Genomic DNA, 121896 nt, shown 5'->3' on the forward strand with positions numbered 1-121896 from the left:
TTTCTGAGGAAGCTCACAAATGACTGTGAGCTTCTGTGAGAATGATTTTTTTCTTCTTCTTCTATCAGAGAGGCTCCAAAAACCACTGACGTTCAATTTCACAGTTGGATTTTTGATTAAAGTTTAAATTCTGAGTCGGAGTGTTAGATTGAGTTGAGTCTAAAGGGATTTTAAAATCATGTTTAATTTGGCTTTAAAAACACCGACCTGTTTCTCTATTCTGGTGCTTTTTTACATAAATTTACAGTAAAAAATGAGGTAAAAAAAACCAAAACTGTAAGAGTTTGAAGCAGCAGATGGTGGGTTGAGGCTGGTTACTGTATGAGCCAGGAGGGGGAAACTGAGCCAAGACACTGAGGCTGTCACATATCAGCAGAAAGTAACAGGATTTTCTGTGATTGAGCTCACAGTGGAACAATTAAAAATTCGGGAGAACACGAAATCTATAGAGCCGCTGTTCCTCTCAAACCCCCTCCGTCTGCAGCTTCCAGGTTTATGTTGCGTTACAACGAACACTTCCCATGAGACTGCTGTCAAACATGCCTACTTCCTGCATCTTCTGCTTGTTGGCCTTCACTGAAGAGGCTCATAAAACATATTAAATGTTTAGCCAGCTGGTGGCTGGAAGATTTACTGCCTTCTGGAGGTGAACAGGTTTGTAGGTAAGCTGTGGCCTGAGGAGAATATTTACATGTTTATGCTCCTGGTGATCAAAGGTCAGGTCATGGCTTAACGCTGCACATCTTTTACTTGTTACAAAAAAGGGACCAAATGGAAGCAACCCTTTGCCCGTTGAACCCTGTGTCCTTCTTTTTAAAATCCATTTTTATAAGCACAAGAGCAAAGTCTGCCTGTTGTTACGAGTGTCAAAAGATCACTTTCCCTCGGCCTTTCCATCCCTTTTAGCGATGGTTGTTTTACAGTTCCTGAGTTCAAGAACTTCTTTATTGCTAAAATAAAGTGAGCGTTGTTGTTGAGAGTTGACGTCACTGCTTTTGTGCCAAATAATAAGATGAGAAATGTTTTCTGATGACACACTATCTAAGCTTTGGGCCTGGATTTGTATTTTATCACAGCAGTGGTTGCAAAATGTTGAGCAAACAATGTCGAATATCGAAGAGTACACAATCGTAGGCATGCCGTAAACAAGCCATAGTAAATGTTGACACCACCTCTTCCATAACACTATATTCAGCACTACTGAGTTACAAAACCACTGACAAGGCTGTTAGTACATCAAATACCATCGGTGTAAAGTCTCTTGTTGTTGACATCTTGGAACACGACTCTAGTTCATGCTGATATCAAGTTGCAGTAATGACTGAGCCTGATTGTGATGCCAAGATACAGTGCAAACAACTGGAAAGAAATCAGAGGTTGTCGAACCTGCACAGCAAACCGCATGCCTTCTTGTTTGTCATGAAAGGATGCTGCACACTGACAACACACTGCGGACCCACACCTGCAATCTCGAGCATCCCATCCGCTCTAAACCGGAGTGTGGCGGATCCCGACGCTCTGTTCATGCGCTCCGATGTGGATGCGCTTGTGTGTGTGAGAACGCTCTCAGCTGAATGAGTCGGCGGAGGAGGGGGATGGAGGGTGTAATCAAGCTGAAAAGATTAGGGGAAGACGAGCTGCTGAGGATCTATGAGAGCAGACACTGGTTATATAACCCTAACCCAGTTCACTCCGCTTCCAAAGACGGGCTGGGAGGGAGGACAACGAGGATTTACTGAAGTGGGGTGAATCCTTAGTGTTTAGACCAAAATGAACCAGGACAGTTGGTTATCTCCATGCACCGTCGATTCAGATAACAATGGGTGTCACACGATTCTCATTCAATAGCTGCTTCTCCAGGTCAGCAAGGAGGTTACAGATTGCTTTGTCAGAAAAAAAGGCCTTGACTTATTTGGCACTTATGATTTTGTTCTCATTGACTGCATGTCCCCCACTGGTTGTTACTTCATTGCAGTGGTGAGTACAACAACATATTTCAGGCCCTCCCTGCAGCCCTGCAACCCAAGTGTTTACTTAAGATTGGTCACCTTTGAGCACACGATGTGATGAGAAAACATATCAGAGTTGGCTTCAGTTAGAGTACAGATAGAGGTGTTTTGGTCCTCGATGTGCCAAGCATGGCCAGGCCTCCTGACTGGGCTGTTTTTGTTGCTCTCTGAGGGTGACATGGAGAAGAAGGCGCCCCACAGTTCAGGGGGTAAAGATGCAGCAGATTTTGATCAGAACCATTGAGGGGTCCTCGTAGTATTGCTGCAGCGCTCTGCATACCAATGACGGCTGACAATGGGTCCCTCGCCTTTCTCAACTCCTCCATTCACACTCAGTTAACGGCAGTTTATTCAAGTGGCCGGAGCTGTTGCATAACCTCGCTTTTCACGAGTCTATATGTGGGCCCTGGGAGAAGGAAACATACACAGTCGTGCACAGAGACGGGATCCCAGTGAGGTTCCCGGGAAACATAAAGGCACGAGAAAACAAATAACAGTGTGAGCTTGATGTGAGTTGAATTAATGCAGGGCCGGTCGAATCCATCACTGTTTCGTATATGCAGCCATTAACAGAGCCGATCAATGTTGCTTCAGTCATGCTCCGCTAACGTGCCACAGTTAGGCCTCTTCCCTTCACCTCGCCTGGCTGTCTGTGACCTCTTCTGTGAATGTTATCCTCTCGCATTCGGCTCACTGTTTAACCAAGCAAATCAATACACGGAAATAGATTGGTGGCGTGTCAATAGTTAAGTTTGACGGGTGCTAAAATATTCAACTTGTGAGTCCAGAAAGCCGAAATGTTTTGCTTTGAAGGGGGGCTGTGCGGTAAACATCACTGAGAGGGTTTGCACATGATTTTTAGGGGCGTTGTGCGTATTATTAATCTGGTGTCAGGTCAGGACAGCGTTTTTGTAATTTATTAGATTATTTTTGATGAGACAGCTGCATGGTCACAAAGAGGAACGACACGACCGAGTACAGTATCGGGATGACCCGCGGTGCGACAGGGCTGGTAAACAACATGTGGTACCGCTCGGCTCCAGCAGAGGCCCCCCTTTTTCAAAGAAATCTGAGGAACAATGAATGAATAACACTTCTCCACAGCACAGCAGACTGCTTCAGACCGGTTTCAGTGCTCCACATTTAAGAGAGGCTGTCATACTCAATTCAACATCAGCTGTCTCTGTGCCATCATTTTACTGCAGCGCAGTCTCCACAGTATTGTTTTATATGCCGCAATTGAAGTTGCACAAAGGGACCTCCCCGGTGTGTTTCTGCTGTTGAGGCAATCTTCTGTGCAAATGGGTACTTATTGTGCCCTTGACCCGACGTCGCTCTTACGTCTTCTTCTGTGGTTTCGTAATTCTATGATAATAGCCTCCCATGTGGGTCATTTCACAGGTGAAAGGACGACAGGTAGTTTAGTACTTGTCCAGTTCACCACTTAATTATATATTGCATGGAATAATAATGATATGATCACTGAGAGGAGACGGCTGAGGAATGACCCTTGATTAAATTAAAGGCCTCGTCTCAGCATCACTGAGAGCCATGTGTTGCGTATCAGGTATTCACCAAGTGTCCTTTTAAATAAATAATGACAGGGCAGATCTTTGGAGCTCAGCTCAGGATACCCACAACTCTCAAAGTGACTAAAAGTCCTTTTCCGTTTTGGAAGAAAAGGGCTGATTTAGTAGTGTGCTGGTAGACACTGGCCACCTGTAGGAAGAGAGGAAACCCTTCTCGCCGTGCGTCAGGCCGGTTTCATAGCTGAGAAACAGTTTGCCATGGCAGCGGCTATCGGCACACACGGCACTGTGGGGGTGGCCGGTCTGTGTCAGCACTCATTACCATCCACCGTCTTGGTGGATGCCTCTTCCAGCAGTCCTTTAGAAATAAATAAAAGAGAGATGCTTTACACTTTAATGACTTTCCCACAGTGGCTCTCCAAAACAACAGCACCCCTTAAATTGCTGTGCCCTGGCTGAGACGAGAGGAGAGTCCCCACTGCTCAACAGAGGAAGGGAAATACTGAGTCCACTGTCTGTCCACTCTGCAAGGCCAGCCAACAGGAGGGGGGGATAATCAGGTCTTTATGTGGCATGGGGCCTACAGGGGACAGCCTCAGTATTGTCCCCACAGCACCCTCCCTTATCCCGGTTTGATTGTTCCTCTGGATCCAACACATGGTCACGTTGTGAAACCCCCACAACCTAAACTAGGGTTTTTTGCTTCTACTTCCCCGAACGAACCCTGACCCATCAGCCAGTGGATGTCCAGTTCGAAAGCAAATAGACGAGGCCAATGATCTCACGTGGAATTTAATAATAGCCTTTTTTCCAGGTACTTGTTCTTGTTTAGATATCCTTTTGGCAGGTTTATAGAAGTAAATACCCGGAGCTGTGGTTTGAGTGGCTCGCTGTGATCACATGTCCACAGTCTCCTTCCAAAAAATCTTTTGCAAAAGGATTATCTGTTTTGCTGGAGTTGACTGCTGACAGAAGAACAAAATGGACGACGACCAAAGTATGACACTGCCAGAGAAATGGAGCACATGGACTGAGAACGCATTTCTACTAAATGGAAACAAGGAAGCAATGTCAACAACAGTTGCTCCAAGCCTAACATTAAACAAACTATACACGTCTGCTCTGCAAGATAAACGCTGATTTCAAAGCCAGTTACGTAACAGCTGAGATGTATGAAGTAGAGGACTGTGCAGCCATGGTTTCTCCAATCTTAATCTGCCAGGACTTTATGAAAATAGATTAACACATTCTTACCATAAAGAGGTTTTTATTTTAAATGCTTCAAATATGTTGAGTCTTTATTAAAATGTTTCACATTTCCTCTAAATTATGCAAAGCACTACGTAAAACTTAGTGAACATTTCATTTTTTTTAGTAACAACAGATTTTAAATGGGTTCTGTGGACCTTCTGGTTTGCTGGAAGCTGGTTGTTAGTTTATGTTATCAGACTCCATTTGTAAACTAATGTCAGCTACTGGAGTTGGCTGACATTAGTTAGCGGAGGCACTCGAGAAGTCCATAAAGTCACACCCTTTGGACTGTCGCCGAAAATCCAACCCGAGTCCTTCACAAAGAAGTCAGAGAAACAGTGTGAGTAGTTACTCAGTAGTGAGTGAGGAATGAATCAGGAACTACTTGGTAATTAATGAATTGTTAATGAGCCAACCCTGAATAACTGGCTTGTATGCAACTGAGAAAGACGGGGAAGGTCTAATTTTTCACGTCACATTACAATCCGCTGATAAAAAGTGATTAATACATGTAAATGGTTTCAAATTGTAACATATAGCCCCTTTAATTAATTGATTAATGAGTTCATGAACATGTGTTTTCATTCTGAAGCTTCCAGGCAATATAAAATAAATAAAAAATTGCAGGAGCAAGACAGGCTGTGGCAGCTCAAACTCCTGGTTTGAGACACGATTGCTACTTGACTCGCAAAGGTGTCGAGTCAGCTCAAAAATCCACATTATTGTCACTGTTGTGTCGTCACAGGTCAAAGTTTCACGAGTTAACAGTTTTAATTCTTGCCATAACTCGGAGTGAATATTTCTCTCTTTCAGTTGGGGGTTCTCTCTGCGAGACGTCAGCAAACAAGGCGCCGTTAAAGTGGATTACAGCCGATGATGACATACTATATGTAATAAAACATAATCTTTGCTGTAGTAAATCCTCCCTGAGCCTGCTGTGTGTGTGTGTCTGTGTATATTAAAACCAGTCAGGAGGGTATGTATGTATTCTGTCTAACCTTTCTTTTACAACCCTGGTGTCATACAATATTCAGTACTTATAGTAATACTAACAACTTTCAAATAAAATGAAACTGTGTTTCTGATGCTGCTGTAAGTAGTAGTAGTCTTTAATCTTTTGACGTCCTTCAAATCTGTTATCTAAAAACCTGTGTGATAGACAAGTGACCTGTCCAGGACGTTACCCTGTTATCTGCTTAATGCATGCTGAGAATGACCTGCTTTCACCACGAATAAGAAGGCAAAGGAATCAGACTATACACACATGATACATCTTTTTTCTGTTTTGGTTTTTGAATGTTTCCTTTTGCTTTTTCTGTACTTCATTAATTGGGGGGGATTCATTTAAAACCAGTATACACACCTTGACAATGAATAGACTTATCTGAATGTTATTCATTTGTTTGTAGTCCTGTCACATAGAAGAACATGTTGTACTCAACAGAGGACAAAAAGATCAATGATCTCCTGACTTATCTTTGATAGCCACTATAAGCATTTATAAAGACATTTGGATCTGAAATTTATGTCCATGAACTGCCATAACTTTATCTCTTTACTTTTGTCTAGCGCCATCATCAGGTGCCGTCATCGCTAGTTTGTTTTTTGACCAAATACACTGTCAAATCTGACAAAGTGACTTTACTTAAAAAGTCGAGGAAACGGATTACCTCAAAATTACCAAGTAAAGCAGAAAAATGAGTTAAAGTTGTCAGAACATTTTAGCTTGTGCAACTTAAATTTAATAATCTACTTTACTTTGTATTTCTGACGTAATCGGTTTCCTGAGTTAGATAAAGTAAGGTCATTTTAAAAAAAAATTACAGTAAAAAACTAATACCAGTCTCGTCAACTTCTGACGCGCTCTGCGTTTAGTGCTAATTAGCAAATCTTAGCATGAATTAAAGGGAACATAAATATGATGCAGTGACGCACATGTTTTTAGTATGTTGGGTTTAAAATGTCTAATTATTGACTTTTCTGCCTGAAGACATTTTGAGAGTACCGAGTCTTACAGTCGATTATTTCTCCTTCCCTCGTGATCGTGGTAAACATTATACCTGCTAAATATTAGCATGTTTGCACTGATATTGTGAGCATGCTGACGTTAGCATTTAGCTTATAGCACTGCTGCGTTTCAAGATAAATGCTAAACGAATACCAACTTACAGAGCCACGAGCATGGCTGTGGACTCTTCATTAACAATAATAATGAATTTATATTTGCTACGAGCGCCACACTTATCTCGTTCTCACCCGCGGGAGCACGGACAATACGGAATAAGATAAGAAAACAACTGAGAGAGTTGATAAGTTCATATCTGAACAACAGGCTGTGAAATCAAGGTCCTTACCAGACCAGTTACTGCGCTGTTGCTTTTCAAATTGGTTTTGAACAGGCTGAACAAAACTCAACTCCTCCTCTCTTCATGATCCGATTACATCACCTATTGGTGTCCGAGCTGAATGAAGACTGAGAGAAAGAAGTAAAGAAAGGACTGCGTGAAACTGGAAACCGTACATTAGGATGTGCAACTGAGAATAAATGGGCTGTTGTTTTAACACCTGGAGAGGGCATAAAGAGGTCAAACACAATTATTAAGACACACTATCGTGCGTAGTATCATCTGAGTCGGCGTGTCTTCCTATATGTTGGAAAGCCGTTTGAGCATTTACAAGTATAGCTTTTACAACTGCTCTTATCGAGTCAACAGGGCGTCTGGTTCACAGTGGAAATAGAAAAGTCAGACGACACACGGAAGCAGGTGTTTCCTTGACTTTCCCTGACTCATGGCATTGACACAGCTGACTCATGAAGAACAAAGTCACGTCCCTTGCATCATGCTCACATACTGCATACTTAGGAGTCTGACACTGTGAAGACTGTTACTCCTTTGCGTGTTTGCAGATGTCATTATTGTGCGAGGGAGGAAGGGAGGATTGGTTCCACTTTGAGTCTTTTAACAAGTCTCGGACAAAATGGATTTCATGCTCCAGCAGACTGAAGAGGGTGACAAGGGGTGTGATCGTAAATCAAGGCACTCTGCACTAAAACGAGAGTGTGGCTGTTCAAAGACGTTGAGTGTTGCTCTTCCCGTATGAATTAACTAAAGGGTCGTTTGTAGCGCAGGCTAATGTTCAACAGTTACCATCAACACCGTTGGCTTGTAATGTCATATTTACCCAGAAATGTTATCTGTAATGTTAACTCAAAAACTTTTTTTAGCTAAGTATGTCTGCCATTTTAGCCTTTAACACCATATTTACCCAAAAGCTTTACACTTTTATTGGTAACGCTAACCTAGAACTCAACTCAACAGTTTAACGCTATATTCACAAAAGCCTTTTCCAAATAAATACATTTTTTGCACGGATGGGGAGGAAACCATAGTTTGGTTTCCATCCGAATGTCCCACAAATTTTAATTTCCAGAAAAGTGGTGAAATGAAATGCTAATGCATGTTCTACTTTTACGTATCAGGATTTGGGCAGTTTGAGACAAACAGCTGATGAAGCTAATTCCCCAGTCAGGTGCCTTTAAAAGATTGTAGAAGGAGAGTAGGGTGCAATTAAATTACATAATTAAAAGAGCTCTGAACTTTCGATTTAAGATTGAAGGTTAAAGGTTCATTTAATGGCCATTTTACAACACCAGCAATGGAGAACAAAATTTGAGTTCAAGTCAACCATGTTATATGATGGAGTTCAGTTGTACAGTTTGTCATTTAGAGTACTTTCCCTGTCGGCTGAGTTCAAAGTCTCTGTGAGACGCCAGGATCACTGTGCCAGGTGTCAGTGTCGCTTACCCTGTGACTGGCATATGGCGGGCCATGTGACGCAGCCTGCGTGATGGTGAGATCAGCGTAATCAAGAAGCCGTAAAAGAGACAGTGGTTTCACACAGCCAGACGATGAATGGCCCCTGTCATTTCATCTTCAGATCTCCTCTGGCAGCTAAGGCAACAATCAAAACAAATCAAAACAGCATAAAGCGCAATAATATTGTATTTGATATGATGCACCGGCATCATGAGAAAGAGCGTCACACATCAGCTGTATCCTCTCTTTCTGTGCAAAGGAAATCAGACTGTTCGAAGACATTGTTGAGCAGATCATTGTATGAGGATTATCTTCTCTTTTGGCATTTTTGTTGGAGCTATTGGGAACCAGTGTCCCCTGTGCACAGGAAAACATGATGGGAGTAGCCAATGGAGAAGAGGAAGAAGACTTGCTCCCTTTTCAGATTTCCTCTTTGAGCTAATCCCCCACCAGCTTTCACCACCATACTGCCCTCTCCATACACAACCCAACAGTAAAGCTAATATATTGATCTGCTGTGGGAATGTTTCGAGCTAAAGATTTCCGTTTCTTTTCCTTCCTTAAACCGGGATTTGAACACGCAACATTCTGGTTTTTACTCGCTGCGCTCCACCTGGTTCAGTGTCTGCCGGTGCGATGCAGAGAGTACAGTCAAAGAGGCTTATAGCCATCCGCTCTTAATGAGGCTTTGCACACTCCTGGACCCCCGTCAAGAACAATGACCCAGCTGTGTGCGGCCCTTTTTTTACTCTTTGGTGTTGGAGAACATGCGGAGAGCTCTGTTAGCAGGTCAGTGGAGATGTAATGAGTTCTCAGCCGTGTGTCTGTACGTTTCTGTGGTGAAACGGCCGCAGATGAAACAGGAACACGCTCGCGTACTCAGGTGTTTTCCCATTAAAGAGCTTGCATAACGTTTGGGGGGGAGAACGGGCCTCGTGTATTCAGATCTTCTCATTCTGCTGCACGTATGCAAAGTGATTACATTTCAGTTTTTGCAGATCACAGGGCCAGTGTGCCTGAGTAGGAGGCTTCGTATGTTTGAAGTTTGAAAGAGGCTTTAACCACTCGCCTAATAATGGAGCCATTGAGATCCAATGGGGCTCACTATGAATAAACAAGCCCCTCTTACATAAACAGCCAGGAAGGCCAACTCTAATTATCATACAGCCACAAACAATGAGTTTCCGAGTTGAATTTCATGCTGTCGGAACTGGTTTGAACTTTGTCTTATGATGAGCTCGGACAAGTTTGCGACATCAACCTCGCCTTTCCTTTGCAGTGTAATGTAATCATTAAAACCAAAGCTGATGCAAATGATCCGTCTCTGCATTTAAAGGAGGTGAGCTTTTCATCTGGCGTTAAAAAACAATAATAGGATTAAAACGTTTTGATCTGATTTCAAAGCTTTTCCGATTTCGTGGAATTTTAATGCACATACATGCAACTCTCTGCACCACGGGGTTGTTTTTCATCCCGCAGGCATTGCTCGGTCCCGTAGTCCAAGGTTATATATTAGGTTTCCTAAAAGCAGCTGCCGCTTTTTTCACGCTGTTGACCTTTCCTTGACCTCTTGACATTTACACCAGGGTGCACACGGTCAACCGAGGACAAAGGCAGATCCACAACGAGCTTTTTAAACAGAAAGGTAACACAGTGGTTCCAAAAAGTTTGTTAAAAATGACCTTATCTTTCGTTCTTCAAAAATGTTTAGGCCTTCATAACTAAATCACAATGGGTATCTTATACAACAGGAATATAAATGAGAAATAAAGACGATGGAAAATAATGCTGATAACTTTTTGTACTATTTTCTGACACTTTTCAGACCAGTCAACAAATTAATTAATCGAGAAAATGGCTGACAGTTTAATCAGTGAGGCTGCAGGCCAAAATAAAATAATTTACCATATGATTGATTTAGCAATTATGAAATTAGTAAAGTTTGGCTTAAACTAATGATTATTTTCATTATCAATTAGTCTGTGGACACATTTTTTGGCCGCTCTTTGGGGGCTTTGCTGCCAAAAGGTCCCATTTGTTCGCCATATGTTTCTTTCTTTTTCCTTATTTCTTTTTTAAATGTATTTTTTGGCCTTTTCACGGCGTTATTGATAGGACAGCATTGAGAGGTGACAGGAAACGGGATGGGAGAGAGGGAGGATGACATGCAGCAGAGGGCCACGGGCCCGACTGCAGCGAGGACGAAGCCTCTGTACGCCTGCTCTGCCAACTGACTATTACTGGGTGCCCTCGCCAGATGTTTCTAGCAAAAAATCCATAAAAAATGTGTTTTAAATATGAAAGATCACTAATTAATAATCATTTTTTATAAAGTGAGCACATCAGGCAGAGAGACACTGTGCAGGAACACAGTCATAGGACAATTTCTGCCTCTGAACAATACCATTCAACAGGTGCTTGCTTTTGGCACATGATCCACCATTAAGTTTCTATTTTGGCCCGTGAAGGGAACAAGTTTGGTCTGAGCAATGAGGTGACTACTTGCTTCAGCTCTATTTTTATGTAATGACCATTGCTGTTATCACTTATCACCGACACAAATATCACTCCCCACGAGAGAGTCAGCAACCACAGAATTTTGTAAGCGAGCAGATCACGCAGTTCAAAAGTTCAAAGTCATTTTCCACAAAGTTAATCATCATCATCATCATCACAATGTTCTGAGAACAGAGGGGAGTCAATAAAAAGGAAGTACAAGGCTGGTTTGATATGCGTTAATCCCCCACAATAAAATGTTTAATCAGTGGAGACTCTGGTTGTAGTTCTAGAATAAAAAAACATGTAATCTGTGTGTGTTAAGACGCCGTCAAAGGTTCAAGTCCTGCCACAGAAAACAGGTGTCAGAGAGTAAACTTCAACCTGACCGCGTCTCCTGTTCAGCTCTGAAACATAAAGAGGCCATTTGTTGTCTTTGTGTTTGAGTTTTAATTAAGATGGCTCAGCTAAATGTCTCTCGGTGTGTGCATGTGCTGCTCTGTAGCAGGGAAAATTGAATAATAGTGCCTTCAGTCTGTACTCAGTGTTGCACCCCCGAGAGGAACAATCAGATGCTTCTAGCCTGACTCGGTTCGGGCCGAGTCGGGTGATGTTACACGAACAGGCTGCTGTGTGCCAGCTAAATGAATTGGGTCCATGCTGGAGGACAATTCCCGTTTTATCCCCCTGTCCCTCTTGACAGCTCCTGTGCCACAATGGCCCGCTCTCCGCAGATACAGTTCCCACGATACAGTGGGCAACCTGGGACACACTGTGTGGTTAATGGTGTAAGACAGCACCAGTGTGTGCTTACCTGAGTGTCTGTTTATCAGCCTAGCATGCCAGGGAACTGATTAAATGACACTCAGAGAACAGGGAGGGGAAATGTTAAAGAAAAAGCAGACAATAACACTTTTTTTGGTGAATCTTTTATACACAGATAAGAAGAGAATGGCCCTTTTCTGCAGCACTGTTGTGAAAACTTTCTTTGGGAACCCAAAATGACAAAGAAGATGTGAAAATGCTGCGGAGGAAGTTGACCCAGACGAGGAAAAAGAGAAACAAAGTGCGTCTAGGTCAAGGTGTGTGTTTTTCTGCTGTAGTCTTCAAGGCTGTTTGGGATTTTGAACATAAAGAATTTCCCCTTGAGGCGACCGGCACAGTGAAAGGCTTTGTAAATCCTGTGAGGCTGACTCAGGCAGTCTCTCCCTTCAGTTTTATTTAAGACCAAACATGACCAGATTTCTGTTTGTCGACAGTTAACAAACTCTGCAATGCATCTACTAATGTTTGCATGAAATCTGATTAAATGTACAGTTCAGTGTTCAGTGTACAAGATCAGTTAACAGTGACCATAATTTGACCAGATTTCGGTTTGCTTCATCTGTTTCTAAACTTTTACTGCTTATGCTCTAATGTTGCATAAAATGTAGTTGGGCCCATTATAAGGCAATGCTCAGAAATATTACAGATATATGATATTCCTAAACAGTGTTTCCTTGAGGTTATTCCACTAAAGCCCCTCTCCTCTGACCACTGGAGGGCAATCCCTAGCTTCAGAGTTCACAGTGGTTTCACTTGGTTTTGAGGTGGGATCAAAAGTTTAAGCACCGGATTGTGGGGCGTTCTGTTCACCGACCTCGTGGGGCTTTTCTCCAAACATGTCAGGTATGATGTGCATATTTCACGCTCTACTCTGTAACCTCAGTCACACATGGTCAAATGATAACCAGTTTAAAGCTGCTGTTAGTTCCCATGATGATAGTAAGCAGATTAAAAAGGATCAAAGCCAATTTAAAATATTTTGGGCTGATTATCTTGACAACATCCCACCAGACAACACAATATTTGTTTAAAAAATTAACACCGTCCCACCAATCTACCAAGCTCTGTAGAAGTTGACAGGTTGGTCTGAAAGTCTAAAACGGAAAGGAACTCAGCAGCAGATGAATATCTTACAAAGAGACGCCAAGATCTTGTTTGGCCAGTTGGTGACAAGAAACTCGCCACATTCTTTAAAATAAATAAATTCCCATTTGTTGGTGGAGGCCATGAGCATGTGGTTTGGTGGACGAACAACAAGTAACTGCAGGTGTAACTTTAAAGGTGCAATATGTATGAATTTTATTTTAAAATTCTCAAAAATTAACTGTCAAATTAGCCTTTGTTGGTCCAAGACGTTGTGTCTGGTGCTGGTTTGGCCCCATTCACTGGCAGGCTGGTGAGTCCATTTCCATTTTCGCGCTGCTCCCTCCCGGCATTCCCAAACCGGGTCCCGCCTGCCACTTGCCTGAAAACCTCATTCCCCTGGCGGTCCACAAGCTATCAGTCCGGACCAAGCCCCCAAGAAGAGAGCAATTTTAAATAGCGACTAAGCGATGCAATAACAACGTCGCATGATGCACTGGGGCACAGAAATACTTTTTCCTATAAGCTTACGTTATGAAAGAAGTGGTTGTAAAACGGTGGATACATTTTTTCTTCACAACTCCCACAAAATGACTCGTCACGATCAGAATTTGATTAATTCAGTCGGATAACATTTGGAAAAATCTAGAAGAGCTACACGATTAAATCATTTTATCCCCGTTCAAGTTAGCCAAGTGCTAAAGCAGAAGTTAGCAGGTAGGTCAAACGTTTTTGTCTTCATGGGCCACTGGCTCGGCCTCTGAAACCGCATCCACTTCTCATTGTACGTCCGTCGTCCGGACTGAAAAAGCTAAGCACCGCTAGCTGCATTGCTAACTGAGCTAACTCACTAACGGCAGCTACACTTTGCAGCAAACGTTATCGAGCTTGTGAACAAATACTAAACTAACACTAAATAATCCTTCTGATCTAATATAAATACTTCTGGGTGGCACGAAAATCCTCTGCATTATTGAACAATTCTCTCAGTGTCTCTCATATGGAAAAATATCATATAAACACAATATATTTTGTAGCCATTGTATGTGCACGACAACATATTTCAACAAACTCTGAAAGTATCAGAAATGCAAATCACTTCCAGCAAATGTTATGGGATCTTTCTGGGATGTCCTGCTGACAGATCAACAACTAGCAGGTGCAAAAACAAAACCGCCTGCAGGGAGGAAGTACATGATGCAACAAACCCTCCCTCCTCCTGCAGCTCTAAAGAGTTCTCACAGTGCATTCACACTCGGGTCCACTGAATTCACGTTCACAGATTTGGTAGGCTTTAACATGTAGTCACTACAAATGGTATCAGATGTAACAACATACTCATGCATGATAAAAACAATAAACTGATAACATTTCTTTATCTTAATTGTAGAGCTGCACGTCCCCGTCTCCTCAGCGCGCTGTTTGAGCCGGTGAAAGTCAAACATGTATGGGAAAGATTATACTCCGTCTATCCACCCTGTAATCTCAGTATTTTCACCTTGCTGCTGACGTAGTTTGTCTTGCAGAGACAGCTGCTCTGCCTGGCTGGCTTTTTTACAAGAGTCATTATCAATGTGATATGTACTTTATTTACTTTGCAAAGGCCGGCCCTGAAACTGTTCAGCCTCTTCAGAGGAGACCCTCAAGGTTAGAGCTAGACTCAGAGCAGCAGGAAGTGGTGTGAAGGCAGTCCGGATTATTTTAAAGGGTTGAAGACTGCCTCAGATTTTTAGCTCCATCCACGAGCGTTGGGAACAGCCATGAACCTGTTTCCCTTCAGAAGTAATCTGATGACATTTTGACAACAGTCAGAGCTTCAGTTTCATTGTTCAGTAAAAATTCCAGCATTTCTGTCTCAGTGATTTCTCAAGTCTCGTTTCCACCAAAGCACTTTTTGTATACTTCCTCATAAACTCATACATAACATGTGACTTAACCCCCAGATCTGCTTTGTGTTTCCACCACAGACAGTACTCTTTAAACATAGGGAAGGTTGTAACCGGGGCTTTGGGGTTAACCCCTTTCACTTTTCCAGAAGCTGGGAAACATCAGACGAGACTCGATCACGTCACTTTTCTGCCATTGTCGATCTCACTCGCTCAACCGCACGATCTTTATCTTCCTTCCTGATATGTGGTTGTTTATTACGGCACAGAGGCGAGCTACGTCTGAGATAAGGCTGCAGACAGCAAGACAAGAGAAAATAGGGGCAGACAATGAAACAGTAGGTTACTCGATTGACCAATCAGTGGTCTGCAGTGTTTTAACTCCACCTTATAGCATCGTAGCAGCGTGCTCAATACCTCAACTGAAGCAAAACGAAAAAACGGGATGGAGAGGAGTGGCACCTTTGGTACCATCCAAAACTTTTGATAATGGAAACATGAAAATAAGGGAACTAAACAAAACTTCCTGGAGGAACGGCACCTTTAGGTCACTTAAATCTGCTTGTATTTGAAAAATGTTTCCCATGCTTTTTTGCTTTTTTTTTTTGCTGTTTTAAGATTGTTATTTATATTTATGGTAATTTAACTAAATTAACTAAGAAGAGTCCAATCGGTAAACAATTTAGCAGTGCTGTCAAATAAAATAACATAATTGAAATATACATTATTATTACTTATACAGTTAATAGTAGATTGTTATCACATTAATGGGAGTTTACAACATGAAAACAGTAATGAAAGTTATCATGACTAACACCACCAACTCAACTCACATTGTCAGAATGTATCTTCAGAGCGTCTTCTGCTCTCGCAGCTCTCGCTCTCGCCACACATGCCTGGACGCATGTTTTTCGGCTTCGGAGAGGACTAGACATGCATCTGTCCAATCACAGGTCTCTCAGCGGCCCGCTGCACCCCCACTGCTTCATGACCTGCCTAAAACCTCTGCCCTCCACCGCAGTGATCCTATTACTCTGAACAGGTCGCAGACGGACATCGAGAACACAGCCTTATGGGAAAATGCGTCATTCCCGTCCGCTGTGCGTTGTTTTTTGATTACTGGTCGTGGATTAGAAGATAACTGATTCACCATGCCGACAATCCTTTGAGAAGCAACACAGCAGTTTTTTTATTCTTTGCTCGTACTTCGCTCATTTACCCCACTTGTTGTTGCGCCTGTGTTAAGGCTGGCAGCAGTGTGTGTTGGATGTACTGAGGAAAATAAAGGATTTGCTGGGATTATGCCCTTGCAACAGACTAAAGGCAGTTGGAAACTTGCTGTGGCACCATCAGATACATGATCAGCCCTTAATCTTACAAGAGCTCTAGTGGGTGTGGGGCTTTGGAAAGGGCACTGCTTTCGTGTAATCATTTTTAAATCTCTGGCGTTAGAGACAGGTCTTAAGTGTTCAGCGAGCAATTCATCTGCTGTTGTTGTGCAGGCAGATTGCAAGAATCTGACAAAAGACGTAGTGAGTTGAATGACTGCAATGGCATGCTAACTTGTGCGTATGTGCGCGCGTGTGTGGCCTCAGCTTTTGTCTGTCTTAGATGACTTGCATACCCTCACACACTGTTGGCAATTATGTAACAACAGCAACCCGTCTGCTTCTGTGATTTGCATCAACACTCGATGGGAACAAAGATTAAAGGGCTGAGCGTTGTTTATTTTCACCACAATGCAAATTGTGCCACGGTTAGAATAAGAATGAGACTGAGAGTAAGAAATAAAGCAAATAATAGAAAGAAAGAAAGAAAGAAAGAAAGAAAGAAACGTTTTAATGCTGTAAAGTTCTTATTTTTTCTAATTCACATTTCTTTAGTGAAATCCATGTAACCGATGATTACGCTTCAGTACAGCTCAGTGGAGACATGTACATGTTGTAATTTGAAGACAAAAAATGGTTATTTTAAATCGAATAAAGGCCATTCAATTCTTTATATGCTGTTACACATCCATCACGGTAGAGATGATATGAGATTAATGCATATATCCTTCACGGACTGATGGAAAGATAAGATTTATTAAAGGTGCTATTTGTCAGAAAAGCTGATTTTTGAGTCTCACTCCTAAGGCGTCAAATACTGAAGCACTGGGATTGTACGTACGTCGGGCCGGCCGCCATCCCAAAGTGTCAGTATTTGATGAGTTGGGAGTGAGACTCAAAAATGGACTTTTCTTACAAATAGGACCTTTAATGGCTTATTCCTGCAGTTCAGTATAGTTGGGGTATTCATGAGAGATAGATTTTAAACAAGTCGAGGCCTTCAGGGATGCAAGAAGCTTCCTGAGGCTGTGCTTTCAGCTAAATGCTAATATCAGTATGCTCACAGTGAAAGTGCTAAAATGCCGACGCTTATCAGGTATGTTTACTATGTGTAGATCTTAGTTTTGCGTGTTAGCATGCCAACATTTGCTCACAGGTAGCCTACAGCTGATGCTAGCTATTATAAAGCGTTTTGAAAGTGGTGGTCGCTAAAACAGTCACGCTTTGAGCTAACGCAAACATTAGCATGCTAACAATCTTGCATTGTTAATGTTCAGTGTTTACCATCACAGTGTGTTAGCATGCTAACATACTCACAATGACAATGCTGAAATGCTGATCAGGTGTAACATTTAGTATGTTACTAGAGTGTGTTAGCATTTTAGTCATTATGCCAAGTCAGCTACTGTTTAACTAATTGCTGTGGACGCCACAATGATTTCACATGAGTGGGCAGGGTATTGATATTCTGTTATCAAATGTGGAACATCCTCTTACGTGTATTTACGTCAAAAACATTCTGTTTTCATGATTTATTATCAGATTAATCACATCTTCTAGCAGCATACGGTATGTTTGTGTTTGATTGTCAGTGTGAAAAGTGAAAGACGAGGATGAGAACAGAGAGAAAGAGCAAGAGTAGGAAGAACCAGATAAGAAAGTGGACAGATAGTGAAGATTGTTGAGCGGCAAGACAGTAACTGTTTATCAGAGAGAGCGTAAAAACATTTCATTAATATATTTTTAAATTTGAGGGAGCTGAGCACCCCTAAAGGTCTGATCCTGAATCGCCCTTGGGTCGATGGTTAACCGTTGACACCCCTAATGTCAGCAGTCTACATCGGCGGAGTCAGACTACCAAAATCCTAGGGTTTCAGGAACCATAAATGTCTGCACAAAGTGACATTGCAATCCAGTAGTTGAAGGATCAGAGGGGTGGACTGACAAAATGACCGACCGACTGACTCACTTTGCCATTCCTAGAAGTAGTGTGGCTAAAAATGTGCCATCTCTAAGCCTAACGGTTATTTTCTCTGACTTAACAAATTCACCTCACACAACTGTACTCACAGGCTGAGTAATACTGGCTATGACTAGTTCCCCTTTCAATTTGAAGGGGTAAGCACCATAGACAACACATGTAGACTCGAGCCAAAGCACAGGAAAGATGACACAAATACACAGAGAAACTAATTGCTAGGACGTTGTGTAATAATCAAATTATAACCTTCATGTGAGCTTTGTCTGAGTTTTTTTTTTGCGTTATGTAAACATGAATGGCAGGGGACATGCTAATTATGTGAACGGATACAAAATCCAGCAGCTTTGCTCACAGAGGGTCAGTGTGTTTTACATGCCTAATCATGTGTATAAAATCTGCTCATGTGTTGTAGCACACGGACATGCCATACATCCTGGAGATTACATAATCCCAGTGTAGTAGGTCACCATCACCCATAAAAGGCAATGAGTAAACACAGGTGCAGAGCAGAATATGGTTCAAAATATGTTTATTTCTGTAATCGTTACTAATCGAACCGTTACAGATTTCATTGTATCGCCTGTTTACACCACAGGGTTATCTGAGGTTTAGACACTCAGTCTGTGGGCTGTTCGCCGGTGTTTGTCAGTCTTACTGGGCTGGTTGACATAACTCTCAGGACTGGTGTCTTCTCCTGAAGTAACCGCCCCAGCATGACTAACAGGGGAGGAGGCCTTCGACTCTCCTGTCGTGTCTTTCATTTCCTGCTTAACGGCTACGGTCTATGATTATCATGAACGAGAAACTTGAGGGAAGTTTTTTTACATGTAAATTATGTTACATAAAACAAGGCTTACCTCATGTGTCTATAAATAACCCATGGTGGAGCACAGGTACATCCTCTTACCTGTAAGTATGTACCACTTTGAGGTACTTGTTGGTACTTGAGTGTTTTTACTGTTTTATACTTCTACCTCACTATATTTCAGATGTAAATGTCATATGTGCTTCTCCTGTCCATTTATTTAAGAGCTAGTTTGCAATTAAGATTTCATACAGAACAGGTTATCAGTTTAAATCAAGAGTCAGCCATGCTAGTGACTCTGTAGGGTACAATGAGCCTATTTGTCCCCCCATCTTCAGGTGCTGTGTAATAAAGTGGGAACGTCTAAGCCGGTTATTAAACTCATAGTACGTTGGCTATGATGTCTAATTAGCAAACATGTACCTACTTGCACTCGTGTTACCAGCCAAGCCTCTCCTTTGTGAGTCACCAGTGTGTGTATAGAAGGTGAGTCTCTCCCAGTCTCCCGCCCGATTGTGAAACTTTCTTTTACATAACGATAATAGTTGACCGATATTTGTTTCTGAATCCATTTTAGGCCGGAAATAAGCCAAATAGTTAACGAATCTGTCTTCATTTTGACTTGAAAGCAGTCCCTTTTTTATAGTTTTTCAGGAATTTCCTGATTTGAAAATGTAATCAGGATTTATCCTCCAGGGACAACGAACGCGTGAACTAAATTTCATTCAAAAGTTGTTGAGATATTTCAATCTGGGCCAAATGCTACTAGCATGACTAAGAATATATATATATATATATATATATATATATATATATATATAAGGCAGGTAAATCTGACTATGACATTAAGATTCTGCTTTCATGTTGCAGTATGCGCAGACACCAAGGTTTTTTCACTTTACAGAAAGATCAGAATACTTCTTCTACCACTGTGGTTAACAACAAAGAAATGATGACAACGCTCCATGACGTACACATTTATATAACATAAAATCAACGCAGAAAAAAAGCATGATCAAATTGGAAAATAGAATTTAATCAAGAGCCAGATGAAAGAAGAACGTTTTTTCCCCCTCAGAAGCATCAAGTGTATCAATAGCCTTTTTAAAATGCAAATATTAATTGACTCATTCCATCAACTTTGATGGATGTTAATCTCTTTGACGTCACAAAGTCACGTCATCTACCTCTCGGCCTCATCCAGTCACCTGGTCATCTTATGTAACACTAGTTTGCCATATCTGCGCCTTCAAGCTAAAACAAACAAGATTAAATTAATACAGTGGGTAATCTCTCTCTTTTTCCATCTCTCTGTTATGTGCCTTATCAACAGTCCGGTCAGGTATGATCTTGTTTAATGACGAAGAAACACTTTGACTTTGTGTTTTTGTCCCTTCAGTTTTAAACAAACTTTAACACACCCCAATACGGCTTCAAGTTGCCAGAGACATAAATGTGCATTGTAGCATCCGTGTGTGTGTGTATGCTTAAAGGGAGGTGAAAGTCAGGTCAACATGAATCCTGGAAGAATAAGCATTCCCTTTGTGACACCTATAAACAATAGGGAGAGGTGTTCAATAGGAAAATGACAAACAGGCTTCTCCTGTCTTAGCTGGTCAGGACTAGAAGCACATGGATGGATGAACAAAGAAAGACAAAGCAGTTGTTTTTACTCTCTGTCCCAGTGCCATTCTTTCTGCCTGTTCACCATAACCACCGATGGACTTTAACCAGGTTGTTTGCCTTATGAGTTCAGCCCTGTCTTAATATCCTCAGGGCATGCAGTGTGCTGTTTGTGTAGTGCAGTACCAGGGTCAGTGGGCTGAGGGATTGAATGTGTGGAAGAAATAATGCCCTTGAGCATTTGCATGCAAGAAAGCAACCAATTTTGGTATTTCTTTGCTGAACCCATCAGATTTTCAAACTGTCGAATGATCACAGTCATTTCCTTCTTTCCTTTTTGAACATAACAAAACCATTTTATTATTATTATTATTATTTTTAGACACTAAAACTACTTGGTTAGGTTAAGGAACCAAAACTACTAACCAAGTAATTTAAGTTCTTAAACCTAACCAAGTAGTTTTAGAGCTTTTGGAGTTTGGAGCTGAAACTACTTGATTAGGTTAAGGAGCTAAAAGTACTTGGTTAGGTTAAGGAGCTAAATCTACTTGGTTAGGTTAACAAACTAAAAGTACTTGGTTTGGTTAAGGAGCTAAAAGTACTTGGTTAGGTTAAGGAGCTAAAAGTACTTGGTTAGGTTAAGGAACTACATCTACTTGGTTAGGTTAAGGAGCTAAAAGTACTTGTTTAGGTTAAGGAGCTAAAAGTACTTGGTTAGGTTAACAAACTAAAAGTACTTGGTTTGGTTAAGGAGCTAAAACTACTTGGTTAGGTTAAGGAGCTAAAAGTACTTGGTTAGGTTAAGGAGCTAAAACTACTTGGTTAGGTTAAGGAGCTAAAACTTATTGGTTAGGTTAAGGAGCTAAAACTTCTTGGTTAGGTTAAGGAGTTAAAACTACTTGGTTAGGTTAAGGAGCTAAAACTTCTTGGTTAGGTTAAGGAGCTAAAAGTACTTGGTTAGGTTAAGGAGCTAAAACTTCTTGGTTAGGTTAAGGAGCTAAGAGTACTTGGTTAGGTTAAGGAGCTTAAAGTACTTGGTTAGGTTAAGGAACTAAAACTACTTGGTTAGGTTAAGGAACTAAAACTACTTGGTTAGGTTATATAACTAACTAAACTAATAAAAACAGCAAATAGAGAAATAGACTGGCAGATGAGTAGGTTATTGAAGACTCATCGGTATTTGAGCCAATCTTATCATCTATATCTACAGTACCATCATGTTGTAAGTTCCTTGGTTTCCATGCGTTTACTGTAATATTTTCAATTCCTCACAAAGCTTTGACGTCAGTAGATTTTACAGTAGTCACTGGGAAGTACAAATGTGGTTACAGAAGTATGAGCCAATTCAGATATGAGGAAGTTTGATTTTGCACCGTTGTTTTCTATTTGCAGAAAGAAGGAGCAATAAGCGATTTTGGAGAAAGATAATTGATTGTTGAGTTTCAACGCTGGTGATCATAAAACCGATGTTCTGGGTTAGTGGGTCGGGCCGAATATTAACCCAACACATTTGATAACATGGGTAATAAATGACCTCAGTAATCAACTCCCATATCTCATCTTTGAGTCCCCACATGTTGAAAGTTTTTTATCGAGCCTTTTTTCTTACATCAAAAGCACTTCTGCTGCAGCACTTCTCTTTGTTTTTCTGTGTCTTTTAAAGAGATCACAAACACTGTTTAATTCCTTATTCACCACATTATGCTTTACGCCAGAGGTGCCCAACCTTTTACCATGGAGAGACAAAAACAAACACCTATTGTACTGTATTTTTATGGAAAAGGACTAGTGTCCATATCATGTATACTACTCTCTGCTAACAATCACAGTGCGTTGCTCGCTACAGAGTGAACTAAAAGTAAGTGTTCATTATATGGAAAGTAGTGGGTTGGTTGTAGGCTTATAGTATTTATCCACCTACATCTTGTTTCGGTCTGTGAGATATCGGTCGTAGAGAGATTACCATTTTATATTCAGTGTTTCATTCCCTAGTCTTGTCGTTGATATGTAAAGATTGTCCATTTTTCCTGTTTCTCTCGACACTTCCTCTTGAGTTCTCATCCCGTGAGTTTCACTGATCCATTTCATGTCTTTCAGTCACAGTTTTCAGCCGTTCATGTTGTGTTGGTGGTTCAGTTTTATACCATCTCTGTGTGATGGCACCTTTTTGCAAGCTGCCAACAAGATTTTCAACGAACATCTGTCCTCTCTCAACACAGTATCTCGTACAAGATAATCAGAGCACGGTACTAAACATGATTTTTATTTAAATACACGACCAGATTACTCATCTCCGGTCAGTTGTTAAAACATAAATCTTGATATTTTTTGACAGGGACCTATTTTTCCAACCTGATCAAAGAATCATGTCCAAAGTTGGCTCAAATATTTGCTTGCCTGGGTGTTTTACTGTATACTCCTACATGACAAATAGACAATCGAGAATTAGCCCTGTAGCCAACCACTCTGTCATGAGACATCCAGTTTGTATTTCTTCTTTAGTATATGGTCTTGACCTGATTGCTGTTGCTTGATATTTGCACATAGGGTCACCAGCCACCAAAGACCAAACAAGGAAGTGCTAAGGCAAATGCCAGGGTCACATAAAAAGCACATGTAGATAATCAACTGATTATCGTCGTGGAGAGGTAAGTCAATGTACTGAAACAAGATACGTCTCGTGTGTCCACTGTCTGCAGTTAATAGACAGCTGTGTGTCAACAGGTTCAAACAGGATCCAGGTCATCACACAGCATCTGAAGCCACGTGTCTGAAATCCTGAAACTGTTGGCAAAGTGAGGAAATGTCTGTACATAGACAAATAAAGACTTTGATATATAAATGTTATTGTTCACATCTGCCACAAGAGCAGCTGCAAAAACACCCTGTAACACACACGACCATGCAGTTTTAATTAGTTTCCTCTTGCACATGAGTCATGTGATGAAGTTACCTCATCTACCCCCTGTCCCACCCAGCAGCTACAGGTCATACTACATATAGTGAAAGTGCGTTACTGTACCACCAGTGATCTGTGCTTCTCCAGTGGTGGAAAGTCAGTAAGTGCATTTGCTAAACTTCCACTTCACAATGTTTTTAGAGGGAGGTATTGTACATTTTACTCATTTATCTGACAACCATAGTTTCAGGTTACTTTTCACATAATCAAAATACAGCGTGATGTTAAAGATTTCAACATTTTTGCCTCGTGACTCTTTCCAAGAAAGCGGTGTCTGGGCGGAGCTCCTCGTCATATTTTAGCTGCTTGGACTCACACCGAAGAGTCGTTTCCCCTCCAGACTCCTCAGATGGTTTCATTTAAACAGCTTTTTGTGGGCCAAAGAGGCCAAAGTCACATGTTTTCACAAAAACAAAAACAAACCTGGCTCCGTAATTAGAGGAAGGTTTTTATAAAAACAAAAAAACAAATCTGGGCACGAGAACTTTGGATGTTTTTCTTTCGAGCCTCATTAATCATCTCACAACCTCTTAGATCTATTTTATGAATGTTTAAAGGGCTTGACCCCAAAGTTCAGAACCAATGGACTAAACTAACAAACTGTAGACAAAGAAGGCAACTTGCCTTTCATATATACAATACGGATAAGATAAGATAAGATAAGACAAGACAGAACTTTATCAATCCTTGTTTGTTCTTGTGCCAAAAAATACTCTAAAAAAAGTACAGTCCAACTAGTAATAACCAGTACCAACCAGTACCAACCAGTGGGTTCGCCAGGTCAGGGTCACAAAGTGGGCTCAGTTTTTTTATGAGAATGTAGACAACAAAATATTAAATATTAGCAAAATATAAAAAATATAGAAAAGTGTTGATGCGTTAGTCTTTTCTATCTCCTGAGGGAGTTAGTAAATCCTACACACTGGTCCTTTAATGTAAATTCAGCTGATAAGACTTCTGCTGTTTTACTTAACGATGCAATATGTAAGAATTGGCCACCTGTTGAAGCAAGGTCACTCCAAACGAGTAGCTGGCAGCATCAAGCCACAGTTACCGGTAAATGGTGCGTTAGCTAGCTGGCTCAGTTAGCTGTGCAGCTACCAATCCAGACAGCTATCAGCCCAGACTGGGAGGTCGGGGTTAAATTACCAGACAGGATTGGCTGGGGCTAGCTGGTTAGCACGTTATCACATTCTGTTGATATTTTTAGATCAATTTTTAATGTTTTGAACCAAAATTCTTACATGTTGCACCGCATGTGTGGTTTTGAATGTGTTTACTTGTAATGGAGTGTTTTTACGTTAATGTACTGGTACTTTTATTCAAGTAAAGAATCTGAGCACTTCTTCCACCTCTGTCTTTCCCAGACATTGTAAACATCCAGTTAGTCCTGTTCTTCAAAAGCCCCACACGCGTTGATCAAGGAAGCGATCCCTCACCAAAGGTGAGGCAAACACCGACCCACAACCGTGAAGTGTTGGTATTTGATGATGCGGGCCTACCTTACGTCAGAACTGCTTGTTACACCTTTATCTAGAACAAGGTGTGTACAGCTGTGACTAACACTGAGGGAGAGTGCATGTCAGGGAGTGTGCTTCTAGTGTGCAGGCATTTACGGCTGACTCACGTCACGGTGGTGTGGTTAATTAAGTGTCTGCTCAGCAGAAGAGTCCATTCTCTGCTGAAATTGACCTAAAATGTTGGTCTGTTTGCAGGTCAATCTTTTAAACAGGCCCAGTGCAATGGTTGCCATGTGAGAGGCAGCTGTTAGGATCACGCAGCATGAACATGACTTCTTTACGCCTTTTGAAACCCCAACATGCAATTCAACTTACGCTCATGCATGAATGCGTTTATGTTTTTTGGATATATATGTTTATTTCTTTTAAGAACAGGAATATGAACTAAAAAAGGACATCAGGACAGATCTTATTGAACACATCTCCAACATATTATAATAAAATCACAATCTCTCAAGATGCGTTTTCTTGTTTTTTTAATTATTAGAAATTACACCAACATTTATGATCACATGTGGTCAGTTTCAGTCCATCCTCTCTGAATCTCATTCAAAAATATCTAGGCATGTTTATGTAAGTAATTGAGTGTGTGATATATTTGTATTTTTCATGATGTAAATGTTAAATTGTTCAATACATTTTAATAATTTGCATGTATTAGTATTCTGAGCATCCTTATCTTCCTGCTCTTTATATTTATACCATCTGCTGCTGCTAAGTCACCACATAAAACAATAAAGTTTTATTTTATTCACTGGATAAAGTGTGAGAAAACCTTTTGTTAGCATCCTCAGATTTCTGTTCGGACATGTTTTTTTCCACTTCTTGTGGAAAATTACACAGAAAGTGGACTCATGGGGGGGGTGTGGGTCATCCATTGTTTTGTGTGTTAAAGAAGGGGACAACCCCTGCAGATAAATCATCAGGAGGGCTTCTGGGGGGAGGGGAGCATTCTCCCTCCTTGTGAATTAGGAACTGAGAGTACTGGCGTCTGGCCACCCGCTCTGCCAACTATTCAAGTCATGGAAGTGTGAACTGATTGAACTGATGTGAGACTGAGCAGAACGGCTTGTGACCAGAAGAGTTTGTGCACTAAAATATAAAACATTGATAACAGATTCACGACTTTATTCCCTCCCGAGGAGTAGAGCATGACAGAGGACGAACAATTATTTATGCAACAGGTTAAACTGTTTTGTATGTCCAGTATGAAATTGTGTTTTCCTTTCAGGTCTGTTGTTTATTCAGTCATGAAAACGAGGAGAGTTTGTTTTGGCATAAAAGAACTCTGTCAATGAATCAATGATCTTTCTCTTCTGATTAAAATTTCTTCCTCAAAACTACATCGTGCAGCTTTAATCACACGTTATTCAGCAAAAGCAGGGTTAAAAACACATTCATGATGCAGAATCAGTGCTTTCTATAAACCCCCATCACTTATCTGTTCACTTTACTTTTCTTTAACCCGCAGCAATGCAAAAAAGCACGACCAATCATCCGTTGTATTTACCTGTTGTCTGATAGAAACAAAGACAGACGACTGTCTCTGTGCTGCAGCAGTAGAGTCAAAACTGTGTCACTGTGTCATGGGTAATCGCGTAACCAATCACGGCGCAGGTAAGCATGAGTGGCTGAAAGAGATCCAGCATTAGCCCAATCGCACCAGAGTGCTTAGCCAATCGGGATGCGCCTGGTCAGGGAACAGCATCTGTCCGTGTGAAAATACCGATCCCTCTGACTGTGCGACTGACGGGGGTTGTAAACATGCAGCAGCTTGTTATTCTCAGCTGCTGCAGACAGGGCTGTGTTATCACATGTGTTTCCTTAAGTTAACATGAGCACGTGTGGACAGTTCTCCCTTGTGTGCACATGCACGTGAGCGTGAATGTGTGGGAGAGAGACGGCAAGAAAGGCTAAAGTTGTTCTTTCTCAAAACCCTTTCACATTTTTCTCTCTGTTGTTCAAAAGAAAACTCCCTTCAGATAAGCTCAAACTCATCCTGTTGTCTTTTCCTCTTTAATAGGATTTCACACTCCTCTTGCCAAGAAATGAGCCGTGAGACAACTTTGTCCCCGACTGACATTTACTCTCCATTTCTTACAGTCGTCCTATACAGGATTTTGCACAAAGACGCCACGCTCAAGCTTCCTTTCTAAGCTGTTTGACAAATTTCATCTTTGCCTCTTCCTTCCTAAAACATGTCCTCAATGCAGAGGTCCCTTCTCCTGTTACGCATTGTGGGAAGAGGAGGCAGTACTGGTTTGAACTAGTACGATGTGTTACACAACAACACAGCACAAGTGCGGAGGATCATACAGAACATGCACTGACAGCAAAGCCATAACCTCTAGAAATGATAGATGCTGAGTGCATGTGGAGTTTTTCTCACAGCGCTAAAGATTAACATTAGCAGTCAGTGATTATTTTCAAAATGTAAAAAAAAGTCGGAGGGCAAATACACAGCGCGCCGCAGTGTGAGTGCGTGCTAACTGACTTGCATCTTAACATAGTGTTTGGCCAGGGGGGGTTTAATGTGCAGCTCCATTTATGAGTCCCCATTTCATTTTTCCCCTCCTTACATAACATGCGTTTTTTTTCCATCTTCTCCCACTTCACACAAGAACCACCGAGATCCAGCCTGTACATTCCGGTGGTTGTCATAGCAACAGGGCAGCATCCCTCTCCATCCTTTGTCCAGTGTCTCCCCTTCGTCTGAGCTTCCCAGGCGGAAGGTGGTTGGGATTCTGCATGCAAATCGACCCCCCTCCCAACACACACACACACACACACACACACACACACACACACACACAAACACACACACCTAATTGAGCTTCGAAGCGAGGAAGTGGAAGGGATTTGAAATGCTTACTGAATGCCATTAGGTGCTTTTCACAGATCGTAGCGAGGTGGTTAACTCCCCACATCCTGCAGTGGCATTACGACACACAAGTGTTAAATAAGAGGGAGGAAAATGCTCAATCAAGACGTGCATACGACTGATCCTTGCAGTGTCGAAACTGAAACACGGTTAGAGGGAGTGATTGATGCACTGCCATTAAATGTTGCCTTTTGGTAATGTTTGGAGTCACATGCAGTGTGTATGTGGACCAGGTTAATCCCCCCAGTAATTTTGTGCAGTAATGTTTTGTTTTTTTTGGATGTAGGTCTCAGTTATGCTGCATGTACGTATGAGGGAGTTTACAGGGGGAAGAATGGGGGGAAATGGGGCGACTCTGGCACAAAGATATTTTAATCCATCTTCCATTTCTGCACACATTCATCCAGAAACTGTCCGGCAACACAGGTAGAAAATATTGGAGAAAATCCTAAGTTGAAGGGCATTGGTCCAGTAGATCGCCTCAGCTGAAGGCTTTGACCAGGCTGCAATGCAAATCCTCTGGGGCAACTGCAACTGTTAAGTTACGTCCACTAAAAGTGCTTGTTTTTGCCACTAACAGGCTGAGGTTGTTATTCTGTGTGTCTGACAACAATAAGGAAAATGACAGAATTAAAAAAGGAATCCTTTGTGTTACTAGAAACGCTGACCATTTACACACCAAACCATGTAGATCTTAAAAATACTGCTCTTCCCCTTCAACTTACCATTTTCTCCACTATTTTCTATCTGTACTGCACCACAGCTTCTGTGTGAATGTAGACAGGGATAAACATATTGTTCTGCCGTATTAGCCCATAAATTTAAACTTTGCATTCTGTATGACAAATCTTTACTTGGAAAATAAGACAAATCCTTGTAAACCTGCAAAGGCATGCTAAAAAACGAGTTTGCGGATGTGGGCGGAAGAAAAAAAAACTATCAAAACAAAGAGCGCATGTGTTTGCTTGAGGTCAGCCAACTTCCTCTGACACAGAATTGGGGCCGCCTTATTTTTCTGGATTGACTAACTTCTCTCTTGGCTGAGTAATGTCTGACAATGCACGTGCGGAAAGGACTATAAGAACGTATTGGCAAAAGTGGAAGGAATAACTCGGTTAGGTTAAGTAACATCGTGTTCTCGTTTGTCTCTGGGAATGTACAAAGATTTACTGGGAAAAATGAATTGTAATATCAAATCAGATCCAATCAATTTTATTTATACAGCTCAAAATCACAATCACATTGCCTCAGTGGGCTTTACAAACTCGACCTCCTCTCCACCGTGGTGACCTGGAAGAGGGCAAGACACACAAGAAAATTAGCAGTAAAAAAGAAACGAAAAAAATAAAAACATCAGTGACGAGGCCTTAAATTTTACAGAAATACAGACACAAGGAGATAGTAAAACAGAGGAGAGCCTGAATGAAAAGAGAGGAGGAGGAGGAGGAGGAGGAAGCTATAGAGAGTAACACAGCTTGCAGCTTGTGGGAACAGAAAACAAAAACAAAAGGTAGAGAAATGCAATGTTACTCAGAATAAACACACTGTTTCTCGTCTGTCGGGAGCCCTGAATTCTGAGAGCGTAATGCAAAAGGTGGAATATATGGTATAATGAGATCTGACGTGTACGACGGGGCAACTGCCCTATACAGTTTTGTAAGTCAAAGGTGGATTTGATCGCTGGCTTCTCTCCAAATTTCTATAGATACCTTGGCAATGTCGTTATCATCACTTTGTTTATGTTTATTTGTTAATAACATCAATTGTTTAACATTTGCGATCCGTACAACTGATCTTCACTTGAAAAACAAAACAAACTCTAGCAAACCCAAAAGGGCTTGTTTACCCCTTTGGGTTCAGGTGAGTTTACAGAAGAGGGCACAAAAAGTACACCGAGTACTGATCACACCTGAGCATGATGAGTTCAGTGACACTCATGAACTCAACTATATGACTGGTTAACTTTTCCCCTGGCAAAGTAATGTCTGATAATGCAAGTGTCTAATGGACAATAAAACTTATTGGCACCGCTGGAATTAATAACTGGGTTAGGGAAAGAAACATTGTGTCCCAGTTTGATTCTCAGGTTTGTTTTTTTCTGATTTTGGTTCAAGAGTGTGAAAGGAAATTTGACTTTTTGACAATTTTCAAGCTGTACCACACAACAGCTTCAGTGTGAATGTAGACATAAACAGAAGTATGGATATTTTTGATTCACGATACTTAAAACTTTTCATTCTGTTTAACAAATCTTTACTTGAACAACAAAACCACCTCTAGCAAACCTGCAAAGTTAAAAGTTTCTAAATCCATTTTTTGTTTTCTTAAAGGTGCAATATGTAAGAATTGGCCTACTGTTGAATAAAACCAACAAATAGGGGCAGCATATCACCGAGTAACAGCTAACTGCTGCTAACTGTGTTCTGTTTATACATCCATCACTAGCTACTGTAAACTTGTTAGCTCAGTTTGCTGGACTACCACGGGAGTGTTGCTATAGCCAGCACAGGAGCTTTGCCCCCTGGGAGGACGAGGCTTCGGACACGGGGGCTAGCTGGCTAGCATGCTAACTTCAGTCGGTACCTCTGCGACACAGTACACGCACGTCAACGTCAAAGTATTTTACAAATGACATGAACATTTCACTGAATTTCATCCTTCCACCTTTCATTCCTTTTACTGCTCTCAGACGATTTATCCTTTACTGCTTTTATTTGTCTTTAATCCATTTATTGGCCTTTACTCCTTTTACTGCTGATAGTCTCTTATCTGTTCTTAAGTCCTCTGATGTGATGTCGTCTTCTAATCGTCCTCTTTTGTTCTTATTTATTCTTTTAATTATTTCTATTTTTGCATTTTTTTCTTCTCTCTTCCTTTCTGATTCTTTCACTTTTATTCCTTTTACTTCTAACGACTCACATTGACTTTTTGTGTTTTTACATTTTCTGTTCTGCGCTCTTGTTTTAACTCGACTTAGACTAGACCTCATCGTGTTTATTCTGTTATATCGTCTTCCTGAGTTTCCTGCTTTTGCTCGATTATCAAAGCACTTTGTAAACTCTGTTTTTAAAGGTGCCACATAAATAAAAGTTTATTTATTCATTAATATCCCACATTTTCCCCTTCAATCACTTGCAAAAACATGCTGAATAACATTTTTATTTGTTGTTCCACGATAACTTTTAAGCTGTTCCTGGAATGATTTCGACACGGACTCTACGGACCTGCAAAGGCGTGCACGAGATAAAGTTCAACGGTCAGAGAGTTTGCAGACTGAGCAGAAAGGATGACCACACAAACTCAGAGTACATGTGTTGGCTGCAGGCCCGCTGACTTCCTGTTAAACGGGACTGAACTTGCTCTCGACTTTTATGATTGGTTAACTCTTTTCCTAGCGAAGCCAATCAGTGAGCTAATAACACTCTGTTGTGAGGGCAGTTGGGAAGTAGGGGAAAGGTCTCGCAGCAAACTTTCTTGCCCTTCCCCCAAGTGCGGAGAGTTCACAGAACTGTTTATGTCTGGGGAAATGAGGATATTGTGTGTTTGTGTCCTGTGAAGGGAAGTTGAAATGTCTCCTTGTTCTGTCTGAGGGGAAACAAAGTCTTCTCTGAGTGTGTTTACATCTGTGAGGCAAATCTCTTTGCTAAAGCCAGCTGTGACTTACAGTAAATACTGCTGAATTGGCACATACGGCTGCAAAAACTTGGTTGCAAACATCACGTGCAGCTCTAAAAATAGGCTGAGGTTTTCAGGAAATATTTACAGTAGCGTTTTACAGTTAGACTTTGCCTGTCTGTGGATGCTTAAGTTCAGAAATGCAACTAAATATTATATTCAGTCTTTTTATTCCTTTTTAGCTGAAATACAGAATTCCCCTCCAGCTGTAATTAAACGCATTTCTGACATGCCAGCCCGCTTAGCTGCTTTGTTGTTCGGTTAATAACAGGATCCGGGGCCAGGTGCGTCTCGCTCCCAGCCACAGCGGTCCGAGAGAGGTGCTGTGTCGTTTATGACACAGCACTTCTGAGAATATTGGCCTCGGGCTGTCGCGTCGGAGGAGCCATAATAACTGTCTCGTGAGTACACCACTTCCCACAGGGTCCTAAAGACCAGCCAGAACAAAAGCTGCTGTTGAGCTTCTGCCAACATATCAGCCAGACTGGAAATATGAGAACATTTGGCAAAACAAAACAGCCAGAGAGGCTTTTCTTTTTAATAGAGTTTCCTTTCGGTGCACTTCACTTCACTGTTTGTTTTTGAAAGTTTACGGCTTACAGCAAACTGCTGTGTCACCAGATGTTTGAACAGCTTTTTACAAACTTAGAGTGTTTTGTTTTTTAAGAATGGAGACCAGACTCAAGTGTCCCTGCAGCTAGAAAGCTACAAACTGTTTAGGACTTAATTATTGTGTTTAAGATCAGTGAGTGTTTAGAGGAAGCTGTAAGAAATTAGCACCAGTGTGTTCTGGGACGTCTGTGCTCTAATTATGAACGCATGTGTTGAAAGACCTTCAGACTCCTGAGTGTTGAGCTTCAATCCATCTAGTGATGCTTTACTTGCAAGTCCCATCTCTGAAGGCAACAATTTGTCTACCAACATGTTCATCAGTGAGCTTTAGAGCGGACAGAAGCTAACAGGCTGCTAGCTGTAGCCTCATATCTTCCACAAATCTCTGCAGAAAATAAAGAAAAACTTTTTTTTTTTATAAAGTCTTGAAGTCAAGAGTCACAGAGCCATGTTGTGATAAAAATAAAAGTTTTAAATGTATCAATAAAAAACACCAGGTTCAGTAAACGTGATGTTTTACCAAATCAGGTGCATTACAATATCGCAGTTAACAAAAGGATAAAACTCCTTGAGGAAATCTACAAATGGCATTATGGACAGATCAACCACATTTGAAAACAACATTACATCTGGGTACAGACATCTACAAAGTGTACCATAACAAGTTGACCCAGTGCATCATAATCTGAAGACATCAAAACAGTTGCCATTTAAAAATAGACACTTCATAAAATCAAAGAATTAGTAACATTGAAGACTGGATACTCGAAAAGGCAGGTCAACATTATTTACCAGTACATAAACTAGTCAAGATTTATTATGTTACACGTGCTGCCCAGCCTCAGCAGCTCTATTCTTCAGTGTCCGTGTGCTTTTTAGTTCATTTTAGTCACCAACAGACGGAAAAGGGGGAAAAGATATGACATGGGCTATAAAACAGTGTTACAAAAGCCGATCCCTTCTAAAGACGAGAGGAAAGACAAACCCTGCCATCACCAGCTCATTACTACCAAAGATGTCATTAACCTTGTCTCGTTTGTTTTAAGTTGACCAGCCAACTTTAAACCATTAAAATGCAGGTTAAAAATCATCTGAGGGGGGGAGGAAGAATAGAAGAAAAAAAATAAAATACAGTACTAGTTAAAAGAAAAGATAAAGTCAGGTAGGGCAGTGGGAGTCAGTCTATGAGTTGTGGATTTAGTAATCCGCGGGTTCATCCCCTTCCTCGCTCAGCAAACAGGTGCGGATCAGGGCCTCGGTCACGCCGTACGGGTCGCAGTTGGCAGACGGGCGGCGGTCTTCGAAGTAGCCCTTCTTCTCCTGGCCAACTTGGCGAGGGATGCGGATGCTGGCGCCGCGGTTGGCCACGCCTGCGGAGAATTCGTTGATGTTGGAGGTTTCGTGGTGGCCGGTGAGACGGCGGGCGTTGTCGAGCCCCCCTTTGGGGTCGTAGGCACGGATGTGATAGCGGTGCCTCTTCCCAAGCTTCTCGATGGAGTCCTCAATGGCTCTGAAAGCAGAAACAAGATTCCCGTCAGAAAACTGAAAAAAACTCACGAAAAAAAACATTAGATCTTTTCAAATCATGATGCCTTTGACACTCACTTCAATCCACCGTCTTCCCTCATCTCCTTTGTGCTGAAGTTTGTATGGCAGCCAGCACCGTTCCAGTTTCCAGGGATGGGCTTGGGGTCAAAGGAGGCGACGACGCCAAAGTCTTCACAGACGCGGTGCAGGAGGAAGCGAGCCATCCACAGGTGATCCCCCATATTGATCCCTTCACAAGGTCCGACCTGGAACTCCCACTGAACACAAAACAATTCACCATTATAAGTTACATTTTTAACTGGCTGTCAGAACCATAAAACCATGTGCAAAGTCCCAACATGGATTAAGCTTTTATGATCATTACCTGAGCAGGCATCACTTCTGCATTTGTGCCACAAATCTGGACTCCAGCATAGAGACAAGCTCTGTAATGGGCCTCCACGATATCTCTACCATAGGCCTTGTCAGCTCCCACGCCACAGTAGTATGGACCTGTGTTAAATGAGTCAGTTAATCAAACCGTTCAGGCATTGATTCACACTTTCATGCATCTTTCGGACTAGCTGCTTACCCTGTGGTCCAGGGAAACCATTAGACGGCCAGCCGAAAGGGTGTCCGTCTGTGCCCAGGATGGTGTACTCCTGCTCCATGCCGAACCAGGGACGCTGGTCCTCCACCATCTCCATTATTTTCTTACATGTGATGCGAAGGTTGGTTTCTGCAGAAATAAAACTCAGATTAGAAGACGAACACCAGACTAACAATCAACTACAGCTATATAAAGGCAAATAATCTCCATCATGCAACAAGTTAATAACTATTGTGAGATGTCCCCTAAAGACAAATAAACAGTTAAAAAGAGGAGTAAGCGCTTCTTTAGGATGCATCTGTCACCCCTAAGCATCTCAATGCCTGCATGCACATGAGAACGAATGAGTGCACGCATGAGCAAATGAGTGCAGTTGTGTCACAGCGAGGCCTCTGACTGCACACCTGCCAGAGATTTAATCTCTCCATCAGAACTGTTGGAGGGAGGCTCATTTCAGGCTAGATTACATGCTCGTTATAGATGAAGCAGTAAGATTTAAAAAAAGCATTAAAATACTTCAAATTTATATTTCTAGATCCATGTCCCTGTAAAGTAATGTCCCGTCTGCTTCATGTTGAGTTTTCCTCCTCCTCCTATTACAGTTACAGTATCTCTATTGATGAGGGTGTTTTACCATCTTATTATTTCATTTTGTAAGAAACCGTTTCTCACAGTGTTGCACATTATCCCATCTGTTATATCTTAAAGTTTACACACAGAGCTTCTTCTGTTACCTGCAGCTTTGCCGTTGTACTTCTGCACCTCACACAGGACCAGCTTGTTGGGGTCTTTGCGGAATGGATCACGAAATATGGCAGCAGGGATCAGATACATGTCGCTGTTCGAACCCTCAGCCTGATAAGTGCTGGAGCCGTCGAAGTTCCACTCAGGCAAATCTAAAAAAAAGACGAGGAGAGGATTTATAAAAACACACACTGCATGGCTTTATGAAATCATGAAGATATCACTCAGGAAGGCTGCTTACCTTCAATGCTTTTGGGCTCAGAATCCAGCGTCCTGGTTTTACACCGGAGCCCCTCTCCGGTTCCATCAATCCAAATGTACATGGCTTGGACTTTATCCCCCTGAGGGAGATCCATGTACTGCTGCTTCACAGCTTTACTCAGCGTGGCACTGGAGGATGTGGCCATCTTGATATCTCCTACTATAACACACCTGAGGAGAAGAAGCAGAAGCAGAAGAGATGAGATGCAGGTATGAGACCCAATGTGCGCTCTGCATGATCACATGTTGCGTAACATGGGCTGAGGCGAGGGGGTGAACACAAAAACAGCACCATTGTCTCATCTTCCAGAATGGAGAACGAGCTGAGGATGTAAAAGAAGCCACGTTTCTCGTCGTTTCTCCAGTTTGGAAACAAAAAAAGGGGGGAAAACAACTTGTGCATGACTATTAAATTTGACGAGGCGAGCCCGCAAAACCAAAATATAAAAAACAACCTCATGTACTGTACACGGCGCTGTAGCCATGGTTACAAAGCACGGTGAGGAAATGTTACATCATGGGCTTCCTCGTCCATCACCTACTGCCTACAACTACAACCACGAGCTGGTAAACACACAGAAACGTCTAAAAACAGGAGCTGAAGCCACTGAAAATGGATTTAACGAATAAAAAACAAAAAGTCTGGAACAATGAAAAGTCTGGTGCGAGAAGTTAAGAGAGGGCAGAAGAAGAAGAAGAAGAAGATAATTACCTGGAGAAACGAGGAAATTGAAATAAAAACTAAAGGACAGAGAGGTCCAGTGTGTCTTGGTTTGATGTCTCGCTTGTGTCGCTCTCATTCTCCGGTACCGACTAGTCCGGGTCCGGCCACATTTATAAGAGCAGGAACTGGGATGTCGCGTCTTTGATTGGTCGGAGAGTCGAGCGGCGTGTTTACTCGCGAGCTGATTGAAGGCGGCACGCGGGCAGCTCATTGGACGGCGCTCGCAAAAAGCGGAGCCGCGACGCCCTCTAGCAGCAGCTCGGCCGCGTGCGTGACCGTGCGTGGCCGTGCGTGACACTCTCACACCGGTGTGCTCACATGATTTAAAAGAAATTACAATTGAAGCATTAAAAAAAAGCGTCAAAAGGAGCTGACGTGGGGGTTTTTTGATGGGAGGAGACGGACTCGACCGTGTGGGACAAAATGTACAACATCCTCAGCAGCACAAAGGCGAACAGGTACCGCTCGGTCCAAGACGACACCTTGTGGTGGAAATCAGCTGCTGCAGGGTGCACTGGTTTTAATGGGAGAGATTATGTAATCCCACTAAGGAACCACCGTCTGCTGCCTCGGATGCCCACGTGTGAAAATTAAGCGTAACATGCACCCGTAACAATACCTTTAAACAATCAATAACAACCGCCATTAATTAATGTTAGTGGGATTTATTGGTTGTAGCATGTAAGACAAACATGCTTTGGTTTATTAATAGCACAGTCAGCAAACTTTATGGGTCGACTGTACTCGTCTAGTGTTGGTGTCCAGTGTTTATATAACCTTAGACCTCCACTGCACCACAACTAAGTAAAAGGATAATACTGGGAAAATAGGTTGAAAGTTTAAAACTGGTTAGCCGAATTGTGTAACAGATGGATAAATCAAATTGTGTGTTTATGTTGTGAAGATAAAGCATTCAGCCTCTACACAACAGGGCTTTGTAGCAAAAAAACCTTTAAACCTTAAGGAGGTCTGGGGCTGAGATGCTTGTCACAGCTAGCTACATTGCTTAAGCTAGGCTAGTAATTGCTGTAGCAGGCACACCGGCTGGGAGAGAAGATGCACTTAATTACTGTTTGTCATGGTGGGATTTAGCCAGGGTTCTGCCTCATGACACTGTATGAGATCAAGAAAACGATTAAATAGGGGATTTTTAAGTCGTAGGTTAAGAAAGATGATACTATAAGAAAAAGCTAGCTAGCTGTAGCCTAGCTTTCTCACTAGCTAGCTTATCTTTAATGGTAGTTTTAACTTTGTATTCTACTGTTTACAATCCATTGTACAGTCATGCATCGTGGTCATACACACATATGACATAATAATATTAAATGAAGTGAAATAAATGTCAAAAAGCCATATTCTGGTCAATACCAGGGTGCTACCAGCGGTTCGGCTTGTGGACTTGGCTGTGAAACCCAGTTCCTGTGGCTTCAAACCAAACCTAGAAGAGAAAAGCCCTTTCCTCACAGATCTTTTATGATGTCTGGCTTCTCTCATCTCTTGGTGTTCCTGCGATCCTGTTCCAGAAACCATGAGAGCAAAGTGGCTTTTTCTCTGCTTCCAGCGCTGTGTAAAGCCTAAAAAGGAAAGAGATCGTAAGTCCATAACTTTGTTTAAAAATGATCTTGAAAATGCCTTAAAAAAACAACAAATGTGTTTGATACCTGTAGACACCTTGTTTACTTAGTCTTCTCTCTTTTCAATTTCCCCAACTCTGACACAGGTGAGGCAAGGCAGTCAGAAAATATATAATATTGCTGTGCTGAAAAATAATTTTCCCATGAATTTGATGGTATCAGCTGGAGAGGAGACGTATCTGACCTCAGTGCCAAAGAGCATGAAGTTGTCACCTTAGGCCTCTTCTTCTCAAGAGATCTGCCGACCATGTGGCATTAAGCTATCCATGAACCTTTAGGTAACTTTAGGTGAGGGTCGTGCTGCTGGAAGGCATGAGTCTGTTGTTGTGGTCACCCTACATGAGGATGAAGAGACAGCTTTGTGCACATCAGGAGTAGATTGTTGAAGGTGAATACAGACATTGATATTAAGAAAATTGTTGGGTATGCATGAAAACATGCCTCCATATCAGACCTTGTCCTGGGATATGAACACTTCTCTCCAGGATCATCTGCTGATACACTGGCTGGGGCTCTTCTAATGGCCTCCTCTTAGCCCCCCAGGCTGAAAACACCATGCTGCACCATCTGGAGCTGTGCCTTGAGCTTCACACGTCTTTGAACAAGCATCTACAGACAGACGATGTCCCCACCAAAGCTCTGCAGCAGGCTCCGACCGACGATATTGTTGCAGTGTATGTTGTGAATCATTAGAGGCGGAAATGAATCTCAAATGTAAACATGTGTCTTGTCATCCTGCAGCCCCCGCCGGCCACATTGTGCCCTGGATTCAAACTGGTGAGCAGGAAGCGTGCCAACCCGAATGCAGAAACAAAATATTAGTATTAATATGAACAGACTCTCCCAAGTATGAAAGATACAGAATTACTTTTCATTTCTTTGGCATCAACTGTGGATAAATCTGTTTGTTCTTTGTTTGGATTGATCCCTCCTTCATTCACTGTATATGGTATACTTTATGTGAAACACTGAAAACATGACACAAAAGGATCCTCCTGAGCAATGTTTTTGTTCTGTTTTGCAGTTCAGTGGGTGAACAGCACCACCTAATGGACTCAGAGCTCCAGAGCAGCAGGACGAAGGTTGGTTGAGGTTTTTCTGTGGCAGCTTGCTCTTTGAAAAGACAAGTAAGACCAAACGACAAAGTAAAGTTATACAGTATTGTAACACTACATGGTTTATGTGTCTGTCTGCTACCCTACAGTCTGAATTGCTCCATCAACCACATTAATGTTGGCAAATAACATCACCTCTGACCCAAACAACGCACTATACAAAGAGTATGTTACCATAAAGCCAAAGATACGTGGTGCCACGACTCAATAAGGTTAGACTGAAGCGCTGAGTATCAGTCTGTCCTCAAATTTAACATAGAGCTTAACCCCCGACACATTAAGGCTAAATGTATGTCGTCCGCTGTGATTGAGATGCGTCCTTTGTGATTCTATGTGTGTCGTCTGTGATTGTATTGTTATGTTGAATTGCATGCACCCTTGTGTTAAATGTTTTGTCTTTCACTTGTTAGCGATCCCGGTTTCAGATCCCGGTCTGTCTAGGTGATGGTCTTGTCTGCTTATGTAGGTCGTATAGAGGCATCCCTTTTTTGTAACCAGAAAAAAACTCCTTATGATTACAGGAAGCAGAAATAAAGTTAGTCGAGTACAAAAAAAAAGCATAAACAGGGGAGAAGAAATGCGACAATTCCTAGAAAACTTCCTGCAGCCTACTGTATTGTTATCGTCGAAATAAAAGTTATTTAGAGGGTTTTTTGACTTGCAGTGATTTTCCTTCGAATGCTGTGAACGGCTTTTTCCAGAAGAGTTACGTCAACATGATAATTTGTTGTGCTTGTTACCAGCAGGGGCAAAAAATCTAATGCAAGGGAGAAGCCAAAAGTAGTGCTGTAACTCTGCTCATGAAACCTAATGGCTTCAATGCTACTCCAAACACTTGTTAATGTTACTGTGGCTACAACAGCTAACCACCAGCGAACCAAGACTGGTGACAATTATATAAATGTGTCTTTATTTTATTCAGCGGAAGAAACAAAATGTCCAACATCCTTCGTTTGGCCTCTTACTGGAGGTCAGCCACCAGCGACGGACTCAGATTCCTCCTCAGAAGCTGCTTTTTTATGAGAGACCATCTCAAACTCAGGATAATGTGACAAACGTGCTGTGCCGTAGACATTTCCACCAGAACACGTCGGTGCAGAGTGTGAAACTCGCTGATACTGTGGGAATCTGATGTGACTGTCGGAACGAGTCTTATCAGTGCGATGACGCTCATTTCATAACAGAACTGAAGCGACTTGAACGAGTTTTGCTTCGTTCACATCTTATCTTTTGTCCCCGTCTCACCTTAGCACGCTGATTATCCACAATGTCAGATAAACATATCCCGGCAAATGAGTGACATCATGAAGGAGTCTTTCTGAAGAGCGAAGAGGACTCGTCTCTGATGCCAGGAATGATGCAGTATTTTCCGGTTTCATCAGCATTTAAAGGACGACTGGACGGGGAAAGAGCTCCCGCTACATCTCCGTGGGCGGGACTGTGATTCATTTTAGCGTGACGCCCTCTGTAAAGAGGCGTGTTTGAAGCAAGGACGAATTAACTTTCACCTCATGAAATATGATCAGAAGACTTGAATCTGTTAACGCGTGTTTTTTATTTCAACATCTCGTTTTCTAATCAGAGAAGTCTTGGATTTAAAAAGGTTCAAATTTGTCCTCCAGCCTTTATATCTGGAATATGTCATTTAACAACATGAAAATCAACATGCAAGAACTTAAAACTTGCTTGAGACGAGCAATCATCAGCAACAGCAGTGCAAACTCACCCTGTTTTATATTTTGACTTAGTCAGGGTTACTAGTTTTTGTCAGACGAGAGCTGTTTTGTGAACTTTCTGTACTTGGTTGGTGTGTTCATGTGCTCATGGGAAACGTGACCATCTGTGATTTAAGTCGACAGCCAGAGAGCCAAACTTTTAATTGATTGATGCGTTTCCCAAAACACTTTCAAATTACGGCTTTTTTGGCAACAGATGTGCCGTTCAGATCCACCTGACCGAAAATTCAATGTTTACTTGATCAGTTACACTTATCTTTGTTTTAAAAAGAAAATATGATTACAAGAAGCTCTACGCATCGAGCTACACAGCGTTCACATCTGGGGAATAGAGGAAGCTGATATTAGACTGAAAGAAAAAAACTTGCGTCCCTACGTTTAGTAAAAGAGAGTCTCCTTAAATGATCTGCAGTAAAGTCTACACAATTTGTAGTTTATTATCCAGAAGCGTGTTAAAGGCGCTAGATTATTTCTTTAACATGAGGGGTAGCTATCGTAGCTTAAGCAGCTGCAGTTGTTGAGAGTGTGTCTGAATTGGGAGCACAAGCGAATAAATTACCTCTCTTCAAATCAATTTGGGATCTCAGGACTTGGAGAGACTTGGACAAGCTGTACGGAGCTACTTCTGCAACGCTGTTTTGCTGTGAAGCTCCAGAAATGTTTTGTGGACTACAAAACTTCACCTGACTTTCCATCAGCATGAGGTTGAGTAGATAATGGCTGAATTTTCATTTCTGAGAAACTGTTCCTTAAAGCATCTAAAAGTCTAGTAAGTCAGTAAAAGCGCTCGCTTGTTTCTTCAGTGTGAGCAGTCACAAACAATAGTGACTTGAATAGCCTGTCAACAGGGATGCTGGGTGTAGAGATTCACTTGATTTTCCAGCAGAGGGCAGCAGCGACCAATCAAAAGACTTCACCTGACAGAATGAGGTTTCTGTCACGCTGTCTATTTTGAACAGTCGAGCAACTAACGTGGGATTTTACCCTTTTAACCTGTCAATGTTTCTTAAATGGACTCATGAAATCAATAAGAACTAGTAAAGAAGTGCGTACAAAGCCCCCAATCTTTACAGTGTGATTATAATGAGTATAACAATTATAGTTATTCACCATTCACTTGTCAAAATATAATTGAGGGCCTCTATAGGAGAAGGTGCGGGGTACAGTGGTGTTATTTTTAGCAATGATGTCGATATAATGTGTTACGGGGACATTTTTGAAGACTGAGATACAAATGAAGGATGTTTTGGACCGTGGAGCTGTGTTGTACACATGTACTGTATATCCTCAGAGAATGATTATGAGGTAAAAATGCAAAATAAACTTTCTCTCCACGCTGTCAAACTCCTTGTTTGCAGCTGAGAGGCTGATGAATAAGCCCCGCAGACATCTTACGCCTTCACCCCACTCAACCCTTTAACAATTAGGCCCCTAACCCCGGCGAGCCCTCGGCCGTCATATATCATCATGTCCTCTGCAAACCACAGGACAACACTCTACCTTAAAAATTAATAAGGCTGACAACATACTTGTCGCTATTTCAATGCCCAGCATGTCCTCTGTGACTCATCGGTTCAGCTGTAAATCAGGCCAGGAGGAGCCTCGAGGGATTGTGTTCCTCTAAAGCTCCTTCAAAACACTTTATACGAAGCATCAATAACCAAACACTTTGCAATAACACTTATTGGCACGGCAGCATGAAATACTATTGATTGTTCAAATGAAAATCAGCGGGAGCACCAGCTGCCGCTCGGATTGTTGTGATTTTTGTCTATATTCTCTGCGCGGTATCAGCGAGGATGAAGGCAGAGCAGCGTGAGGCATCATGGGTTATATTTAATCCAGCCCGGCTCTTCTTTGGGATAATAACTTTTTTGCTCCATTCCAGGACTTGTCTGTCATCTTGACATGGCAATATCTCCCAACTCCACCGTTTCATAGTCAGTTTCATTTACTTCCAAATACCATTTCACACCCTGCTGGTTTTAACTAGGTATTATACAGCGTGTGGGGAGTGTGCTGCAGATTGAATCGTGACAGAGACAACAACGTTTCTGGTGAAAAATAAGTGAATATTGTAAGTGGCAGACTATATATAATGATTTTTTTCTTTTTTTGCTCCATTTTGTTGGCATGAATTTGTGTGTTTGTCATCTTGGTCTCTTGAAGGGATGTCTACAGCTGCTTTTATTTGGTTTCTGTATTTGTACATTGAGATTGGTATCAAAACGGGGAACAGTGAACACAGAGTTCATGCTCCTGTGAACCACAGTATCGAACGGTTTATAATAATGGCTGATATACAACATTAATATGGTTAGTTTTATTGTTTTTTAAATTTAAAGTGGGGGAAATCAGCTAGCCTGGCTCTGTCTAATGGTCTTAGACTCTTGCGCTCACAATGTAAAGGTACATAAACCAGAGTGACAATGATAAGTAGCAGTAACCTGTTCTTTTTGTCTTCATGCTAAGCTCAACAAACCTTTTTCTGACCGCAGTTTCATATCGAACAGAGCGGTATGAGAGAAAAAGTCAAACTAGACTGAACATTTCAACATAGCATACGTTTGTGTATCACATGCAAATTAAAAATGACTCGTTTCACTTTCAGAATTTAATCAATTTTGTCCAATAACGTTTGGAAAGTCTAGAAGATCTGCACAATTTAAATGATTTTATCCCATTGAAGTTAGCGGAGGGCTAAACCGGAAGTTAGCCGCTCGGGCTGACGGAAGTCTTTAGTATACACACTTTATGTGCCGCATAATGTGGAAGCTATGCGGTAGGTCCAGGTAATTTTACCCCCAGGAGGTCAAACTCTTTTAGCTTCATGTCTGCAAACTTTAAAGACCAGTGCAGTTGTCATGAACTGAGAAAATAGCTATAGACTGTAAACATGTTTGTTTCTGCTGTAAAGTCTGACATTTTAATATCGGGGTCGTACGGGTAGTGACTTGCTTTTGGAGCCTCAAGTGGCCTTTGGAGGAACTGCAGTAGCTGACACTTCGCGTTGGCTTCAGTTTTCATCTACACAGTTATCCGCTGTGTTAGTGTAGTAATGTAGAAAAAGATATTTTGTTTCTAGAGAGTAGCTTCGTTAACAAGTAAGCTAGCTAGCATTAGCCATACTGTTTAGGGTGTAGGGAGCAGCGAATAGGTATATTTCCTAAAATGTCACATCCTTTAATAATTGCTTTGCCGTTTTGCTTATGCTGATGGCTAATGCCCTGTTCTTAATTTGTAGCGCTCTTGTGTGTACTGCCGTTAAGTGAGAATATTTGGGGTTTTATTTATAAATGAAAGCTTTTTCTTCTGCCTGTTGAATTTATTCTGGAGCTTGCCCTGTTCTCCCATTTTCAGGAAAAAACAAATGCCACTTGTTTATGTCACACAGATAAACTGAACTACAACCAAACCAAGATAAATTCTAATCTACTGTTCACAGATGTTGTTGCATAATTTACCTTCAGTCTCTCTCTCTCTCTCTCTCTTTCTCTCTCTTGCGCAACAATGAAGAGACAGGAATGTTTTTGTCATTTATTTATTCTCCTCCAGTAATAGCCCTGCTAATGCCCACAGGGGCCTCCATATGGAGAGATTGCCCACGGTTGTGTGCGCTGTGATGCCAGTAGGTGGTCCTGCCCATGGCTTGGTGGGTGAGCATGGTGTAGTCCCTGCTGCCACTGCCGCTGACATATCAGAGCTGTTTATTAAGAGGATGACAACTCTATCAAGCCCCATAAGCGGGCCCTCGTGCACAGGAGTTCTTTTGTTACTTTCAGGGAGGGTGTCATCAATCTTTCTGCCATACTACTCTCTTGAGCTGTTGATGGCAAACACGATTCCTCCCTTTCTGCCTGGCCTCTCCCGCCTCGCAGTCTGGAATCAGGCGTGGTGAGGGGGATCGGGGAGATAGGAGGACTTTCCCTGAGAGTGCCTTTTCTTGACAGGCGACAGAGCGGACCGTTTGGACACCAGGGGTGGATATATGGGACCATGTAATGAAAAGACGTTGACAGGACCTGCTTGCTCTGTAATGAAGGTCCTCTGGAGCTGTGAATGGATGCACACATCTTTCACGCTTTTGTCTCCCTGCCTTTCCCACAGAATCTATCTCATCCATTTTAACCAAAAAAGAAGGTGTAAGAGAAGCATCCCGGAGAACAGCTCACAGTGTCAAACATTTACATGCAACGACGTGGTGTGAATTTTTAATGAAACAGCAACTAAGTTGATTTACACCCACGATTGGTAGCTAAATCCCCTCTGCATCAGCCCAGGAAGGTGCAGTTGAATGTTCAGCCTCTTTCCTCTCTCTGTCAGTGCTACTCAAGACTCAGCGTAGCTCACAGAGATGGACTATGATGTATGTACTCCACTTTAGCATTGGCTGAGGTCACAGACTCCATAAATGTCTTAGACAAGTCTGATATTTTAATCTCTTTTTAGTGAGGGGATGTTGGGCCTCTGCCCAATCAATACACAGGGCAATAGCCTTGCCAAGATATCTCATGGTAGCTTTTCATTGTTCTGTCTGGAAGCTGAAATGTCAACCACAATAGCACTGCTCAAACTGAAGCTGAAATACGGCCGTCTGTAGTCAAAAACATCATTTTTTATGATCTAGAAGCTTCTGACAATAATGAACGCTGAAATCGTCGATCGCAGTCAGAAGATGACTCCCGTCTGAGGGAGAGGGGGCAGACTGACACCTGAAAATTTCCTCTTTTTTTTATTCTCAAATCAAGTCCAATCTGTTTAATTCATCAGTCGACAATGGCCCAAAAAAGCTAGAGCATGAGGAGGGAGGGGGGGTGAGCGGCTGCCTTTGTACGCACACACAGCCAAAAATATCAAGACACTCTCTCACATTAACATTGCTAATTTGTTTGCCAATGGTTTCCAAGGCGCTGAATAATTGGCTGTGAGATATTGTTTGCTCAGGTGTTCCGCATAATTGAATTCTGTATTGAAAATACTGTGGATGAATGTTGGGAGAATACTGAAAAGAAATCCTGCACTTTGTGATACATTTTCTTTGAAATGGAGCTATTGCTGTAGATTAATTCTCATCCCAATAGCGACTAGTGATGATTGCGGCACATTAATTATCTGGCTAATGTATAAAGCACACACGTTTTGAATTTTAAAACAACTTAACTCGTGTTCACCCGATTCCAATTAATGTCCCCTTGTTGGATTTCCTTTTGTGGACCCTTTTAGAGATGATACGGTTTCTCTGCACATGACGACCTTTTGAAACTCACAGATTGATTTCATGCATCCATTATTCCGCAGAAACGCTGCCTTTGTCAGCGCTCTGCTTTGAGCTGCATGCTGATAAGCCCCGCTGATGTGTGTTGCTGTGCAGGCTCAGCCGATATGCACATGTGGAAGTGATATAGCGTCCAGCTGGACACATGTGTTGACAGAGCCGGATGATGTATTTGATCATAGTTAGTGGTGAGGAGGGTCTCGGTCGGGTTTGATTCAGCTGCCTGACGCTGACCTAATGCCTTTGCTCAATCAGTCACCTTGTCCTCCCCTTGACTCCTCACCCCGTGATCCTTCCCTCCCACCCCGAAGGACTCAAGAAAAACAACCCAAGTGCTCAAGACCCTCCCTTTGCTCAAACCCCTGTCTGGACTGAAATAAATTAGATATGAAATCAATGCTGGGTCCTCAGGTTGTTGTTTTCTCAGAGCACTCTGCACTCTTCACCGTGGTGTAGCGCAAAAATCTGGGCCCTGTTCAAAAGCAGCCTCAGTGGGACCTCCTCTCCTATTAATACATCCATTAAGCCCGCTCAAAACAATGAATCAACAAGTAAACATCTGTGTTAATGGATTGCTGAAGGAATGAGTCCAAAAACCTGGAGTTTAGTTTAGAGTATTTTTGCTCTTCCAGTTCCCCTGTTTAATTTGCTTTTGGTTCGATGCCTGAAATTAGGCAGTTACAGATTTTTTTACATTTTGTTCAACATAAAATACGTCAGTGAATACATCACTCAATAATTGCGAACAATTTGCAAAACGAGACTCGGACATTGAACGTCATCCCGCCGAACGCGGAGACTCATCCACATACCAGTATGTATTCACAGGCGGAAATGACTTGCTAATTATTCTTACTCTAACTTTACAACTTGTCGTTTAATTTATATTACAGTGTGTGTAGTAGGACGCTTAGCGACGTGGTGACACTGGAAATCGTCTTAAGGTCTCCTTTAAAAATATTCAGTAGTGTCAGAGCGTGGTCGAAGTGGTTGAAACCAGGTTTTGACAAGAAAGAAGAATGTATTGAATGAAGAGGAGACGATGATATACCTGTTTCTTCTTACTGCATCCACTGTGATGCTTCTTCTATAAACTATGCGCGGGGAGTCTGACGATGTCCCGACACAACCAGCCGACCTTAAAGTTGAGAAAACCCAAAAAGACATCACAGCTGGTGGCCTTATTTAATTTTTTGCTGTCTCAGTGTCTACAGTCTTACGGCACTCTTCATTACGTCAGGTCTCTTCACCAAAAACAGCCTATTCAATTTCTAAATCTGTGTCATCTGGTTCCTTCATTGTTAATAGAGCTCCTCTTGTGCCTGTGTTTACCCGCCTGTTGTTTGTGTCTCTGAATGTGTGTGTTCGAGTCTCCGGTCTGATAATCAGTGACAGAGATGTTATAGGAGTGTGACAGAGTTTTATTTGCCATAACTGACATCTTCATCCCATCACTTTCTCTTGTTTTTTTTTTGCAACTTACCAAGTGCTGGCATCTGCGGCGTTTCCAGGCGGATACACTGCAGTGGACTGGGAATTCAGAGGATTCAGACAAGGCCACAGCAGCTCAGGCAGGTGGAGAGAAGGAAGAGCTGTGCACATAAGCAGCACAGGAAGAGAGGAGAGGGGAAAGAACGAGAGAGACGAAGGGAAGGCTTGTTTTTTTGTTGCTTTATACTTGAAGCGTTTAGCAGACTGTGCTGTCAGATTCAGAGGTCGGAGGGGAGGATTGTATCGACGGGTTTTATTCGCAGGTCACCAGTTAAAAAGAGAAAGAAAATAGAGGAAGCTTGTGATGTAGAAAAGCTCGATAAATCACTACGTACAGTTTGCCCTGCATGAAAAACTGAATCGAGGCTTTAAACATCGTTGAATATGCGGCTGATTTTCACATAAATTCCTCCGTATTTGCTTCCTCAGCTCAACACGTCCAATTTAATTTGGCCCGCGCAGCTTTGTGAATTGGATTTACATTTGGAATCATCATCTAAAGGCAAAAACCTCGACTCCATTCATTTGTAAATATGTTATGATTTATGGATGACACGATTGGCATTTCTAGACTTATATGACTAAAGCGACCCTGCGAGAAGATTTAATAATTTAATGGACGTGAAATCTGCAAACATTGCAAATGCTGAGCTTATGACCGGTCAGCTGTAAACTTTTCAGTATCCCGTACGTTCAATATTTATAAAAAAAGGAAACACAGGCATCAAAACAATGTTATGACACACAACAGACAATGAAGAGCCTTTAATTTGGTTTGCAGTATTCAAATCAACACCCACTCGAGGCACTGACAGACACATGTAAACTACACATGCACACGCATTTCTCTCTTCACCACACACACCGCTTTGTACTGTCACAGTTTGTGTATGAAACCAGAACCATAGGTCATGTCACGTTCTGAGCTGATGCGAGACATCCATCATTACTGAACAAAAGCAGCTCTTGTTAACAGACTGATGGCGCGACATTAGCGTTTGTGTTTGAGTTGACATATTCTCGCCGTCCAATGAAAGCCGTGTTTTTTTTTTTCCCCCAAAATGTCAAGTTTTCAAGAAAAAAGATATAAAATGTAAAAATTCTACATTAAAATGTCATGACCTTCCCTGATGTTATTCAAAGTAAGGTTGCGTTTCATCCCAAAAGTTAAAAAGTCTCTGAGCTCTCCTCCCCCTCGGTAAATTACTCCAGATCAGAGCGACTCCGGGTGTTGATTCCTCCAGAAGGTCTTGGCTCTGCACCTGACCCCGTCCTGTTTTGAGCTGAGACCCCTGGTAGTATCAGCCATTACACATCGTGTGAATAAGCTTATTGACCAAGTGTGTCTTTAGATATTTTAGTTGGATTTAAGATTTAGCTCAAGGAGAAGGTGAATTTTCTCAACTGCCAGGATGAAACAGAAGGTTAAAACATCCGTACACTTACCTTCAGTGGTGAGGTTAAAGCTTTTAATCACATAGTGCGCCGTCAGAGCACAGCTGTGACCTGAAGCTAATACATTCATTTGCATTTTTTTACATCTAGCACCTTTTTGTCTTGTGGTTGTGTGCAGCACCTTTGAAAACCCGTAAGATAATTTTTTTAATCCTTTAATTTATCTGAAAACACAGATTCAAAAAGAGTTTGGACAATCATGTGCTCCATCCTTGCTCATTAACCACTGAGCCTTTCGAGGGTGCCCCTTTCGTACCCAATCACGATACTATCACCTGTTACCAATGTAACCTTTCCCTGTCTGTTGTTGCCCCCGTCCCTTCTTGTGAAACACGATGAAATAAAAGAATAAATATATTTTCTTACAGGTTTTAATTGAGTATATGTCAAAAACAAACGCTTTGTTTTTGCAGAATCACGTCCTTCAGAGATCCCGTATGCAGCCGACTTGTTGATAATGACGTCCTTTACATGTGACTGAATGGATGCTTCACGTATGCTAAATAAAAAGGGTGTTGTGTTTCGCAGGGCAGTTTGCAGAGGCTTTTCAGTTGCCAGTGGCCCATGATGCCTGACCCCTCCCTTTCTTTGTCACCGCTGGCGCTGTACTCTGTTTTCTCCCATCTCTGTGGCAACCAGCGCCGCATGCTATTGTGTTGATGTTTGTCCACAGCTAAGGTGTCGCCTATGTGTTTAATGGACCTCCCAGTCCGCTTCAGTGTTCGCTTCAGAGTCCCCCAGCTAAAGCAGCACGGCTGAGCCCTGCCACTGTTTGTCCCTGGGTGTCAGTGAGTCGAGGCAGGGTGGGGATGAGATAGGGCTGATAATGGCTGCTTTGTTCCTTTGCTAGATGTGTCGGAGCTGTGCTCCTGTGGACCAGGAGACGCCTGGTCAAACAGAGACACACAAAGGCTCTGGAAACGGCTGGCCGTGGCCCATTCTCCACAGTCTGCCATGCTGCCAACATACACCACCTTCTGCAGCCTCGCTGAATTACTACCCTCACAACCTTTCACACATATAAAGGCACTCTTTCACCCAGTGGGAACTCTGACATTTGCTTTTTGTTGGATACAAAGGATTTTTTAATACTACGTTTCTTTAGGTGATTACTCTGAGGCCATATACACCATTAGAAGCAGTATGGGGGCTCTCTTTTGAAGGGCATTCAATTTATTCACTCGTAAAAGCTACACAGGCATTACTTGATTCAGTCGAGCTTAAGTCAAGATTGATGCTTTTCCACCGCCTTTGATGTGTAAGTGGTGCATTCTGCTTTTAAGATATTATTTTCACTTGATAGATCGACAAAGTAGGGCCCAAACCGGCCCCGATACCAGCACAAGTGTTCCACTTTTTCCATTACTGGACTTGTAACTTCTTGCAGAAAGCATTCAAGGCTGCAACAGAGAACAGTTGTGTTTTGTAGTTCTGGGGAGATAATGGTGAATTTAGCAATCAAAAACAGTGAAAAGCTTTTGGAATAATCTCTAGAGCTATTGTGCCACATATTCTCATCCACCGGCTGGTGTTTTAACCTCTTTAGCATAGCCCCTCGAGGAAATGGGGGGGATATGATTAGGAATTCGTTAGCGGGCTTCTATTTTTATGCTGATGACACACTTTCTTCTCCCGGGCTCTCAATGTTGCTGGCTCTAGACTTTCTCACTGTCTTTTCTGAACTAGATCAGCTGTTTACCACCATGTCGGAACGTGACATGAAGTTCACTGACTAAAGCAGCTGCGAGCGGGAGAGTCAGAGAGAATACTCCTCTGTCATCTGAAATCCATTCACTGGCTGCTTTGAAAGATCCCGCAGCTCAAAAGGTGTGTTTGTTTTGTTTTTTTTATAGCTGCTCCCATTTATGTTTCACCAGTTGGACCTGCAGTCGTGCCACCTGCCTCAACTATTGACTGGGAGATACAAAAAGGATGTACAAAACCAATAAAGGGTGCCATGCAATTTTGTTGAGATCCGGCGTTTTTGTTCGTCCCATCATGTTTGGAGCAGATTACAGTGTGTCCACACATCCCCGCTCCCCAGGGTGCCTTCTCTGTGGCTCAGGTATTGTGACCAGGCAGGCGGGCTGGTGGCCCTGGGCCCTGGGCGCTTTGGAGAAGAGAGGACAGTGGCTGCATTTGTTTCCCATTGAAAAGGATTACAGGTCCTGACGGCCATGATTAATCACCCAGAGGCAGACATCTGAATACGGCCAGGGAAAGGTTCAACTTTTTAATTCATCCCACACACAATCTATTCAAACCAGCTGTTGGCGCTCCTTTCCCTCATCTCGCCGCTCTTTCTTCTCAGTGACCATTGCCTTCTACTGTCTTTCTCTCCCCATTTATGGCTCACATAATTATCTGGGGACGCAGAGTTGTTGTAATTGTGGGGGCGCTTGGACGACGCGCCGCGCTCTATTTTTATTGGAGATGGGCTCCTTTCTTCTTCGTCGGAGAATAGTTAATTGACTTTGTTAATGCATTTGGGGATCAGTGATTTCTCAACAACAAATGACCTTTATGGAGCTCGGCGTCACATATTGTTTATCGTGCGTGTGTGTGCCCGAGCAAGTGTGTAAGCCTCGGCGCGTCGACGCACGCGTGCGTGCGCGTGTGTGTTGATCCATTGTGACCTTTTCTTGTGTCAGGTGTGTTTGTGCACAGGCACAGAAACATTTCCCTCAAAGCTTCTTTTCCAAAACACTTCAGATTCATAAACATTTCCATGCTGCTGCTCCACGCTGACAGACAGCTGAATTCCAGTGTTTTGAATAAATTTCACATCTCACCATGTTCATATCCACTCATATGAGCAGGCCTTCTCATTAAGACTCAGCAGGTTATATGATGGTATTGCTGGAATCCCTGGAGCAAAATGAACAGGGACAGCTACACTGCTTAATGCAAGGTAGCCTAGCAACAGATAGTGGGATGGCGGTGGAAACATACCCTCATATTTATGTTTACATGAGAGAATGATTTGTCTGTCAGGCTGATGGATCCTAATGTTCTCCTCTCCCCGGGGCTTTTCTTGTGCCGCACGCAGGCCTGACACTTACCCTGAAGGACAGGCACCACCTTCCCCAACACGCATGAATACTTAATACTGTTAGACTGCATTTATGCAAAGAATGGAAATGGCACTAGACGAGGAGAGGGGGGCCGAAATGCATCAAAAGCATGACACAGTATGCATCACGAACACGGGGAGGGAGAGCGCGGGGAATGACGGCAGACATGAGGAAAGACACAACAGCATGCTGTTTCTTTTCTGCAGTTTATTCCTCATAACAGCGTGCGAGTAATCAGATTGCGCTCGAGTAAAAAAGCTGTAGTTTCACATGCGTGCCGACTGTTGACAACTCTGACAATATAAACCAAAGTCACTTCCAGTAAGTACACTACGTGAGCTATATGACTTGATAGAGTCTGTCTTTACTGTATGTCCAGCTCCTCCAGGGACAGACTACATCAACTCAATTAGCCTGGCACAGCCTGAGTATCAGCACCATAGATTAGATTTCACTCTGCCTTGTTTACCAGAGAGCGGCTGCAGAATAATATCTATACAATTTGTGCATACAGAAAAAATGATGATGGTATCATGGCGGGGAGCAGCAGATATAAGCTTCTTCCTCTGTTGTGGTATAGCGTAACAGGCTGGGAGAGATATAAGAAAGCCTTTTGTCAGGAGATAGGCATATCCCCGCTCATCTTGGGAACTTGTTTCCATAGTTACATCAATGTTGTTGAAGTGAGAAGATCAGGTATTCCAGTGAGTGATCCTTTACATGCTCCCTCTCCTATTGATTTTCATCCCACGTTGAGAAAATAAAAAAAAAAACAGCCCGCTGCAAACTGTCTCAGAGATATTGTGGAAGTAATGAAAGGGCGAAATGTGTCGGAAATGTGCCGGACAAGAAGAGAAAAGAAAAGAAAAAAAAAGCATTGAGAGATTTAGAGATGTCATGTCCAGCTCCCTCAGAACCGCAAACCACAAAGCGTGACAGCGGCGGAGACTAAAAAAACTAATCGGCGTCTCTAACAGCCGATGATCGCCGTGTTGTTAGCCACATGCTTAGTATGTGTTCATGTGAAATCTCCACAACAGCGTGCTGCTCGCCGTACCGCTAATGGCTCTGAGAAGAGAGTTAATCACTGCTGCGTGGTTAGCCACATGCTCGCCTCTTGCAAGCATGCTTGGTGTGTTTCAGGGGTTAGCAAAACACTGGCGTAACACATCATCGCTCTTTATGAGGCTGGGGCCTGCAAGAGAGAGAGGGGGCCCACAGACGATGCTAAAAAGACGGTAATGACAGCCATTCAGCGCAATCCAATTATGCAAAAGGGAGTCTAAACAATTCCATCATCCCCTAAATTAGATTGTCCTAACGAGATAAAGGCACCAATTAATCCTGAATTAATTTCTACAGCTCATTTTCCCCAGAAAACACTCTAATATGCAAATGCCAATGAGAGACAGAGAGGCATCCTTCTGCAGGGCTTACACCACCTCTGCCTGTTGGCTTTTTCTTTTTCGCTGAACTTATGAACTTGGACACATTTTGTGAGGGTATAATTAAGGAATATGACACGTGTAACAGCTCAGGTGCAGCACCGAGGAGACATTGTCTAAGAGCAAAGGCAGAGTTGAATGAACGGCATTGTTTTATTGACACGAGATAGTGCGGCTCGATAAACTATTTGTAGCGCTTAGGAAGGAAATCGGAGCCAAAACAAAGTCGATACGTCTCATTTGAAATCTGGGTTTAGTTGATTAAATGTAAGAAGCTCAAAGATTCAAACGTTTCCAGTATGAGTGGATAATAGCAATGGTGTCTTTTTGTGGTCAATTTGCTTTTCTATGAATTTGTCTGATCGACTTCAAACCCAGTCTTTAGTAACCTTCTTAGACCCACTTAGTTATCCATCCATATTGTGGAAAGTGAGATTTCCATGTCTTTTTTGATTATAAAGAAGGTTTTTGGTGCAAACTGTGCCTTTAAAGAGCTATCAGGGCTTGCGATAAGGCTGTGGTTGCAAAAACACTGGCGAAACTGATGCAGAAACATGGGTGGGCAGTGTCTGCTCAGGCCTGTGAGAGCTGACCAATCAGAGCAGACTGGGCTTTTCAAGAACGGGGCCTTAAAGAGACAGGAACTTAACTGTGGTTGTGGTTGCCAGTTGGTTGTACTAGCTCATGTCGCTAACAGTAGCTATTAAATGTTAACGTTGCTAATGATAGCTAGCTAATGTTAACGTTGCTAACACTAGCTAACGTTAACATTCAAACTAATTTTTACGGCATTTTTACCTTTATTTTTACATTATTGATTCACAACGTGAATGTTTTCCAGGAAAAAAGATACTTTTATTCTGCATTTTTCTACAAACTCTGTAGATATAATTTTGTCTCCATAAAAATGTCAATATGACTTTTTAAAGCGTGTAAACTATTTCTAGTTGTTACCGAAAATAAAAGAATGAACCTGAAAATGAGCATAAAATGGGACCTTTAAATCGTTTGTTTGCTTTAGAAGTAAGAGAAAAGAAAAATGTAACATTTCAGTTTTTCTGAAAAATATAAAAGATTTGGGGACACGTTATTCTTCATCACACGTGGATGATTTATTCTTTCATTCGCGTTAGCCCTCAGACTAGTTGCACACTAGCCTTCAAATATCTGCTCGCTCTGAAAGCGAAGCAATTAAAAATTTTGTTCATCATAAACATCATTATCATTCTCACACTCCTAATTGTCTCTCTGCCAGCTGTCTCCAGTTGTTATAATTGAGTGATCTGGCACATTTTCACAATGAGATGCAGCCTCCACCTCTGGAGCAAAATGTATGTTCAGAGAAACGGCTGTCGAAAGTTTTTGTATGAAATTGACTTTCATTGTAAAAAATGTATGATTTTATGATTTAACGAGTTTGGTTTTTGAGCATAAATCCAAACCTTCCTTCATACTGAAATGAATGAAAAATTTAGAAAAGCCTCTTAACTCCATATTTTATCACGGAGGATGTCTTTATGAACCTGGTTCGGGCCTTGAAGCACAGTATTTTATCGATCGGCTGTGAGCTACTACCACCTGTGCACCCCCCCAGTGATGACAGAAACAACCAGGCTGTCAGTTGCCAGGCAATATTCACAACCACTGGCCCACATCAGCTAATTACCAGCAGAAATCACGTATTGACAGATGGGCCCATGCATATTGATCGGCCAGCGCTGCCACGTTCTAAATAACCAAACGCTAATGAATCATTTCCCATTTGGGAGAGAGAAGGAAAAAAGCATTAGTCTTCTGCTTGACATCATACCTGTACTGCACACAGCCCACGACGGGAGCGCACACAAATCACAGCAAACTCTCCCAAGACTTGCTCGTATATGCACCACCGACCTCTCAGCCTCACCCTCCTTCTTTCTTGTCTGTCTTATCCGTCTTTCTCGCCATCTTTCTCACCCCGGCCATCCCTCTCTCTCTGCGCCCGCGTGGCAGTTATTTTTCATCGCGGCGAGCTCGGCCGAGGCAGTAAATACCCCACTCCTCAGACTGCGGACCCACAGTGACCCTGCAACCTCCATGTCTCTGATGCCTCTCCCAAGGTCTCTCATTCCAAGGCCCCTGTGATGCAGCGCTCTGGTTGCAGCGCAGACCCTGTAATTCACCAGCCTGCTAGATCGCCTGCCAGGAGCTATTGATTTTTGTTTCCCCAATCTCCAGGAGAGAGGGAAAGAAAAGATTAAAAACACTTTGTCAGTTTGGTAGGGAATAAGAATTCTGCGCAGGGGGATACCTAGGAGGGCACGGGGTCAGGGCTGAGGTACTGTACGTCTTTATGGCTTTAACTATTTCCACACCACGGACATCTCTGTCTGTAGCTCTCGCCCTCTCGTTATCTGTCTTTCTTAGCAGGGAGACTTTGCAGGTGTTGTTTCTCCGGGGTGACCTTCCCTGCCGTCCTAGGTATAGACTGTGCAGTATGACCTGTGTTTAAACGCACACACGACAAACTGACTGAAGGAAGGAAATCGAATAAAGCGTTTGAATGTGTCGCATTTGTCTAATTACACTAAAACACCAGTTTACTCGCAGTGTGGTCGATAATCAGATTTCTTCCAATACTCCCAAAAAAAAAGCACGTTTCTTCATCAACATGTAATTTTTGCTGCTTATAGGTGAAGATTTCTGTAAGCATGATATTGATGTGAACCCAAAACCGAATTTCACACAGGCTAAATGTATCCCAAACAGCGTTACGGCAGGTAATCACAGAGCTTAAACAAATAACCCTAGTAGTTCAGTCTTATCTGATATGTATGTTGTAGACTAGCATAGAGTAGGTGTGTTACCTCACTGCCCATACATAAAGTGACTCATGTGAATGAGTCACATTGTTGCTTGTCTTTGTTGCATTTTTATTTGTTTGCATAGCTGCCTTGCTAGCATATCTAACCAATGAATGATGGATAAATAGTGTAATTGTATAGCTGTAATCCTACAAAATAAATACATACAGATTTACAGAACCCACAAATCTATTTTAGCATGATTTTGGAAAAGTGCGTCTTTCTGTTTCTGTTTAGCAGCTGAACTGTGCAGAAGCTAGCTACAGTGAAAATGTATCACTTCTTAGTTTTCAGTTTTCTTTGTCTTTGCCTGAATGTGTGTCTTCCTCCTGTAGAGATAATTTGCATTGACTTGTGTCTTTTGTGCCACCTTTTTGCGTTCTTTATGAACATTATAGACATTTATTTTGTTGTCTTCTGTTCAACATAGGCTACTGTTGAGCTAGCTAACATTGCTGCTAATCTACCAAGTTGCTTCCCTCATTTAGCGGTAACTAACGTTAGCTAGCAAAGGCCTGTCTGGCAACTGAGCCATCTGCATGGCATCTTAGCAAACTCCATCCATTGGTGAGGACCATAAAAAGCAGTTGACTCTACTCTCTTTTTTGTTTGCATTGTCATTTTTAGCTTTCTGATAATAATGTTATTATAATATGGCTCCTTTGCATTAATTATACTTTATTATGGATTATTATGACTGATAACCTGTTACTGTGTTAGCGGTATTTTAATGTAGCTGGTGCAGGTGCAGCTAACCTTAACTACTCTGTACTGTTGTGAAGTTTATTTAGCTTCAGTGTATTATTATATTACAAAGGGATCATATGTTTTATATGTAAACCTCAGCTAAAGGACTAGTCACTATAGAATAAATACTAGTGTGAAGTAGCACCAAATGGAAAATACTTAAGAAAAGTACCTCAAAAATGTGCCGAAACATTAATTAAATACATGTCTTCCCACCACTTGTGTCCCTGACATCAAACCTATACCTTTTAAATTGTTTATTTGTTATAATAATGTTGTTTGTGGATCAAGAGCCTTTTTCCATGCATGTCTGCACACTTGAAACACTTGTTATGTTCTGCCAAATAATCAGGTTTGTCCAGCATGTATCCAGCATGTATCCAGCATGTATCCAGCGTGTATCCAGCGGTGCTAACTGGGATACCCTTAGTCTGAAAAAGGAAGGAACTACCCACCTTTAATACCCTAAAATAAGATCACTAGCATGAAGTGTCAGATTACAGCTCTACATGTTAATGCACTGACTGTGTGTAGCTGAGTTTTTAAACATTTTTGACTTTTGTTCCCTCTCACCAGATGAGCGAGATGATAAATTGAAAACCCTCATGCTCCGAGTTCCCCAGTTTTTCATTTGAGTCATTTGGGAAAACCTACACACACACACACACGCTGCCACGCAGTCAAACACAGTCATGCTAATGTGATGCCAATGCATTACCCCATCAGATTGTGTTACGCATGGACGGCTCTTATCATTTCACCCTAACTTTCAACTAAATGTGGAGAATGTTTTCCCCCTGACATTAGGATTTGGTAATGGTGCCTTTCAGGGCCACTCTATTTTCTGAGATGAAATATTCATTCATTGGCGAGGACAGTCTTAGAGGAAGTCTGTCTGAAATATGAATTCATGGTTCCAGCAGACATTTCTTCAATATTTGATGGGTCATCAGAGCTCTGTGTCTAATACTGCGCCGTTCTTCCAAATACTCGTTCCCTCTCTCTTTTGCTTCTCTCTTGTCCTCGGCTCACTTCTTCTCTTATCAGGCCGGGAAAATGTGCACAAAAAACACCTCGAAGGATAATTCTGCTGCACATTTTGGCGAAAAATTTTAAAAACATAAACCCTTTTTCCATATTTTCCTCTTTGCCTCGGTGACAGTGTTTTTTTTCTCTCTCAACAGGTTAACATCTCTTAAAGTCCGCGCCATTGTGCGAAACCATCAGCCAGTGCACACTAAATCAGCTTGATTGCATGCCAACAAGAAGATAAAAGGCTCGGAGGTGGGTACAGTAATCCAAAGAGAGCGGGTGGTCTGCTTGGAGGCATATCGTTTTTATTCCCTCATGCATATTCACTTCTAAGCCTCTGAGTATGCAGATTAGTCTTGTCTGAACAGTGGACCCTCCAATCACATCCTACTTTTGCTTTTTCTTTTTTCTTTCTCTCTAACTGCACCCTGCTGTGCGTGAGGGCCGCCACAATGAGTGTAACGTGCGTGTGTGTGTGTGATTGTAAGTCTCTGTGTGTGGGGGGGATTTTTTTTTTTTTTTTTTGCTTGTTCGCAAGTTCGGGGGCAGGCAGTGTGCAGTGTGCATGCATGAATAAATGTTTTGGTGTGTGTGTGTGTGTGTGCGTGTTTAGGTATGTGTGTACTGTAGTAGGTATGTGTTTGCCAGACACATGGCTTTGTCTTGTCCTGGCACTGTGCTCGGCTCACCAGATGTTCTCCTTTTTTATCATCCTCCACTTGCACCGTGTTCTTTGAGGTTTAGGGAATCTGTGTCGCTCTCATTCAACTTGCTCTGTTGTTTCCTGCAGCTCTGTGGAAACACGACAAGCTCTTCAAAGCTTCTCTTTTTTCATCTTTACATAAAAATCTTCGAAATGAATATTTAGGGGTCCTCTGGTAGCAGCAGTTCATCGCCCAGTAGTTTGATATTTTAGGAAAAAATAATGATAGGGTTATTTATATTATCATTATATTATTATATTATCATTCCTTCATGTAATGTGTGTAATGTGTTAAACTTATATTATGTTATATGCGATATAATACAGTTAATAATGCTAATCGGCACCCATTTGAGCCATTATACCAAACTCAATAAAAATCTATAAAAACAACATTAAAGGGAATTTGTTTAATGCCATTTTCATCTCATATTATTTAATTCAAAATCCTTCAGATTTGATCGGTTTGCTCAAAAGGCGGTGTTTCTTCTGAGAATCCTAACCAACACAAAAACAAACTGGTGGCGGAGAAAGACGTGGCAGAAATTAAGAAATTAGAGCACAACCATGCTCTTTTTAAAATGTCAACAAGAGATCCGATTGGAGACTTAGCCAACAAGTAAAAGATGGGTGAGTTTGCTACGATAGCCGTCTTCCTACGTTTGTACTTTTTAAACAGAAAACAAATATTTTATTCTGTGATATTTTGATTTTTCTTGACTGGAAATGACAGATGATATAGCCAAGCAACAGCAAGTGGAGATGTTTTCTTACCAGAACCTTTCTCTCTGGTGATCTCGCTCCAGAGTGTTGGCTCCTTATTTAGCTTTCAGGTAAAGATAACTCCTCATTTCAATTTCATGAAATGCTAAAACCTCCTTTGTGTTGAAACGCTGGTCATTAACTATTGTGTGTAGACAGGTAGTGTACAATGTTTTTTTTTTTATAGCTTTGCCTTTGAAATCAGCTACCTGCTGTGGCCAAAAATGACACTATAGTACGAGAGCAACGAGAGTGAACCGTAAAGTTGTGGGTCAGACAGCTATACAATGAGCTGAAACTCACTGTTAAGGTCTGTAAAGCCGAGGGGAGCTACAGATTAAGGTAATAATTCTTTGTGGGTTCGTTTGCATGCTTTGGACAGAGTTCGAGTACAAATCAGAACATGCTCATCGTTCCTTTATCGGGAAATATCTTTTTAGTTGAGTCCGTTGGAGTGCTGGTTGCTCGTGAGGTGAAATGAGGCGATGACTCCGAAGAAACCACAGCTGGAAAAACACACAAACACTCCACAAGGATTAATTTAGTAAAGAGGTGGGGACCCGCTGTAACATTTCCTTCAGGAGGGGCCAGTATTCCTCGCGATGTCCCTGGCCTTCTTCCCCAAGAGGTCAGAGCACAGGGATGAATACAGAGTAACTTGGTGGAAGGGATGTGGCGTTTTGCTCAAGGACACTTCAGCAGGGCGGACGCACGAGGAGAGGGGGGAATTAATTGCGTTTAATTGCGTGTTTACATTCACCTGCTGTTGCAAGTTTACTACGGCGCTTGATTAAAAAGCCGGAACGAGAAGTCGGAATTGAAAACCGCTGCATCACAGCGCGCTCGCTCCCATGTGGAATTAAATCAAGCTGTCACCTGGTCAGTGCCACCACCCACCGCACACACACACACACACACACAGTCACATCAACAGACACACTCCCATCAACAAACACAGAGAGCTGTCAAATAAAGCAACACTTGTAATTATGGGAGGGGGTGAAATTCAGATTTATTTATTCCAAAATGAAGCCTGCGGATCGACGGAGGGACAGCTCTCCTCCATCTGTCATCGTTGAAGCCACACTTGTCTGACACAGGGATTCATTCGTCTTGTCGTCTTTGACAGTCGGATTTTCCCGGCGCACTCCCACCAGGAGTCGCACTGGATTTTTGGAGGCAGACTAAAAAAGAAAACGCTCTGTGACAAGGGGTAGGCTCTTTATGAATGCAAATGAGTCTGGGAAAATTCACAGAGCAGCTAGCGGGCTCCGAGGCTCCGGCATCCGTCACGTCTCCCCCCACCAGGCACAACCCACGCCTTGCCAAGAGGTCTAAGGGCTTACAGGGGCCCTACAGCAAGAACAGACACACTCATAGAAAAGGGCATGGAAATCCTGTGGCTGACACACACTGCGAGTGCCACCGGTGACTATTATTTTCATGAAAATGATAAGCTTACTGTTTTTACATGCCATCCACAGAATAGCTGGTGGGTTTTAGGTTTTTATTATAAAACATTCATCTCCTCAATCCTCTCTCTCTCCGTGTGTGTGTGTGTGTGTACGTGTGTGAGGATGCGTCACTTGTATCACTTGACATTTGGCTTCCCTTTTATCCCGTTCCAAGGATAGTAAGTCAAATGCTATGTGACAGGTCAACCTCTTCATATCAGTCATCCTTCACCCTGACCCAGCCTCAGCTGCACAAAGACACATCCAGCTCTTCGACACTAAAAATGATCATTAGCTGCGAGATAGCGGGCGAATCCTGCTGGGTTAAAGGCAGGAGGCTGTTTACTCAAACTAACAAGGAAACGCTGCATAAAATCTCCATTCTAACCAGACTGTTCTTGAGTCCCGCGAATTGAATTTCCCTAAATGTTGGCGCATAAACAGGAGCAACATAAGTTCACCTGTTTTCAAGAAAGAAATATCTTATTTTAAAAAAAAAAGTTTAGGAAAAGAAGCAATAAGCTTCATTTGCAAGTGGTAACTGAGAAAACACTCATTATGCTTAAATACATCCACCTACATAAAAGGGGCACTACACCAATTTTACATGTAAAGATAATAAATGTATTTATTTTCCTTCCCAATAACGACAATAACGAACTGAAACGGAACAGAAACATCAACAAATGTAAGTTTGCTGACTTGTGCTTGAAGTTCAACAAGTCACTTGACAGCTATGGATACTCGTACTCAGTAATCCAGCATTTTATAGGCCGTGTCAGAGGCGTTTCCGATTCTAGTATCTGAATCAAACAGCCCGAGTTAAGTTATTCATCGTGAAGAAAACAACTGTGAAATCTGTTGTATAATGTTTACAGCTCGGAAGCTAATTATTTTAGCAAAAAGCCTGTGAGGTGGAGAGGGTCTAATGAGAGAGTCTCATTATAGAAATAGGCATTTTTCATAGAAGACATTTTGACTTCACTACACTACACGATAATAATTATGGCTTCGGTTCTGTTCAAGTATGCCCGTAAGCCGCCATCAAGGAACTGGAACTGTGATGCAGTTTGGACGTAGTGGTCACATTTGGTATTGCAAAAATAATGTGGAGCGCACAAAGAGAACGAGTTTAAAATGAGGAATATTTATCCAGAACTCTATTTGTTATCAGTAGAGCTGCAATTATTGTTTTCACGATTTATCGATTAGTCTCTAAAATGTCAACAATGAATAGATTATGAAAATAGCTGGCAATCGACATATTGATTAACTGACCAAATCTTTGCAGCTCTGTTCATCGGAAGTTGTTCGATTCAGTTCAATACAATGTCTAGAAGGCCGTATCCGTATCATTAAATAATTTTATCCCGTTCGTGCGGTTGCCTCGACCAGAGGAAGTCTGCGCACACACTCAGTCCGGTCCATGAGAGCCCAGAAGACTTCTGGACGTATGCACACGGTGAACAACTTTCGCAAGAATGACTGGAGCGCCACCTTGGAACCAGTTTCCTTAATAAACCCTCGATCAGCATGAACATTACCAAGACCCTGAAACTGAAGCAGCTCAATTATTGTATTTTTCAGACCTTTTGTTATTCCTTCTGTGATATGTCTCTGGTGAAAAAGGGTTTTTTGTTGGATCCAGCATATTTGCACCTTGACCTACATTAAGGAATAATAACATGAAGCTGGAAGGATTATCTCGACATGTGCTGCATCACTGTTATCACTGAATATGTCTCTCACAACTGCCCCCAACTTTATGGACGTGCAATACTAAATCTCTGGAGCAGCCCTTTAATGAGATGATTTATATATCATGTCACATTAATGACTGGGCAGCTTTTCCATGTTTTGCTTTCTACCTCAGGTTTGTTTCAACTCGCTCTTTTTGCTTAAAAGCTAATCTGAGGTGCACAGAAACTGGAACCTGTGGGTATTTAATTTAGCAGGAGTTCAAAAGAGGATGGTCAACAGAGGCAGAGCAAGGGCTAGGAAATGCTGACTCGGCTCCTGTCGTTTAATCTATTTGAGGTGCGATTAAAGTTTAATTCGCGCCCATCTCCTAATGCCGGCCGATGCGTGTGCTCCCCAGCAGTGGGTCGGTGAGTAGTTTCAAGCTGAGCCCAGGTCTTTTCTCTCTGTCTGGGCCTCACTTTATTCATGCCTGAGGGACACCGTGAGCTGCAAACAACTGAATTTTTCATCAAGGTTACTTCCTGGAGAGATGTGCCATGCAGTTGCTGCTTTCTCTCTCAGTGTGCTCCTAGCTCATACATAACTTACCCTGCTCTGACCCGCAGCTCTCTCTCTGGGAGGAGTTGTTTGACCCTGGTCCAGATAGGAGAACATGTGCTGTGGAGTCAGCATGAGTTTGTTATGAAGCTTTGAATATCGGGGGTTGGTTTGCACGGTTTGATTATGAGATATCTGCCAGCACTTACATTTCTAAGCAGCTTATTGACAATGCTGTAGCAGATATAAGGACATTTGAGGTGTTTAATAATTTATTTTGACAACAACTCCTCTTATAAAGCATCCATACATAGTTAATGAATGCTTGATAATATAGCACATTACAATTAATATATGCTATGATGTGTTCATGAGCACATTTATCAACAGTTTGACTGTGAAACTGGGAATTTTTGGCATATGCATACATGTATCTTAGCATTTTTTACTTGTGTTAGCCAAAACTCAGCCTCCTGCTGCGTCCAAAATTCCTTACCAACATGTCAACATCTTTAGTACACTAAAACAAACAAAGAGGTTTTTACGTATGTCAGAAACCTTAGTATGAAACCAATAGTATGTGAATTGCACAGTATTTACGTAAAAATATTACAGTGTGTAAGCACTGCTGTGGTGACAGCAACATCAACATAACAGACAACGCCCTCGTCCCTTCTTTGGATCAGTTTCTTCATTTAAGTCCAGTTATATTGAGGAAGTTTCTCCAGCTGCTTCCAGGTTTTTGAACTGCTTCCTCCTTTGAAGCAACTTACCACTGAAATTACATTTTTTTTTTTTTTATAGACTAGAATACAAAAATAAAAAGGTACTGTTGGGTGCCAGTACTGAATTCCAGGTACCGGTATCAGTTCAAAAGTGAATGATACCCAACCCTAATGTTTATAGACAAGTATTTAATGTTGAAGGGGTAATATGTAAGAATTTTTGTTGAAAACATAAAAAAAAAAAAAAACTAAAATTATCAACAGAATATAAATAATTTGTTGTTTTGACACTATAATGTGTGTGTATTGTGTTGCTATGAGTTATCTTATAAAGTTAGCATGCTAATAAGCATGCTAGCCCTAACCCGTCCTGTCCAAAGCGCCTGTGCTAGTGATGTAAACACTAACAGTCCCCTGGCCCCTGAGCTCCCAGTCCGAACGCCTAGCTGGACTGCTAACTGAGCTAACTAGCTAAGGACAGCTACAGTTAGCAGCAGGTAGCGGTAACTGTATTGTTCTTGATTCTTCGTCTTATTAGGTAGAAACCATCCAAACATTGTGTATGAGGAGTTGTGTTTTTTAAAGTTTTGGCTCAAACTTGAGACAAATCCTGCCATTTCCCACTCACAAATGTATGATAATCAACGGTACATTCTGTCTCGTTCCATATTTATCAGAGCAGCCTCACTGGATGATGGTAAACACAACTCAACAAATTCAACTAGTTCATATTTCTGCTGGGAATACCGACATGCTTGGCATTAACATTTTTAGCCTCTGAAAAACAACTCTGCTGCAACTTCGGGAGAAAAACATCTACTATTTATAAGAATATTTTTACATCAGAATTCATTTGCAATTATAATCAAATCCCACTTACTCCGTTTTTTGCAGGATTATTAATGCTGCAACAACACATTTGGTTTTAATGGAGGGAAAATATGCAATGTCAGATGATTTTTATTTTTCTCCTCTCATTACGGCTGCAAATGCCGCTTTTTGTAAACTACAGCAATCAGAACCGCAAACAAGGTCTTATTTATTCTATTCAGAGTTTACTTTCCCGAAAGCAAACCACAAGCAATAAGGTCATTTCTGTCTATTGGCTTATAGTGGAATAAATTTGAATTTAAAGCACGAAGAATGAGCTCTTCAGATCATATTTCACACTAATCAATGCAGCCTTTGATTTTTAAATCAGACCTAAGAAGACTGATGAGTGGGAGGTATGGATCGGGATTTGAAGGACCAACCTGACATCAGAGTTTGACTAAATGCTCATTGTTTTGTAGAAAAACCTTATATTTGTCATGCCTGCTGACTAGTTTTCGAGCATGAATGTTTACGACTGAACCATCGTAGCCTTTGTAAGGTCTACAACACAAAGATAATCCTCCGTCATTATGACCCTGTTAAATAGGGAATAAAATCAAGCTGAATGGCTGTTGGACTGCAGACTTCCATTTCAGGGCTGTGCTGTGCAGTCTTGCAGCTCCTGAGTGTCAGACATTATCACCACCACTACCCTCAACCTCACCCTGCCCCTTGTGACAATTACTGCCCTACCTCCCTATTCAGCACGTAATGAGAAAACTGACTGATCGATTTCTGTCCAGCCAGTAAAAGAGGGGAAGGAAGCATTTGGATGTAGCACAGCCCGGACTCTGAGGGACAGAACTGCAGCATATACATATCATCGTTTATAATTTCTTTAGGTGTTTGATGGGAGATAAATGCCATGCAATGACAAATATTGCATGTTTGATGCAGAGAGTGGTAAGATGTTTAAGTTAAGGTCTGGTTTAGGTCTGCAACAAGCAATTATTTTCATTATTGATTAGCCCTCGTGACAATTTCCCAAAGCCCTAGTTGACATATTGAAATTGCTTGTTTTGACAGAACAACCGTTAAGAAACAACAACAAATGATTCTTTTTATTGCCAATGTAGACGACGAAGAAGAAAACGTGCAGATATTCACATTTTATCAGATGGAACAGAGATATCGTCTTTTTTATTCCATGCCTTCATGTCAAAACCTGGCGCCTACATTACCGACGAAGGAAACTCAACCACCGACAGTTCAGTTTGAGATTAAACCCACAGTATGTAACTTCTGCTGGTAGAGGTCTCTCAATTTAAACAATAATAACGCTTCAATGGGAGTTGTTGCCTGTATTGTTAAACCACCATCCCTGTTAAAAGTCTGTCATAGCCGACTTAGCTAATGCTTCTAAAGCCTTGAAAGTGCTGCTGGCGTGTCAGTTACAATGGTGCTTTGTTACTTCTTAGCCAGCTATGTTACGTTAATTTCGTAACGTTAACCTTGAAAGAAGTATTTATGCCGATAGTACGTAGTATTTGCGTCGAATACTGCCTCAGGTCAAATTGTGAAAGACTGGTGACATCCCCAGAATACTCCTGGATATCTTTAAGGTATGTTATGCTAGTAGCGGCTAACGTTGCCTCACGCAGCTAGCCTCAAACAGCGATGATAATGGAGGACGGGCTACAAAGGTACGCTTGAAAGGCTTGTAAAGGCTAATTTATGCTCCCTTTACGTACTAAAATAGACGTCTGTTTCAAAAACGGTCGCTGCCCACATGCTTCCATGCGTCCTTCATGTTGGTACGGATGTTTAGTAAATCAACCACTAGAGGGCGCCACATTTTGCGGGAGTTGTGACGTAAAAAAAAAAAAAAAATGTATCCACACTTCTTTCACAATGTAATCTTATGGGGAAAAAGTGTTTTTGGGCTGCGGTGCATCACGTGACGATGTAATTGGCCTCCGCGGAAACTTGCTTGAAAACCTGCCGCTCTTCCCGGGGGCTTGGCGTAACCTCCCGCCGTTTTTAAAAAGGTTCTTCCTCTCGTCCAGTGGTCGTGTCTTACTTGAACTGTTGGCTTCACTGCTACACTGCCCCCGATGGCTACCGATGGTACTGCTCCGCTGGCGGGTATCCGTAAGGTTTCAAGAAAACGCGCAGGAACGCAGAAAAAATTAACGCAGAGTACGGACAGATGGCGACGTAGAGCTTTAAGTGTCCTTTTCAATCAATTATCAAAATAACTGCCGATTCATTTTCTGTCAATTGACTAATGGAAATTATAAATACATATATAAACGTGACGACTGAAGGGGCGTCCGGACGTTTAAATGCTGAGGCTGGCTCGGTTACAATCGTTATAATAACTGTTGTGGGACACAGGGCTTGTAAAAAGCACTCCCCACAAACTGCTGCACGTTCCAATAAATTCATCTTGATTTATTATTCCTTTGACTGATTACACGGATGTAAATATTCAGCTGTGAAATATATAGTCAGGGGGTTGACAGCGTGTCTTTCCCCAAGCACCACCATGCTGTCCTGTTGGGTCAGAGCTCCACTGCCACTCACAATTATTTATTAGGCTACATATTCACTCTCTATCCATCACTGTACGGCCACCCGGTCCGGTCACATCTCTTTATGTTTATTACAGTGTCCCACCTTCCTCGAGGAGGATGATTGACGTGCTCGGAGAGGAACCGAGGTGGGACTTGCGCGCGCCCTCTTCTCCAATCGTGGCTCGAGGGGGGCGGAGGCTTTCCCATCCATACTCTGATTATGAGTCAGTTACCAGACATAAGCGAAACAATAACAGTTGGTGGTTACTTTGTGGCCAAAAACCCTTTCACAGGCAAGTTGAAGTACTTAGCGCGGTTTTTTTTTTTTTTTTGTATTTCCTCTCTCCAGCGCGTCAAAGCTCTCGGAAGGTTTCATAAGAGGAGCTCAACGCGCTCCACTTTTAATCAGATTAGGAGCCTTTAATGTTCAATCCTGTGTCTTTTTTTCTTCTTCTTCTTCTTCTTCTCCTTCCCTACAGTAGCGGTGCAGGAGTGGCCAAAGCCAAAAGCAGCGATTCAGATCAGATTTCACCTAAACCAGCTGGGAGAGACACCGAGAGAGAGAGAGAGAGAGAGAGGGAGAGAGAGAGAGAGCAGAGCAGAGAGAGGGTTTGTCAGTCTCCCTCCTCCCAAATCCAGAAAATCTTACCAAGGAAAAAAGGAGGAGTGTCGGGGCTGAGAGAGAGAGAGAGAGAGGGAGAGAGACGCAGAGGAATCCAGAGGAATTTCCGAGGATATTTTTTTCTTCCCTTTCTTTATTTTTCCTCTCCCTCCCACCGCTTTTCTTGATATCAGAAATTTTTTAAAAGTTGGAGGCGAGGCAGCGACAAAAAGGTAAAAAAAAAACAAACACCGCGGTCAAGGATGGACGAGCAGCCTCGGTTGATGCACTCCCACGGGGTAGGCATGGCCGGACACCCCGGCCTGGCGCAGCATATGCAGGATGGCACGGCGGGGACGGACGGAGAGGGAAGGAAGCAGGACATCGGAGACATATTACAGCAAATAATGACCATCACAGACCAAAGCTTAGACGAAGCGCAGGCGAGGTGAGGCTATGAAGGAAGAGGGACACACACAAAAAACACACACACACTTGTATTAATAATCGGGAGAGCGGAAATATTAGGCAGCGTTGTTGGTGATGGAGGGGGAGATAATAACACTGGTTTGTATCAAGACTGCCTCTAAATGAAAGCAATTACGCCCACTGAAGTGCCGTGACTGCGCGAAAGCGACGAAAAAGACCGCTGAAAACTTCACATTTCATCATTTCACACAACTTCGGAGTGAATATTTCCAATCCCAAACTGTTAATTAATGTTTGATTATTGTAGATGTGGGGTGATCCGCTGAGAGGTTTGTGTAACTGTGGAGCAGTTTCACACACACTTCTTCCTCCTCTACAAAAGGAGCTTATATTGTAATCCTGTGCTGTAATAACGTGTTGCAGAGCCTCTCCTATAGGTATCATGACTCATAATGAAATATACGGTGGGAATTACATTTGAGGCATGTCACAGTTGTGGGGTTGTGCAGGATTGTGTTGCTATAATTAGAAAAATGTGGCTTTTTTTGTTTTCATGTGACACAAATATAGAAATTTAAAAAGCAGATTTCAGTGTAAATATCGCCAACGTTTTTCTTTTTGCGTCGCCGCCTGCATGTTTTGTAATCTTATCTTCTTGCGTGGAGAATCTGGGGAGAATTCAGTGACGTTTTGTGATTTACGTGGCTTTGTTAGTGTTGCCACTTGTTTGAGTACTGATGCAAAGTGGTGTCCTGTCCTCTCCGTAGGAAACATGCGCTGAACTGCCACAGAATGAAACCTGCCCTCTTCAACGTCCTGTGTGAAATAAAGGAGAAAACAGGTAAGTTCTGGTTTTAGAGTTTCTTTTGTTCGCTGGGTTTCTCGTCTCGTCCTCGCCGGGCTACAGACGCTGATGAGATTATTGTCCATTTTATGGTCTCGTCTCTGAGCATCACTTTGTTTCTTCATTCTTCGAACATCTCTCTACAAAGCGCAGATCGCTGTGATATTCCCCGTCTTTTTCTTTAATGATTCGTGACTCCCTGATGTTCTGCCTGACAAACATCACACACCCTGCATGTGAACGCCACTGGCCCCAGATGAGGTGCTGTCACTGGACTGGAGTGTTTTCATGCCGACGTTTGGGCCTTTCAGGGGCTTTCTCACCCCTCTCTGTCTGTTTTCCTTGGCCGAAGCGAGCTGTTTTAAACGCACAGGCAGGTCAGAGGGATTTTTCTGTTTATGTTTGCAACAAGGGTCAAAGTCATGAAGAGGAATGTGTGAATTATTACTCGCTGTAACAGCAGATTAAAAAGAAGAGGGGCTCACATGATGAAAGCCTGCGAATATCCTCTGAGGGAGGTGGCAGAGCGCTTGTCGAACAGGCGGCTTTTGTCGAGGGAAGGAAATAAAACAAAAGATCCAATATAACCTTATCTGTGAACACAACTTTGAAGCTGTCTTTGAGATTATTTGAGAGAGCCCTTGTCACTTTGTCCGGTCGTTGCTGCATTCACAGCCATGACAGGTGAAAATAAACAGAGGGCTTTGCGTGGAGGCAATACCGCTTTCCTTGATTTTTTTACACGAACTGTTATTCGCCGACATTTCATATGTATGAGTCAGTGTTTGGCACAGGTTTTTGCAAAAAAAAAAAAAAAAAAAAGGAAATAGAAGGAAGCAGCAGACACTTTGGGAATTTCACCAGATTTGACAAAAGGTTAAAGAGTGTGGTCTGTGAGGAGGAAGCTATAGTAGGTTGGGGCCCTGTTTCTAAATTGCAAGGCTTGGAAAAGTGAGAGAGTAATGCCTGGCTCTTTGTAAACTGTCTGGCGTCTCCCTGGGTTCAACCAGAGTTCGTTTCCAAAAAGAAGAACAAAGTGACTTGGACCTTTTCCTGGCTTTTCCCCCCTGCCTCTCCTCTCTTCCCACCGTTCTTGGCAACCGGCATTTCACAGAGCTTCTGACGAGAGAGAGAGGCTCCCCCCTCGGCCTGCGAAATCTCCTTCCCCTCGGTTCAGGACCAAGTTTGGAAATGAACGTAATTCAACGCAGTTTATATTCTCTCTTTCTTTTAAAAAAAAAATCTATTGATTCAGTTATTTTTACCCAAAGTGTGGCTGAAAAACATGCTCCAAAACCACAAATCAGCATGCTCTGAACGGCTGCATTGTTTTTGCGAAGACAGACGGGGCATTTAAAAGTTAAGAATAACCCCCAAAACAATTTGTGTGAGAATCGAGTCTTAATGGCTGCCTCGCTGTGTCCTCCCTGTCTGCGTTTGAAGAGCTGAGCTGCGGCTCATCTTCGCCCATAGGAGGTTTGTGCAGACGAAACTGAAAATCCTTTCACTGCAGTGACAGAGAAAATGACTCAAACCTTCGCCATGGCATTTACAGCCAAATGTGCTGAGTGCAGTGTATGCGCGCGGAGTACAGCCTGTAATTTGTCAGGTCCTTTTTTATATTCTTTATAAAGAGTCAGCTTCTCCTCGCTTTTCCTACATTGTTGCAGTCAGAGTGTCTTTTAGCAGGAGGAGAGACGAGCACGGCGGCTCAGACTCGAAGCAGCCCTTCTCCTCGACCTTTTGCTGAAGGGAGGAAACATTTCTTGAGATCGTATATCATGTGTTGCATGTAGTTATTCACATGTGCGTCCTCTTCGTGGAATATCACAGGCGTGCGAGTGTTGACAGCAGTAATATGGGACATTGCAGCAGCGAGGTGTCCATTGGCAAGCAGCTGACAAACAAGGCGGGAGTGCATGCCAGTAGCCGGACAGAGCAGGCCTTAACTGATGACCCCACCCCACCCCTCTGCCTGTATATTTGTGCCGGGGTCGAGCTCGTGTCGCGCCGGGAGAGTATTTAGCAAGCTTAAACAAGCTCAGGTTTGCATGCTGGGTTATGAGAAACGAACGGCGGAGGCTTGTGTTACCTCTCACAGACGTTCCTTTCGGCCGCCGGTGTTGTGTTTCACGAAAATGTTTGCCCCCCCCGACTGCCGGCCCCCGCTTTTTTTTCTTTTTTAAACTGTCATCATTGTTTCTACAGTTCCTGAGAGCACTTAGCATTAGTTTTCCTGTGTTTGCTTCACATCCTGTGAAGAGAGTTTGGAGAGCGTCTTTGTTTGTGTGGAACCATTACGGCGATGGAAGCTGGCACGTACAGGTTGACTAAGTAAGAGAAGCCAGACACCAAGTCAGTGTTTCTGGGTGTCAGATTTCAGGCCCTCTCTCTCTCTCTCTCTCTCTCTCTCTCTCTCGCTCTCTCTCCGGCTCTGTGTCTCTCTATCAGTGGGCCTGCATGGGACTGTTTCGTCAGGCCACTCTGTGTCAGCAGCCTCACATTACCCCCTCGCAGGCTCGGGTCAGATGGAGAGCTCCTGCATGACTAATGTGATCAGACGGATAATGCATTACACCGCTTGAACTTATCAAAGCTGGAGACCTGCTGAATCAGTCGGTCCCGCTAACTGCTAATTAGACATGTACACAGGTTTTAGATATTCACAGTGGTGTTGATGTGGTCACTTTTAAGTGGTTTTCATCATTAAAGTGCAGCGATTGAAGTGGGGCTGCAGCTAACAGATGTATTCATTATTCATTAATCTGATTACGTTCTTGTTTAAATGAGTAGTTGTGTTTGAAGAAGGTGAAACAGTGGTCAGAGTTACATCTTCAGATGTCTTGTTTTATCTGATCAGCAGCCCACAATGCAAACATGTTGAATTTGCGGTGATAGAAACCAGAGAGAAGCAGTGGATCCTCACGCCGGAGAAGCTGGAAACAAAATACGTCGCGCTTTTTTTGCCTAAAATGTATTTTTTGTTGAAGAAATTTGAATCAGAAGTGAAAGAATTTCTTTGACTGATTTGTCTTTTTATGCCTAAAGAAACTAAATTAACAAACTCTTTGTTTTCATGGATGAATAAACTGAATAAACAAACTGACCTTAAAGGAAAACACAATTTCATACTGTTTTACTTTGTTTATATTTGCCACCTTTCTAGCTTCAAACCGTGTCCCGTGGCCCTTATTCTCCTCTGAGAACAGCTTGTTTATTCAGTCATGGAAAAAATACATATTTCTGTATTATTACCTCATTATTATATTGTAGATATGAAATTTCTGGGTTTGTATTTCTTCTCCAAAGCTACATAGTGCCACTTTAAAGTAGCTGTGAATTCATTTGACAGCTCTTTAATCCATTAATTCACTGCTGTAGTCGGTAGGCTTGAAAAAAAAAAAAAAGGAAAGGTGATAAAATGTCAAATTACAATTTATGGTATATTTTGCGACATTAACATTAAACGTTGACGGAGGTGCTAGTCGAGCTCCCATGAAGCAGTGGATAGACTGGTCACTATGGCTCCCAGTGCTGCTGTTTTTCAGTATTTAATTGACATGGCTGTCCATGATGAGTTCAGGGGTTAGTGTTGCCTCTCTTTGTTACTCTCCTCTCATCTCCAGTGACAGATGGAGGCATTAGTCTCCAATGTGGCGCTGTCCTGAAACTAATGGCTATGTCCTTGGTTTTCCCCGCGCTAGCTGGGAGACTGTATATCTGTCCCCGACTTGGAAGTGCCGAAGCAGCAGTTTATCCCCCCATGTTTTAGTTTCCACGGAAATAAGGCCGAACAGGACTCTGTCTGTTCTCCCCATAAATGACTTCAAATAAATAACTTCAAAAAGGGAACCTGAAGTTTTTCCTGAGAAAATGTTGCCGGGCTTTGATTTGCGAGTTTATAGGAAACTCTTCCTCCACTTAACCAGAAACGTTCCTCTAAGTGAATAATAACAAACATGCAATATACTTTTACGAGTCGTCTGAGCAGAGATGTGGTGATTCTGAGTTTATCTTTTAAACATAAATAGTCTAGATTCCACTTTACCCACTGACACTTCCTCTATAGTCATGTTTATATTCACTACATTACCGCTGCACTTCAGAAGCAACAGCGTGTATTTTTTTTTTTTTGCTGTTCCCTGTCCTCTGATGTAAACTCACTCGCAATTAGGACAGCTAATATATTATGCAAATGTTGACTGGCTTAATTGAGACATGTTAATCATGTTTTAAGAGGCTAATTACAGCCCTGTATATCTGAGGTGGGAGTAGTAATTAGCCGTGATAACAGATCTGGCTGTAGAATGGTCATATTCTGCGTGTCGACGTATGGCGAGGGAGCGCGTGTGCGCCTGCCTGTGTTTGTGAGGGCATAGGTAGGTCTTGGCAGTCATGGCAGCTATTTTCTGTCTCTTTAAGCCTTTGAACAAATTAAAAATGTTGACATACATGCGGGTAAGTGTTCGATGTTTCGGAGAACTATTTTTCCCCTGCATCCATTTTTCCACGTTTCACCTTCATGGGAAGCAGCAGGAAGGACAGAGGATCAGAGACCTATCAGCTCACCTCTTCACGAGGAATGTGAATGCATCTCTATCTATAGTTTTGTTTCCGTCGCTCCTCAATCTGCTTGTCTGATGCAGCAGTTCTGCAAACCGGGGCTTTTATACAAAGGCTGTGTTCTTAGTTTTCTGACAGAGATCATATTCGGATCCATTACGCTAAGAATGCCTTCCCACTTATCGAATATAAAATTGCTTTAGAGAGGAAATTTGCTCTGTGGCAGAGTGGAGTTTCTTTTTTATCAGACGTTTGTCTCTGGAGCAGCTTTTAGTGTCTACAAAACAGCTCTGGTGACATTATTGCAGTTGCAATTGCCTCAGCCATTGTTTTTCTTATTGGTGCTGTTTGGATTTGATTGGATTTTCCGCAGTCTCGAGGAATTGCCTCACGCAGTAGGACCGCCGGACGCGTATATCCTCATATTGTTGCCGTTGAAACACCTGCAGATCTTATTACTGATATGTTCATGGGGCTCCAACTGTGTGCTACAACTACCTCTGAATTACACTGTTTTGTTTTTCTTTTTTCATAAATCTGTTTGGTTACACGTCACCTTCTTTCCCTCCTCTGTTTGACTTTCATATAATAAAAATGTAACTCGCACATTCAGGATTTCTTGGGCTCTTTGATGGAGGTGGTTGCCCTGGCAGTTGATAACCTTTAATTCGAGGTGTGGGATCTCATTTCTCTGGCACCCTGCCACTACGATGTAAGTGGCGTGTTGGCAGCATGCTGGGGTTGTACAAAGGAACCCCCCTGACTTCGATGAACAGTCAAACATAAAATGGCAAGCGCTCTTCCCTGGCTGACTTAGTAAAAATGACATAAATTAATACATGCTGCTTAAACGGGACCAAGATTAATGGTTGCCTTTCGCAGCGGCTTAGATCCACTGTCAGTCGCTGCTCGCTGCCCAGATGGAATCAACACCAATCAATGAGGCTACCCGACTCTCCCTGGATATCTGCTTAGGATGCTGAGTGGGACACACACGCACACATGCACACATACACACACTTAAAGGTATAATATGCAAGATTTCAGCATTAAAATGTGTTAAAACAACTACACCTATGTTAGATGCATCGTTTTTGTGTGCTAAATCTATACAATCCCAAATGTGTCCACCCAGAGAAAAACTGAATTTTAGTCAAGATAACAGTGCGTTTAATCTCGTTCTCTTTGTTAATGGCGTCATATCCCCTTTACGTCCTCTAGTTGCTTTTACTTCAGGGGAAACACCATATCTGGGCTCCAGACCGCGACAATGTAGTCCCCCATGATTTTGTTTTTTTTAAATCATCCTCCTCCTCATCATTATGACCTCTACAGCAACAACAACCACAAAAGAGGGGTTGTAACGTTATGTAAATGTAGTTTAATCTATTAGTTACCAATTGATGGTTTTCAAAATATCTGATTTAAGAGGTGCTGCTGCCTCCCTATAAAAAGTCATGGAAAACTAGTTTCTCCTGAAGCACTACCTTCTTCCTTTACAAGAGAAGAGAACATTGTTATTTCCGTAAATTTTTTATTTGTTACCAGAGGATTGATCAGTAATACCATTAAGATGGTAAGAATGCAAATGTATTGTGGTTCATAAAGATTTAAGTGAAACTACATTTTGTGCTGGTGCTCCTTAAATTTGTCGGGAAGAAGTTAGTCTGGATGAGAAAAGTCGGAGCGGGGTTTGCAAAAATTCTGACAGTCATTAAATCGTTGTTGTATGTAAACACCAGCGCCTGACCCGAAATCTTCAATCATAATAAAGAAATATTGTCCGCGTAAACATAGCTCGTGTAGCAGCACAGTGCTTCATTTGTAATGTTATATTGTGACACATTTTACATTCAACAAAAAATTGCAGCTCCTCCGAGATGGATTTCACTTGGCCATATTGAAATTTTGATAATATTTCAATTAATTGTTCAGCCCTCGACTCCACAATCGAATATCTTTCTCCAGAACTGCTTATTCCACCTTAAATACAAATTATGCTTAGAGGGAACTATTTTCAATGTAAATTTTATGACTGAAGAGATTTGATAACGTAAACCCTGCGATAGATAGGGAGGAAGGAAGTCGGCGAACGTGACTAAATGTAACGTGAATAAAGCTTTTAATACATGACCTCGTCTGAGTTACGTAGACAACAACCCAACGTCATCACACTACGTCTTTCGTTATCGTTCTGATCGACCCCTAGTGGCAGAAATTACAAACGGTGTATTTAACTTTATCCCGCACACGCAGACACGTATACATTTAGGCACAGGTATCATGCAAAAAAAAACACGACTTGCACCCTGGTCGATGCAGTGTCTTTGCTCCTCTCCTCAGCGTTTCTTCATATAAACTGGAAGGCATATCCTGTATTACTTCCCATACAGTGGGGTGTTCAATCAGGTGCCACAAAGTCAGATGGGGAAGAGCAGTGAGGCTGATGGCTCAGTAGTGATTGGATGTTTCAATTACTGATAGTAATGCCATGGTGTAGTGAGTCATGCAGTGCAGATAGCACCATTTATTTTAATCAGGACAGGGGGAGAGATGGGTGTGGATGTGTCTCCCTCGTTTCAGAGTACTTTCACATTTAGATGCAGGGGAGTGTGCTCTCTCTCTCTCTCTCTCTCTCCCTCTCTCTCTTTCTCCCTCTTTCTCTCTCGCTCTCTCTTTCTTTATATCACACACAAACACACATGCACAGAGACACACACATGCACAGACACACACGCTCAGGTGGATTGAGAGTGGAGGAGAGGTTGCCTTGGGTAACGCATAGCGACAAGGTACTCTCTCGGTGAGCTATTCTAATTTATGTTAATAAACCTTGCTGTTGCTGTGAGAGACAAAGGGGCCACAGATGAGCCTTGGTAACCTCGGCACCTTCACTGGAAGGAAAGGCGCAGACAAAGAACAATGCAGACACACACACACACACAGAGTCAGAGAGAAAAAGAGAGAGAAGAGATACTGAACTGTAGAGAAAAGACACAAATACTGTGGCGGAGAGCGATGATAAATTTAGCCACACAAAGAGTTGTTTTTGTGGCTGCAAAATCAAACAGCCTCACGCTGGCAATCTTCACTGTGGTGTGTGGTATCTACTGTTTCTGTGTGTGTGTGTGTGGGGGGGGGGCAGAAATAGGCAGGCAGGCTGTCTCTCGGGATTGTTGCTGCTAATTCCATGGGGAATCTCTATAGAGGCACGGGGTGCTGCAGTTTTGGATCACTTCCCGGGGGCAGATGTGACACCACAGGTAGCGTTTAGCACAGTGGGGCGAGAGCACGAGCGTTAGCAGAGGTCAGCACTTGGCCTGGCTGCCTGGCACCAGAAAGACCGTCTCAGAGAGGCAGATAAGGGCCCTTAAATGAGCTCCTGAAGCAGTGAGGGCCCTTTGAGGCAAAACGGAAACCCTCAGCGTGTGTTGATGGAGACAAAAACCACAAAACTCACTATAAAACAAGCAGCGAGTAAAAAACTGCCATGTGGGCGCGATAGTATCATTTTTTTCTAATACAACAAGTACATTTTAGAAGAAATCGGTGAATCAGTTTACGTTATTGTAACTTGCATCATGGTAATTCTCATTAAACTAAAACTGGATCAGGAATTTTAGATTATTTTCATCGTCGATTAATCTGATTGATCTAATCGATCGCAGAATTGCAATCGGTGTGTCTCAAAGCTCGAGATGACCTCCTAAAATGTCTTGCTTTGTCAATAACATGAAGATATTCAGCTTATTGGCATAGAAGAGTAAAGAAACCAGAAAATATGTACGTTTAGGAGGCTGCAACTATCAGAGAAGCAGTGAGGGCTCTTTGAGGCAAAACGGAAACCCTCAGCGTGTGTTGATGGAGACAAAAACCACAAAACTCACTATAAAACAAGCAGCGAGTAAAAAACTGCCATGTTGGTGCGATAATATAATTTTTTTCTAATACAACAAGTACATTTTAGAAGAAATCGGTGAATCAGTTTACGTTATTGTAACTTACATCATGGTAATTCTCATTAAACTAAAACTGGATCAGGAATTTTAGATTATTTTCATCGTCGATTAATCTGATTGAGCTAATCGATTAGTTGTTTTGGTCCAGAAAACAGTGCAGAATTGCCATCGGTGTGTCTCAAAGCTCGAGATAACCTCCTAAAATGTCTTGCTTTGTCAATAACATGAAGATATTCAGTTTATTGCCATAGAAGAGTAAAGAAACCAGAAAATATCTACATTTAAGAGGCAGCAACAATCAGGGAATTTAACCTTTTTCTTTAAAAAAGTACTCAAACAAATTAATCTATTATCAAAATAGCTGGTGATAAATATCTTAGTTGACAATCTTTTAATGATTCATTGATAAATTGCTGCAGCTCTCAGTTGGTTTGAGTTGTTGTTGGATGATGTATGATGGAAAATCTAGAGTATACATTCAACTAGTATCTTTCTAGTATCTTTCAGTGTGAAAACGAGCCACATTTGGAATAATAGTCTAATTTCTGGCATCTAACGAGGTAAAAATATGTAAACTATTCCTCACAGTAACAACAATGAGGATTGATAACGCAGCGATGCCTCCTCGCTGGTTCCCTCCACTGTAGATCTCAGTATCCGAACCCAAAGAGCGAAAGCTGTGGGTTTCCTCTCCGCCGTCTGTCTGCCAGCTTGCCTTTGGCGGTGTTAGTTCTGGACAGTTAACTCCAACTGAAATTATGTTAATTGCTGTCATTTTCTTTTTTCTACTTGAGCATAATCAGCAAATTATATACTTCTGTTCATTTATTACCGAGCCACTTTTAACAGAGTTTTTACCCTTCAGAGATCAAAAGTTGGGAGGTAGTTTGCTCTTATGATTTGTGTATACGTGTGGGTTTATGTGCACAAATATAAGTTATTAACAGTTTTGTCTTTTTGTGTGATAGTTTGGTTGTTATACTCTTAAAGTTGTGTCCAGAAAAGTCCCGGTGGATGTATGTATAGTGTCAGGTTGAAAGAAAATGTCACAACTCAGCACTGTAATTGGGGTATTTATATCCTTTTTAGATATTGGGTGTATGATTGCTAGCACTCAGAGAGCTTACAGCAAAAATGGCAGTAGGTGTTTGCTGCCATTGTGTCAGAGATGTCTTTAGAGGCCATTTTTGTGGCGTGATGTTTTAAGAAGACTTATTTCTCTAATTTATGATTTATTTACCGAATGAATATAGACAAATGAACAAAGACGCTATTTTAAGATAAAAGAAAATGCAGGAATCCTCTCCGAAGCATGGTCCAATTTTTTTATTCCGTTTATTGCTGTCATTTTTATCTTCAATTTTATGCTGGATTATATCCCCTGTAATCACTCAGTATGTTTATGTGTGTGTATGTGCTGTATGTGTGTGAATGTGTGAATAGGCAGAAACCCGCTGACAAAGAAGAAGCGCGAGGTTGGACATGGAAATGCCTCAGTTTAAGTACAATTAGTTGAAGTATTTAACTGCTGTGTTTTACTGTACTCATCACAGGAAAGTGTTAGTTTAGACTAGCAACACAACTCTCATTTTACAGTCAGTGTAAAATTGATTAACCTCTAGGATTTTGATTTGTATACACAATTTGTCTTTTCTCACTCATCACTTTTAAAACTTACTGTATTTGTAACTCAAGAAGTATCCAAACATAGAATGTAAACACATTTGTTCAGCCATTAAGAGCGTAAACATATTCAGCTCACATCGCGATACATGATATATATCTCAATAATTGAAAATCGCGGTATTAATATTGCGACAACATTCTTGCGATAACAATTTGTACTTTCACAAAATATTACCACAATTAGATTTTTGATAAATAATCATCAGTGATGTGGATATAATGACTAAGTGGGTAGAGAGAAGTATTAAAACAAGTAAAACAGTCAGAAAATGACTTACTTACTTTGTCTACTTGCCATATCAAGTCGAGTCCGATATGCGATATATTGGTTTGCTGATATTATCGGCTGATGTTGGCCTATCACAGACAATATATTTCTTTTAAGAGATTGTAATGCAGAAAAAGATATATGTGGTAATTTATAATTATTACATTTTTCTGTGAAGTTCACTGTCATTGCACTGATGTCATTTTGGACAATAAAGTTTATTGTTAAACTGAAAAACATCTGTCTGTTACTTGTCTTTGTCACAAGTGTTTCATGACCTCATTCGAGGGATCATTGTCGAATATTTGGCAGAAATATTGAAATCTGAATTTTTTACTCCCTAATATCGGTATTAGCAACAAAATATTGAGTATCGGACTCTAATATAAAGATGTATTCTCTTATCACGATCCTGATTTAATATGGATGCACTGCCCAGCATTACATTATGATACACCATGCAGTTTGTTCAGCGGAAGGAAACCTACAGTCTGGTATATAAAATTAGTAGCCGCGATCATAATGTCGAAGAAGAATTGGGTTTTAAATTGTTATTATATTAAAGTATCGACTCTCCTGCGTCGTGATTTAATCTAAGATTGAAAAATGTATTTTTTTTCTCCGAGAGATCTTTAAGTATCGTCTTTTATTTATTAAGATAGACTGAGCAGACGTGCAGCACGCCTGTTGTTAAAATGGCAGATGTCCAGTTTAGTTTTTTGCTCTTATATAAAAGGCACCTTCACTCGAGCAGCAGTGTGTCTGTGTCAAGTTCACTTTGAGCCTTTTAAAATTAGTCTCTCTTATTCACGCTCCCGCCAGTCGTTCATGAGATTTGAAACGATGACCTCATGACTTCACACATGCCTCTCGCGCCTCCGGGCGAGCTTCTTCTTCTTCTTCTATTATATTTTATTTGGCTTGCTGGCACCACCTTGTAGCCTGTTTTATTGGACATGTCCTTCAGCACCATGTTTAGCAGTCTCCTCCCCTAAACACATAAAATTCCTTTATGTTCCTATTACTTGAGTTTATGAAGAGCGTCTTCGGCTCCCCTCCCTGCTGATAAGATCATATTGATAGATTGATATTGGGAGAGCTGCAGTGTGATAAAGGCGCGGAGGTTAAGAGCTTCTTGGATAGTTTAACCTTGATAAAACAGTTGTTTCAGTGAGGCTGATTTTGCCCCATCCGTCTTCATCCGTCAGGGCCCCGCTGAAGTATGCAAATGAAGGCAGTAGAGGGAAGCGCCGTGTGCGGTTAAATGGGGCGTTGCGAATGTGCGGTGTACCGCGCCGACGGGGTGATACTACTTACTGTCCAAATTTAGTGTGTCTCTTCTGAAACATCCTCCCCCCCCACCTCCTCTCTCTTCCTTTTTGTCTGCATTTCAAGAATATATAGAGCCCCGAGAGGAACTGTGGCCTCTCGTAAAATGATTACAGCTGTGGCAGCAGCAAAGCACTTTACGCTCGTACATGTGTTTGTGCAGATTTTAATGTTTTGGAGCAGGAATTTAGTGACTGCGGGACAGTGTGTTATCCTTTTTATTTGTGTCTGTGTGTGCGCGCGCTATCTGTATTTACATGTTGCAGCCTGTTTTATTGCACATACATTTTCGAATATGGCTGTTTATTGCGCTAATTAGTGAGTCTGGAGGTGTGAGGGTAATAATCTTTATGATAATAACTGTTTATGCCTTAACACTGCTCTCCATTCACGGTTTACGTTGCTCGGGCAGCTTCATTTGCCTGATTGGTTTTGTACCTACTCAGCAGCATTAGGGATGTTTTTTTTATGCGAGTGTGTGTGCGTTTGATTCTCTCATTTATCTCATGTGTCGGCATATTGATTGATTCCCCCGCTCACTCATTATTTTGTTCTGTTCTTCACAACTCATTTTCAGAGAGGGGGCCAGCGCCGAGGCCAGAAACAGATACCGTGTCTCTTCTCTAGCCACCACACACATAAAGCTGTCAATCAGGAGCTTTCCTGGCTGCCCTTTGTTATGGAACGCCAGCTCTGTGGGTGGGTCCTCCTGGGTGATAGATGGCTCCGAGAGCCTATCGGACTGCAAGGAGCATCCATCTCTGTCTGGAGCCTGTTAAACAAGCTTGGGAAAGCAGCCATGTAGTCCTAACCACCACTGGCCTCCACTAAAAAACCCCATTAACATTAATGAAGGATAGCTTTAAAAGTTCTTCAGTAATAGGCTTGAATTGGATTTATGAGTCAGATAGTTTGCCAGAGAGTACGTCATGAAAAATGCCACTGGCGGATAAATGGAAATGAGCATTTGAAAGGTCTTGGGACAGTGTTTCAGCAAGGTTTTCAGAAACCTTTTTTTTTTCTCTATCTTGCCCCTCAATCATTTTCCCTCCAGGTTCAAATCAAGCTTGAGAGTGGCTGTGAGCGGGAGAAGCAAGGTGTTTGATGCTTTAAGTGACTGCAAAGATAAAGCTGCTCATCTTACGCACAGTGCCGCTGCTTCTAGAGAGAAAAAAAAAAACAAGTTCTTAATACTTTTTTTTAAAGGCCTTTCATTCCAGGTGGCACTGGCCATTTCAATATCTTGGAACTACCACTTTACCTGTCTGCAAGGTCCCTATAGATGGCTGATGTGAAACTGCCATTAGCCAGCCAATTCCTCAGCCACAGATTACTGTGCCAGTACGTAGTAATCACAATGTTGAAAAAGGTCTGATTGCACTCCATCCAACCTACAAAGTGTGGCTTAAATGGGTTTTTCGAAGGTCTGCAGTTGGTTGTTGGTGTGTCATCATAGTGCATTAGGACTGTCAGAGGCAAAATGGCAGTTTTTTTGAAACCTTTCATTTCGTGTGAATGTTAAAAGGATGCAGAAATACACTCAGATTTCGAGGGAAACAAGGCCTCGTGAGATTGTGCCTACGAGCTGCAACGCGTAGGACCATTCGACGCTTCCATTGAAAAAATACTTCTTTTAATTATTACAGATTTGATGCAACCCCCTCCTTTCTCTCTTTCTTCTTCTTCTTCTTCTCTCCTCCTCCTCCTCCTCCAATCTCGCGGCTAGTCTGCTCCCCGCTAACCTCTGATGTCATTAGCGTTGGAGGGAGGCTGAAGGGAGACAGGGGTTGCTATTCTTAATGAATTCCACTGTGTCTTTGCACTCCCCCACCTAGTTAACCCTACCTCCCCCCACCTCCAGTGCTCAAGGTGTCAAATTAGAGCAGCTGGAAAAAGGGGAGAACACGGAGATGGACAAGGTACATCTCACCCCCACCCTCATTTCCTCACTCTCCTTCAAAGCACCTCATATAACACGGTATTCATGAATAGTATCCATGTAACAACTATGCAAAGATGGTGGGATGCACTCCACTTGTTCACTTTCATGATTAAGTAGCTGCAGATTATAAATTGTTACTCTTGCGGTGATGTGCACTGAAAACAGAGTTGAAGGAAGGATTACCATCAGGTACTTTCACTACAGTACAGCATCAAGTACCAATACTGCACTACAAAGGTACTCAGTCAAGTATGTTGTACGTTATGTTTTCGTTCCGTTGGTTGGTTTGTCAGCAGAATTACGGAAAAACTACTGAATGGATTTCCACAAAACGTGGTTGGAGGAGGGGTCTCGACGCAGAATAGACCCAAAAAACTTTTGGTGCTGAAAGACAAGGATCCAGACATTTTTTTCTCACTTTCTTTAACATTGCAAGACAGGGCGTTTCTTGACATTTCGTGAATTTCTCAGGGAATATCGCATTGGATCTTGATTTTAAAAAATTAGGCGATTTAGGTGGCTGGTATCTGTGATGATGAGTGAGTGAGTACGATTTGATGACAATCAGAATCTGTATCAAGCAGATTTAAAGATGATTTATTTGATACTGGATCAGGCTTGATTGAATTAAAGGGGATTGTTTGGTCTTGGCGGAGGTATGCACTCTAGTTACTGGTGGATAAATAAGTAAGCAGCAATTACATGTTGCAGCTGGTCGAGTTGGAGCTAATTTTATCTATTTTATTTATATACTGCCGTACAACTGAATTTGTTCTCAGCCTTTCTCGGCTTGTAACCTTTAAAATGAAGAATGTGACTTCTTCTTTGACACATGTTGCTTATGCACTTCAACTAAAGAGAGATTCGTTAGTATGTATGGTCAGTGTTTCACAAAATAGATTAGATAAGCGTCAGTATGAATTAATATACATTCATGAAGCTTTTTTATCACATGTATCATCTCAGGACCCTTTAAAGTTATCCTGTGACTCTCTGACCATTGACCTGCTGTACAACAGTGTATTATATTTAACATGCTGGTTAAAGCTTTATGTACAAAGTAACTAGTAACTATAGGTGTCATGATAAATGTGGTGGAATGGACATTTATGATATTAGCAATATTAAAATGCAGTGCAGCATGAATGTAATAAAATAGGTATATTGAAATACTCAAGTACTGTAGAAGTAGCTCAGAATAGTACTTGAGTACACTGTAAATTTAAAAAGTTGAATTTACTTGAAGAAGGTCAGGAAACCTTTACCGACAACCGATAGAATAAAGAAAGTAGAGCTAAAAAGTTTCAACAACTTCAAATTATAAGTCTACTTTACTTACTACTGTTTCCTCGATCGCAGATTTTACAGTGAAGTTACCTTCTGTGATTTTTAGTGAATTTCGTATCGAGCTGCAGTAATTAATCCAGCTTCTAAGAAAATTCCTGCAAACAGTAAACTGATTTAAATGTAGTAAAAAGACATTTGATGTCATCTTGGACCTCATCTTGGCGAAACACAGATAGACCTTTTTGACCATCTTCTGACATTTAATGGCTCAAACAACTAATCGATTTATTAAGAAAATAATCAGATTTATTGGCAGTGAAGATAATCGTTAAATGCTGCCTTTATAAATTAAGTGATATCATTTTGTAATTTCCCATCCAGCTGACCAACCGGTCCTCCAGTCTCATTTGTAACCCACAAAACATGATTTTCAGTTGGAGCTGAGGTCCAAAACTTGTCAAAGATACCAAACATGTCTGCTGGAATTTGGGGAAAATGTGAATAAAAGATGCAGAAGACACGAAGAATATTTTAAAATGTTAAAACAGTGCAGCCGTGACAAACCGTATGAAAGTTGGGTTCATCATAATAATCATATAACTTCAATTTAGAGATGGAGCAAACTGTTGCAGAATATGTATGTTACTGTCTGAATTAAAGGTGCTTCAGGGGAAACATAAGGGGAGAAGTTGACCTCAGCTTACCTCGTCTGACTTCCTTCTGTCCTCAGAAGTCGTGTCGACAGTCTCCAGCGAGGAGGGCATTAGCAGAGCAGTAGCGGTAGTGACAGTGATAACATATCGGATGCCTTTGTAGTTCTGCAGGAAACGTCTCAATGTGATGTCACATCCTCTCCGTTTGGCCGCTGATTCTCAGAAATGAGAAAAACACGCCGCCCCGGCCCGATAGGCGCGAAGAAGATGCGGGCTACGTCGCCGGTGGCAGTTTTTAACGATGTTAAAGTGTTTCGGGGTGGATTTCTCCTTTGAGCCGAGCAGAGTTGTTGTTGTCTACTTCACCCGGCGTTAACGGTTGATAGTCCTGACTCAACAGAGAGCCGGCATCCCCCCGTGGCTGTGCTTACTCACTCCTGAGCCCGGCGTTTAGTTTTCCTTGGCAGACCCAGGCCACAGCTCATTAGACTAAGAGAATGTGCCTGCCTTAATTAATGATATGTAAATATCCTTGAATTGGCCACATTTGCATATTAAGAGAGATTTGTGGAATCTGTGGAGTAATATATTTTAATTAGGGATTAATTAAAAATAATGGGAATTTCATTTCGCCTGGCAGGTTGTGTTTGGTGTGAAGCGTGCGCCGGGGCCCAATCTTTGAACGCCGAGGCTGCAACCAACATGTGAAGGAAGCTCTGCTCTTCCACCTGCTATCTGTGCTGCATACAAACATGTACGCGTGTGCCCTCAAACACACACACACACACACACACACACACACACACACACACACACACACACGCTCTGGCATCACATTCCTTGAGATGCCAGAGCCTTCCCAGGGGGTCTCCACAAAAGGCTGTAGCTTTGAAAAGCGGGTGAGGAGGAGGAGGAGGGGGAGGAGGAGGAGGAGGAGGAGGGCAGGGGGAAGGAAGGGGATCCAGCTTGAACACCCACAATATGTTTTTTGGGGATGCTCCCAGTTTGGCTCGATTTCATCTCCTCTCATCTTTCTGTTTTTTTAATTTTTTTTTAATTTTTTAATCCGTGTAGTTGGGGAATGGCTCTCAGACACGGAACACTAGTTATGTTGGCAATTATGTTAATGGTATGCCATTAGGCCATGATTGTGTATGAGCGGACGGGGAGAGAGGGCACGTTTTCACAGACCCGAGTCAATGTCTGCTTTGATCCACTTCTAGGAGACTCTTTGCCAAAACATTTTCCAGCACATTCTGTAGTTTTTTCCCTCATAGATCTTCAGTGTGACCGTCATGTCAGGGGTTGTTTCATTCCAGGCTATTTGTACTGGGTAATGATGTACTCGCTGTGGGTTTTTTGTTGTGTTTTTTTTTTCTCTGACGGCTGCGAAAATAAATCCGAATAGAGACAAAGAAACCATCTGTCATCGGCATCACTAATAGCACTGATAGCACGGCCACTATCACGGCATCTCCTAGGTGGAAATCATCCCCATTACCAAGCATCAAGGCTGCTTCCTGCTTCCTGATGCACCCCGCGGCAGCAGCAGCAGCATCACACACACACATGCACGCACAAACACACTCGTTTTACTCAATCTGCAAAGACGATTTTTGATGCGTTAGGTCATTTTTCAGTCCTTTTTCGTGGAGCGGAAGGACAGACATTTACTGCAAAATGTCTGTTTTTCTTCGGGCTGGGCTCAAAGCGCAGAGCTCCTTTGGCATTTGTGATGTGTCGTCAGCGCGCTGATGTTATTGATCCAGGACCTTCCGAATTCATTAGGAGATCCAGCACAACTGTGCTGCATCTTTATTTATGTTGCTGCCCCCTCCCTGGCCTGCCTCTCTCTCTCTCTCTCTCTGCCTCACTCCCTGTCTGCCTTCCTCTTTCATCCTCCATGCATTATTCTTTTATTATTCTTTTACAGCTGCCTTATCGCCCGCATTTTGGTGAGGATAAGACCTGTCATCTTTGGGTCTTGTCTGGGGAGCTGATGGGAGACTTCAAGGGGGAGGAGGAGGTGGATGCGAGGGGAAGAGAGGAGGGTGGGTGTAAAGAATGCCTGCTGTCCCCCTTTTTTCCCCCCCTGTCTGAAATGGACCTCTCTCTCTTTCTCTTTTTTCCCCTCCACCTTGCTCTCTTTCACTCTCGCTCTCGCTGTCTCTCTTTGTAATGAGAATCTCTCCCTAATTGAGGGAGCTGCAGCGAGCTGGCCGAGGGCGGCAGGGTTAGATTGTGATACTGGCTACGTGACCGTTATGCTGATAGAGGTGGCAGATCAATAATTTAGGCCCTGACCTTAATGGTGGTGTTAAAACGCTCATTCCTCTGGAGTCTGGAGGCCTTAAAGGTGCAGAGTTGGATAAAGCCACGACGCCGGGCTTCGGATGTGGAGGTGGGAGTGGGGGATGGTGGGAGAAGCAGATAAGAGGAGGAGAGGTGGAGGAAGACGGAGAGGGGAGAGTGTATTTGCAGTCGGTGTGTGAAAGGGGGGATCATGAGTGATGTTTTTCCCGCTTCTACATTCAGATGCTCACATTGTCACCAACATTCATCCTCTTAGTATCTATATGAATACCGTAAGCTTTTTTTTTTTCTCTCTTGGTATCTTGTTGTAATCCGTTCTCATAAGAAATCCTCCACCCATCCTCGCTCATGCACTGAATGCATCACCAGACACCAGAAGTGAACAAAGACTGCGGTAACGAGTGGGTTTAATCTGGTTCTGGGCTTGTCTTGTGCTCCTAGCTTAAGGCCATGCACATTGAGGATTCGGACAGCCATCGATTTGATTCTGAGGGACATTAACGTCACGGCCTCATGCGTCTCTCTCTCTCTGAATCTCTAAGACCCGACTCATTCCCTGCTGGCAGGATGCGACCATCTCAACCCCTCCCCTCCTCCTCCTTCCTCCCCACCCACCCAACCACCCTTAGGGGATGATATATTAGATATAACCAATTCAATTTTATGCAGCCAGGACAGACGCCCTGGGGACATAAACACACACATTTTTAATACACTCCTCACCAGGAAGCCCAATGCGCCAGAGCCTGCGGCTGCCCTGGGTCTCCTCTCACACTCAATTATTAATGTAACGGCCGTAGTGGCTTAATTAAATAATAAAGACAAGCTCACTGCAAAGGAATGGGCCAAGGACGAGTCAGAAAGGAGAAGTGGCTTCTCTAAATGTCTCGTGTTGACATATATGAGGATGCAGCGCGATAAATATTCAACAGTGCAATAACAAATGTCGTATCCATCACCAAATGTACATTAATGGTTAATATATCTATTTATTGGGTCAAAAAGGAAGCCATTTTCCCTCTAAATAGCTTTTTGTGAGTGGTTAGTATTTCATTTTTTTTTTTTTTTTACAGAAAGTCCTAAATAAATAAATAATTTGCGGGAGAGGTGTAGGCTTTTGGCTTCAAGTCTGCTCGTAAATCAATTGTCTTGAGAGTCGGGTCAAACAGGGGCTCGCGATACCTCAACTACATAAAAAGAATGATTTCCTCAGATTATGGATTCCTGCCACCTCAAGGGCAAGCCGGAGGAAGCACTCTGTCTCCGATGTGATGAAATGTGGCGTTATCTTTTACTTTGTTTCATTAGATTCACTGGAGATTACACACTCTATCCTCAAAGACTAGATTTTCCAGCTTTCTAAGATGAGAGATCTCTCTGGCCTCGGGGCAAAAAAATATATTTCCAGCTTCCCTCCTTTCCCCCTGCCTCGTTTCTTGGGGTTCACGTCTGTTTTAGCTTGCGATTAATTATTCAAATTCATTTTGAAACGCGGGGTTACATTTTGAGTGGCTTGTTCAAAGGAAAAAGGCAGGTTTTTTTTTTTTTTTTTTTTTTTTACTAATGGCAAGTAAGCTCTGCCATTAGATTGAAAAATAGGCCCATTGTGTGTGTTGACTTGGTGGCGTACTGCGATGAAGGATTGCGACAAACTGGAGTGTTTAAATCGGCGAATTGAAATTAATGCCCTCTCAAAGCCAGGCTTGCTGACGATACATTAAAGCTAATACTCCGGCGAGGTCGAGCAAATGTTTGTTTATATACATGAAATACGCTCGGAGAGAATGAAATGATTGGATTTCGCCCAAGTAAACACTTATATTAAAGGGAGAGGCAAAAGGAACAATTGTAATGCAATGAGGTGTGGGCGCTTTCTATGTTTATTGTTTCTTCTCTGCTTCTGAGTAGGCTCATATTTCCCGACACGTTTCATTTATTGTTTTTAATTTTCCCTCTCAGCCTCTTTTGGGCTCGTTTGCGTCCGCTGACACATCGAGACACTTTCAAAAGGTCACGTCTCAAAAGTCTGTCTTGTCACATCACTTATTCAGGGCCGGTTTTATTTATTCATGCCACTTTTTGATTTTAATAATTTAATGCAGCGAAATGTTTCTTTCATATGGCTATAAAGTGCTCGCGGAGGAGTGTTGACGTCCCCTGAAAATGTGGTTATATGGCTTCTTTGTGCGGCGCGGACAATCCTCCATGTAAAGCGTGAGCGGCCGCTGTCAGTAGCAGCTGTAATGTGTATCGATTGAAATTATCCCTCACTTCCACCGCAGCCGGAGGACCTCTCAGGTGCCGGGGCGAGGAGTGTATAAGAGGCTCTTTTTGTACTTTTTCTTTTCTCCTTTTAGAATTTAATGCCAGCGGCTGAGAGTGGTATTTATTTTCCTCAGACTCTGCTCTGCTATCCTGGAGTTGGCAGAGTGATTTTGTAGAATAGAAACATTATAGACTGTTAGTGTCAAAGTGTTAAATGTGATGTATAGAGCTGGGGGTTTCAGAGGGAGGAGGGTGGACGGAGGAGGAGGTGGAGGCGGTAAGGAGGTGAGCACTGCCAGCCATAACTGGAGCAAGGTGCTCATGGGAGAGAGGAGCCATCCACCATGTGAGGGATGGCAGGGTAATGTGGCGGGAGGTAATGGCTTTTCTCAGTCCGCTGAAACAGAGGGGAGATCATTAGGGGCCGCCGTGCCGCACCGCGCCGTCCGTTTACCCCGACTCTGCCGGCGTCTCCTGTCAGAGCAGGGATGTGGAGACACTCATTGCGTTTGTCTGTTTGCTGTGGTGCCGGCAGACAGCGTTGCTCCAAAGAGGCAAGAGTGTTTGATTATTATTTTGGGCCGTTCGTACCGGAATGGATAGACGCTGACACTTTGGCTTACAGCTGCACTCAGATATTTCCTTACCAAATGCTTCTCCAGCTGTGAAGTCGAACCAAAGAGCGAGGCCGGAGCTGATGACAAAAACAAAACTTCTTGACTTCTCCTTTGCTTTTATTTAATCTGGCGTTAATTCTGTTTCTGGTTTAAAAGATCTTAAGGTTGAAAACTTTGTTTCATCGAGGGGTTGCTTTTGACTTTGATTAATTAAAAAGATCACAGCCGTCGTCGTACATTTTATGTTACAAGCTGCAACGTAACACGTATCTTTATAGTTCAAGACTCAGTTCATAATCAAAAGGGAGATTGACTTCAGACGGAGATAGTTTGAAAAGCATGCAGACAAAAAAAAAGCCTTCAGATCTCAAAGCGAATGTCTATGGCAAAATAAAGATACCTTCTTTTATTTTCCTCGAGGTTATCGTCAGCTTTGGTCTGTGTTTGTTTGGCTTACAAATCATTACAGTGGCTGACATTTATGTCTCACTACAGTAGGTACGATGAAACGCATTGTAAACTGCAAGTTTTTATCAAAAGCTTCAAACCAAACCTTATTCTGAAAAGCTTGTGTTTCAAGCTTCACACCAACAATGTTTTGGGCTCTTTCTCCGTATGCAGCATGAATGTCTAAACTTTAATTGTACGGAAAGATGGTGGCTTTCTCGTGAGGCCATGCTAGAAATAAAGGTGTGCTTTGTGCATCAGCGAGGAGTCCAAAAAACGGTTAACAGCACTTTGAGCTGTCGGTCGATTTTTGCCCTGGTGAGCCTCCAGCCCGGCGTGACAGAGAAGATTGGACGTCATTAGGGTCCACACTCTTTCTGCTGTCTGGGGGTGTGTGAAATGGGCTCTGCTGCTGCCAAAAGCATGGACTGTTATTGTGTATGTCCATCGTGCATGTGAAATCTCAAAGAAGGGCTCGCAGCACAGACAACCAGGCCTGCATACTCATCTCGTGGTGTCATTTACCTGCACTGTACTGGTTTTCCAGATGTTTGGGGGATTTTTTTTTATACGTCCTTCTGTTATAGCTGTAGGTTGGCGACATGTCTCGAACAAGATGATCCTCCTTGTGTCGCTGTCAAGACTCATTCTCACCGTATGAAAAAAAGCCTCTGAGAAATATGATCGCTCCTGTAAAACGGACCAATTACTCCCCATTGACAACCTTCAAAACCCACTTTTATTGGCCGATTCAGCCAAATAAAACTTTATTGCACAAGCAGGAAAGGGACGCCGTCGTTTTTGCATAGCTTTTCCAAGCCCGGCGTTTATATGATCGCCGTTATTACACCTCTGTGACATTTAAACTTTATTGAACGAGACTTTAAAATCTGTAGGCAGTATATAAAAGATCGAGGAATTTATTTCTTTCAGATGGGAGGAGAGTCCCCCAACGTTTGAGGCACGAGCGGAGCAGATTGACAAGGTTTTGTTAAAGAAAGTATAGATTCTTGCATTTTTCTTGATATTTTTTGTGATTTGTTAAAGGGCTGCATCTAACAGCTTTTTTCATTATCAATTATTCTGCGATTTTCTCGCTAAAATGTCCAAAAGATGTCAGAAAAATAGTGAAAACTTCCCTCACAGTCTCTTAAAACATCACATACATACTGTCAGTGTGGAGGGTCTTTGAGAATGATCAAAATTAGGGCTGAAACAAATCATTATTGATTAAGCTTGCAGTCAATTAATCAATTCATTGTTTGGTCTTCAAATTGGAAAAAGGCACGGCACAATTTCCCACAGCCCAAGGTGACATCTTCACATCGATTGTCTTTGTCTTACTAACAGTCCAAAACCCAAATGTAGGACTCAATTATTGTCATTATTGATTAATCTGCTGGTTATTTCTCATCTGTTGGTCTATGAAATTAGAGAAAATAGTGAAATGTGTCCATCACAATTTCCTTAAATATCTTGTTTTGTCCGAAAAACAGTCCAAAACTAAAGATATTCACTTCACTATCATGTAAGAGAAAGAAAAGAGGCTAATCCTTCAAATTTAGAAGCTGAAATTGGTCTTTCTTGACGAACAAATGATCAAAATAATAGCTTTTTTTTTCCTAATAGATGAATCTGCCAGTCGTCTCACCTCTGTCTGTAATGTAAAGGTGATAAAAGGTCGCTACAGTTTAGCTCCAAGCTTTATTTAACGCCACACGTGAGCTTCCTCCTTTCAAATCACATGTATTTCCTCGACAGGCAGACAGAGAGAAACTGAAGCAGGGAAGGGAGCGGGGAGAAAGGTCCTGCCCCCCTCCTCTGTGTAATTAAAAGGGGGTGTCTGTCAGGGGCTGCTGCTGCTTTGTGTGGCCCCATATGTTTGGGCGCTGATACAGGGAGGATTATTCTGTTTGGAGGCCTGATAACAGCCTGTTTATAACCTTGGCACAGGCTGGAGCCTAATCTGGCAGCAGCACATCTCTCCCCACCTCCACCCTCCCCGAAATTTTCACAGAAAAACCATATTGGCTATTTTTTTCTCCAACCGGGGGGAAACAGTCATGATGACCCAAAAAGACTGGAGTGTTTCACCTGTATCTCTGGTTGTTAAGCTGTCAATTTAGACGTGAGTTATGTGAGGATAACTCAGATTGTGAATGTTAACAGGTGTAAAATTAGTCCAGCTTGTTTGGCTGTTTTGGATGATCCATCCATCACCGTATCCTCAGTGTGGAACATAAATACTGTACCGTTTCCTCTTCTTCCCACTTTTTCGCCGAGTTGTACAGAATCACTTCCACACTCACCTTTCCTCCCCTTCTCTGGACGTCAGTGTTCCCTTTGTCACAGAGCTCCACTTTCATTTTTAAATCTAAAGGCTGATTAGTTCAGTCTTTTGTTCTCGCTGTATATTGCCATCGTGCCGCCTTTCACATGACTGAGTGTGTGATGATTTTAATTCTGCCACTGCAAACTGCTTTGTGATTTTAAGTCCTTTGTGCTTTCCGAATTGTTTCCTCAGAGCGCCTAAATTATGCCTTTCCTTCACTAATTGCTACATGATTGATTTTATGAATTTATTAGCACTTGTTGCCCAGTATGGAGGCCGTATTATTCAGAAAATGTGAAGAAATCCGACCGGTGTATGCTGGATCAGTGTTATATTGTCAAAGACTTCAAAGTAATTCTACTAATGTGACTTAAGTTTTGTGTCAGATGACCGCTGGTGGAAAGTTGTAGAAAATTTTGAGGTACTTCTCTTTAAGTATTTCCATTTAAAGCTACTTTATACCTCTACTCATCTGCATGTAGTGATAAAAATCTGATGCGTTGTCGTAGATTTAACTACCCAACAGTATTAAGACGCAGTTAAAATTTGCTCTACCTGTAAAATATAATGCATCAATAATAATGATCCAATGAAACAGTAATATGACACTGTAAGAGACGTTCTGCAAGTTGAGACTCAACAAAACTATCCAACAAATTGTGCCTTTAAATCTTCAGTGTGGAACTTTTGTCTTCTCCAGACGATGAGAATAGTTACACAACGATGACGATGTGTGCTTTTGGCGCCTTAATCTCCGCCTGGCACCTTGTTGCTGAAGCCTACTCCATCGCTACGATGGCTCCCACATTCAGGTGTGTGGCCTAATCCAATGTCAGAAAAAACAAAACATTTAAATCCACTAGATCAGGATTATTGTTTGGATCCGCACCACACTGTACTCACTCATAGATACCAGCCACCCAAATATACCTGATCCATGGTTATTCCCTGACAAATTAACAAAAATGTCCTGTCTTGCAATGTTAAAGACAGAAATCCTTGATCCGCACCAGGAGTAAATTGGGTCCATTTTGGGCCGAGGCACCATCTGAGTTTTTACCCTCCTCGGCAGAGGAAATAAACATGTTTACAACCTTGAGCATTAAATGTTTTTTGTTTCGACAGCTAATTTTCATGTAAAGAGGTTTGATTTTTATACTTGTTTAAATTATATTAAGCTTGAAGTCATACATACATAACTAAGTGCGTGGCCTTTAAGTGACAGCTGGTTGCTAGATGTCAAGCTAGCTGTCAGCAACCAGGCTTTATTCGTCCCGCCTCAGCTCCAGGTCTTTGGAGTAACACGAAGTCGGGCTATTCCAAGATGGCGATGGCCAGAGCCACCACGCTCAGATTCACAGTCTTTTAGGAGTGTCACAATTATCTACAGTTCAGTTTTGATTTTGATTAAGAAAAACCTATTGGAGATGTGATGATGACTATGTCCATGTTTTATACAGTCAGTGCTTCAAATGCATTGCTACTAGTGTACCAGTGCAGGGAAGTCACGACACACTCCAGATCTAAAAATCTCTGATATCTTGCAAAATACAGAGAGATTTATGTGGCGGTTTTGGGCTTAATTAGCGTGGTGTGAACACATTTGGCAAGGTATAAATGAATAATTTGATTGTATCTTCCACCACTGGAGATGACTATGAATATGAACAACAGCGTATTTGCTTCTTTTGGTTTAAAATGTGGAAGAAAGAGTGAAATATTGCCCACATCCTGAATCACATAATTCCCTACAAGTCTCCTTAAAGGTCCACGTTAATAAGAAGGTTCCAACCTTGCTGATGAGTTTCCAGCGCGCTGAATAAAAGTCACCCTCGGTAATGCACTGTTCCATAGCGAGGACCCTTAACCGGCACGCTGTGGGGAGAGGGAGAGCTCGGAGTGGCAGGCAAAGAGAACTGTCAACCTGTCACATTTCTCCCTCCTCTTCCCCCTGATAAATTAAAGTTACACAGTGTGCGTGTTGTAGCAGCGGAAGGCTGTGCAGAAAGCCTGGCTCCTCAGGTCTCAGGAGATAGCTGGCAACTAGGTCAGACTGATAATGTAATCCGCTGACTGGATCCTACAGCCCACTACATCCAGAGAGAAAAGCATGACAGGAAAAAAAACCAAATGTAGAAGGAAAATAGGAACTTTCATGTGTTGTTGCGCTTCCTGAGCATTACATCGCTGGCTCTAGTTTATCAAGGAGTAATGTCCGTGCAGGAAATTCTGAGGAAATGTGCTGATAACATATCCAGCTGGTGTGTGTGTGTGTCTGAATGTGCGTCTGTGTGGTTGTGTGTGAGACTGCATACACGTGATTATTCAAAAAAAAGTGTAATCCATGTCAATATACCTCACACTCCTCACTCCTCACAGGAATCGTATTTACACGGATTCCTTTCTAACGCGTTATCTGTGCACCACATACTGCACCGCACATCCTCGACAAAATAGTGTCATGCGAGTCCGCCGGGAGAGAGTGACAAGAATAAGTTCCTGCATCAGCAAGGTGCATTTTCATTCCCATGCAGTATTCCAGAGAGGCTCTGTGGGCCCAGTGTGACAACTCTGCCTCCCTGCAGGTGTGGAAATGAAACAGGGCCTATAAATAGCCCAGGCAGCTGGGAGTAGAGCACTGTAGAGCAGGGAGGGGTGGAGGGGGGGTGGGGGTGGATTAGAGGTCCAGCTGGGGATGCAGGTGTGTAGAGGCTGACCGACAGAATACGACTGCTGTCTCACCCAGGGGGCCGGGGAGGGAGGAGAGGCTGCGGGGCTGCAGCTCCATCCACCTCGGAAAGTGAAGAACTTCAGCATTATTATAAAAATGTATGTATATATATGATAATACTGAAATACCATGGAAAACCACAGTTTGATAGTTTTGTACAACCCCCCCCAAAAAAATCCTTCCCACATGACTGATGAAAAACGTGAATGCATAGCGTGCTTCTTTGTCATCAGATGAAACAAAAAAAGGACCGAAAATAAATCTATGTAACCGCATCTTTTGTTCGGAAATGAAAGGATCTGCAGTGTTACAAAAGAAAACCTCTCTGCCTTGTCAGAAACATTTCTTTACGCTATTTAAAATGAGTTTGCTTCAGACTTGTTGCTCTGTCCTAATGTACTAAAGTGGAAAATAATAATAATAATCAAATTTTATGAATACGGACTACAGCGATACTAAGTAAGTAATGACCCAAGATAAAGATAAACACAAACCTATAGTATTTAGTTTCTTTTTCTGTCCTTGGTGGAAAATGAACGGAGGAGAATCCTGTTACGTTTGACAGTGTTTCCATGGTTTCTTCTTCTTCTTCGTCGTCGTCGTCTTCGCCTTCGTCTTTGTCCATTCAGTATCTCAGTGTCGTCTGCACAGGTTTAAAACATAGACTCAACATGAAACAAATTGAACAAACAACATTTTTTATTATTTATAAGTGCGTATTAAAATCCAGTGGAAGAATGGAACTATGTACAGTATATGTACTCAAGTACGGTGTCAGTGTGGCGTCAGTACTTTTACTCAAATAAAGGATCTGAATACTTCTTCCACCACTGTTGTCATCAGTGTACAGTGGTATGGAGGGTATTAGGTTACTGTGATGACACTAAGGTTAGAGTATTTGTAAAGAATCAGCTGTTTAAACACATCGTTGTGCATTTAAGGTGATTTCGTCTGGTAATGTTGCGGTTTGATCATATTTGCGGTTTCAGAGACTTGTCCTTATGAACGTGCGGCATGTATTTTATTGATCTTTCAACACAGTGGGACAGGTACATCCCTGCCTCTGCATTATTCACCATATTGACAGAGCTGACCACAGCTTTGATGCAAGTGCCACATGTCTTTACATTGGTTGAAATGAGCTCTCATGTTGGATAAACTAGATGCCTGCCACCTGCAGAAGAGCAAAGTGTACAGAAGTATCCCCTGATTCTTGAAAACATATACCAGAATGAACCGAACGTAGAGTTTGTCAGTAAAGACACTATGAGTTTGGCCCGTTTCAGCAGTTGTGTGTTTGAAGTGACCGCGTGCAGTGTGAGCGTTGACTGTTCCCTTATCACCCTTTCAGATAAGGGTGTCGTCACAGTGACCCGGGTTAAACCCACATTGATTTTTGACCTGAACGGGTCAGCCTGTGCTTTTGTGAAGTGAAATCTATGGAGCTGCAACTGCAGACTCAAGTGAACAGTGTATTAACCTGTGACAGAAGCAGTAAAAAAAAATGGGTCACACGTTGGTTGATTGATTGGTTGAACATGTGCTCAGTAGTCCCACACGGTTCTCTTATTTGAATGGGGTATTAGTGTTTCTGGCATGTGCTGCTGATGCCACAGGGCTGTCTGCATAGTATAGTAGTATTCAGCGTTACAGAGAGCTGCCTTGTCTTTATTTTTCAAGATCAAGCTTCAGCTTTTAGGGCAGAAAATGCTGCTTTCATTCCCCAACGGATGACTCGATATGCTTTTCATGTAAATGACGTCTAGCACTTGGTGTTTGCATTAATGCATTAATTCCTCCAGTACTATATGCTTTTTTTAGCTGGAGGCGAAATGACACATTCTCATCAAAAACACACACTACTCCCCCGCTCGCAGTCCCACTCCGCTCAGACACACAGACACACATTTGAGCATTGATTGACAGCAGGAGCTCCAGCTGACCCAGTATTCTGCTACAGTGGGACGATCCCACAGGCCTGTGATTAATGACTAGGCTTTATCCGCTAGTGGTGTGGTAGGCCTGCCAGCCAGGCCACTTAGACTGCCTGGACCACTACCTCTGCTGTAAACACACTCTCTCTTTCTCTGCCTCTGTGTTTCTCTATGGCGCTCTCTCTCTGCCCTCAGGCGTTGCATTGTCATATTCATTGGTACAGCTCTAAATCTTTGTCCCAAGCTGACCCCCCTCCAACACACACACACACACACACACACACACACGCACACACACACACACACACACATGCATGCATTCATACAGCGTCAGCGGGAACTTTTTGCTTTTGCCCTCATGATGCTGCAGCTTCTCATTACAAGTGATAGTCAAATTTTATTTGCATCATTTGCGCATTAGGTCAGTCTCAGTGGTGTTTTTAAGCGCTCTCTTTTGTTTATGTAAAATTTCTGGCACAGTTGTTTTTTATCCGTGACAAACGTCACCTATCTGGGAAAACAAAGATGTCTGACCAAGACATATCTCTGTAGTGTCTGAATCAGAGCTGGTCTCACTAATGAACAGTGATCCCTCACGTTGTTTTTCTCTCCTGACAGCTGGGGGCACACTGAGCATCACTCGTCTTCTGAGCAAAACAGTAAAACCTCGCAGGGATTTCCGTACAGTTGTGACAGCGTCCGAACAAAGTGCACACGCAGCAAAACAAAGTCGATTTGACTTAGCGTGCCTTGATGGGGATGGGAAGCTCCCTGATAAATGCAGGGAGAGACTGTATTTCCTCCAGGAGCAAATCTCTCAAGTGCTACAATATTAATGGGCCCTCAAAGCCTATCAAGCATTTGGATGGCAGCGGTCCACCTGCCAGATCCTGCGCTGCAACTTTGTGCTGATGTTAGGAGCCGCTTTTGGCTTGTGTTTGGGTGTCCAGTACATGACAAGTGTGGATTTAATCTGGAATATTTTAACCTGGATTACTACTTGATTACCTGATTGATCGTTTAACGCAATGCCCCAAACATTCGCTGGTCCAACCTGCAGAAATGTGAGGATTTGTTGCTTTTCTCTGCTTGGCATCCTTAAAACTAGAATATCTTAATTATGGTGGCTATATATTTTTTATTTTCTCACAACGTAACAAAACTGGAGCCTAAATTATTGGTGAATTTAAGTCTGAGTTGTTCTTCTGTTCCTCTTAAACGTGAGGATTTGATACTTTTCTGTGTCATATATGATAGTAAACCTAATATCTTTGTGCTGTGGGCTCTGAGCAATTATAACTCTTTATTATTTTAGCAGATCTCCATGAGCTGTGTTGAAGTGTTAGGTGGGGTCAAAACAAGGGCAATAAAAAAGACAATAAACAAAGTTACACTGTGTCAACAATAGAGCACAATACCAGCAAGAGAACCAACTTAACACATGAAACTGTAAACAGAAGCAAAAACAGAAAAGGAAAAAAGGACAGGCTTTGACATTTTGAAGACAAAATAATTCATATTTTGAGATGGTAATTTGCAGATTTACCAGTAATTGAATAAATGGAATTCAATAATCCAATACGAATATTTTGGGATTTATCAATAATCAAATCAAAGCAATAAACATTTGCAGCTCTATTTTTTTTTTCCTTCCTGGAATGTCATTCTGCAGAGACCCACCACAGTGGCTGATATTTTTAGCTTTTCCATGGTTTGTCATGGGACAACAAAAGTGCCCTTTGTAGTTTTGTGGGAGTGTGATCTGAACTTGTGGGAGGCTGCAGGGCTTCTGCTGTGTGACAGCCATGAGGGAAGCTCAAGAATCTGCCAGTTATCTTCCCGGAGTTACTCTCCAAAATGAAGGAACAGCGCAGGAACGTCACTGCTCAACCAACCAACTCCTGAGCAGCTGAGAAGAACACAAGATTAACATTTATCACAGCTGACATTACCTGTCAATTAAACTCATGTTGCTCATCTACTTATACATAGATGCTCAGTTTGGATGGTATCTATATATAGAAAAGACAATGGGATCATATCTATTTACAGAAGAGGCATTGGCATATGGCTAACATTATTATCATGCCATTCAAAGCACTCAGTGACCACTTGTGCTTTATGGAGAGGAGCATTGTCATCATGGACGATATTGCTCCCAGTGGAGATGCAATGCATCATGGGATAATCTAAGTAACCACTCCGAATCTTTTTTAATAGTATAGTACAGGCTGAGCCATGTGACTCTGAATGGACTCCATGATAATAATAATGAAGGAGCAGCGTCTCCGTGTGTCTCTGTGTTTCATACCGCAACATCGTGGGAGTAATTTTGTCCACAAACTGCGAGCCAGGTTTCTTTTCTAGCGACGTTGTGTAAAATGCATGTTCACATGTTGTTGAGTGAAGCCGAGCACAGCGAAGCAGAACCAGCAGCACTATTGTCTATAAGCGGCCATATGGTGGGTGTCCTTGCGTGGTAGCTTTAGGGAGCCTTTCTCCCTGAGATGAGACAATTTTGTTCAGAAATGAACCTCCTCTCTCAGCCACTCGTGTTCATCAGACCCTGCCCCATCACCCACCTCTGAGATCACTCAGTGTGTCACCGGTCCCGCCAGAGCAACGATGGCGACCCGGACGTCCCAGGTAGACCCGAACAACCTCTGTCACGTCGTCTCTGTGACTCCCCCTTGTCAAAAAGCCCACCCCTACTTGTCTAGCCCTGCTCCGTGCCTCCAGATGTGGCTTAATTTACTGCGACTCTGCTAATTGCTGTAATTAAGGATTAATTACTGTTAATTACCTTCGCATAAACTCATCACCAGTCAAAGAGCGGAGCCTTATGAAATGTGCCATGCACAGGAACACACACCGCGGGGACTTGAGGAGGATTGTGTTGCTGGACCTCTTGTTTCATGACTTGTCCTGGTGCGTGGGGAGGGCTTGTAGGCCAACAGTTAGGGCAGGATGCTAACTGTCATGGACCATCTCCTCCTGGCTCCGGATGCTTCACACGTCACCTCCTCACCAACTGGTGACCGGGACAGCAACACTACGCTGGCTGTCATTTCATTAGTAGCTGGCATTTATTTGCTGAAAAGTAGATGACAAATTTGAGACATTCGTGAAATGTTGTAAGATGTTGTAAAATTTTAAGTTGTTTTATAGCAAATAGACTAAATACAACTAATACTAACCTGTCTAGCTTTAAACTGTAAAACTTGTTGGGCAATGACTGAAATGTTCCTCTGGAATCTCTTGTAGAAAACTTGTCGTGTCAGAGTCCTGGCCACTTATTCTTTCATCAAATCTAAATAAAGCTTTGCTAAGTTTAGCCTGCATTTTTAGACACAGTGCACTGATTTAGGCAGTTATGGTTAAGTGATTAAAGGTTCTGTACTAAATCAATTTTATGCTCCACAGGCCTTTTAAAATTTGGTATCCAAACCAAAACTCCGTCATTATATTGCCACTAGTATGAAGAGATTTGAAACAAGTGGTCTCATGGTGGCTCTCGGGCCTTTAGAGGCCAGGGTACGCTTTAAACAAAAACTAATTCGTGTCACGTTTTGTGCAGCCGTGTCGGAAAGTGAAAGGGTTTTATACACAGAAAACGTGACAGAAATAGGTCTGTGAAAGACGGATTAAGGGAGAAGTTCACCTCCACATGCCAGGCTGACGGCTGTGTAAAGTTTTTGGACGCAGCTCCTCCAATTTTGATGTCAGAAATGTGTGAAAGGGAGTTTCCAGAGCCGATTGGTCAACCAACAACTCGCCCCTTAAAACTCTGATGGTGTAGTTGCACAAGAGGTCCTTGTTTGTCAATGCCCTCTGGAGCAACACATAAATGCACTTTCTGATCTATTCCCGTAATTTGGGTTCGCCTTCCCAAAACCATTGAAAATCACATGTGAAAAAAAAATTGGATTGGATTTTGATGGTGATGATAAAAGTTAAACGACTTGGTTAGCTTAGCTTTGTTAAGGTTACTGAACTGAACTAAGGTTCGGGTTGACCACTTCAGTCACCCCGACCTCCTTGTACGCAAACTTGGTCGCTCTATAACACCCTCACCTGACCTCCTCCTTTGCTTGGGTCGTAATTGCTACAGCCGTTGTAACTTCTTTGTCTGATTTAAGGACAAGTTAATCTTTCTTCTGTTGTAGGCAGACCGGCCTTTTCGTTATCACGATTACTTTTTGCTTTTAAGTGTAAGTAACCCTTTTATATTTTGCCCCTACATTCTGTTCCCCTCTTCCTTAACCCCAGGTATAATTTAAATAGTTACTCCCCTCATCCCTCGGCCATTCGGGGACGTAACACTGCTGTTGTTCTTATGGGAGGACAGTCTTGAGTTGCATGTTCTGGACCTTTATTGCTTTATTCCTCCGTTCATCTCTACTGTGAAATAAAGGCAAAACACACCTTAAAAAAATGCACGTATAACAATATGCACCCCTGCCCAGGCTTTATTAAAAGTGGCCCGTCATTTGTGTACTGTGTTGGCTCCATAGAGATGTCTTTGTCTGTCTGCTAGCAGGCCGACTGTGCAGCTTGCTCCTCCACAAGCTCGTGACTTCTCCTCAGTTATTCAGCCACTCGGGTTTCCAGTGCAGCCTGGAGCTGTTAAAATTGCACTGGCTGAGCATGAGTTTGATTCAATCAAGAAGATATATATTTTAAGACACCTTAAGAAAGACTGACAGCCAGGGGGCTAATGTATTGCCTATTTTGAATAATGAATTATTTTAATGAAGGCTTTTAAATGGGAGTGCTCCGTGTTGGTGGCAGGGCGGTGTTCTGAATGGTCTTCTCCTCTGGCGCTGGCTGCCTCATTATCAGGCCAGCCCCTCAGGCCTCAAACTGGCCTGCTTAAGCCTCAGATGATGACGATAATTACCGTTATTAGGAGTAGCTGCAGGGGGAACTTGTTCTGAAAAACACCAAGCTGAGTTCTTGCCTCGCTCGCCGCCGCCACTACTGCCGCATGAGAAACTACCGATCGCCAGTGGAGAAAGCCAGAGAGAGAGAGAGAGAGAGACAGAGGGGAAAAAAAGGAGGGGATGAGGGGAGCGGCCACCAAATCCGCCTAATGTGACGCCTGTCAGCTCGTCTCCCACCAGCTGTCACCTCCCAAATGCACTGGGGTTCATTTTTTTAATTGACACCTCGCTTTCCTATTCCATTTCTATTTTTCGCCTTTCATTCTCCCTCCATCACTCTCTTCCCTCCTCGCCTGAACCATCCACATCTCCTCGTCGCTGCCTGTCCCTCCAGTATTTCTTTGGTGTTTTTCCTTGTCCTTGGTATCCCCCCCCCCATCCCCTCCCCAAACCGGTGTCAGATACAAAACCCCAGCTCTGCCCCCTTTCTGCACATGATACTCGAGATAGCTGATAAAACATAAAGCTGTTTTAGAGGTACTTTATGACTATGCCCTTGTGTACTGAGGCTGTACAGCTTCCCATTATCCGGTGATGGAGGGAACATTTTGGGCCTGAGAAAGTTTCCCATGAGTTCAGGGATGGATCACAAATCTAGCTTTCAGCTCACAAAACACAACATTTTAAAAACGATGTAAACAACACAATATTAAGAATATAACAGTAGCTTTCACGCCGTAGACTTAAGCTATAGTTAGTAATTTCATAATGATTGTGTGTTTCTTTATTGCAGCCCAGATTCAATTCAGCAGAAATGACCACATATACAGTAAATTGGATATAATGCAACATAATATTCATTTAGTGCTCTCAGTAATGATAATAGCATTGCTTAGCACTGTAGTTAACTTCTACTATGTGTGGCAATTTATGAAATATGGCACAATGATGCGTTTTATGGTGATTGCTTTATTAGTAGGGGGCTGAGTTTTTAACCTCAACGCTTTTTGGTACCAACTGAAATGTCTGTAGCACTCAGTACAAAAAGTGTCACTGGGTGCTGAGCTGGTTGAGAATAAATTGATTTTAATTATTGTAAATTTCTTGCAAAATTGCCAGACATTACACGATCTGTTGTTTGGACAAATCAGACAATTTGTTTACAATTTATATACTAAATGGCCGATGCATTAACTAGAAAATAATCAGCTGATTAATCAATAATGGAAATAAGCGTTAGTTGAAGCCCTTTTCTTAAAGTCGCAGTTTCTGGTTTAAATCGTAGTTTTAGCCTTTCAAATTAAAACACTTTGCTTTCATGGTCGCTGAAAATGTCTGGTTAATAAAGCGTGGCGTTCTGGTGAAGGGTTGTGAGATGTGTTTTAATCCTGATGACCTGAAGGCCACACTGTTCTTCACCTCGGTGTGTCCGTGCGCTCTCAGAGTAAGAACTTGTTCACTCTTAATTTCACTTTATTTGGGTCCAGCTGCTTGCGTTTGGACAACATTATAAAGGCGGACACTGACTTTGCACGTCGTCTGTTGCTTACTGCTGCACATGTACATAAAGTTGTATAAAAGCTTTTGTGGCTTTAAAGAAAGCATGCGAGAAGTGTAACAAATGAGTGGGGTTCGGAGTTGAGACTTGAGACTAGCGGCTGTGCTAGTAGCGGTTACATCAGCTGCTGCTAGCACAACGCACCCAAATCTCCAACCAAACTGTGGGCAGTCGTGTTGCATTATGCATAACAGCAAATTAGACACCTTTTTAGTGCCGACCAGTTGATTTTCGTAGCATACTTTAACGTGCATTGTTATTCTTTTCATGTTTAAAGTCTGTAGTGCGACTCAGGCTGAAGTGAATTATGAGAGAGTGTTTGACGACCTGCAGCCAGTACTGACTACCTTACAGAACAATTTAACATAGAGAGAGCCACCTCCCTCATATGTAATGTTCGATTAACTAGCTAGCAATAGGCAACCATGCTGTTTGTCGACTACATCACCAGTGGTGGACTAACAAAGTACATTCTCACTGTGTTGACGCTAATACTTGCGTACTTTTACTTAAGTAACATTCTCAAGACGAAAAACATCAAATCAAAAAAAGGAGGATGTCTTCTCTCCCTTCCTCCCTCTGTCTCTACTTTTCCATTTCTCCTCTCCTCCTTTCTCGTCCTCTTCATCTTCTGCTCCTGGGCCTCCGTGCTCACTACTTTCTGTGTGTGTGTGTGTGTGTGTGTGTGTGTGTGATCGGCAGTGTGCCAGTTTATCCTGAGCCCCATCTTGCCTGTAGTTATACATTGTGATTAAAAGAGTCCAAATGCAATAAAACTTATTTGTTTATCGAAACAAGATGTTGTTTTGACGCAAAACGCTCCAAAAGGCTTCATTTGCGTCATAAGATCACAAAAATTTTCATCAGATAGCGAATGCCCCCGGGTCCCCCTATCTGAATTTTTTTGTTTTGTATCTTGTCATCTTTTTTCACTACTGTAGAGTTTGAAGGTCTGTCTGGAGGTGCGGAGGAATAAAACAGACGAAATCTCTGGTTCTGCTGCATCGATTTTGATCCTTTTTTTTGTTCGGTGGAGTTTGCGGAGCGCACTTTTAACACTTTTGTTGTGAGGAGCTCTTTGGGCCGGGGAACATGTCCCGTGAGTCCAACGCAAATCCAGCGTTCAGCAGATTTGGTAAAGAACATTTTAAACAACACATTAAGATTACAGCGAATGTTTTCACGGCATTACGACTTTATTGTGAGGTGTGATTAGTAACTCCGTAATGATCGTTCCTTTCTTTATTTACAGCTTTATTTACAGCGTTATTTCAGCCACATATACAGTCAACTGGATGTAATGTAACATAATATTCATTTAGCGCTCTCAGTTATGATAATAGCATTGCTTAGCACCGTAGTTTACCTCTACCGTGTGGGTCAGCACGAAACATGTAACGGCGCAGCGTCTTATGAAGACCGCTTTATTGGGCTTGTATCAAATGCAGATGAGAGCAGGAGGCTGAACTCCTTGAAGGAGCGGGGAGGGGAGGATTTGTATTAGTGATACTTGTCATGTCTGCTGTAAATCACGCTGCTTTTTTCAGGTTCCTGGGTTGTTGTTGTTTTGTCTCAGAATGCTGTGTGGCAGGGATGAATGGTGGTGATGTTACATTATCATGTGGCTGTCGCTTTCACTCCTGCTGACTGGTCTGTGACAGGCCCACACACACATGGATGTACACACACACACACGCACACACACGCACACACACACACACACACGGTTGTGTCAGGAGCAGGCCTGATTTATTAACTGCTGAAACCCTAGATGACGTGTGCCCACACAATCAATAGAGAGCACAGCCACTGCCTGCCCTTCTCCGGGGTCACGTGATGCGGACAAGAGCTAGGCGAGGAAGGACACACACGTACACACACACACACATATATATACACTACAGTGCTGAGGAGTGTATTGCATTACTGTATTGATGGGAAATGGATCCAGTCCAGCATCGGCTGCTAGCTGCCAGTCAGAGGCAAGCAGGGTAAACTTTCATCATGGCTGTCAGGGACATCACTGCTGCCTTGTTTGACCGTAAATCTTCCTAATTGTGACAGAATACTTCAACATCATTAATTAAACATGTTTTCATTTAAAAGCACTCGCAGGGCGCCCGCCTGGGTGCTCAGGGTAGCCTGCCAATGTGCATAGCTGTGTATTTTTCCTGCGTGCCTGTGTTGAGTGCTTACATTCATGCACAAAGTGTATGTTTGCGTCGTGTGTGTGTTTGTGTGTGTGTGCGTGCGTGCACCTTGATTCTCCCTGTATGAGTGGGTGGCTTAATCGTCATGTTTATTTACACTCCCGTTGTCTGCAAACAGCAGGCAGTGTGGCGATGGGTATGAGCCAGCTCTTAAGGAAGTAAAACAGCAGAAATTAATTTTGTCAATAAGCAAAACAAAGGCTTATTCTTAGAATTCCATTCATTATTCAGGAATTGTTTTGTGACGCGCGTTCAGTTTTCAGCCCTTTTGGGTTTAGTGGCCCACATCTCGGGGAAGGAATTATACAAGAGCGTGCACAAAGGGGGGGAGGAGGGGAAGAAGAGAGGAGGAAGGGAGGGAGGGTGGGAGGAAGCGACAGAGAGGGGAATTGCGTCCTCTCATTGTTCAATTAAGTCTGTCGGTAATGATCAAGATTAGATGATGGCCATCTTCCTTTTATAGATACTAATCTGTGACTGTCCGTGGAATCAGGGAATCGCAGCAGAGCAGTATGGACCGATGCTTTTGTCGCTACAATAGACTAGAAAGTGCATTTAAAAGGTTTTTCCGTGTGATGTACCGTAATAGAGGTCACTTCCCTCCGTCAGGTGATTATGTTAATGTATAGGCCATGGTTGCAGAGTTCACAAAGAGCACACATCGAGGTCTAATCGATTTCATTGCTATTACCGAACAGAAATAAATAAAGCTGATGGCTGTGGTTAGGGTAATTATGCCACAGCACAGTGAATTGTTTGATTTTCCTTATTAATTGTATTTATTTAATCCATTTCATGCTTTTACTTGTGCACTCGGGGACTCGGAGGGAATGAATAAATCACTCTTAGGCTCATTAGATTCCCCCTCTGGTTGGGATGTGCCACTATTTTGTCAGAATTAAATTGGCGAGTGTTATAATTTCCCGCTGGTGTGATTCACATGAAAAATATCCACATATCCATCTACCGGCACATGGTGCATATGCGCCCACACACACACACACACACACACACACACACATGTGCGTCTGCTCCCAATCTGAACTCCTGACCTTTTCCAGCCGTCTGATAGCCATTGACATTTGCCTCTTGAGCTGAGCTTGCTCACGTGTTGGAGCTGATGGGAATGGATGATGTTATTGCTAGAGGAGAAAAAGAGAGGGAAGGAAACAGGAGAGAGAGGTGGAGGGGGTTGGAAAAAAAAGGAGGATCAGGGTAGACAAGCTCCCATTGCGGCCCCGGGAATCCATCTGGACCGTCCACCCCCCCCTGCTCACCAGCAAAGGTCACAGGGCGACTCAGCCTTACATCCTCATTACAAAAGAGCCGCCGCTGTGACCGGAGACTGTGGGCTACAATATGGCTTCACTGCTCCGTCACACCGCCTGTCATTTACCCTCACTGTCTACAGTCATCATGGAAGAGACATTGCAGGACGTTGTATTAGATCGTCCTCCTGAAACATTTTGATAGATGCGTGGATTAAAGGTGTGTGTGAAAAATGTCGTGGCGGCAGCGTGAGCTTTGTCTTTGTCCTTGAAGACAGTGGATGGAGCTGAGGGCTGCACCTGGTCGGCTGTTTTCAGCACCTCTGAGAAAAAGGCAGGACGCTCTGCCGCCTTACCGAGGGAGCCTTCTGGTGGCAGAAAGAGGCAGGGCAGTACAGCTGATCTTTAAATAAAAACTCGTGGTGAAACATCTGTGTGTGTTTTTGTTCTCGAGAAAACACAGTCGGCAGCGTAGTTTTTTGCGCCACCTCTCAGAATATCCAGACCGCTTTTGTTTATGTGCGCACGTCAGGCGGATTTTTGTTTGTCCATCCCAGCAGGCCTGTCTTTGTTGTGTTTACACTTCACTCTCCACACCACGGGAGCTGAGCGTCAGTCGAGTGCCGGGCGCCTGTAGGTGTGTGAGTGCGTGCGGGTTCAGACCCCCAAACAAGTGTGTAAACGACCTCGGTGTCAGCTGTAAGAGCATCCTCAGTCCTGCTAAAATAAGATTAAAACGCTGCCAATGCTGCACTGATGTCGCAGGCGTGGTGTTAAAATGGTAATTTAGTGGTTGTTGTTTGATTCCTGCTCAGAGTGTGAAAATAATTAACTTCAACGATCACGAACGAAATGATTAACCTTTTATTTGTGTGTCTTCATCTTGATTCAGCTCGAATCTCCACACATGATTTATTTGAGCCAGGTGTCGCTGCATTAATATGCTGTGTCTAACGCGTGTTATTAGTTTGTTTTTCTGTTTAGACAGCACCTGACAAGATAATAAAGCCATCAGACAGAAACTAAACATAGTCTGAGCATAAGGAGAGCAATGAAAGATGAACTCTGGTGGAAGGCTGTGTTAATTTTTTTTACATGAAATGATAGCCTGAATCGATAAAATTATAGTTTTATGGTCCTGCCGAGCTGCCAGCCACTGTGAGGCTGCAGGTTTTTATGGCTCAGGCTTGAACTATCTAAACGACGGCCATATTTCAGAGAGTTCACTCGGAGAAATAGTTAAGACTCTTTCTTAATCAAAGTAAAGTTCTCGCTTTTCGGTCATTTTGAACATCCGTGTAAATCTTCTTCCCCTGTCCTCCGCAGTGCTCAGTATCCGCGGCGCCCAGGAGGAGGAGCCTCCAGATCCTCAGCTGATGCGACTGGACAACATGCTGCTGGCGGAGGGCGTGGCCGGGCCGGAGAAAGGCGGCGGGTCGGCCGCGGCGGCGGCAGCGGCAGCAGCCACAGGCGGCATCGGCGCCGACAACTCAGCAGAGCACTCGGACTACCGGGCCAAGCTGACTCAGATCCGACAAATTTACCACACGGAGCTGGAGAAGTATGAGCAGGTGGGGAGGAGGAATATAGTCGTTTACCGTCGGCTCTCATTTTCTCAGTTATTCAGCTCAGTTCCTCCTTTTGCAACAGATATTCATATTGTCATTTTATTGAAGTATATTATCTGCAAACACAAAAGTGCATCTGTAGGATTCACATATAATCACACCCAAACCTCAATTTAACCCCCATAAAATAGGAATTTGATGTGTCCACGAGCCAAGCATTGTTTTAAAACCCTTTTTTTCTGTATTTTATTTGCCAGGGTTTAACAAAATCCACGGTTTGAATCAGATTGGTCAAATTTTTTAATGTAAGAAAATGAAAAGATTTCTACTGCCTAAAATGTGCGACTTCATTTATCCTGTACTTTTGCTATATTTTATCTTATTTACACATTTGACCCCTTTTATCCCTTTTTGCTTTGTCAGTTGTTCTTCAGTCACTTATCGTAATGTGTTGACTTACGTCGCATTTTGCTTTGTTTATAAAATGAAACAGTAAGTAAACAAAATAAACAAGTAAATAAATACAAAACACTTTTCTCCAGACCAGTCTACATATTAACTAAGCACAAACACACAGCGTTTTGAATTTACAATCAGCCCCTGAATGCATCATGTAGGACGCAGTTAGTCGAGAGAAGCAGGCAGCTGTTCACAGTCCAACCTGAGCTTTAGAGACAAGAGGTAACCCGGCTTTAATTCTTATAATTTTTTTTTTCCCTTGAGACAGGGCTGCACTAGTGGGCCTCGATCTAAGCCTCGGTCTTGGTTTCACAATACTTATTATTTACTTAACAAAAGGAGAATTTAAAATTTCTCTTCTAGCATAAAAGAAATAAAATGAATAAATGCAAGAAAATAAATATTGAAACTTGTTCTCATACTTCCCCCTAGTGCCTGAGTCCTCGTGCTGTGAAAAAACATCCCGCTGAGGTAAACTGGAGACTCTAAATTTCCCAAAGTTAGGAATGTCAGAGTGAATATTATGTTTCAGTCCAAGGATTTTTTTTTCTTGCCCTTTTTCCGACACATCCTGGAACAGGCTCCATCTGTGAAGCTAAATAGGAATAAGTTGGAATAAATGATGCATTTTTTTTTTTTAACTAAGTATATCACTCACTGAAATCAGTTCGCACAGGCCAACTCATGACAAGCCAAGCTTTCAGAGATGTTATCTTCAGCAGGCAAGCAGCCATTATATCAGTCACACACCAGCTCTTTTCCAAAGACTGTAACGTCTTGTCATTCCCTCGGAAAAGAGTCAAAGCGTTCTGGGTTTGTCATCTTCTGCGAGGAAGGCTAGTCATCGCTAACTGTCACAGTCAACACACACCTGAGCATTTTTGTGTCACCGCGCCACGTACGGCGGCTCACGCGCGTGTGAGTGAGTAGTGTCTGGCGTGTGTGTGCAAGCAGAACGGCTGCTCGGTGCATCACTTTGACTGACGTAACCCTGGTGTTGACAAGCAACAGACACCTTGACTCTGAATGCAGTCAAATCCAGTGACTGATTCAGACAGAGGGAGAACGAGGTAGACTGAAAGATGGAGTGAAAAGAGAGGGAGACAGTTTAAACCTCTTGAACGTTAACGGGACTGAAAGCCTGCTGTCATTTTAGATTTCTCTTCACTTGTCACATTTTCTCTTCCATTGAAGAGAAGTCTTTTTAATATTCAGAGAGCACCGCGTGTCTCGCTGCCTCCACTGTACGACTCCGCCGCCACATTTGTTTGGCGTCGCACCGTCTGCCGCTTTAATTTAGACTGTTCCCATTACCTCCAGCGCTGCTGCTGTTACAGTGTCAGCCAGCACTGTTTCTAAGAGGCCAAGGCCTACCAGCGAAGGTGTGGCCTCTCCAGAATTCAATTTCATCCTTTTTGTTCTGTCTGAAGCCTTCATGCCTCCACGATAGTAATTCTTTTTATGAATCCTGTCTGTCTGTGCATCCAGGCGTGCAACGAGTTCACCACCCATGTGATGAACCTGCTGAGGGAGCAGTCTCGAACACGACCCATCTCGCCCAAAGAGATCGAGCGCATGGTCGGCATCATCCACCGCAAGTTCAGCTCCATCCAGATGCAGCTGAAACAGAGCACCTGCGAGGCCGTCATGATCCTGCGCTCACGCTTCCTCGACGCCAGGTCTGTGTGACTCCAACTATTTTTAAGTTTTAAAACATCTTCGTCTCCGGAGCGTTCTTTATTTTTAAGTGGTGCTTTGAATGTTTCAGCACTGAAGAATTATTGTTATTGTGCGCCAAGTATCTCTCAAGTTCTGATCAGTCTGTTTCCTTTCTCCTTCCTCCAGACGAAAGAGGAGGAACTTCAACAAACAGGCGACAGAGATCCTAAACGAGTACTTCTACTCCCACCTCAGTAATCCCTATCCCAGCGAGGAGGCCAAAGAAGAGCTGGCCAAGAAATGCAGCATCACAGTGTCACAGGTAAGCAGAATAAACAGAGCTGCAGTCTACTTGGATTGTGTGGTTAATCATTTGGTGAGGAGTAATAAATGTCACTCTGAAGCCTCGGCCAAGGCCTTGCAGGATTTGAGATTTTACTCCACCTTTGGGGTTCGCAGTGCTGCTGCTATGGTCGCTATCTGTCCAGCATGACCTCCAGTAGCTTGGATTAAGAATTATTAACAAGGGACGGTTTTATATTAAATATCAACACTGGCTCAAGTAAATCTCAGCTTTTAATCACTGAATACCAAACACTGGTAAATGTGTCATGAGCCAACGTTGGCTGAACACTAAATTTTGGTGCATTTATGTTGTTTTTTATTGTTAATTTTTACTTTTTCAATTCATCATAAATCCCTAATTTTAAGAGATTGAGTTCAGTTTGTATGTGTCTGTATATATCTGTGTATATATGTTTTATTTAATTTCATATCTGTGTGTAGACCAAAAATATATTTTCACGGTCATCTACATTGTCGGCCTACATGTCTGTAATCATGGTAACAACTGCATGACAGGGTAGCACACTTACCTTAACTGCCTGTCGAGTTTGGTTCAGGCTCGGTTACCACTGTCTCAGGCGTCATGTTCAGACAGAAACATTTGCCCCGAGCTGAACTCTAATCTGGATAAAACAGGCCAAGACTTCTTCCTCCGTGCGCCTGTCATTGTTTACAGTCCAATTAGCAACTTAAGGTGCAAGAAACAACATCTCCGCTAATATCTTTAGACAGACTAATATTTTAAAAAGCTAATAAAGACACATTTTAGTCAGTGCATTCAGCCTCGTTGGCTCTCCACACAGACCTGCATGCAACCAAAGTAAAATCTTATTTAAAAAAGTCAGAGTCAGCCGTGTGTCACACATGACCAAAACTAATAATAATGAGGAAATCAATGATGTGATAGCCACAAATACTGTCTAGAAATCATGATCCAGGCTTAGGTGTCAAGTATCAATGTTCATTTTTATCTTTCATTGTTTTGTTGGCTTGTATGTGTGTCATCTTAAATTTGCTCTAACTCGGCTCCTGTATCCTCTCATTGCTCTCTCGACAGGTATCAAACTGGTTCGGGAACAAGAGAATCCGATACAAGAAAAACATCGGCAAATTCCAAGAAGAGGCCAACATGTACGCGGCGAGGACCGCAGTCAACGCGACCAGCGTGTCGGCTCAAGGCAGCCAGGCAAACTCCCCATCCACTCCCAACTCAGCAGGTGAGCTGATCCCAGACCAGCGGATTACATTGAAACAAGCTCTGCAGATGGAGTACCTTTTTTTTTATACCAGAGTAGCCAAGACGTTCTCCTACCTGAGCCCCAACTCAGGCATTCAGTCCCTGTTGCTGTTTCGTTCAGACTAACAGGCTGAATCTCCTTAACTAACCCAGTTATATGGAGTGGCTTTCTTTCTCCTCTTGTTCCGTTTTTTCTCTTTCTTCTCTGCCTTTTTGCCGTCTGTCTCTTTCACTCATCTTCTTCCTCTCTCTCTCTCTGTCCCTGTTATTGACCTCTTGGTCTCGCGGACGTTAATTTTTTCCTGCCTCTTGTCCGGTTGACCTTGTGCATGCCATTAAGCTGCTCGGAGGGCAAGCGGAGTCTTTTGTCATATAGAGACTTTCGCAACTGTATTGGATTAGGACCGGGTGTTGAAATCAAGTTACGCCATGGTCTCTTTACATCTGGGGAGCTGGGGTCCATTAAAGGACGAAGACGATTCTTTGGGTCTTCCTGCAGATCAATTATTACTTCCTTAATGAAACACTAGCAGCACGGACGTTTAACTAGAATATAATCCATAACGGCTCGTTTAAACTGGACTTAAACAGTTTTATGATGATTATCTGTCTCATGGTTCTCGTTGGCTGATTCTTCCTTTTAAATGATGCTTCGGTGATACTTTAATGTGCATGTTCTGCATCTGTAGCATGCAGTTTGTAGAAAATGATGCTCGCTGCTCTCCCAAACTAACCCACTCAGTGCACTTTTGCTTATGCATGATCATTTTAACTCCTTTTTCTGTTCCTCTCTTCTTCCCTCTTTTCTCTCTCTCTCCTCTTATCTTTGTCCTCCTCTCCTCACTCTCTTTCTCCTCCTCCTCCTCCTCCTCCTCCTCCTCCTCTGTGTATTCTCAGGTTCTGCTGGCTCTTTTAACATGTCAAACTCCGGAGACTTGTTCATGAGTGTGCAGTCCCTCAATGGGGACTCGTACCAAGGGGGGCAGGTTGGGGCCAACATACAATCCCAGGTAGGCGCCTCTTCACGTTTATGTGGTTTTAAACCATGTGGCACTTATTTGAGTTTCCATTACCGCTTTAACCATGCAGCGAGTTGTGTCGAGCTGTGTGGGGTCAGAGCGCGCCCGACCCGCCTCCAAACGGGTTGCGGTGACTGCTCACAACAGCGGCCAACCTCTGACAACCCCCCCGTCTACATGTGTTGCGATACATGTCTGTGCAGGAGACCAGAGGAAAAGACGTTTTTTTCTAAAAGTTATGAAGAATACACAAAAGTTATAGATATTGTGGTAAAAATTACCTTGGGTCACTCATACAAAAAGTACTTTAGTAAAAATCTTTAAGTATAGTACAGTATAGTACAGTATGTGTAAGTCATGGCACATTTAAACGGGATCAAAACGTTATTTGTCTCTTGCTTCTCTACCATAGATATGTTTTGTGAGATAAGGTCCCACGAGGTCCACCAGAAGGCTCATACTTCACCTCTCTGTTAGCAGCTCTGTAAGCATTGCTTCTTCAGTGGTTACTGCGGGGAAGAAGAGTATTAACAGCTGCTCCTTCTACCACAAGTCACAGCCATGGATCAGCCCGCTGTTGCTTTTAACTCATGACGAGTGCGTCATCAGTTAAAGACAAACCTTCATGGGGTTAAACCTGACGCGCCAAATAAAACCGAGTCAAGCTGAGCTAGCACATGTGCATTTAATAGCCCCAGTAGCGTCCTCCTCGTAGAACTGTTCAACCAGTGTCCAGTCTTGGAGTGCAGGAGCCCACAACCACTTGACCTCCACCGTGAAGCAGAGGTTACACTTAGCCTGAAGCTTTACATTAATGTGGAAGCCATTGTCAACCCACAGTTGAGTAGACGACTGCAGACAGTTTTGGAAACGGTGCAACACTCATCAGCGCTCCTGACAAGAGTTCACATAGCCACTGGTGCACTGTAGCTCCCTGACCTTGCCCCAGTGGACAGTGATGACCAGCGCACTGTTTTTTGAGTGCTACATCTCTCACCATAGATTAAGGAATCACCACCCGAGGTGATAGTCTCATTTGGTTTCAGAGCTTTTGGCTTCATTTCTCTCTCTCTCCCCGCATGCGGCCCTTTCTATTCAGATCAGCTCTCCGAATGCTTTAGGTCACTCATGAATATGTAAAAGGGACGACTCTTATAGGAGGTAAAGAGGTCTTCAGGGTCGGCCGTTAATTAGTGAAACTCATGTTCCTTTAAAATGTTTCTTTTTTCTTCTGTCAGAGCGGCCTCGCTCTCAGGGCTGCGCAATTAAATGAAAGCGAAAAAGAGAAAGTACAACTCCCACTCAGCTGTTCTCCTGAGTAGATTGGATTTATTTGTTGTGAAATCCGTACAGCAGGTGTGTTTTCCTGCATAACCCTGGTGGGCTCCAGACTGACTTTTTCCACTGGTTGCACTCTGGCGCCTAACTTTTATTTCGGTGCACCAGCACATAATTTAGGTGCACCCAATAATACATTTAAATTTGTATTTCATAACACATTCTGTATATGATTATAAATAGGAATAATCGGGCCATATTTTGAGGTAAAACTTTATTTGGCCACCCATGAGCTAACTTTAGCATTTAATCACTTCCTAGCTAGCTTAATATATGCCTTTCCTGTTGTGTTGTGTAACGCCATCAAACAGTAATGCAAGCTACGAAGTGGTTGGATGCTAACGTTAGCTGTTGTATACTAGAAGCTAATGGGTCATCAAATATGATGTTTTACCTCAAAAAAATGGCCTGATGTCCTGATGTCGCATGATTTTCACAATCCATCGTCTTTTCAGTTGCTGATCAATCTTTGTCAGATTCGCTATGTTTATACGTCCTGCGATCTGGAATATTGCAGTACAACAGTTGATCTTCACACCCTGAGGAGGAAATGGCCGCTGTGTGAATATGGGCGATAAAAAAAGTTTAGTCGCACTTTACAGTACTTTTAGTGCACGTGCGACAAAAACCGTCGCACGCTGGGGCCTGGAACCGGTCCAGTGAATCTGTGAAGGTTTTATAATTAAATAATGCAAGATGGGACTTCACCATAGTTTTTATTGGCAGCCATGTTGTGTGAACATTCATCACATGCTTTAGTGTCATGTGTTGTAAAAAAAAAAAAAAGTCTGCATAGTAGTAAAGTTTTTTTTGTAATGTCTGATTTTGACGTTTTATTCAACCACGACTACAAATACATCCATAATTAGTTACTTCTTGTCATTTTTCTTGTATTTTCATCTTCTGCGACATCTGTTATCAAGCTTGTAATAGCGGCCAAATCATTCAGATTCTCTGTTTGTAACCTTTTCCTGTTTACGGTACCCTTTTACTATCAGACTGACCTTTCCCTGTGCATGGCTGTCTTTGTTATCCAGAGCTTTTGTCTGACCAGGCCTTTTGTCTGTGTGTCCCCGCTGTTCCAGGTGGATACCCTTCGCCATGTTATCAGCCAGACCGGAGGATACAGTGACAGCCTCGCAGCCAGCCAGATGTACAGTCCACAGGGCATCAACGTAAGACCTGTAAACAATCTCCTTCTGTCCCTTTCTCAATGTTTTCTTTGCTGTCTGACTGTGCGATGATTCCCCAGTTGCAGGATGTGTATAATGTTGTGTAATCTGTGTGCACACTGGTATGCCACTTAGCAGAGTTTGCGGGTGTTGGGCTGTTGTCCAGCCAGTTGCCCCCCCCCCCTCCTGCTCCAGTCTTGCCCTGGGTGGCAGGCAATGAGGCAGCTACCAGGCTGGAGAAGCTGGACACGCTCCGAGCCTGTCAGAGGACATTAGCGTTAGCGAGACACCTGCAGACGACAGGAACAAGGACACAGGTGTCATCGTCCCTCCCAAAGCTGCTCTCGCGTTGGCACCATAGGACAAGTCGTACCCCTTCCAAAAGACAAAAAAAAAAAAGTTCCCAGTTGCTAATTCTTAAAATAACTCTTTAACTATGCTGTCAAAGGCTGGGCCAGTTTTCCAGGTCTTCTCGCTGGGCTGGGCAGGGCGGGACAGCCAACACTGGAGGCAGTGCGTTAGCATGTAGATCCATAGCGACAGGCGGCGCAGGGCTGAACAGAATCAATACGACAGTCACAGGGACAGAAAGAGCGGAGCTTTGGGCTAACAGTCGAAGCACATTGGTCAGATCATTTATCCACAGGAACAGCAGCACTGACAGCCAAGCCTGCAACACCCCTCGTGCTAAAATAAGAACATGGATGCATCGAGCCAGTTACAACATACAACAGGCTCGAGTGTCCGATGCATTGTGCTGGTGTGTTAGACAGACGGATGTCTTTTTACAAGAAGTGCAAATACTAACCTCCAGACTTTGTGTTTGTAGGAAGTTGGGATTAGATTTAATATGTTACTCACCATAATAAAAGCTTTTTTTTTATTTCCTTGCTCTGATACATTTTATGACATCTGGAGTCCCTGGATTGCTTCTAGTTTTTAAAGTAGCGCACCCAATACAATTTTTATCTACATTGTGTTACAAAGAGCAACATGTTTTCTCTGTTATTTGATTACCATTTATTTGATTACTGACTTGAATCTCTTGCCTCAGTGCGTCCCTGTCATGTGTTCTCCTCACACTGGAGTCGCAGAGCTAAATACCCAATGATCTTTAAAAAAAAAAAAAGCCGCTCAACAATAGGTACCACTGTTATGAAACTATTTCTTGGATCCTGAAAGACTCTTCTAACCTTTTGGGTGAAAAAATGTGGTTTGCCTCACAATAAAAAAAGAGATTTTTGACCTTTTTCCCAATTCAAACAAAATGTTAGTCAGAGATCACATCTATTCTTGCTCAAATAATGCAATGAACCAAAATGATATGTTTTATTATCAGTTGTTTTTGTATCTCTTAATGTTTCATGCAAAATATCACTAAAAACTTAAAAATAACACTTAAAAATAATTTAATGTCCTGTCTGTGTTTAACAAAAGAAATTAAGGACATACAGCAGGAACAAAAAGTCTCAGACCACTTGTCAGAATACTTTTGCATTTGTTTAGGAATGTAACACTTTCAACTTTTAATCACAAATGATAATATCAGCTCAACAATAAGAGTACAAGGTTGAATCTTCAAAATAATGTCCATGAATTTCAGAATATCTTAGTGCCCCTTTTGCTTTAATGACTCGAGTTGGCACGGACCCCAAAAGTTTGTTAAATCGTGCTGGGATAACACGAGTCATCAGGTTTTACACAAACTTGTGAAGTCCACGCCAGCTCGAGTGCATTCTGACATTAAAGCAAAAGGTGCACTAAGATATTCTGAAATTCATGGACATTATTTTAAAGATTCAACCTTTTACTCTTATTGTTAAGCTGATATTGTCATTTGTAATGAGAAAAAAATGACAAGGAGAAGTGTTTTGAGGAGTGGTCTCAGACTTTTGGACCTTACTTTACGCTGTTTCCAGCTACCTGGCTTAGGAAAGCTGCACAACTTGAAAAGCAGGTTAAGAATAAAAAAATAATCATTTTGTCTATCCAGGTAGACAGAAGACTATTTGAGGATTGGAGAGACCATCTGAACAGCAGTATGTGTCTTCAAATGACCTTCTTGGTTCTCCAAAAATGGCCAGATATTTATATTTAGAGTACCAGATGTTTAGCTCTGTGACTTGAATGTAATGGTAAAACATGAGGCTAAAAACTGGGGCTAATGAATGATTTTTTTCTGCGTGTACTAAACGTGTAATTCTTCAAGAATAAGTTGTCTGAATTTATCAAATAAACTGAGGAGAGCTACAACAACCAGTGACATATAACCAGCAGTCCAAACAATCAGTGAGCCCGCAGTTGTACTGAAATAATCAGGAGAAACAAATCAGAAATGAGCCACAATGGAAAATGAAAATATCATTCAATAATGCATTACAAAAACACTTTACATTAATAGTTGTGACACTTACTGTGACATAGATTTTAGGCTACATTATCAGGCGCTTGTGGAAAAACATTCTGTATTTAGGAACATTCAGTTTCCGTCCGTTTCCGCGATAATAATCAGTCTCTTCTAGCTCTTTTATGATGAATACATTTTAAACAAAAATTGCAGTATTTTCAGTAAAGCTTGTGAATGAAGTGTTGCTGCTCGTGTTTATTTAGTCCACATAAATAAAAAACTTTTTCTAAGATCCACTGACTGAACTCTCGCGGTTCACCTCTCCTTCTTTATCCTTGAACAGCAATTACACCCCTCAAATTGCTGGTGGGTGTTGCTGGAAAAGGCTGGAAATGCTATTTTTTTTCTCTCTCTTTCTTTTTTTCCTCTCTTGCCTCTGAATAAGATGACAGACAGTCTTTACGCGAAATAACAGGGTTTGGAAATGAGAGGCTGCCAAAGCACGTCCCCAGCTCTCACTAATAGCGTTGAAATTGCAATTAATGTCCTTAATGGTCTTTAGTCAACCTTTTATCATGATTTGAGAAGGGCCTCCATTTTAAAGAGATATTTTTTTTATTGTGATAATTTATTCTTTTACCAGCCTGCTCAGGGGTATATTCTGAGATATATGAAAGGTCTGCGTGTTCTGTTTCATCTCTTCTGTTTATCTCACATTATGTCAGCCGCTCGGAGGGAGAATGAGGCACAATGATACATTTAATGAAGAGTCTCTTGAAAACGGTGTTTGACAGTTTGTTGAATGTGCATATGTAGTATTTTATAAACCTACTACATATCTAAAAGTGAAGCTGTTTTCTACATTTTGAATATTTTTTAAAAAGCAGTATATCCTGTTACATTCATTTTAAGTCAAGGATAAAGCTGGTGAGCTTCTACGTTGTTGTAATTGTTGACAAATTATGTTTTCCGACTGAAGGTGTAAATACAAATATACTGTAGTTCAGCTGGGATGTAGATTATTGCAAAAAATCATTCAAACAAGAGTAAAAAGTGCATTTGTGGGACTGTTTTCACCTGTGGATGAACACAGATGTGATGCTCTTGTGAGTAAGACGATGTTCTTTATGTGAAATTGATTCAAATCAACTAAAATGCTCACATTGCAAAAATCTTTCTAGGAATACTCAAAATATCTCATACTTCTTTCAAAGCATTACACTCTATTATGACACACAATACTGACTAATACTAGTAAGATTTAGCTCAAAGTCATTTTTATGAAGCGACCAGAGGCGCACCATCAGGGGAGGCAAGCCGGGCCAAAGAAATCTGTACAAAGAGGCCCCCGATGGCCACTCATGTTGGCACATTTTGCAATGACAACTATTAAACCCTTAAACCTCCCATAAAGGCACCATACTGCTGCCTCAAAATCAGTGCTTTATGTGTTGATGATTGGTGGCCTTAAAATATGGGTTATTTACAATGTGTCATCGTTGAAGTTGTTTAATTAGCCATTTAGGTCTTTTCATGGGATTTTTCTCTAGTAAGAAAAATATGGAATAATTTCAGCTTTATCCTTAAAGACAAATCCAATACTGTGTAATCCAATGTGTAACCAATGACGCTAAACTATTTCCTGTCTTTTCGACACACAGACAAATGGTGGCTGGCAAGATGCTCCGACTCCTTCGTCAGTGACATCGCCCACAGAAGGACCCGGGAGTGTTCATTCGGATACTTCCAACTGAATATATCCATCTCTACGCCTCATCTACAAAAAGAAAAAGAAAAAAAAAAAAAAAACATGGACTGACCTTCCTATTCACAGTATTAAAACAAAGGAATTATCTGTCCCACAGTTTTGGAGAGGTACTGTGAAATCCTAACGAGAAAAAAAAGAAACTTATAAACGTTGGACATTTGGGATACAAACAAAAAGTTTCACAATAAAAGTCCGCAGTCAATGGAGACGTTTGTACAGATTTCACATTATATTCCGAGGGCTGGGGTTACTTATTCACTCATAATGTTTTCACTCATAATGATGAAATGATATGATAAATTAAATAAATCCAATCATTGGTTTTAACTGAAAATACGTCATTCTACCTCTCAGCCACTAAAAAAAGTAGAAAAAATATGTCAGTGACCATTATTTGTTTTGTAAAAATGAAACTTTTTGTCTTTGCAAGCAAGAGGCACATCTTCTTACTTACATTTTGTTGTCTCTCACCTATTCTATGGTACGCCATTTAGACTTAAATATTGCTCAGTTGTTTACAATGTGTGCTTGATAAAAAAAAAAAGTATGTTCATCTTCCCCCTCTGTCTCCCGACGAGTCAGAAACAGAGTTCTGTCAGGAGATTTTTACCTCTAAGGTAACCCTGTGAAGTATGTTATCTGTAAAACAATAAATAAATACTTGTCATCAAATCGGACAAGCTTGACATCATTCATTAAGAAGGAGGACTTAAATTATTTTTCACTCTGTTGGTTTTGGTTCTGCAGCATGTTGGTAGAGTGATAGTCACAGGATTTAAGGATTGACGCAATGAGGAGAAAAACAGGAATTTTGTCTTTTTTTGTTGAACTATGGACAAGGAGAATTGTTTTTTGTAAAGGAGACATATGATGCTTATTTTCAGGTTCATAATTCTATTTTTAGTTACTACTAGAATATGTTTACATGCTTTATTGCTCTAAAAACACATTTTTTTTCTCATACAGTCCAGTGCTGCAGCACTGTATTCCCCCTGTGTCTGAAACGCTCTGTTTTAGCTCCTTTCTCTTTAAGACCCCCCCCCCCCCCCCCCCCCCCAGAATACCTGAATATTATACCTGAATATTGGTCAGCTCACACATGCCTGAGCCAGCACCGCTTACAACAACAGAGCAGCTGTGCCTAATCAATTCTTACGTGCCAAACTAGCTGCTAGGCATAAATTATGCGTGACTTTGTGATGTCACAAAGCTGTCACATGACTGTGTGATGTCACAAATTAAAGGTGGGGCTACTCACGAGGTGTTTCAGGAGCAGTGTTTTCCGTGGGAGAGAGGAGCTTCTATTGGTGCGGACTTTGACCTTTTTTAACTTTCAAAACCTTTTACACGCAACAACCTATATACAGCAATGAAGGAAAGGAAAAAAATGAAAATGCGTAATATGTCTCCTTTAATTTGCTTGAATCCGTCATGACATTTATGTTGTTTTCCACCACAGAAGAAACGTTTTTGACGATGCCAAAATGCTGATGTAACCAAAACGAACCCATCATTGTCTACCATCTAGTTCTGGTGCTACAATCGAGCGAACAATGCCGTCCGGTTGAGAGAAACATCACTTTGTGCAGAAAAGAAAGTT

General features: G+C 42.3%; 2 protein-coding genes across 6 annotated transcripts; one reads left to right on the forward strand and one right to left on the reverse strand.

Moving 5' to 3' along the window:
- Positions 1–32732: 32732 nt before the first annotated feature.
- On the reverse strand, positions 32733–36257 carry glula (glutamate-ammonia ligase (glutamine synthase) a). Its single transcript, XM_084368110.1, has 7 exons — positions 36136–36257; positions 35404–35594; positions 35153–35314; positions 34401–34547; positions 34194–34321; positions 33887–34086; positions 32733–33791 (listed from the first exon to the last, which is right to left on the reverse strand). The coding sequence occupies exons 2-7, from the start codon at positions 35567–35569 to the stop codon at positions 33479–33481; spliced, it is 1116 nt and encodes a 371-aa protein (XP_084224236.1). The 5' UTR covers positions 35570–35594; positions 36136–36257; the 3' UTR covers positions 32733–33478.
- Positions 36258–36589: 332 nt separating this feature from the next.
- On the forward strand, positions 36590–121340 carry pbx1a (pre-B-cell leukemia homeobox 1a). 5 transcript variants are annotated; one of them, XM_084368636.1, is made up of 14 exons: positions 36590–36605; positions 38523–38558; positions 38806–38908; positions 58147–58246; positions 67745–68314; positions 69063–69136; positions 108711–108955; positions 109844–109882; positions 110900–111090; positions 111257–111392; positions 112473–112632; positions 113550–113662; positions 116095–116184; positions 120190–121340. In XM_084368636.1, the coding sequence occupies exons 5-14, from the start codon at positions 68130–68132 to the stop codon at positions 120280–120282; spliced, it is 1326 nt and encodes a 441-aa protein (XP_084224762.1). In that variant the 5' UTR covers positions 36590–36605; positions 38523–38558; positions 38806–38908; positions 58147–58246; positions 67745–68129; the 3' UTR covers positions 120283–121340. The 5 variants fall into 5 exon arrangements, with proteins under 5 accessions (XP_084224762.1, XP_084224765.1, XP_084224766.1 ...); XM_084368639.1 differs by lacking the exons at positions 36590–36605; positions 113550–113662; XM_084368640.1 differs by lacking the exons at positions 36590–36605; positions 109844–109882; positions 113550–113662.
- The last annotated feature ends 556 nt before the right edge of the window (positions 121341–121896 follow it).

This window comes from Pagrus pagrus (assembly GCF_965226575.1).
Source record: "Pagrus pagrus genome assembly, chromosome: 12".
NCBI classification, from domain to species: Eukaryota; Metazoa; Chordata; class Actinopteri; order Spariformes; family Sparidae; genus Pagrus; species Pagrus pagrus.

Excerpts from the sequence above, each read along its gene's own strand:
- pbx1a (XM_084368636.1), top strand. The coding sequence starts at position 68,130 with ATGGACGAGCAGCCTCGGTTGATGCACTCCCACGGGGTAGGCATGGCC. Across the intron at positions 69,137-108,710 it reads TGAAATAAAGGAGAAAACAG|TGCTCAGTATCCGCGGCGCC; the intron begins GTAAGTTCTGGT and ends TGTCCTCCGCAG. Across the intron at positions 111,393-112,472 it reads GCAGCATCACAGTGTCACAG|GTATCAAACTGGTTCGGGAA; the intron begins GTAAGCAGAATA and ends CTCTCTCGACAG.
- glula (XM_084368110.1), bottom strand. The coding sequence starts at position 35,569 with ATGGCCACATCCTCCAGTGCCACGCTGAGTAAAGCTGTGAAGCAGCAG. Across the intron at positions 34,548-35,152 it reads GTACAACGGCAAAGCTGCAG|AAACCAACCTTCGCATCACA; the intron begins GTAACAGAAGAA and ends TTATTTCTGCAG. Across the intron at positions 34,087-34,193 it reads CAGAAGTGATGCCTGCTCAG|TGGGAGTTCCAGGTCGGACC; the intron begins GTAATGATCATA and ends TTTTGTGTTCAG.